Source organism: Rhinichthys klamathensis, unplaced genomic scaffold, assembly GCF_029890125.1.
Source record: "Rhinichthys klamathensis goyatoka isolate OS25496 unplaced genomic scaffold, OSU_Roscu_1.1 h1tg000191l_1, whole genome shotgun sequence".
Lineage (NCBI taxonomy): Eukaryota > Metazoa > Chordata > Actinopteri > Cypriniformes > Leuciscidae > Rhinichthys > Rhinichthys klamathensis.
The window spans coordinates 6,026,556-6,148,451 of record NW_026606717.1 but is presented as its reverse complement, the minus strand read 5'-3'; the positions used below and the strand labels follow the sequence as shown (position 1 = coordinate 6,148,451).

General features: G+C 38.1%; 7 protein-coding genes across 11 annotated transcripts; 2 read left to right on the top strand and 5 right to left on the bottom strand.

Moving 5' to 3' along the window:
* The first annotated feature begins 489 nt into the window (after window positions 1-489).
* Window positions 490-10,658, top strand: septin4a (septin 4a). Its single transcript, XM_056262223.1, has 11 exons — window positions 490-915; window positions 1,028-1,124; window positions 1,211-1,297; window positions 2,572-2,695; window positions 2,889-3,023; window positions 5,436-5,553; window positions 7,322-7,423; window positions 7,510-7,606; window positions 9,750-9,945; window positions 10,016-10,097; window positions 10,493-10,658. Exons 1-11 carry the CDS (start codon window positions 661-663, stop codon window positions 10,550-10,552), a joined length of 1,353 nt encoding a protein of 450 aa, XP_056118198.1. The 5' UTR covers window positions 490-660; the 3' UTR covers window positions 10,553-10,658.
* Window positions 10,659-12,342: 1,684 nt separating this feature from the next.
* On the bottom strand, window positions 12,343-34,522 carry mntb (MAX network transcriptional repressor b). Of its 2 annotated transcripts, XM_056262195.1 has the most exons (6): window positions 34,215-34,519; window positions 29,595-30,279; window positions 24,186-24,227; window positions 23,761-23,872; window positions 14,866-15,058; window positions 12,343-13,669 (listed from the first exon to the last, which is right to left on the bottom strand). In XM_056262195.1, exons 1-6 carry the CDS (start codon window positions 34,285-34,287, stop codon window positions 13,008-13,010), a joined length of 1,767 nt encoding a protein of 588 aa, XP_056118170.1. In that variant the 5' UTR covers window positions 34,288-34,519; the 3' UTR covers window positions 12,343-13,007. The 2 variants fall into 2 exon arrangements, with proteins under 2 accessions (XP_056118170.1, XP_056118171.1); XM_056262196.1 differs by lacking the exon at window positions 24,186-24,227 and having other exon boundaries at window positions 34,215-34,522.
* A 6,288-nt stretch (window positions 34,523-40,810) lies between these two features.
* Window positions 40,811-67,347, bottom strand: pafah1b1b (platelet-activating factor acetylhydrolase 1b, regulatory subunit 1b). Its single transcript, XM_056262206.1, has 11 exons — window positions 67,182-67,347; window positions 54,755-55,001; window positions 48,430-48,514; window positions 48,259-48,333; window positions 47,941-48,147; window positions 46,268-46,436; window positions 45,735-45,837; window positions 45,281-45,509; window positions 45,088-45,189; window positions 41,469-41,625; window positions 40,811-41,376 (listed from the first exon to the last, which is right to left on the bottom strand). Exons 2-11 carry the CDS (start codon window positions 54,784-54,786, stop codon window positions 41,303-41,305), a joined length of 1,233 nt encoding a protein of 410 aa, XP_056118181.1. The 5' UTR covers window positions 54,787-55,001; window positions 67,182-67,347; the 3' UTR covers window positions 40,811-41,302.
* Window positions 67,348-71,353: 4,006 nt separating this feature from the next.
* LOC130095448 (clustered mitochondria protein homolog) lies at window positions 71,354-87,206 on the bottom strand. Its single transcript, XM_056262183.1, has 26 exons — window positions 85,759-87,206; window positions 85,150-85,334; window positions 84,152-84,323; window positions 83,839-83,982; window positions 83,585-83,712; window positions 83,338-83,492; window positions 83,128-83,253; window positions 82,091-82,238; window positions 81,923-82,015; window positions 81,070-81,464; window positions 80,362-80,661; window positions 79,191-79,459; window positions 78,950-79,050; window positions 77,923-78,075; window positions 77,584-77,646; window positions 77,224-77,468; window positions 77,060-77,144; window positions 76,816-76,969; window positions 76,036-76,175; window positions 75,847-75,927; window positions 75,610-75,735; window positions 74,380-74,501; window positions 74,167-74,260; window positions 73,946-74,080; window positions 73,798-73,871; window positions 71,354-71,809 (listed from the first exon to the last, which is right to left on the bottom strand). Exons 1-26 carry the CDS (start codon window positions 87,008-87,010, stop codon window positions 71,683-71,685), a joined length of 5,067 nt encoding a protein of 1,688 aa, XP_056118158.1. The 5' UTR covers window positions 87,011-87,206; the 3' UTR covers window positions 71,354-71,682.
* Window positions 87,207-90,032: 2,826 nt separating this feature from the next.
* Window positions 90,033-93,456, bottom strand: ccdc92bb (coiled-coil domain containing 92Bb). Of its 3 annotated transcripts, none has more exons than XM_056262211.1 (4): window positions 93,346-93,456; window positions 91,273-91,435; window positions 90,724-91,184; window positions 90,037-90,645 (listed from the first exon to the last, which is right to left on the bottom strand). In XM_056262211.1, the coding sequence occupies exons 2-4, from the start codon at window positions 91,400-91,402 to the stop codon at window positions 90,316-90,318; spliced, it is 921 nt and encodes a 306-aa protein (XP_056118186.1). In that variant the 5' UTR covers window positions 91,403-91,435; window positions 93,346-93,456; the 3' UTR covers window positions 90,037-90,315. The 3 variants fall into 3 exon arrangements, with proteins under 3 accessions (XP_056118184.1, XP_056118186.1, XP_056118185.1); XM_056262210.1 differs by lacking the exon at window positions 93,346-93,456 and having other exon boundaries at window positions 90,038-90,645; window positions 90,724-91,070; window positions 91,137-91,184; window positions 91,273-91,546; XM_056262209.1 differs by lacking the exon at window positions 93,346-93,456 and having other exon boundaries at window positions 90,033-90,645; window positions 91,273-91,546.
* A 3,520-nt stretch (window positions 93,457-96,976) lies between these two features.
* Window positions 96,977-108,292, top strand: aifm5 (apoptosis inducing factor mitochondria associated 5). The gene is made up of 19 exons (XM_056262222.1): window positions 96,977-97,479; window positions 97,783-97,858; window positions 98,096-98,205; window positions 98,331-98,440; window positions 98,745-98,789; window positions 98,898-98,979; window positions 99,068-99,180; window positions 100,951-101,037; window positions 101,114-101,205; window positions 101,343-101,473; window positions 102,638-102,753; window positions 102,851-102,922; window positions 103,339-103,402; window positions 103,499-103,575; window positions 103,655-103,772; window positions 105,883-105,981; window positions 106,076-106,151; window positions 106,228-106,332; window positions 108,005-108,292. The coding sequence occupies exons 1-19, from the start codon at window positions 97,386-97,388 to the stop codon at window positions 108,042-108,044; spliced, it is 1,707 nt and encodes a 568-aa protein (XP_056118197.1). The 5' UTR covers window positions 96,977-97,385; the 3' UTR covers window positions 108,045-108,292.
* A 4,522-nt stretch (window positions 108,293-112,814) lies between these two features.
* On the bottom strand, window positions 112,815-120,188 carry liat1 (ligand of ATE1). Of its 2 annotated transcripts, none has more exons than XM_056262216.1 (2): window positions 120,020-120,188; window positions 112,815-113,204 (listed from the first exon to the last, which is right to left on the bottom strand). In XM_056262216.1, exons 1-2 carry the CDS (start codon window positions 120,057-120,059, stop codon window positions 112,858-112,860), a joined length of 387 nt encoding a protein of 128 aa, XP_056118191.1. In that variant the 5' UTR covers window positions 120,060-120,188; the 3' UTR covers window positions 112,815-112,857. The 2 variants fall into 2 exon arrangements, with proteins under 2 accessions (XP_056118191.1, XP_056118190.1); XM_056262215.1 differs by lacking the exon at window positions 120,020-120,188 and adding an exon at window positions 114,630-114,938.
* Window positions 120,189-121,896: the final 1,708 nt, after the last annotated feature.

The following is a 121,896-nucleotide window of genomic DNA, read 5'->3' as shown; positions in this document are numbered from 1 at the left end:
TTCATAATTAATGAAAATCAAAATAGATTGCGCTCCTAAAACTGAAGATTCAATACTATTTTTAAATGCATGTTATCAGGGGCATGTTATCAACTTTGGCCCTCAAGGTCCCCTTTCCACAACCCATGCTGTGACCATTTACCTCGGAAGAGGGATGTTGCAGCTGGGAATGACGTCACACCCGAGTTTAACACGTTCCAGTACACATGGTCAGAAAACTAACATGGATGCAAACCTTTGTTGTGCTGCTTTTTCAGAATACAAACTGTATTTTGAACAGTATGCCGAAGTATGTCTACAAATAGAGGTTGGGATAGTATGTGCACCACTGAGTTTAAGACACAGACAAGCAGAAGTATATTACTGCTGTTCCACTATGGATGATGCGCTGAGCATCCATAGTGGATTCTGATGTCGGGGTTGTTGCGCTTCCCCTGAGTTTCCCAGTCGCAACACTGACTTCAGTGTTCAATCCAGTTAAAAGTTCCTACTGGGAACTAGGAATCTCCCACTTCCAAGGACAAATGGAATGCAGCATTAGGTCCAAGCTGATTATTTAGAGTTGATCTAAACTGAAACTATGAAGTCATTTGTGTCCTACATCTGCAGTTGTCTAGTTTAGCCATAGGAGACTGTGAGGACTCTGAACTGGCCTATACCATGAGAGACCTGCCCCCCAGAGCCGGTCACACTTTCCCTGGAAGTGAGATGCCCATGATGGACAGGGAGCCCGACGGCAGCACCCACCCTCACACCCCAGGGACGCCCACTTTCACACGACCACTGAGCAGAAGTCTTGAGCCGGAGTTAGTTCGCCGTGGCCAGCTCAGCTCCATGAGCTCTCTGGATTCTCCCATGAGCCCCTCTCGCCCGAAAAGTCCTTGGGGCAGATTTGACCCCTATGACTCTGCTGAGGTAATGTTGACTCAGGCTTTTATATTGCTTTCTTCAAACTTGATTTTTTTAAATCCATGTTTACTTATTTTGAAATCACATCACTATCTGAGATTTTTTTCTCTTTTTATAGGATCAAGATAAGGAATATGTTGGCTTTGCGACGCTGCCTAACCAAGTGCACAGGAAATCTGTGAAAAAGGGGTTCGCCTTTACTCTTATGGTGGCAGGTGAGGTCATCAGATGTCAAAGACAGATAGCCAAAGCAAAAGTTATATTTGATGTCCTATAATTATTATCCTTTTGATCCTTCCAGGGGAGTCGGGTTTAGGGAAATCTACACTAGTCAACAGCCTCTTCCTCACAGACCTTTACAAAGACAGGAAGATGCTCAATGCTGAAGGTAAGAGTCTGGGTTATCGTTAACTAAAGCTAAAATTAGAAAAACATTTCCATTACTTGAAATAACAAAATGTTTATTTATTTAACTGAAATAAAATAAAATATAAACACTTAAAGGCAACATTTCTCATTTTTATTTAGTTTACGTTGAAGTGCTAAAATAATAGTAAAAATAAACTAAAACTTAATACAAACTGTATAGATTTTTTTAGATAAATGACAAAAACACAACAATATGGCAAACTTTACTTAAATTAAAAATGTAAACAGAAAAATACATTTCAAAAAGTTTTGAAAAAGATGTGTACACTCGCATGTATTCAAGGTGTAAGGAAAATGCATTATTATTTTTACTTGATGGTCGTTCTCTAAAATTTTTTTTGAAAATAGTATACATTTTTTTAAAGCCATATGAAACTAAAGATGGGTGCACACTGCGATTTTGGCCACGATTTGGCTGTCTGAGACAAATTTTGCAAATCCTAAAAGATTCCTCTGATCATAGGCTGAGATACCACTGAGATACCACAGTGTGACATGGCTTACAGCGATGATCATGTTCGTACAGTCTGACAAGGAGCAATCGTAAAGGTCTATAATAAATTGCAGTGTGCACCCGGCTTAACACGAATACAAATATTACACGTCTAAGACCATGTCACATGTTTTAAACTTTTTTTTTTTAAATTCCTTTTTTTTTTCTTAAAGGGATAGTTCACTCTTATGTCGTTCCAAACCCATATGACTTTAATTCATCTTCGGAACACAAATGAAGATCTTTTTTATGAAATTTGTGAGCTTTCTATCCCTTTATTGATAGCTACACAACTGACACTTTGAAGCTTCAAAAAGTTCATAAAGAGATCGTAAAACTAATCCATATGAATTGAGCGGTTTAGTCAGAGAGACTCGATTGCTTTATATGATGAACAGATTTTATGTAGGCTTTTATTCACACATAAGCAATGATCAGCGAACATAAACAGAAGCTCGACCGAACCTAATGACACACGAGAACAAACCTCATTGGTTCCTGCTGAAGCTCAAACCTGCTGCGTAACACGAGAACAAACCTCATTGGTTCCTGCTGAAGCTCAAACCTGCTGCGTAACACGAGAACAAACCTCATTGGTTCCTGCTGAAGCTCAAACCTGCTGCGTAACACGAGAATGAACCTCATTGGTTCTTGCGTGAAAGTATTACAGGTTTGGAACTACATGAGGGTGAGTAATTAATGACTATCGTTTTTAATATTTGTCAATGACCCATTTGCAGAGCGGATCTCGCAGACAGTGGAGATCACAAAACACACTGTGCCTATAGAGGAGAAGGGTGTCAAGCTGAGACTCACCATCGTGGATACGCCAGGATTTGGTGATGCTGTCAACAACACAGAGTGGTGGGACTGCATTATTATTAGTTAATGACATAGGAGTCATTTCTCTCAGAATAAATGTTTACTGTGTCATATTGCCTCTCAGTTACTCATGATGAAAATGAGTTTTTGTGACTTTGGTGATGGAAAGTAACTATATCAAATACATTTGCTCATTTTCAGCTTTTTAATCTCCATTTAATGTTCATTGTAATAGCTGGAGGGCAGTTGAGGACTACATTGACCAGCAGTTTGAGCAGTACTTTCGTGACGAAAGCGGCCTCAACCGTAAGAACATTCAGGACAACCGTGTGCACTGCTGCCTCTACTTCATCTCACCTTTTGGCCACGGGTAACACTCCCTGACAAAAACAAGTGGAAGTGCTTGTTATTCACAAGTAGTGATCGATAGTTTGACCACGAGTGTGAAAGATGTGTTGGCCAAGAGATTGAACGTTTTTTAAAGAGTGTGCATGTGCAAATGAGCTTCACACTAGCATTGTATACGTATATATTCTCTATTTCTTAGGAGCCGTTTACAAGACGCCGTTTTCAACTAAAACCGGAAACTTTTTCTGCGTTTTGGCGTTTCATTTACACGACAATGGCGATTTGAGAGCCTGAAAATGCAAACTTTTGAAAACAGAAAAGTGCAAGTTTTTGAAACCGATACCGTTATCTTCTCTGTGTAAACTACAAAAAGGCGAATTTGTGAAAACCGTGATATCACGCGCATGCGTATTAAGTGTTCAGTCTATAGGTGCGTAGTGTTTCTTTTCAAAGTGACATCGCCAACTACTGGCCTAACAGCAGAATACAGCAATTTTAATCGGTTTCACGGATCCTTGTGAACGGGATCGTTCTTACAACGTTGTCATCTGTACACAGAAAAGGCAAAGGAAAAACGTTTCAGTTTTTAGTACATCATTGTCGTGTAAACCTAGCCTTACTGTACGTTCACACCGCCGCCGACTTGAGCTTCCAAAGCGGCCGGAAGTCATTCATTTTCAATGGAAGCTGGCTTCACTCAGCTGCAAGGTGCGTCAAATCCATCGGCGTCGCGTTTTGGGCGTTTTGAGCGTCAATCAGAAAGTTGAAAAAAGTAATAATCGCCGTTGCTGGGTTTCCTATCATTTATGACATGACGTTGTTTGCTTATAGGGACTGCATGAGCGCAACTTTTATTTGAAATATTTAAAGCTCGTTTTAAGCGGGAATGCAATTCATTTGCTCACGGCGACACCGATTTGACCAATTGTACTAATGCAAATAATAGCCTAATGCAAATAATAATAACAATAGCTAATTATTCTTTTTTTTTTTTGACCAAATCTGACCAAAACGCTTATAAAAATGCTGTCATTATAAAAGGTTTCTTCAATGTATTGCTTGTTTTTTTGTGTTTATTACATTTCATGTTGTGACACTTCTCTTCTCCCTGCTACGTGCGTCCAAAGCGTCAACAAGCTTCCCCGTACTTTTTGACAAGCGACCTTGACAGGGCGGCCAGAGCTTCTTTGCCGCTCAAGTCGGCGGCGGTGTGAACGTACAGTTAAAACTTTATGCACACCGGGGCGATTATCGCGCATGCTTATTGCCAGCGTTTTTCGACCTGTCTTTGAGTTTGTGTTCATACCCAAGCGATTTTCACTGGTGATGCGCCGAGTGAACGTGCAATTTCATTCCCTGACAGTAGATGGCGCTTATTGAAAAACAGAAATACACAAGGTGTAATGAGTTCTGTAATTGCAGAATCCTATTTGATCTGCAATTCTTCTCCATAACAACTCCCTCTTATCGAGATTTTTGTAGTCGCTGTTGCGTTTGTCTTAAAGTTCTTTGTGTTCAGACACCAAAAAGACCAGCAGCTCTACATATCTTGCCTCGTTGCATCTTCTTCGTCTACTTACTTCCTCTTCTTCGTCGTCTTCTATCAATGTGTGCTCGGCAAGGCCGCTTTGTGCTTGAGCGCCACCAAGTACTGTAAATTCAGCAGCTCCAGGCACGTGAACAAAAGCGCCAATCTCATTGATATCTCACAATTCTGATAAAAAGTTGCGATATACCATTTTTATCTTTTAGCCTCTCTAAGATGGATCGCTTGTTGTAATCCTCGTTTGTAAGTCACTTTAGATAAAAGCATCTCCTAAATAAATAAATGTAGTACCCCTTGTGAAGTAAGAGGGTAGCTGCGATTGAAGCAAACAACTGTATGGAGAAAAAATAGCAAAGTAGTCTTTAGATGCCATGTTTGTTATTTAGAGCAAAAATCGGACATTAATTTAATCTCAAACTGATTCATTAACAGAAGTTATTACTCCACCACCTGCGTGATGTCGTTAGCGACGGTTCTATACTGTTGAACCAAAGTAGTTCAAACGATTGGTGTGCGATTAAAGTTACAAAGCTTTCAGGAAAGAGTTGTGACTAGTTAGTTATTTTTTTTTTCAACGATGCACCGTACTTCGGTAACTAAGCAGCGAGTTGCATCATTGTAGGGGAAATAACCCAGGGGTGATTAAATGGCCAGCATTTAGTATTTGGTGATTATCTGAGAAATTAATGTAATTTTGTATTTTTTTTGTGAATTTTCATTGCTGTTTTCCAGATAACAGCATCACATGTTGTAGAACCTTTAACGATCAACTACTATTCACAATATAAATATAAATCTGGAGGTTTAGCTTAATGAGAGTGGCATTTTGTCCTGGAAATGTATCTCAGGAATCATGGGAGTAACTGTTTTTTTTCTTTCATGTCTCAGTCTCAGACCGATGGATGTGGAGTTTATGAAGACGCTACATGAGAAGGTCAACATAGTGCCTGTGCTTGCCAAAGCAGACAGTCTCACTCCAGAAGAAGTCAGAAAAATGAAAATGAAGGTACGCACAATGTATAAAAATACTGGCTAGTGCATAATGTTACGACCCAGTCTAAGGTGAGGCCACAAAATGAACTGGAAAAGTCATCCAAAGATCCTTTGTACACTTTTATTTACAGGGCCACAAGTGAAAGCACAACTTTAGGGGGGCGCTAAGGCCAAAACGATAAACAAACTCCTAACAGGAACAACTAAATTCCCTACCAAAAGAAAAAGAATAAAATAAAAACACAATTTACTACCCTACCTCCCTAACAAAAAACAAGAGTAAACCGTATTTACAAAAGAAATGGCACCCACCCCCCACAGTAATATCTACGGTATTATACAAAAAGCAAAGAGGTTGCACACAACAGTCAAGCCAGCATGTAATTCAACAGGAAAGTAGTGATGGGCGATTTCCAAACACTTTTCATGAAGCTTCGAAACCTTTATAAATCTTTTGTTTCGAGTCAGTGGTTTGGAGCGTGTATCAAACCGCCAAAGTCATGTGATTTCAGTAAACGAGGCTTCATGACGTCATAATCGTTTTGAAACGTTTCGAAATTTCAATGGTTCACCGCTGAGGGGTGAACCATTGAAATGTCTAAATTGAACAAATGTCTGTGGGCTTTACCTGATCTCTGATCAGTTTTATACATTTGTACACGTTTTTATTAGACACTAGTATAATTAAAATTAATAATACTAGTTAATAGTCTCTTGTTGGCCTGTTTAGCTGTGCAATCCATGGAACAAACAAAACAAGGCCTGAAAATTGATTAAAAAAAACACATTACACAGACACTTAAATATTTAATCTTATTAGATGATTAGTTAAATGCATTTGATAGATTTTACTTTCAATAAAACATTTGCAATGGGTTTGTAAAAGGGGTTTTTATGCATGTTTGGCCTGGGTTTTTGTTGCATTTCCATTGTTATGACCAGCAGGGGTCACCAGCGTGTGGAGTTTTGAACTCAGTGAATCATTTTGCGAAGCAATTGGTTCAATTGATTCGAAGCTTTGAAAAGCTTTGTTTCTCCCATCACTACAGGAAAGCCAGCAGTGTAACACACAGTAGCAAACACTCTAGCAAAAACACAACAGCAATTGACCAACAGGATATCACAGGTTGACATCCTCTTCAGGCACTGCAGATCCTTTAATTTCACAAATCACATTTGGAGATCACTTTGGTCTGATCCAATCCTGTAGAAAGAAAAGGAGGGACGAGAGAGAGAGAAAGAGAGAGACTATATATATATATATATATATATATATATATATATATATTATAGGGATGCACCGATATGAACATTTTGGCCGATACTGAGAACTCTATATTTTAAAAGCTGATAACCAATATATTGGCCGATAAATCTAAATCCAAATCTTTTTTTGATTGCAAAAACAAAAGTCTCACTATTAAAAGCCGTGTTCCAAGCACACAGTTATAATAATTTTATGTAGCCTATATGACAGACTTGTGGTGCACATGTTGCACTTTACTGTATTTTCATTTTTTGAAGGCATTCCAATCATATTTCAAGCAATTCAAAAACATCATGGAGAACAGGGTGCATCTCAAGTGTCTCAGCTGAAGGAAATAATCCATTATTTATCGGCTTTAATATTATCGGACAAATTTTCTTATCGGGCCAATAACGATAACATTGAAAATGATCATATATCGGCCGATACCTATATGGTGGCCAATATATTGTGCATCCCTAATAAATATATATATATATATATCACTGTCATTGTGTGTTTGTTTTCTCTCTAGATTTGTGAGGAGATCGAGAGATTCGACATCAACATCTACCAGTTCCCTGAGTGCGATTCAGACGAGGATGAGGAGATCAAACTTCAGCACCAGGAACTGAAGGTGACCCGACCCAGCTCCATATGTACATCAAATTCTCCGTAACACGACTGACTTAATTGAAATGTGGCTTTCCTTCTTTGTTACAGGACAGCATTCCTTTTGCTGTAATTGGCAGTAACGTCCAAGCTGAAAGCCAAGGCAGGCGCTTCAGAGGCCGCCAGTACCCCTGGGGTGTGGTGGAAGGTACTCGGACTCTGTTGCATACAGAATATTGTATTCATATACATTCAAACAATGAATTAAGTGTCCCTGCAATTAATTTATGCAGTAGTAATCTTTACTAAATGCTCTTACCCGGATAAAAACAGTACACTCATGTAAAGCGGTATGTACTATATAGAAAATCTTGATTGTTAAAATCTTAACTGCTTGATTGTTATATCCTCGAAAAATTTAAATAGCGATATATTAAAAGTGGGATCCTACTTTACCTGCATACATACAGTATACTCACGTAAAGCGAAATTGAAATTATTCAACCCCCATTGCAAATCAGGTTTATTGGCAAAATGTACTTTTAGTTGTTTGCAATGAACAAATCAAACAAAAGTAATTGGAATTCACAACAATTGATTCAAGTGGTTTCAACTGAAAATGCTACTTTTAATGGCAGCAGCTTCAAGCAGCGTTCCTGAAGGAATCTTAGCACATTCCTCATAAGCAATGGCCTCCAGTTCAGTAATATCCTTCAAATCCCTTTAGAGATTTTCTATGGGGTTCAAGTCAGGTGACTGTGATGGCCACTGTAGAATCTTTCAGGACTTCTTCTGCAACCAGGCCTTGGTGGAATGTGAGGTATGCTTGGGATCATTGTCCTGTTGGAAGCTTCAATGACTCCCAAGCTTCAGCTTCCTCACTGACAGCATGATGTTTTCTCCTAGGATTTCCTGATACTTCAATGAATCCATCTTGCCTTCCACACGCTGCAGGTTTCCAGTGCCAGAGGATGCAAAGCAGCCCCAGAGCATCACAGAGCCAACCATGCTTAACTGTAGACAGAGTGTTCTTTTCAGCATGTGCTTCATTCTTCTTCCTACACACACCGCTGATCCATAGGGCCGAAAAGTTCCAGTTTCGTCTCATCGCTTCAAAAAACAGAATCCCCAAATTTCTGTGGTTTATTTATATGATTTTGAGCACTTTTCTTGTGCTTTTGGGTCAATAGTGGTGTACGTCTAGTTCTGGCATGCGTTTAGTACGCGCCTTACTACTGTGCAAGCTGAAACCTCAGTGCCTGTTGCCACCAAGTCTTGAGTCTCAAGGGTTTTTCTGAACCTGCCTTCTCAGAAATCTGGTTGCAGCCGTTGATGGCTTCCTTTTTCTGCCCCGTCCAGGTAGTGTAACCAGGTAGCGAACTATGCTTCCAACAGTGTCTCTAGGAACATTGAGTGCCTCCACTATCTTTTAGTATCCTGTTCCTTGTTTGTGAAGGGCGATGATATCTTCTTAACTTTTTGGACCATTCTGTTGACTTAGCCATATTTCTAACATGCAGTCAAACATGACACTCAACAAACCTAGCCAGTTCAGATATTTCATGTGTTCTAGCTCTCAAGCACACCTGGGCTGAATCCGAAATCGCCTCCTAATCCCTCATTCACTATTCCCTACATTAGTCCACTAATACTGTTCACTTGAAGGAGTGGATGAAAATGAGTGAGTGAATTCGGACAGCCGTTGAGCGTATATCGGTCGCACACTCGTTACTCGCAGTGCAATGTGGGATTGAATAAGTGCACTCAATAACGCCCACTATGGTTTCGGACACCACTACAAATGGCTGTCCCCTCAAATAGCGCCCTATTTGAGGGTATAGGGGCAATTTCAGATACAGCCCTGGTGAACTAATGAAGTCCTTGATTAGTTGCATCAGGTGTGCTTGAGGCAACACCTGTTTTGCAGCTTTGTGCTGTTGTGAGGGATTCTATTCAGGGGGTTGAATAATTTTGAGACTGCAAAATTCAAAGTTGCGTTTTCAGTTGAATTTGGGGACGCTCAACACAACAAATGTTTCAAGTGGTTATTTCAATTACTTTTGTTTGATTTGTTCATTGCAAACAGCTTAAAGTCCGTACATTTTGCCAATGAACCTGATTTGCAATGTGGGTTGAATATTTTCGATATACTATATAGCAGATTGTTAATATCGTCATAAAATATTAACTGTATTATTGCACAGCTCTGTATATAAAGTTGGATTATATATTATCGCAACCCCCTCTGTCACCTCATGTACCCCCGTTTGGGAACCACTGCTAGAAGGCATGAAGATAATAAGATATTATAACCATTAACGTCGTAATTTGTTGTGTTTTGACTCTTGCAGTGGAAAACCCAGAGCACTCCGACTTCCTGAAGCTGAGGAACATGTTGGTGCGCACACACATGCAAGACCTGAAGGACGTGACGCGGGAAACACATTACGAGAATTATCGTGCTCAGTGCATCCACAATATGACCCACATGGTGGTCAGGGAGAGGAAACGCAGGTCAGAGGATAAACTGACATCAGTTATCACTGAGTGCTTCCTGTGTGCTGTATCTTACTGTGTTTCATTGGTTGTGTTCATCCAGTCTGTGTAACCGGGTGAGAGACAGCGCCTCAGACCTTCCTGTGCCTTTGGTGCCTGTGGACAGCAACACTGAGCGCCTTATTTGGGAGAAAGATGAGGAGGTAATACTGTTCTCTTTGGGTTTTTTAACTAGACCATGCAGTGTCTTCGTTCTCTTTGGAATGCATTCACTGGATGAATCTACTATGGGTGACACTAATGAGTGTCACATGACCTGGGCTTTAGAATAGCATATTAGCATACTACTTTGTATTATTCTATATAAAATATGGCAGATATAGAAAGGGTGTACAGAACCATGTCACAATTATGGTCTCTGAAATAAAAATGGTTTTCAATTTGAGTTTAGTTTAATAATGTGTTTTGACAGTCTGATTTGCATACTGTGTGCATACTATATTCTGCAACCATGTTTAAGTCTTAACTTTTGTTTAAACTTCCCTGATAATTGTTGGCAATTTTCCTTAGAATTTTTTCCCCCCTTTTTCTTCTGCAGTTGCGGCGAATGCAGGAAGTTCTGGAAAGGATTCAGGAACAGATGCGTCATGGACATTAAGACAGACTTATCCATTAATTTAAATGTTTATGATTGAAATACAGTTAGAGATGTCAGAGGTTTTGCAGTGAATATAATATTAACTGTAAAATTATGTTCTGTAAATGTAGGTCCTAAATTAGCCTTCAGAATCATCAGATGAAGAATGGGATGCATTTAAATAACTCATTATTTAGCTGACAAAAATACTTTATTTTATAATGTAAATATGAACAACTATTGTGGTACACAAGAAATAAGACCAGTACAACTTGACTTGTAAATGTCATAAGATTTATTATGAATCGTCATTGTTTTTTGTAGTAATCTAGCATATTTTTAATAAGTTTTATTACTATTTCAGTTAAACACGGTGGACAATTCAATCTTAATGCAGCCCAGAATGTACAGGCGATATATAACTTAAACTTTCTCCATAGGGAAAAATGCACAGTTTTTCATATATTTATATATAATATCAATGTAGAATGAGGTCTAACGGTCCCGTCCACATCATACAGTATGAAACATGGTCCCAAAAATGAAACAAGGGGAGGGATTAACATTTAAACAAACAAACAAACAAAAACTGCAATCTACATGCAAAACCAGGCATCAGTATAATCCTAAAATACATACACATATATGTGAATGCGTGCATATACCTCACATGTATACATACATCCATACACATATAAAAAAAAATTTAAAAATGAAAAACACCCTAATAAATTCCACAAAGGTTAGGCTATTTTTTTGTTTGTTTGTTTTTAACTGAGTGTGAAGCACAGACTGTATCATTTCATCTTCACATCCCCCAAAAAGAAAAAGAAACCTCGGATGTGGGGCGTTTGCAGCAGGAAGAAGATGTTAAGAGCAGGAATCACAGTGTTCCGTTTGAAAGTGACAGTATAAAGCAACAACGTGGTGTAACTAACCATCGAGTTTACATTGGGAAAAGGTATGATGGCTAATTTGTGCAGTTTAAACCAAGCGAGTGCACTGAGAATGACAGGTCGACTTTAAAAAGAGCACTGCTATTGGTAAAGGGGCTGTTTTTGTCATCGTTGAAACAGAAAACAGGATGTTTTAACATCCTAAAATGTTTGCAAACAAGCGCCTACTTAACGACAATTTACACAATCACGCATAAAAATCGCTGTGCATCGATGAGCGAAGAATGGGACAACGGCACCGATCAACACTGGACACTTGCGCGCGCATTACAATCCATCTACGAACGTGCGCGCGGTGACGACAAATTTATTTACGTACGTATTCAAAGACTTTGACGTTTTTCAACGTGTTGCTACAAGCACGAGGACAGTAATGGTGCTGATTTAAAGAGACGTAAATGCCCGACATCTCGACGCGCTGTCACATTTTTAATAGTTTGAAACGTTAATCAAGTATTACTCGTTATTATGTTAAATATCTGAGCACTTGTTGGGAATTATAAATGCTTGAATGTACTTTCAAATACATGTCGGAATACAGGTCTTTCTCAGATGTTGAATTGTCTATTAGCTAAGTTTCCTTTGGGTTCACCCAAAAATGAAAATGTTGTCATCATTTACTCACCCTCAAGTTGTTCCAAACCTGTATGAGTTTCTCTCTTCTGCTGAACACAAAAGAAGATATTTTAAAGAATGATGATAACCAGACAGAAAACAGAGGAAAGAAACTCATACCGGTTTGGAACAACTTGAGGGCGAGTAAATGATGACAACATTAAAAATAATTGGGTAAAGTATCCCTTTCAGACTGTGTTTCGTGAGCGCCAACAGATGTATGTGACTGTAGGTCAGGTCATGACAGTCTTGTGCGCGTGCGCTTCATAATCAGCAGTGTTGTTGCATTGCGTAGGCAGCAGGTGGCGCCAATGGGCTTGACTTGGGGCATAGGCACTTACATTTGCTCGCAAGTCAAAGACACTTCGAGGAATCCCATTTTTCAGAAGTCTGAATGTACCTGTTTTTTTAATTCAAAAACCCCGTTTGAAGAGTTTTAAAAGCCCCTAAAAATATGGTTATACAGTAAACGTTTGTTTTTTTTCTCCTCGTGCTTCCAGTATTGACCTTTAAGCACTCGTCTGTGGAATTTTTTGGTGAATGAATGTAAAGCGTGAAAATTTGCATACAGAAAAAAGGATAGGAGGAAAAGAGAAGAAAAAATTGATTTGTTTTAGCACTCCACTCTCACATTACTAAAGACTGACACCCAATGTCTTCGAATTTAGCTAAGCAAGTGCATTACATGTATTTCATTCCAACGCTGCATGGCAAAAGACACGCAAGCCCCTTCGACACGTGAAAGAGGACACGCTCCGATCCTGAAAAGGTCCCGGCGTGTTTGAGCAACAGTAGTGAATTTCTGACTGGGATCTAGTCGTCGTCGACTAGATCGCCGTCTATCTTGCTCTAGCTTTGTGAGACCTCCTTTCATTGAAGTCTTTCTGCGCACCCTCTCTTTTCTCTCAGGCCAGCTTTAGCGTGCTGACTGGAAAAGGAGGAACAGTTACCATAGTCACTGGATTGAGCACCGTCTGGCCCACCAGCCCAGTGTGATGGTGAGCGACCACGGCCGTGGGTTTCCCCACCATGGTGGCCTGCTGGCCCGTGACCGGTGTGCCGTTAACTTGGGCGTGAGTGTGCGGGTGGTGCGCCAACGTGTGCGTGATGTGTCCCACCATCGCCGGTTGTGAGACGGCCACCGACTGCGGGTAAATGGCTGCGGGGAGGTGGGTCACGGGATGCACGGTGATGTGTCCGATTGGCTGGCCGGCACTAGAGGGCGCAATATGCGCCAGATGTTTGGACCCAGCTGGGATGACGTGATTGACGGCCTGGATGACGGACGCATGGGAGACAGAGGCGTGGGTGATGACTGTTTGCTGAGGAGGGGAGATGATGTGGGAAGGAGGCGCAGGAGCGATGGCTTGAGGGGTGATCACCGCTGCCTGGGGATGGCTGGGTGGGGTGGTGGGTTTGTGTTGTATGGAGATGTGCGTAGGGAGGATGGAGGGTGGAGGCATGGCAGGACGGGGCTCCGACGGCGCAGGCAGTTTAGGTGCAGAAGACGAGAGTGGAGAGGAGAGGATGTCGTCCTCTACGTCTTGGTCGAAGTTGTCTTCGCCCTCTGGAAAAAGTGGAAAATGATTCATGGTAATTCGATTTTACATCGTCTCTTACCCCCTCAGACACATTAAACTGAATCATATCAGGAAATGATATTTGATATATATGAGCATGAAATCATACTTTCACTTTCAGAAGAACAAATGTCCCGATTCATTGTACACATTATGAAAAGCTAAGAGAAACTGTTTCTGGTGAAAGAAACCTCAACATAGGGGGACCTCAAAGGAAAGAATAAATATTTGAAATGTTTTAATACATGAATAACTTTTTAATATTTTATATATGCATTTTTATTTAATTCTATGAGTCTGTTTCCTTTAAGACTTTTGCAATGATACAAAATACTGTATTTCAAGTTATTTTAAACTTTCTATTCATCAAAGAATCCTGACAAAAGTATAAAGGTTTCCATAAAAACATTAAGCAGCAGAACAAGAAATTCTTCAAAATTCAGAAATGTTTCTTGAGCTGCAAATCAGCATATTAGAATGACATCTGAAGGATCTTGTGACAGTTGCTGCGTTTACATGGATTGTAATCGGACTACTAGCAGTCGGAAATAAAGAAAATCACATGTAACCATGTTAATCGGAATGAACAGACCAAATCCAATTATTATTTCATTCGGATTATAAGGGGTGGTTTAAACCTTCTTTAATCCGATCGAGAGGACATGTAAAGACTTGATCAGATTGAAAACCGAAACTGGAAAGTTCTACGCATGTGCAACGACGTAGAAATGGCGTAATGAGTGTCATAAATGACTGTTATGTCATTTTCTAATTTTCCTTCCACTCATCGTCTTTGAAGTGGAGCAGGACACCGTCCCATCAGTCCTTGTTACGGATTCTCATCCACAGACGCCTTGTTTTGGGTGCAGGAATTGGCGTTTTTACCGCTTGATAAATATAAGCAGCACGGCACAGTGGTTCGTGTGCTTGTCGTCTCCTAATCAAGACCCGAACTAAGAAAAGAAGCAATTTAGGAGAATAGTAGGCCTAAGCGCAAACAACAGGAAACTCAAAAAACCTATTCCGATTTGAAGCTTGTGTCATATAAACCCGATCACTTTATTTAGCGGTCATGTAGACACTACGTTCGGATTCATCAATCGGAATGAATATATTCCGATTGAAACAAAAGGTGTCCATGTAAACGTAGCTACTGCTGCACAGGAATATAGTCTGATTGTACCTGATGCTGTTGATGTGGAGGCCTGATCATCTTCAGGTTGGACAGTTTGTCGGAGTATCCTGTCGATCTCTATGACGTCTATACACTGGCTCAACTCGTTCTTCAGCTCCGCGAGTCTCTGCTGAGTGGCGATCTTCTCCCGCGCCAAGCGCTCCATCTCGTGCTCGTACTCCTTTTCTTTCCGCTTCAATGTCTGAAAGAAACACGTCATGTTAGTCACTTTAATACTCGCATGAATCATATTTATTCATTGTACAAACACTTATCATCCCTCAATCAAACACATTTTCATTTCAGTATGACACATTTCTTAATCAGCAGACAAACATGTTTTTAACAATTAACTGATGTCTGAACTTTAGAACATGCATTTTCTGTTTTGAAATATTTCTGTGAATATTCATGCGGAATAAATGGAAACACACTGGTCATTGGCCACCCTACTCTCTAGATATTCATCCATCCCACAACCCTACTCTTCTACAAGAAGTGCCATGGGATTTTGACCACAGAGAGTCAGGACCTCGGTTTAACGTCTCATCCGAAGGACGGTGCTTGTTAAGGCCCTGATATACTTCAAGCAAAACTTTTTTGCCATTTTCAGGCATCGTACTTTAACGAACTCCTCCTAGAGTTTTAATCGGATCATCTTCACATTTGGTGGGTGTAATCAAAAAGCCTTTGCGATGCTGAATTGCGAAGATCTTGAGTAACGGATCTTCTATCGCCCTATAATCCATCGCGCTCTTTAAGATCACTAAATTCAAGGCTTCTGGTCATTCCTAGGATATCCAGATCCACCAAAGGAGGGAGAGCATTTTCACATTTAGCTCCGAAGCTCTGGAATAGCCTTCCTGATATTGTTCGTTGCTCAGACTCGTTCTCCCAGTTTAAAACTAGACTAAAGATGCATCTATTTAGCCAGGCATTCATATACATTTTTTATCTTACAGTTACTGTAAATTCGGCCTCTACTTCATAAACGCCAGAGGAGAACTGGCCCCGACTGAGCCTGGGTTCTCCCAAGGTTTTTTTTTCTCCATTGGGTCATCTGATGGAGTTTTAGGACACCATCAGGTCACTTGATGGAGTTTTCGGTTCCTTGCCACTGTTGCCTTTGGCTTGCTCAGTTGGGGATATTCAAATTAAATGACCCATCACACCACTGATCAGCTCTACCAAACTTGGATGTCTTTTCCCAGTAATAAACAAACACTGTTAAGTTGTTTTGATTGATACTGTGAAGCAGCTTTGATACAATCTGTATTGTAAAAAGCGCTATATAAACATATTTGACTTGACTTGACTTTTCGTCAAAATAGCGTGTCCTCGGCGGCCTGCAAATTCCGATGTTTCGCCATAACTCAGGCAAACAATGTCCAATCTGCCCCAAACTTCACACGTTTGATAAGAGTTCTGTCCTGAATGCCCCTATTCAGTTATAGTCATAGCACTATCTGCTGGCAACAGGAAGTGACGTTTAACACTGTGATGCGCTATTAGCGACATACTAAAATATGCCATTACATCTACATGCCAAAATGTAGCTATAGTCATAACGCCACCAGCTGGCAGCAGGAAGTGAGGCAAATACAAATGACTGACATAGTTGTCCTATATTTACCTACTTAAATGCATTTTGCCCACCATGCTCGGTTTCCCTTTCATCGCAAACTTTTTTTTAATAGTTTTAGTGAACTATAATAACCTTGGAAAGAAAGGCCAGTAAAGTCCACTTTGGATGGATGAAATGCACCTTAGATGTCAAAATAATTCCCAAGGTGAACCTTTTTAAAACAGAGCAACAGTTTGAAGCCATAAGAGAAGAATAAAAAGGAAGGGATGTGGCAGTCACACAGGCAAACGGTTTGGCCCACTTTTTGTGTTAGACATCTGACCACGGGTCATCAAACAAGGCTAACGGGAACAAATTGTTTATATATTTAAACCTTTGAAGAGGAACAGGTATGTCCATCCGCATTCAAGAAACTGTGCGTAAGAGCAAGAGCAGAACTGCTCCGTGACCTCATACTCGACATACAGTATGTGCTCGTGCGATTTTAGGAAACAAACTGTCCACAGAGAAAAGCAGTTTACACAGCCCGCCCCATCTGTCAAAGCCCGGAGCACGTGACAGCTCCGACACGCTCGCATCACTCAGTTTCCTCCGTCCCTCCCTCACCTACGCTCTGCCAAAGAAACTGTGTGACAACATGGACATTTTGGCTCCCAATTAGCAGGAGCCCTGTAGAGTCACAGAGGACTGCGGTATACAGAGGAACGGAGTGCTGAAGAATAAAGAGCAGTGAGACAGTGAGCGAGCATGCAGAGAGAGTGATTGTGCAGAGGTGGATGGTGGTTTCGTGCGTGTCTGGGATTATATAACCCACTGATACAGTATAAGGGAATGTGAATGCGACTGGTGCAGTAGGTTGAGAGCAGAGAGAGAGAGAGAGAGAGTGTGTGTCCTAGTGAAGCCTGATCCAGGATTAGTCAGATTGGACTGTCTGGCCCTAAACCCCCTTCACCCAGCAGGCCAACACACACACACACACACACACTCACTCACTCTCTCTCTCTCTCTCTCTCTCTCTCTCTCTCTCTCTCTCTCTCTCTCTCTCTCTCTCTCTCTCTCTCACACACACACAAACACAGTCTTCATTGTCACATGATCCTTCAGAAATCATTCCAAAATGCTGATATGCTGCAATCAATGTTGAAATTATCATCAATGCTGCTTAATATTTTTGTGTACACCATGATACATTTTTGATTAATAGAAAGTTCAAAATAATGGCATTTATTTGAAATAGAAATCTTTCATAGCATTATACATTTCTTTGTCACTTTTGATCAATTGAATGCGTCCTTGCTCAATAAAAGCGTTCAATTAATAAAAAAAATCATACCGATACTGAACGGTAGTGTATATATAATATATAGAATTAATTTAATATCCAATATCTACTGATACCAATAAATGAGAAAAAATATATAATATCGGTAACTGATATTTTGCAGAAATACAGTTTTTGTGGCCGGTAAAATATATTTTGTCTCAAAGTGAATTTTAGAGTTTGCTTGTAATCATTATATGAATGTTAAAACATTGGGGTGTTTTGTGGACTGAACTGAACTAAATACTGCACTCTAAACGAACAAATGGGACGAACAACAAATTAGAATGACGACAAAAATACCAGCTGTTACACAAAACTAACATTACAAGTGCTGTCATGATAGTCCTTGGAAATGTGATGAAGCTGTACTAATGATACTGATACATCAACTCAAATCCTGATGTGTGCTGACTGACCCCAGCCCAGTTTTGAACCCACTCCCTCTTTTGTGTGCCGACTAGACATCCCTATGGACTAGATATTCAGGTCCCACTGGATATCACCACGGCAACAGCTGGAACCCGCTATGGTCTCCTTGGCAACAGAGCAGGGAAGGAGCAGCGTGGTGATGAGGAGAAGGTGTGATAGAGAGGCAAGGGCTAATGCGATTGGCTCACATCGACCTCTAGTGTTTTACAGTCCGATGGCTCTCGCACTCCCTCCCCTCCTTTCACATCTTCATGCTCCTCTTCCTTCCTGATTAGAAACACTCTCACCTGCTCCTCAACACTCACTGTCATCACGTGTAGTTTGAAGAAGAGATCGCCACATTATAAGCAAGCGCTTAACATCCAAACAATTAAATAATACTGCGTGATGGAATCATATAAATTGGCTATTAAACAAGCAATATTAAATTGTTTTTATACAGTACCGGTCAAAAGTTTGGAAACATTATTATTTTTTATGTTTTTGAAAGAAGCCCCATCGAGCCTGCATTTGTTTGATCAAAAATACAGAAAAAAACAGTAATATTGTGAAATGTTATTACAATTTAAAATAATGGTTTTCTATTATAATACACTCTAAAATATAATTTGTTTCTGTGATGGTAAAGCTGAATTTTCAGCATCATTACTCCAGTCTTCAGCATCGCATGATCCTTCAGAAATCATTCTGATATGCAGATTAATATATTAATTTATCAATGTTGGAAACAGTTGTGCTGCTTAATATTTTTTATAACCTGATACTTTTTTCAGGATTCATTGATGAATAAAAAGTTAAAAAAGGAACAGCATTTATTCAAAATAGAAATCTTTTTATAACAATATACGCTACCGTTTAAAAGTTTGGGGTCAGTATTTTTTTTAAAGAAATGAATACTTTTATTCAGCAAGGATGTTCAATTGAAAAAAAGTGATTGTAAAGATAAATATTGTATTTTGAATAAATGCTGTTCTTTTTTTTACTTTTTATCCATCAAGGAATCCTGAAAAAGTGTACTTTTTCACAAAAGTTGTCAATGAATATTACAATCGTATTGGGGGGGGTTCACTTGCATAAACCTCAATAATGAATAAATGTTATTTACTGTATATTACTAGGCGCTGCGATTCTCGTCCGGTGTGCGACCCCCCTTAAGTGTTCTTCTCTCACAGTTTTGAGTGAATTTTCCTTGGCTTCATTTCAGAAAATTTGTTATTGTCATCAATGATCAGGGTGTCCCCCATATTTAAATCTATGCATTACAACCCCCCCCCCCCCCCCCATTATTTATACCATGATCACAATATCAGGAGGCATACCCAAACTTCAACCCCCCCAATGTTCAAACCAAATCTACGCCCTTGTCAATGATTATTCATTATTTAGCTGCATGTGTATATCAGCATTACATCATATCAATTGGACAAATAATGTGTAAAATTATGGGACCAGAACATCATTGCATTGCAGTTGTGATCTGATCATGTAATTTGTAATATCTTGTTTGAAAATTCAACACTCCTGTCCCTGTAATATTACACTATAACCAGTGGGCGTAAAAGAAGAGCGCTAGGCCTGGTTAAACCATACTGTCTATGGGTTAAACCCGCAGAAAGCATTTGACTGCATCCAGATCTCAATCTACAGACAGAGGAACCCCCTGCTGTTCCCTGACCACCAGTCTCCTTGGTTACAACGATTCACAGGACTAAAGAAAACAAACACGCAAGGCCACCGACTCAAACAATGGAGCGTAACCTACTTTAATAGACGCATGCCAAACAAAACGCATCACATCCGTTATGAAACAGTCTATCAAGAAGCGTTGTTTCATTTAAAAAGCCTCGTTCGGCATGTGTGGGTCTGGCTTGCAGGGTTGCCAGGTTTACAACAAAACCAGCCCAAATGCTATTCAAAACCCGCCCAATCACGGCCAAAACTAGCCCAATCGCATTCCGGGTGGTTCACTTGGATAAACCTTGATCCGGGGTGATGTGTGTGGCCGTTTTAACCCGCAGACTAAAAAACAACTCGCACCAACAGTGTAAAAGCATCCAATTCAGCGGGAAATCGGCAGACTTGGCAACACCGCCACGCTGAGGGAGAGGAAGACAGCAGCTGACGTCACTGGGCTCGCGCTTGCCATGTGCTCATGTCTCACGTGGACGCGGGAGAGGGAGGGAGAGAGAGAGAGAGAGCGCGCGCTAGCAGATGAGAGTAGCGTGCAAGTGGGCGGACCACACTCCCTCGCTGGTGCTTATTGTGTCGTTATAACCATCGCCGGCTTCAGTTTTATAGCTTTTCAGATCATGTTAACTCGGGTATATCATTCATTAACAGGTCACCTTTCCGCCCACGCCATTATATTAATTGTCATGGCTGCAGTCTGCAAATAAAATGATGGAGCGTAACCTTGGCGCTTTTATGTCATCTGTATCTACGTCAGTCTTAATGTTCTGATCCGGGCTAAATGACATGCACTTTAGCACCTTAACAAAGGGAAATATAATGTTATGTCGACTCACATTCTGTGACTGACCATCAAACTTAATTTTAATGTGCAAAATGTTTTGTAAAATAAAAATAAATCAAGGATTTTCTCAGGAATCCAAAACTGAGATTTTTAACATTAGACGTTGAACATCAGGCAATGAAAAACCAGATGGATAGAGAAACAGCCCAATGGAAACGAAGTAAGAAAAGACCAGGGGAAGAGGGTAAGGAAAAGATATAATGAGCCCACACTGAGAAGAATTCGACCCAGGATGTTTTGGCAGATGCACATGACACCATTCTGCCAGTAAAGTATGTGTAGAGAAGTGGATGTGGGTGGGGGCGTGAGAACAAGAGGATAAGGAGGAAACGGTCTACAAATCCCCATCTTGTGACCTATTCCCAACACGTTTTACAATTACAAGTTATTAGTTATCATACAATATGCTTTAGGCTTAAACTATTTTATGAATTCAAGTTGAAGCCTAACTTGTTTTAATTTAGGTCAGAGGAAAAACAGTCACGATCAAAACTCCATCATCACATTTAAACATTAACTTTTACAAGCAGACATAACAGTCCACATCATCGGATATCCTGCAAATGGCATAAGGCTCGATGTGTGTGTTTCTAGGTGAACCTCATAAAAAACATGTCTGGTTCATCAAACATTAAATAAAATAATAATACAAAAAAATTATATATATATTAGGGCTGTCAAGTGATTAAAAATTTTAATCTAATTAATTCCATGATGTGCCGATTAATTAGTCTCATTAATTGCACATAAAATTTGGCTGAGAAAATCCCCAAAAGATAGTCATTATTGTGTTAAATGAGAAAAGTATTAAATAGACATTACAAAAAGTAGCTTTAGAAAGACATTTTTTATTTAATTCAACATACATTACACCTTTTAGGCTACAACGGCCATGATATTTTTCTCAGAAACCGCATCTGAATTGGTATTTAGATATATTCACAGAGCAAAACAGTTTTGTTTAGCAACATTCTTCAAAATGTCTTCTTTTATGTTCCGCAAATGAAAGAAAGTCATGCAGGTTTGAAATGACATGAGGGTGAAATGTAAAATGATTTTAATACTCTAAATTGGAAACTAAAACTGTCAGTAAGTGGCGGTAAATGTCTAAACGAGTAAGTCATGGAGTCATTCATTCAATTAAATTTGTTCAAACGGCTGATTCATTCAATAAAGTAAATGGCTCTTTTTATGAATGGGCCATTGAATCATTGGTTCACCCGATTGATTCACTCAAAACGCGGATTCATTCAGTAATGAAACTGAAACACCACTGTGTGTTGCTCTGAGAATTTGCTAAATTTAGCAAAAACAGAAAATATTCGGTCTAAAATATACCACAATATTAACTGACTATAAATAAATGTCACATTTGTACTCGTGCGATTCGCGTGATATTGCAGTCGTTGCACGTGGGATATTGCTTAACTATATCACATATAAATATAAGACAAATGAGAGAACATTTTTGCCCTGATATCTTGAATTTTAGGGCCAAGTTCAGCATTCTATAGGCTCCATCAGGCAGTGAGTTGTTGCCCTGCATCATGTTCGTAACCAATCAACTGAATGAAATGTAAAATGACCTACATATTGCTGGGGCGGGCCGGGTGCATTAAATCATTTTAATCGCATTATTTTTCCCATAATTCATTTAATTAACGTGTTAAATTGACAGCCCTTATATATATATATATATATATATATACACTCACCGGCCACTTTATTAGGTACACCTGTCCAACTGCTCGTTAACACTTAATTTCTAAGCAGCCAATCACATGGCGGCAACTCAGTGCATTTAGGCATGTAGACATGGTCAAGACAATCTCCTGCAGTTCAAACCGAGCATCAGTATGGGGAAGAAAGGTGATTTGAGTGACTTTGAACGTGGCATGATTGTTGGTGCCAGAAGGGCTGGTCTGAGTATTTCAGAAACTGCTAATCTACTGGGATTTTCACGCACAACCATCTCTAGGGTTTACAGAGAATGGTCCGAAAAAGAAAAAACATCCAGTGAGCGGCAGTTCTGTGGGCGGAAATGCCTTGTTGATGCCAGAGGTCAGAGGAGAATGGCCAGACTGGTTCGAGCTGATAGAAGGGCAACAGTGACTGAAATAACCACTCGTTACAACCGAGGTATGCAGCAAAGCATTTGTGAAGCCACAACACGCACAACCTTGAGGCGGATGGGCTACAACAGCAGAAGACTCCACCGGGTACCACTCATCTCCACTACAAATAGGAAAAAGAGGCTACAATTTGCAAGAGCTCACCAAAATTGAACAGTTGAAGACTGGAAAAATGTTGCCTGGTCTGATGAGTCTCGATTTCTGTTGAGACATTCAGATGTTAGAGTCAGAATTTGGCGTAAACAGAATGAGAACATGGAACCATCATGCCTTGTTACCACTGTGCAGGCTGGTGGTGGTGGTGTAATGGTGTGGGGGATGTTTTCCTGGCACACTTTAGGCCCCTTAGTGCCAATTGGGCATCGTTTAAATGCCACGGCCTACCTGAGCATTGTTTCTGACCATGTCCATCCCTTTATGGCCACCATGTACCCATCCTCTGATGGCTACTTCCACCATGTCACAAAGCTCTAATCATTTCAAATTGGTTTCTTGAACATGACAATGAGTTCACTGTACTAAAATGGCCTCCACAGTCACCAGATCTCAACCCAATAGAGCATCTTTGGGATGTGGTGGAACGGGAGATTCGCATCATGGATGTGCAGCCGACAAATCTGCGGCAACTGTGTGATGCCATCATGTCAATATGGACCAAACTCCCTGAGGAATGCTTCCAGCACCTTGTTGAATCTATGCCACGAAGAATTGAGGCAGTTCTGAAGGCAAAAGGGGGTCCAACCCGTTACTAGCATGGGGTACCTAATATAGTGGCCGGTGAGTGTATATAATATATAATATATATATATATATACACACACACACACACACACAGCTTCTGTTGAATGCACATAAAATCCTTGTTTTATAGCACACACATTCAATCCCATCTTTGACTTACCTGTATGTAGCGGAGGGCACTCCTCAGGACACTCAAATTGGAAGTTTTCTTTTCATCCACATTAGGAACGTTCTTCTTGAGGGTGTCAAAACATTCTTTTAGATGTGCTCGTCTGTGACAGAAAGAAAAGCACTAATCATTTTTTTTTGTGCAAAGCAAGTGAGAGTTTTAACAGATGTTGACGCGAAGCAATTTGGTGATGCAAGTAACAGCAATGAGGTTACTAGTAGGGCAAAGGCCTTCAAGCCAATAAAACAAATAGTGCACTAATTGCAAATCGACCAAAGGTTAATGTATCTGTGATCAGTCCTGCAACCAAGCAACTTACATTAAGGCGACTGCACCTCAAACTCAATGGGTTCATATGCTCCGCTTCCGTTTGTCGAAATGAATAAACACAAAAATGTAAACAGAAGTTCACCCACCTGTTCTTTTCCAGCTTGTTGTGAACTTCTCGAGTTCCAGCTCTGCAGGGAAAATATTAAATACGTTTCTACGCTGCATGTAAACTTTCATAAATCAACCCATTACATTTCATATCATGGTCTCTTGCACGTGTGTACAAAGAAGTACTTCACTGCAAAAAAAGAAAAGAAAAAGTCTGTCATCGCTCACCCTCATGTCATTTCAAACACTTTTTTCTTCCAGGGAACACAAAAGATTGTTCATGCAGCTCTAACACAAGTAAAGACAGCATACACTAGCCAGGGGTTGGTCAAACTCCAAAGACTAAATATATAAAAGTGGTCCTTAGGTGTCTGTCTTCTGATGCCAAATGATAGCTTCATGTGAACAACAGGGCAAAACTTCCCTGAAAATCTCCCTCTCATTGGCACGTATGCGAGTCACGGATTAATTGCAAAGTTTAACCATCATAGAGTGACACAGTTTATCATTTGCACATGTTTTGTCTCACCATTCCAGCGCAAGAAGAGGCAAAAGAGAACTCAATTCGGTTTCACGTGCTGTTCTTTGTGCGCACAGCCACCGCACACACACACACTCATGTATTTCCTCACCGATCAGGGCTCATCAAGTAAGGAATAATTGACGACCGAGGTGTAGCATTACCACCTCGGTATGCATTATTTTTCTAATAAATCAACGGCCCGTCGTCAATTATTCCTTACTTGATGAGCCCTGCTCCGTGGCAAAATACATGAATGTGTTTGGCATTGAGAAACCTACCATTTTCGAAAGAGATTTAAGTGCTGCAACAGCTTTTTATCTGTGATCTCAATGAATAATAAAAAACATATTTCATTGTTTCTCACATGACACTATCATTAGCCTTCAGAATATAGTGGGGGAGCCAGAGGGCAGTCAGGGTCCACTGGACACCCCTGACATGTGATTGGCCACCCTGGGTGCCACCCAGGGGCGGCGCTAGGGGTGGGCTAAGGGGGCTGGAGCCCCGAATGTTTTCAGTAAAGCCCCGAATGTTTTTATTACCATGCATTGTACGCACCATCACTGAGTTTTCATGCGCATTCAAATATTTTTTATTAAAATTTAATCAATTAAATGTATATCTCTCGACTCTCACATCTACAGTGTCCGTCAATATACGCGTTGTCATTCATAACCGACAAGAACCGCCCACTCAGGCTAGTGCTTCTGACTGACATGTAAACTGGCCAACCATCGATGAGAAGTTCAGCGTCTGTACGATCCAGCCAATGAAATTAGATATTTTGGAGCCAGGCGGTTTGTTGATGTGTAAGTTAGTAAAATGGATATATTAAAATTCTTCAAAAAAAAAAAGGAAGTAAAACACCCCCAGCCAGCACTAAAACAAGATACAACAGCTTCAGCAGGTATCTGTAACTTTTAATCATAGTATTATTTACATTTACATTTAGTCATTTAGCAGACGCTTTTATCCAAAGCGACTTACAACTGAGGACCTAAAGCAAGCGAGTCATCGTGAAAATGCAAAAAAAAAAACAACGCAAGAAGTGCTCAAAATACCGGACATTGTTCGGAGTAGCATAAGCCAGACAAGCGAGGATTTAAAAGGAAAAGGATTTAAATTATTATTTTTTTTTTTAAATTATATTTCTTATTCGGTTTTAAATTGTGTCTGATTTACATTTTGATCGTCTAACAGTTAATGGTTGCGCAGCACAGTCTATAGGACACACGCGAGCATTTTAGAGCGTTATATGTTTGGTTAGCCTGCAGGTGTCAGGGCAACAATTCAATAAAAAAAGATAATAAAAGTAAAGAAAATATTTCGCTAACGAAAATGGTTTCAAACAAAATGAATTTGCTTGTAAATGATTCACTGACCCCGCCATTCAAAAAACATTTCTTACTTTTTTTCTAAATGAATCATCTGTTTTGAACGAATCAATTGAATAAACCGACTCACTAATTAAGGCAGTGGCTTGCCACCATCTAGTGGCAAAGTACCATTCTAATTTTTTCAATATTTCATATTTCTGTATTCCAAATGATATTTGATACATTAGTTTCATAATATTATTTATGCAAATTGTAAGTGCTGTGTAAAATTTAATTTTAAAAAGCCAGAAAAATTTACCTTGTTAAATATATATATATATATATATATATATATATATATATTTAAAACATTTTATTTAAAGTTTCTTCCTTGTATCCTGACACATGGCTTTCTCTGGGCTAAGCCCCGGATATCCACTCACCCTAGAACCGCCCCTGGACCCCAAAATTGAAAATTTCTTCGGATACTGCAATGGCCATGATATGACGCCCTGCAGCGTCTTTTTTTTATGAACATGAATTAAACATATAACAAATAGCAATACATTCAAAATGTAAAAATACAATCTACTCGACCTTACTGCAAAAAAATCGTGCTTTTAATTCAGCCAAGGGGTGAAGCCATGACATATCAATCTTCTACTGGTCACACGTCTTCACGTGATGCGAATTCGCAGGTCAGAGTTCACCAAACTTGAACTTTGGAACGCAGCGAAATGCGAAACTTTTCGTCTGACGCGTTCGCATGCATATGAATGGAAGTCAATGGAAAGAAAAGTGTAGTGTGAGTGACTGCCCCTTTAATGTATTAATGCTGAATATTAAGAGAATATTAACGTTAGTTAAAAGATACAGAAGAATACGAATGAAACGTGCTTTGGGAACGCGTCCGGCGTGCATCACATCCGATTAGGTGCGAGTTAAAGGTTTACCATGGGGTTTAGGTTTCCTGAAACTCTTTTACGAATTTGAGTCACTGTGCAAGTTAACTTTTGCTCCATTAACAGACAGTTAATCAGATAAGAGAAATAATACTGTTCCAAATTTATGTTCACATCTCTGCTAGTAATGTCACAGTGTCGTACTCGCAAGGTTAAGCTAATGTGGGGTAATGTGAATGTGAAGTTACACTTTTGGACCACACACTTTTATTTCTAATCAACAATCGTGTGATTCATTCATGCTTTTTGATTAGGCAGGTTAGGGTTTTACACTCATTTTCTTTCATAATCTACAGACCCCCTGAAGTAGCCTTGGCCACCCCATTTATAAAAATTTGGTTCCACCACTTAGTGAAGAAGTCATTAAAACAAATTGTATTGTGCTTTTCTCCCAAATATCACTTCACATAATAAATAAAGTCATTTGGGTTTGGAATGACATGAGGGTGAGTAAATGATGAAATCAGAAATCACAAATGCAGTTTGCATCTTGCAAACACAAAGCATGACCTGAGGGGCAGCGTTACTTCTGGGTCACCGTACAGGACAGCATCCTACTTCTCAAAATTGCAATCTCCCAACAAAATAGCCAACCCAGTTTCATTCGGTTAAGATTACATTATGTGTCTCCTACAATTTAATCTCCACTGCTTTTGAAAAATCCCTTCAGCTTTCTTGTAGGGCTGCACGAATAATCGAAATCAAACAGAAATCGCGAAATGGCTTGGTGCAATATTCTGCGGTTTTCTGTAAAAATAAAAGTATTGTAACAGAACAGTACAGTTGTAATGTAAAATAAAATCTATTATTATTATGTTATTTTTGTAATTTTTTTTATTTTTATTTTAGTAATATAACATAGTATATTAGATTAGTAATAGTAAATATTTCTTATTTTGATGTTATTCAGTATTTTTTATTCTGTAATAATGATTCTTATTATTATAGTTATTATTTTATAGCCATATTGATATATAAACATATATACACACACACACACATATATATATATATATATATATATATAATATATACACACACTAGTGCTGTCAAATCGATTAATCTTGATTAATCGCATCTAACATAAAAGTTTTTGTTTGTATATTATTATATACATATTTATAATATGTATGCATGTATGTGTGTGTGTGTCTGTACACAACCATTTACGTATGGTATATACACTCACCTAAAGGATTATTAGGAACTCCTGTTCAATTTCTCATTAATGCAATTATCTAATCAACCAATCACATGGCAGTTGCTTCAATGCATTTAGGGGTGTGGTCCTGGTCAAGACAATCTCCTGAACTCCAAACTGAATGTCAGAATGGGAAAGAAAGGTAATTTAAGCAATTCTGAGCGTGGCATGGTTGTTGGTGCCAGACGAGCCGATCTGAGTATTTCACAATCTGCTCAGTTACTGGGATTTTCACGCACAACCATTTCTAGGGTTTACAAAGAATGGTGTGAAAAGGGAAAAACATCCAGTATGCTGCAGTCCTGTGGGCGAAAATGCCTTGTTGATGTTAGAGGTCAAAGGAGAATGGGCCGACTGATTCAAGCTGATATTAGAGCAACTTTGACTGAAATAACCACTCGTTACAACCGAGGTATGCAGCAAAGCATTTGTGAAGCCACAACACGCACAACCTTGAGGCGGATGGGCTACAACAGCAGAAGACCCCACCGGGTACCACTCATCTCCACTACAAATAGGAAAAAGAGGCTACAATTTGCAAGAGCTCACCAAAATTGGACAGTTGAAGACTGGAAAAATGTTGCCTGGTCTGATGAGTCTCGACTTCTGTTGAGACATTCAGATGGTAGTCAGAATTTGGCGTGAACCGAATGAGAACATGGATCCATCATGCCTTGTTACCACTGTGCAGGCTGGTGGTGGTGGTGTAATGGTGTGGGGGATGTTTTCTTGGCACACTTTAGGCCCCTTAGTGACATTTGGGCATCGTTTAAATGCCACGGCCTACCTGAGCATTGTTTCTGACCATGTCCATCCCTTTATGGCCACCATGTACCCATCCTAATGATAATGCACCATGTCACAAAGCTCAAATCATTTCAAATTGGTTTCTTGAACACGACAATGAGTTCACTGTACTAAAATGGCCCCCACAGTCACCAGATCTCAACCCAATAGAGCATCTTTGGGATGTGGTGGAACGGGAGCTTTGTGCCCTGGATGTGCATCCCACAAATCTCCATCAACTGCAAGATGCTATCCTATCAATATGGGCCAACATTTCTAAAGAATGCTTTCAGCACCTTGTTGAATCAATGCCACGTAGAATTAAGGCAGTTCTGAAGGCGAAAGGGGGTCAAACACAGTATTAGTATGGTGCTCCTAATAATCCTTTAGGTGAGTGTATATATATAAATATATGTGTGTATATATGTATATTTATACACACACACATACATGCATACATATATATACTGTATATATAGATAGTAATATATACGCATATATATATATTAGAAAAACAAAAAAATTGATGTCAGATGTGTGATTAAACGCAAATTAATATATTTCACAGCACTAATATATACACAGTATATATAGTTATATAGTTATATATATATTGTGCTGCCCTACTTTCTTGTATAAAACCACAAAACATGGCTCACCCTCCAGGTCTCCTTTTCCCATCCAGGTTGCGTGGATCTTCCACAGTGGCTCCATTAGTCCTGGGCGGTTGTCCTGCCTGAACCTGGGCCGGCGTGGGCTGAGGTTGGGGTAGCGCTGGCTGGGGCAGGAGGGTGTGTTGCTGTGGTGGGTGCTGGGCTGTGATGATGGGGGCTGGATACGTCTGCAGCAGTGTCTGCGTCTGCTGTGCCTGCAGCTGTTTGGGACCGTTGTTCGACGGAGACAAGCTGTTAGTTTCTGTTTTTACATGTGCAATCAAGTGACGATGCTGCTGCTGTTGCTGTTGCTGCTGCTGCTGCTGCTGAGGAGGGGAGTGGGCATCTTTGCCATTGGGGCTGAAGACAGGGGCTGCTGGCGGGGACAGGGTCGTGGCCAAGGAAGTGACCACTGGCATTGGAGAGACCGTGTGAAGGGACGAAGCAGTCTGAATGGGAAGGCCTGCAGGGTTGGCAGGGACCACCGGGATGGGAATGACAGCTATGGGAACAGGTGGTGGGAGGGGAGGGGGCGGGACCGGAGGGTGGTGCTGGTGCTGGCGGTGCGACCCGAGCCGCATGTCTTCTGCCCAGGTCACATGGTTGAGTTGGACAGTCTGGATAACAGGGGCGGAGAGCTTCTGCTCAGCCTCACGGGACAGCAGGGCTTTCTCTCTCTGCTGCTCCTCCTCTGTAGAACAAAAAAAAAAAAGGACAAAAAATGTTATGCACAAAAAAAGACAAAATGCAGGCTAAAGACCTTTCTGCTATTTGAGAATAATATCCACCTTTTTCCTAACAAGCCTACAGCGTTTTAGATTATGCGAGGGGAGGCACTTCCGGTTTGGGGAAGTTCCACTCAAAAAGACTGAAACAAATCAATTCAAATCATAAGGCTGGGCTACAAATAACCCTTATATCCGTCAGTTTGACTGAATGAGCTGTAAAATGTCCTTTAACGTATATTTTCAGACGTCAGGAGAATAATGTAACGCTTGGTATGTTGATGTGACATGGTATAACAAGAATATATGTAGCAAGACCTCTTTTCAGTCATTTGAGTAAATATTGTGAGAAATACTTCTACACAAAATTGGAGATTTTATTGTTATCATTAAATTGTATCATGTCAATTTCAATTGGCCATTAAAAAATTAAACCATGTTGGCCAACCGCGATTTGCATTACTTTTGTTCTTGAGACTGTAAGAGATTACTCATCTACGTAAGAAAGAACAGACTTATCACAGCATATCTAAATGTTTTGGGGTTTTTTTGCTCCAGGTCTCGTCTTACGGTTATTCATTTTTCTTATGAAATTCACATTCATATTACCCTAATGTATTTGCCTGGTTCATTAATAGCCTGAAGTAAATGGTCACAGCACAGATTTCAAAGGGTGTTTTTTAACATTTATTATACAGCTTTGATGGTAGTTCTGATTGACTTTGGGGGAATTCTTTTTTTTACATTTGAGCAAGAGGAGTAGAAACTAAACTATAGCTACAGCCCACGGCTAATACATACCAGTAGCAATACTAGAGATCAATGCCAATTTAGAGATAAGTAATGGAACTAATTAGTGCTTGTCTAAGCTCTGACTAAAAAGCTCTCAGGACTGTGAAGTGTAAAATAATTATGAGAAGCTGCAGGCCAACAGAGACAATCCTGTGATTTATTACATCAAAACTGTGTACGCTATTCATCTAGCACTGGGCTCAAAGCCTGCAGTGTCCCTATAGTTTCCATTTAAAACAGGAAAAGCCAATGAAGAGCACAGTAATTCATGACTCCGCGTCTAAATTGCGTGGGGTATGTGAGCTAGCTGTCCTGAGCGGTCTGTCTCTTTAAGAGAGAAGCCCCAGTAAGAGTCTTGTCTGGTCTCCAGCTCTACACTGACATCACACAGCAGTCTGCAGGAGAAGCCAAGAGCTGCCGTGGGGAATCTGACGCCGGGCCGCACCATCTGCAGCCTAAAATGCCACCATCACCGGACGATTTCCATGATTGATGGATGGATCTATTGTTTAGCCCCGTCGATCCATATTCAGTTGCATCTGTGATATGACTTCAGATCGATTTTTGAATTTTAATACGACGGGAGGAATTTGGGCTGCGGCCAAGTGTCATTTGCACTGCAAGGACTGGGGCAGTTGTGGCCTAATGGTTAGAGAGTCGGACTTGTAACCCAAAGGTTGCGGGTTCAAGTCTCAATACCGCCAGGAAACGACTGAGCAAGGCACCTAACCCCCAATCGCTCCCCAGGCGCCGCAGTGAATGTGTAATAATAATAATAATGTGTGTGCGCACTAACTTGGATGGGTTAAATGACTCGGACAAATTACGAGTATGGGTCCACTTCCACTTCCCTTCACTGTGCAACTTGTAACCGGCGAATGAAAGCATGCCGCAGACAAACGGGTGACCTGATACCAGATAGTGATCTAGTACACATGGGCTGACACTATATGCTTGTCTAGGAAGCGTTCTTAAGGTTCAAACCATGATATGTGGGAATCCTCCTGCATCAGCAGAACTAATAATCCTGAGCGCAGAATCCCTCAAAAATAAAAGAATACCGAGATCATGTATATTTCTCCATTATATAACAGGAGAGGAAAAATACACACTGAAAAGTAATTTCCCTTGATATTTAAATGCATACAAATAAACAGCATAGTAACCAGCAGGAATGGAATCACAAACGCTTCAAGGGCACTCCTGAAGTGAACTGTGTCATTGTGCAAACATTGTACAGCCGGGCTAATAAGCTCTCAACAGCTCATAAATATTTTGCTCTCCATAAGCAGCATGTAAAGCTCTTGAGACGTCAGGACACAGATGAGATACTATGATGGTCCGCAGGCTTTAAGAGTGCGTGTTATAAACATGGCATACATTTAGGATTGTGTATTTAGGACAAAGGAACCTTCTAATAAAGTTCCCTCACATCTAGTATACTGCAAAAGTTCCATTCTATTTTCACAGGCTAATGCGGAAATCATGACCAAATATTCTCAAACAAACTAGACCAGAATAGCGCAAAAGATTTTAAGAGGCTTTTTATCAATTGCATGAACTTTACTCGCATTAAAAGAAATTACCACTTTCATTTTCACCAATATAATCAAATGCAAACATGACATTTGATTTAATAACAAACTTATCAACCTAACCTCTGTGTTAACTTATAGATAAGCAAGTGTGTGCTGGCTGGTAAAGGGCTCTTTTATAATTATGGGCAGCTTGGAAAACATAACATAAAAATAACAAATAATTAGTGTCTGGACAACTAGTTAAGGACCATTCATGTCTTTAACGCTTTATATTAATTTAATTTATGTCTAGAGCAAGTGAAAGCTTAACCAGGTTTGACTGTATTAAAAATGAAAGGAAATTCTCTTCGTTGGACAGGAAATGTGTGGGATCATTTTGCATTTCCTTCAACATGAAGCCCCACAAAGAGTCTTTAAAAGAGATTTAATAGGCCACATTTGAGATTGCATGCAATTTTCTACATCTAGTACAAGGTCAAATATTGTGTAAGTGTATGCGAAGTTTGTACATTTAAATAGAGCCTTTCAGGAGAAAGACCAGAGATGTTCAAAAATACGCCAACAACTGCACTTATTGTTCTGCATTCTATTCATCTGTATACCAAGAAAATCAAACACAGTCTGCAAAGCTCTTACTTGGATGTGCATGTAAAATGCACATTATATAACTTCTGCATTGAGGGAGGGTGGCGTTGCCCTATTTTCTCCCCAGTTGTGACCTGGGGAGGGGGGGCTGTCTGGCGCGCACGTGGTCGAAGAGGGCGGTCTTTCAGCACGCGGTATTTGCTGTGGGTGTGGCTCTACTGACACGTCACCTCGAGAATGAAACAAAAAGCCCCCCGCTCTGTTTAAAGCGATAAATACATCGCCACTATAATCTTACATCGCCAGCTTTATTGAATATCGGAATATAGTACTCCAACAACAAGTAAAAAGAGTTTAATCACGAGGAAGTGTAAAGGGAAAAGTAGGCTGGTCTTTAAAGTCATGAGTGAGATAACCACTCAGCAATGTCATTATGTAAAAAAAAAACCTTTGGTCTAATGCCACCGCCCAACGCATAAGAAACACGACATTCGCTACATTTAGCTAGCCTGTTTCAATTGTAGCAACATTTGTAGCTGTAATTTTTTTTTTTTTTTACCCATAAGTGCAATTTTTTTTTAACTTACGTTGTCTGACTAAATAAAACATAAATAAATAAATAAAAACGACGCCCCGTGTACTGGGTTGAACGTACCCACCCACCGCAGCGCTATTGAGCGAGTATAGTAGCACACTATATATAGCATGGATTTAACCCGGAAACCGAGTGAGCGAAATATGCCCTAGTCACCAAGACTGCACCCAACAAAGAGTGGAAACCCGTGAACATGACCACTGAAAAAGAGCTCTTATTCGCAATGCTTATAATAAGCTGATTTGCAGCGGGTTTTTCTCAATGTTGTAGTTATTTATCTTGAAGTGAGCCGGCATGAAAATGCAATTTGCTGGGCAAAATCCCAAACAGTTCATGCGTATCTAATTTATCCTGTAGATCTATGCAATCACCCAGTTCCCCCCCGCCTTACCACGTGTAATCTGTTGTTGCTGGGCTTGCCACTCCAAATACCTGGCCGCTTCCAATAGAGTATCGATACTCATTTTGAATACCGATACAATAAGTTCCTGTTAAAATGTATGCAAGTCCCCGATACAGATAAACGTGTTGGCTTAATCACAGTAAAATCCACTGGTTTCCTAAGATAGTCATAAGACATCCAGGGCGCTCCCGAAATTCATCAGACACACATTACTTCACTGGCAACAAGATGGCGATTGGAGTAACAGAAAACACAACAAGTCGAAAGGCATACCGTCCAGGGTCCGCCCTCGTCGTGCTACTCCTCCCTCATACTACCAGTGATTAAAAAGTAGGGCAGAACACGCTGTCACGATAAGCGATAGGATCGGGAATCCACGATGAACATAACATCGCAAATGAGATCGAAATGTGTGTATAAATGATCAAGACTTCGGGATGAGATTTATGACACAATAGATGATGTGTAAATTGGTTTCCGGTCCCTTACTAGAACATAAAAGGAGGAAATAGTGTGAAACGTCTATGGGCTCCAGTTTCCGGGTTTTCGCGGTAGTCCTACCCTGCAGTGCATTAGCACATGTCGATGCGAGGGAACCAATGGGCGTGGAGAACAACAAGGCATGGTGTCTGTCCACATGGGCACCCGCTAAAGACTGAGCGAGGCTCATTTGCATGGCGAGACCGTGTACGGCAAGCCGCTTTACATTTATTCCTCTTTACTAGCATCTACTTTTGTGACTAGAACTTGTATACTACACTGTAAAAATGCTGGGTTAAAAATAATAATTTCTGGGTTATTTGACAACCCAGCGCTGGGTAAATATATTAGACAGAAGTTAACATGCTTGGTTAGTTTTATACATTAACCCATTAGCTGGGTTGTTTTTGACAGTGCTGAGTCAGTCAACCTATTGAAGATTTTTCATTTTAAATAATAAAAATGCACTTTAAAATCTGTTACAGGTTACATAAAAAACAGCTTTACTTTGTGCCATCTCGTCCTTCAGACATTTAAGTTTCAACCAGTCAAACGCATAGCGCGACCACAGCTGCGGCGCTAGCACACTAGATCAACATGCAGCGCTCCTCTTACAGTCAGCGGACCGCACAGCAAGACAGCGATGCTGGATCGTGTTTCAGCCCTGGTCGCGCATTCGTTTTGCGGGAGGTGAAACTTCCATGGGAGTTGTATAGCGTTCCAAGCAGACGTTAGCTGCGTCGTATATGTAAATAAAAAAGGTAAAATGTGAGACTACAGCTGTTTTCCTATTTTGTACCACATTTTTTGTTGTCCACAATACCGTATATCTCCCATTTGTCATTTTAGGTTTCAGAAGGGTGCTCCCCCTTTGAGGCCGATATGCGCCCTCGATGCATACTTTTGCCGAGCCCGAATCAGATTTTTTTAACTTGTCGTATATAATGACAAGTCAAAATGACCACTTCAATTAAAAATCTTACTAGTAGGCCTAATTAAACATTTTCTAACAATTGGAATACACACTTTCTGATAAGATAGATTAGCCTAAATATATATTTTTTATTCAGTTAGTACTGGGAAACTACACGCTATTGCAAAAAGAATGAAAAAGTAGTTAACTGAAAGAGACAGTAATCATTTTTGTTACTAGTACATTATGTTACTAGTTTTTAGTTTTAAGGAATACATGTGAGATCGGCTTGCCATAAAACGTGAGCATGCCTCACTGTCTTGCTACCTGCCAATCATCCTGAACGAGTATCTAAATGGTCACGCCCAGATCGTGGTATGCTTGTTGAAAGCTTACAGTCTATGGTTGAAAGTGAATGTTCGCTCAACTCCGCTGTATACCTACGAACACAAAGTGCAACAATCTCTGCGCCTTGGCTTTACACAGACTTTTATATTGTATGCGGTAGTCGAACACCTACATGTTTGTCTTGTGTGTGTTTTATTTTATCCTGCAGGCTGCAATTAATAAAAGTTCTTGAGCAACAGAGGGCGCGGTGGACAGACGCAGTCACGAGTGACGTGACTCAAATATTCGGCTCAGCTTGTTTAACAGGCCAGTTAATTCTGTCACTGAATAAACAAATTATTATGATTTTCACAAAAATGTCGGAACATGTAATTTAAAGAAGTAACAGCTAAAAGCAAAGACAGCGCGCGCGTGTTTTGCTTTTTACTGGTAGCTGATGAGTCAGATAAAACTTCATTCAGGTCTGGAAAGCTGTTCAGTATTTAAATATAATTATTTAAATTATATTTAATTTAAATTGTATATTCAAACACATCGTATTATTGGTTTAATAATGTTTTTTATGAATATAAACATGAATACATTCAATATACTGACCTCTATTACCTTGAAAGATGATCTGAATTCATACGTTTATAAAAATCGGTCTATTTCGCAATATAAAGACTTTTTAAAGGCACTTGTATTATTTAGGATTCAGAATTGTGAATAAACAAGCGTGTTTGTGTGGTGCTGTAACCGCATTGTGGCTCGTGCCATGCTGACATCTCTATGAATGAGCGCTTGCATGGCAACAGACTGTGATTGGCTGATTTGTAGGGATACCCTAGATGACCAGCACACTGTCAGGGTGTCTCGGCCAATCAGCACTGAGCTCAGAGGTGCGTAAGACGAGCTAATACACGCACACACAAATACACACGTACAGAAAGTCAACATGCCACAGTGTTTCACACATAAACAGCAGATGCCGACACACGCAGCTCATGTATTAGACGTGTCTAACAGTCGTTGCTAACTATGCTCAGTATGCAGCACTGAGACGAGTCTGCAGTCTAACTGCTATTCACAGCCCTTCCCATGACCTGTTGCAGGTTTGATGAAGATGATGATGATGATGATGAAGTGATGTCTTCCTCTGACCTCTGTGAGTCAACAGCATACAGAAAACATTTTAACCTCTCTGTTTGTGTGTTTGTATACTATATATCTGTGATTGTTATTTTATTAATATGTGAATTGAAAAGAAAATGAAAAGATATGTTGGTAAATATTTAATTTTTACAATGGATAAAGATATAGAGCTTGTGGGGGTTATTGTCATGCAAATAATTATAATGCAAAAAGTATATGCTGCATTTTTTGATAGATATTCTTTGTAGCCTTTTAAGTTAAATGGAGAAAATGCAGGTTAAGGTCCATTTTGACCCGTAAGAGATAGGCTACATAAAAATGCATATAGTGTTTAGTATCGGAACCAAACTTTACAAATAAGCCAAGACTCTCAAAATACACATCATTCATTTATATATTTATTTTAAGAAGAGATATAACCATTGTTTGAAAACATGTAGGTTTGATACATTTTGACTGTCATTAGTTATGTTAAAAAAAAAAATAAAAAAAAATATTGGTTAATACCAGTAATTCTCAGACTGTTAAATTACATTTCCCATGAATGTGAAATTTCAAGGAATTTCTCAATTTTGTTGTAAATGAAGGAAAAAGGAGTAACTGTACTAATAACAAGGTAATGACATGCATGGCAAAATGCAAAACTTTAAAAACGTTGTGCATTCACTCATTAATGAGAAGGTATTGATCAGATACAACGTGGGGTTTAATTGAAAATCATGTTATTTGTCTTTATAAGCTATAAGCTATAAGCTTACATTCCACGGGTCCAAACGGATCTGGGAATGCAAAAGTCGCATACAGATGTTTAATTCAGGGTTATAGAAATGAGTCTGGAAGATTCTGTTTTTTTTTTATGTAAGAACTCCCTCTAGTGGTGAACTAGCAGATAGATAGATCATTTTGATGATATAGTACTGAATAAATACTATTCATGTACCATAGTATTTACATTATACTCCAAACATAGTGCAAAAAATACCTATTACTATTGCCATTATCTGGGGACACTTAATATTCAACAGTATTACAGATCTGACTGTACTGACGCTGCTGCACGAGAACTGAGCTGATCTGGACGATGACGTCATTTTTTACAGAACTGCTTTATAGATTAAATGAACTAATTTAATAGTTGATGATCTTTACAACAGAACTGAATTAACACTGAACTGACAATAGCCAGAAATGCATAATTTCCCTGTTATTACTGTAAAGCTGCTTTGAAACAAATCACTCCCGTACAGGTGAAATATTCGAGCAGGAAATGAAGACATTGGCTAAAATGTCACATGGTTGGCCATTGTGTATGTGCGGTCATGTGGTGTCTGTTACAAACACTGACCATCTCATTAGTCTTCTTCTGTCTCACACACACACACACACACACACACACACAGTGACTGTTGCCAGGATACAGGACCTGCCGTCTACATGTCTGATGTAGTGGGCTGAAATATATATTAGAGAATATCCTCAACACTGGGGATTTAATGAGGCCTAAAACAAATGGAAAAAACAACAACATTATAATGGTGTTGTCTTTCTACAGCTCTCTCTCTCTTAGAAACATTGCAAGTTTATATTAAGTTTATTCAATTGAAGAAATTGAAGAATATGAAATATGAGAACGCTTTATTTTTCAACCAACAAATAAAAATAAACAGAAGCTAGACATGATCAACATCTTTAGTGCCGTTCCCATGCGCATCACCCACTGTTTCCATGGAAACCAGTGTTTTGGCACCAGGCTGTTGAAGTTTCTCAGGCAGGGAATCATCAGATGTGCAAGTCATTGGCGCCGATCAAAGGCTGACGCGGCACAATCAGTGCATGCATTGAGCCTACAAAATATTCAATGAGCAGTCTCATTTAAAGAGCTTTGTTCGACAGGGTTTGGGGATTTAACATACGAATGCTGCCTTAAGTTCTGGCTAATGTCTGAAAATTAAATTATATTACTTCTGAGGATAAGTGGATTATTTATTTGGTCTTTTTTTTTCTTGGTCTACTGCAAACCAATTGAATATGTACATAGACAGCAAAACAGAGCATTATATTTTAAACCTGATCTAGAACCATGTGTGTAGTACCATATGATGCATACATTGCAAAAAAGTTTCTTAAATCATAAGATATAAATAAATAATTAAAATTCATTTTTAAATAATTTGTTGTATCTGTAAGCTTATTTTTTATTTTTCTCCTCAAATATTACTGAATAATATTGAATTCCACCTGTTTTCCAGAAGAAGAAAAAACAACAACAGATGGGCTGATTTATATTTACAGATATTTTATTATTTTAATTATGTTTCAAACAATGACATCAAGATATACTGATGAACAATTATTTATTTATGTGAGTGCATGAGTGTGCATCAACAGTGAGACCACGAAAAGCAGAATGAAGTCCTCAATATTGGGGATTCTCAGTACATTAACAAGGCAGAGAAAGCGAATAGCTGGAGTCAGAGTCCGCTGTGTGCTCACAGACAGGAAGTGACGTCCACACACACACCCACAGATTCTACATACACAGCTTTTGGGATGGCAGTGTTTGGGCATACATGACTCTACTGTTCAAAACAGTACGCTGCGGACCAGCAAGCACAGCAAACTACTCACCACTGATGTAGTCTTAGAAGATGCTAATTGTTGCCTTGCACGGCAGCCAGTGGAGAACATTTTAAGCCTGCTCTTGTCGGACTCTTTGTCTGCCTGCCCACGCCATCTTCCAATAAATGTGTTCGTAGAAAACACATACACACCTTAATAGTTAACACAGAGCAGCCAATAGATATTGCACGTCGATCTACCATGGAAGTGTCGTCCTCAAACTCCACGAGGTCCAGGACAGCGAGTGTCGTCTTCTGCGACGCCAAAAACCTCCCCGGGTAAAGAAAGACTGACTAGATCGCTCGTCGGCACAAGGTGACTGAGCAGAACCACGGAGCACGTCAAAAAGCCTGTACGGGCGACGTCTCCTGCACACAGGCGGAGCGGGCAAGCAGCAGAATGACGGAGAAGCAATGAAAGCGCTACATCAAATGACGTCGAGTGGTTCGCCAGGAGGGGTTAATGAAACCTATGAACAAATGAAGCCATTTTTGAGAATAGCGAGGCAGAATGGGCGGTCAGAGTGAAAGCTGGGGAATATAGTAGAGGTGCTAAATCAGAACGTGGATGAGATGTAGCTGCATTTATGTGAAGTGTTTTATCCCATAGTCCTGAAAATGGAGAATGTGCACAATTAAGAATGAGTAGAATGGCACTTCACTTGCCCTCTATCAGTAAATAAAGTATATCAAGGCCCTCCATTGCCAAGTTGTGGCGAAGGAGGGTGTCAGAATTATATTTTCTGTACAAAAAAACAAACAAACAATGTAAACCCTGCGTGAAACGGTATTGCCTCCAGGGACAAGTGCACTTTACTGATCCATGTCCTTGTAAAAGAGATTTCCCTTCTCATATTTTGTTTTCTGCACTCCTTTTCTAACAGGACAGCATGTAGATTTGCCTAAACTGCTTCAAAAAACGTGTTTTTAAAATGGAAAAGGACTTCATGGATGAACTTTGAATGTGAACTGAAGTTGTATCCTACCATTTAGCACTTCTAAAAGTGACCAATGTCAAACACGAGGGGAGAGCTGCGCATCCCGACGTTCATATGGTGAAACTACATCGCAGACCCCCCCCCCCCGGAACAGACACCTTAAGCTGTTCATCTTCAGTCAGTTTCAATGTTAAGTCTTTCTTTTCTGTAAAGCAGAATGCGACAAGCGTTCAAAGGAAAGCAAACGTAAAACGGTTTCGAGTGCCCTGTATCCTGAATTCCCCAAACAGCATCATTCTGCCTTCTGTTGATAAACGCTCGAGGCGAGAGCAGCACCTCTGCTCTGCATCCCTACCGTACTTTAGATGATGAGAAGCAAAAAATTTACAGTATACAAGTTTTGGATTCACCATGCAAGAATACTTGTTTGACTTTTTACTAACTTTTTTCTTCTTGTGAGTGTCTTGTGTAACATTTAATAAGCTCAAACTACATCCAGAGTAATTTACATAAAAGGACAATAGTAATTAGAAGAGAGCTGGATGAGGTGGTAACCATAGTAATGAGTGCATCCTGAAGAGCAGGTGTGGGAGTGGCCAAAGTGGTGGTGCTGGGGGGAAAGGGAAGGGGCAGTTCCTACGGCGTTCAGCGACATTCCCACACTTTGACCGTTTGATCTACACTTCCTGTCACCACGTAAGGAGAAGTCTTGTGGAAATCTGTGGAAGAAAGATGAAGTTGAATTAATGGATGAATATTGCATTGATAACAGTGTAATGCGTTTCCACAAAGCACTTTTTGCTTGGCTTACCCAGAGAGGTAACAAAGTGTTCGTGGGCACACAGGGTCTTCATGCAGCGCTTGTTCTTATAGTCCCAGATACGGAGGGTCTTGTCATCAGCACAGCTCACTACGAATCTCCCACCCGGATGGAACAGAACTCCACGCACCCAGTTGTCATGGCCAACCTGAGAGAAGGTGAGAGAAGTAAAAGATGCATGAAGAGCCATGTGATCTAATAAACAGTAAAAGTCACTTCAATGTGTGTTTGAAAAAGATGTTGCTAATTTACTATACAAATCGCGATACTGAAATCACAATATGATACTTATCACAATATTTTAAGCCAAAATAAAGAAGAGAGGTTTTATTTATTATTATTAAAATAATATTATTGTTATTATATTATTATCAGGACCCACAAATATCCTCCCATTGCATTATTACACTACATTATATATAGTAGCAGTGTTTCCGCTACATTCATTCTGCCGTGGCGGGCCGCCACACCTAAAATCATCCCGCCACGGCTCCAGCTTCTCAGTGAGCTCTGATATTGTGCATAGGCTACTATTGTGTTATTGTAAAGCTAAAGGCATAAAAAACATTGTAAAGCACCATAAAGTTTTCACACTATATTCCAACACTTCTAAAGTCATTCAATAGCATAATGTGAGGTAAAAATGAATATTTAAGTCTAAGGGTGTATTCACACCTGCCTTGTTTGGTTCGATTGAATCGAACTCTAGTTCGTTCCCCCCCTTGGTGCGGACCTTTTGGGCAGGTGTGAATACAGCAATCGAACTCAGGTGCGGACCAAACAACCGAACCGAGACCCACCTGAAGAGGTGGTCTCGGTACGGTTCCAAACGAACTCTGGTACGGTTCGTTTACGGTGTGAACATGAACCGACCCAATTGCAAGAAAGCACTGCGCCTTTGAGTTAACAGGCTTCCGTAGTCGGAGATTTTGGCATAATGGTTTGTGTTATTGTTGTTCAAGAGAATTCCATTCCGGCGCGCTGTCTGGCCACACGATACTGTTGCGCGTCTTTCTGCGCGCCGTGTGTGCGTCATTGGAATGGAATGAATGAGTGTGTGCATCAGGACATTCACATACAGAGCGTTCTCTTTAGTCTAATCGCGCATAGATGCAAAACAAGCTTTTACAGTTCATATAATGTAACGATAGTTACAATACAAGGATAATGCTGCTGCGTTAAACTGGACAAACTTAATCACAAGCGTTAACATTGACAGCACTTGTTAGCAGTATATACAATAAGTATCTCATTATTTGAATGTGTGAACATAGCCCCTCTCTATGAATGAAAACTTTATACCTTATCCGTCTTCTGCGCAGTTTCTTCATATTGCGTTTGTACAGAATAACACAAAATTAGTAAAATAACAAATATTGCGGTACAAAATATCTCCATGCTGAGCCTTTTTTGCACTTCCTGATTTCCCTACTTGAGAATCCTTGTCCAATGAATGGACGACCCTTAGCACATGTGTGGTTTTGTTTAGAAATTTTGGTTCACTTGCAAAAAGAGCAGTGTGAAAGCGAACCGTACCAAAAAAAAAATAAAAAAAAAAATTATTTGGTCCGGACCAAAGCAAGTACCTATCGGACTTTCCTGGTATGAATACACCCTAAGTTAAAGTTAATGGAAGCTCATCTCTCCTCAGTCATTCTCCATTCAGCATTCAAACAGCGCGTCGCGTTCGGTTACGACAGTAACACGACGACACTCTCTTCAAGATCAATGTTCCCATTATTATTCTTTATTTGTAGATAAAGGTCTATGGTTTGCACTTTGCATAAAATGACTTTATCTTGCTGGAGTTTATAGCGCTTTCTAAATCATATTCCTTTCTCCCGGGTATCTATTAGATTACAGCACTGGAGTAGAGAGCGCTATGAATTGCTCTTCATGCGCACTGTAACTGAAATTTAAAACTGTTAAAAGAAAAGGCTCAATAAACTGTTGCATAGATATAATACATTAAGCATAGATAGATATAATCTCTTCGCTTTGTGCTTTGAACTTTTCAATGCGAAGCGCTGCGCGCTGTGACTTCGCGTTGCTTCAAATGTATCATTCTGCGCACGCGATGCGCATAATCGCTTTGCCACTCTTATTGGACACTTCCATATTATAATATTTAGGGGAGGTTTAAACACCTGGGAGGTTCAAACTTTCAATTTTGCAGGCATTCGTTGGATCTCTTACACAGACTGCACACGCTCCCTGTGCTCGCTATGTCCCGCCTCTCCCGCTCATGTACTCATGTACATTTAAGAATAATCCATCTAAAACGCTTTAAATAATAATCATACTACTAAAACTAAATGTGACATGGTGATTTAAATGATGTTTGCGCTTTCACTTTGAGGAGTGCCACTCCAGTGCTTCAGATGATCAATGCAATCAATCACAGTTCTAATCGCAAGAAAGCGTGTCAAAATGACTATTCCCAAACTGTAAATGGTAAGTTCATCCAAAAATGTAGTCGTTCTCGTATTGTTTTCGCATGTCACACAAGCATTTGAACGTCCGTGTTTAGGCTACTACAGTATCTGCGTCGTTGTAAATCTGTTCATCGTATAAAACCATCGTGTCTCTTCAGAAGACTTGGATTTAGATTAGACCACTCGATCGATTATTTTTACGTTTTAGAGGAATGTACTTTAAATTAAGGGACAGAAATCTCTCAGGTTTCATATAAGATATCTTCATTTGTGAAAATCTTATAGGTTTGAAACAACATGAGGGTGAGTACATGACAGAACTTACATTTTTGGGTGCATTATACCCTATAAATACAGTAAGCTGAGCCTTGGATAAAACAAACTCAATATCACGAATCATATCGTTTACATCAACGATACATATCGGCACATTTTCATATAGCAATATCTCGATATAAAGATATATCGTTACACCCCTAGTTGCTAATAATTCATCAAACAATCAATCAAATACAGAGCAGTACTACATTATGATATGCACACTGATGTTCAAAATAGTCCAAGGCAAACTTTCTGTATTAAAAACCAACAACACATTTGCTAAAATGTGCAGTATAAAATGGAGCACACTGTGCTGGGTACTACACCCTACAATGCAACTTCCCATTTCCAGCATGAGAAATACGCTCAAGCAGTTAGCTGCTACTTTTAATGTCATGCAACTATAAAATGTCATGCTTTGGTAAATCATAATTATTACAAGTCAAAATAATTTTATACTAAGATATAGGATCAAATAATTTACATCAAATAATTATAATATTACTCATATTAATTATCATTTTGACTTCTCATAATTACAACAAATACCTAGTTATTACACAGTTATTGTAATTACTCTAGTAAGTACATAATGGACTGTAAAATAAAGTGAAACTAAAGTACTGACTTTTTTGCTAAATGCTAATGTGAGCGCAACTTTAGAATCTCATGATTTCAAATCGACATAACTATACTATAACTTCTCAAATTCAACACTTCATAATTATGATTTAACTAAGCATGATTTTTTTGTGATGGAAATGCTAATAATGCACACCGGTAACAGAGTAGCAAACAAAAGTGTGACTATAGATATGTTACAATGAAGCTGCCTGAACTATAGCTCTACTCACCAGTGTCATAAGGCACATGCCAGTACTTATGTCCCACATTTTAATGGTCTTGTCTCTGGATCCAGATAACAGGAATGGCCCAGGCTTTCCACTCTTCTTGTTCTGCAAGAAGAGAGTTAACATGACAAATTATTACCAGTATTTCATGATGCAGAAAAATACCAGAAATCTGCCATCAACGAACACAAAGTACCTCAGAGCCTGTAGCCTCAGATATGGTGGGGTGTGCGCTCTCAGGGGCCCAGGAGATGCACTCCACCACATGCTCGTGCTCCCGCAGCTCCGCCTTGCACTCCTTGGTGGCCACCACCCACACGCGCACCGTCTGGTCATTAGAGCAGCTGGCCAACAGTGTGCCGTCTTGATTGGGCCGGACCATACGCACCCACTCCCTGTGACCCGTGAACGTCTTCACACAGTAACTGAGGCAAGACAGAGAGAATCATCATACATTCACACTCCCAGAATATTTTGTATTGCTTTGAAATAAAAATGATAAATTATGTAATTACTTGTTTCATTAAAAAGAAATTTCAATAACCATTTCTTGAGGCAATACCATGGCAAAAACTACAAGATATTCAGAGCTCACTGTAATCCTTGAGGAGTACAGCATTTAGCTCACAATGTGCTGATTTATTACTCACCCAGTGGCCACTTCCCACATTTTCATGGTCTTATCCCTTGAAGCAGACACTATGTGATCCCCGTTGGGCATGATGGCAACCGACGACACATTGTGATCGTGTCCTGAGGATGGGAGGAAGATGAATGCAATAAGGTGTGATGAACAGCGTAGTTACAGTTTGTTTCAAGCAACTGGATTTTTGACTTGCATAACCATCTTGCGTTGGGCAAAAAAACTCATTTGAATCTTGATTCTAAGGTTACTGAGCTGACCAGGACGTATGACATATGATTAAAACAGGCACCTTTGTTATTTGAGTGAGAGATTAAAGCTGTCAGCCTGGTTAATCCTGCACCCAAACAAACCTTTGCCCATCCCCCCCGGACCAACAGGTCCTGACTGAGTCTCAGAGACAGGATTCTCCAGCACACTAATAAGCTTAAAGCCTATATTGGAGGTGGATGCAGTCCACGGTGGGTCAAAGGCCAGGAAGTTCCCCCACTAAATTTGAATAATGGTAATTATGTGGCAGCAAATGCGATAAATGTGTACCGTGCATGGTCCTGATGCACTCGAAGCCCTGGAAGTCCCACAGTTTGATGGTCATGTCCGCGGAGCAAGAAGCCAGCAGCTTTCCAGCCTGGTCAAAGGAGATGTCCTGCACTGAATCAGTGTGACCCTTCAGGGTCCGCTCGAAATCCCCAGCCTCGTAGTCCCAAACCTGCACAATGGGACAAACATACACACTTTATTCAAAGTGATTTAAAATAATGTTGCCCAATTTTTAAAACCGTTTTTGTAGCTTGAGTAAAACATCTGAGTGCTCTGGTACAGCACAACCCACAGCCAATAAAACTTATAATAAATAATACAAATAAAACAAAATATATAATAAATATTATAACAGAATTATTAGATTTACTGTGATGTTCGATAACTGATACGATTACTACTATGAATACTATACATTGAATTTTTCCAATTTGCTTTTCTAAATATACACTACCATTTAAACATTTGGGGTCGGAAATGCTTTTTAATGTTTCTGAAAGAAGATTCTTATACTCACCAAGGCTGCAATTATTTGATAAAAAAAAAAACAGTAAAAACAAGTAATATTGTTAATTATAATTTTTAATTCATTTGAATGAATTTTTATACATTTTAAAATGTAATTTATTCCTGTGACTGCAAAGCTTCAGTGTCACATGATCCTTCTGAAATCATTCTAATATGCTGATTTTCTGCTCAAGAAATATTTATTATTATCAATGTTGAAAACGGTTGAGCTGCTTAATATTTTTGTGAAAACTGATCATCCCCCCCCCCCCCCAGAAATCTTTGATGAACAGAAATTTCAAAAGAACTGCATTTCTCTGAAATAAAATAAAAAAAGGGAAAAATGTTTAGCTTTACTTAATTTGACGTGTTCTTGCTAAATAAATGAAAAAAAGATTTCTGATCCCAAACGTTTAAATGATAGTGTATATGGAATAATGAAAAGAATGAACAATGAGTGTACATAAGTGAACCATATTGGTCAGGACATGACTGTTTTTGCACAGTTCACACACAGTCTTAATGCAGTGCAGGACTTTCCCAAAAACAGAAAACTGCAGAGCGTCATTTACACAAGGCAAGTATTAACCCTGACTCATCAACTACTTTTTTGGACAACTAGTACAACAGAGCAGTTGTGCGAGCTCTATTTCACACTAGGGCGCCAATCTAGAATGTTAAAAGTACAGTAGCAAAGATGAATAGCAAGTTTTAAATCCCGCACAGAAAGACTTCAACTACAACTGTAAATGGCAGCAGGTTAGACAACAAAGTACATTGAGGGGATTAAATCTATGAGGAAAAAAAAGGTGTGATGCAAAATGTCTCTAGCAGTCTAGCTGTTATAATTATTGGTGACCTATAGATCTTTCCATGGGAAAAGGAACAAAGACAAGCATAAAGAAAAGCAGACCGAGAACGCTTATAACTGCACTGCCTGGTGTCCAGAGAACCTCTCACTGCGCCGTTGCCCTGGGGAACCAGAGCATCACGATTTCTCCATGGAGATAGGCAGTGAGTCAGCAGAAAAGAATGAGAGCAGATGGATTTGAAAACTAAAATGTGTCCCAAGAAAACATCCATATAGCATATGCATGCATACATCCTTGTACAGCCTATCAAAGACAAAACATCGGATGCATAAAAATACAGAACCAAAAACACACCTTTATAGTGGCGTCCTCTGAGGCGGAGACCATGAGGCTGAACACAGGGTGGAAGATGACGCGTGTGACAGGGCTTCTGTGACCGCTGAGGGCGTACTTCTCAGGCGGGCGTGGGATCCACTCTTTGGGGTCTCGTTTCTGTGCCACGGGGCCTCCTAAAGTGATCTCCTCCTTAGCTTCATTTAGTTTGGACTCCAACTCCATTACCTAACACAATACAGCATTGTAACCCCAGTTTTTCCTGTATTATTTTGGAAAACAGACATCTGTGCAATCGGTTTAAAAATACTGCCTTGTTTTGTTTTTTACTGTACTGACCTTTTTCTGTAATCTGATGACTGAAGTCCATTTCTTTTCCAAAAGGCCAGCATACTTCTTATCCAACTCCTCATTCTAAAATGATAAGTCAGAATGACAATGTGACATACTAACACATCAAATGGGAATGCCTTTTTTATTTTAAATCTTAGTGTGAAAATGTGTTAATACCATATCTAACTCTGCCTCCTTCTTAAAAACAGAATATGCCTCTTCGTAGCCATTGGAGCGCAGATAATCTGCTATTGCTCGATTTCTGAAAGGCAAAGATGGGACTTTATTAGACAAAGAGATGTGTGATCATGCAGTTAAGCCCTAATAAAAACTCCCAGACAGTATCAGTATGCGATCATCAACACTGAGATTTAATGCATGTACGGTGAATGATCAAGACTGGATTTAAATCACATTGGCAGTGACAGAGATGGGTCATTCAGTGTCAACTTAACCAGAGGTCCCTGGTTCAAACTTTTGATTTTGTTAATATTTTTCTGTAGAAAGACAAACATAAATAGTGATGAAAGTCAAAATATTAAATGTCACAGATGTACATTTACGGAGTAATCCAATATTTTGTTATCGGGGGGTCAAAAGGACAATTTTCACCTGAGATTTGGAGCCAAATTAGAGGGGTGTAAAAATGACTTTAAAAAGATGGCAGCATCATTATTTTATTTTTACACAGACTAGAGATTGGTAGGTCATCTGTTGTGACTTTAACAATCTTTGTTTCATTATATGCCAATGGTGACAGTTAAAATATGGCATATTTTGCCTCAAGTTAGCAAGCCTGTAACTCAAGAAGTATTAAAAATATCTTAATAGTCTTTTAGATTCTGGTTCTCATCTTAACAAACTTTCCTTTTGGTATCTTCATTTTAAAGGCCCTCGATGGTTCAATCCCAGAGATATGGATATCTTAATGCGGCACTATGAGTAAATTGTACACATTTTCAGTGGTCAAAAACCAAATCTGGGTCACTTTGCATACAGCGGATACTTTTTTTCTTTTACAGAGGAATATTTAATTATTATATCCATTATTTTTAACAATGTTAAAACTAGAAATGTATCTAATTTTTTTCTATCAGCTCAACTGCATAGAACATACCTGTCTGAGTGCCATAAATATTATTTTTCTAAAGTTGTCATGCCTGTAACTCAAAGTATCCTTTTAGATTCTCATTCTTAATTAGCTTTTCTTTTGGAATCTTTTTAAGGCCCAATATAACTCAGTCCCATAGATATGGGGATCTCAAAGCAGCTCAATGCTCAAATTGTTGAATGTAGTCACATGTGGTCACACCACTACACAACCATGCAAATGTTGTTAGGGACATCAAGACTCATTGGAAGTGCAGACTGCAAAGTGCAAAGTTTTGTGAGTGACAACAGAATTGAATCTGCTAAATTATTGTTCAATTTACAGAATCCAGATATCAGTCCTGAATTAAAACTGTGTACACAGAATGAAGTTAAAGTGACAACTATATTTAGCTGCAGTGTGTATGTGGCCATTCTTTAGCATTTGCTTGTTAGTTAGCATACAAACAAGTACCGGTAGCCTAAATGTAAAGAATTTTAAATTTAACCAGACCAGCTGGCCATCAATTAACACTATTAAAAGAACGGACCCGGACCCGTTTTTCACACAACGGGAAACACAGTAGTGTTGACACTGACAGGTGGCAACAATTCGAAAGCAGAGGCTAAAAAATGCCTCTCATCATTCACAATATTTCTTGCTTTATTTAACACTCTACAAAGTATAGAAAGTATCTATTAATGTAATGTAATCACTTACAGTTTACTTGCCACTTTACTCACTGATTTGATAGATGTTTTGGTGATGCAATAATTGTCACACTACATGGTTATAAAGAGTGCACTTCCATCTCTTAATGAAAGTGGAGACCGGGGAAAAACCGGAGCAGGAAAGTAACCAAAACAGTACCCTGGTTGTCATGGACACCTGCCACCGAGGATGGAAAAAGTCTCAAATGACACAGCAGGAATGGCCAAAATGGAAGACTGAGCACTTTCACTTGTCTCGACACACACGCAGAGCCTCTACTTTTATCTTCCTGTGCTTCATTATGTAAATGAGTCTTTCACCTCTTCAGATGATGGTGAATATTTCATTAGCTGAACAATGGGTTAAATTAAGGTAGTGACGTCAGCACCTTCGAGACTAGACTTAGTGACTTCTCTGAAGGAAACTGAACAGAACACAAGCAGTCCAGTAACCAAAAGCAAAAACTGGATTCAAAAGAACAGCCACCCGAAGATAGTCAAATGAACCAGGCATTAAGTTTCTTAATGGTGACTTGGGAAAAACTTTTTCCCCAAATCTGTATCCTATCCTGAGCTGATGTCATATGCCCAACCCAAAATATGTCCACAATCTTAAAAGCAAAGTAGATATGCAATACAAATCGATATAAGATACAATCACGATTCATATTATGTGATATTTTTTTCCCCAACCTCTAGTAAAAATGCCCCTGGAAATTAATTTATGGGGGGAAATTATCACTCCTTAAATGGAAATGTTAATGTCTGTCACTGGACAGAATATGAATATGAAAATATTTGTGAATCAGCTGTCCATAACAGGCCTAAACCAGCCATGGTCCCAGCAAAAACTAAAAATATAGTCTAAATCCTGTTATTGACAAAATCCCCAAAAATAGATTATTTTCATCAATATTACAAAACCAGTTTGACAAATGTCATTTGGTGTCAGAGCAGAAATTATACACTTTAAAGAAATGTTTAAAAAAGTAAAGTGAGATTCAACTTCAGTATAGAGATTAGATTGGCCTCAACTGGTTAAGTCTTTGATGTTTGTTATGTGGCTTTGGCTTAAAGGCTTCAGCAGTACAAGCTCCCAGAAATAACTTTCCTTCCAAACAAGGTGGCCAGCCAACAAGGACACATCCAAATGTGCTCAAATATTTGACACAACTGCCTTTTCACCAATATCATATATTCTTAATACAGCTTCTTCAAACCATCACTCTTTAAATCAGCGAGATTACCCAAAAGACCCCTGGTGCTACATGAAGCGTGGAGGATGCACAAGGATAGTCACGTAATTATGAACCCATCCTCCACTCCTCAGTCATGAGGCTTTATAAAATATTAAACCTAACTTGCTGTCGCAGGAAGCTCCCTGAGGCGCAGGCAGCCATGCTCTTCACTACTGCAATGAACTGCACTTGATATCAGGTTTCACGAGGTATAATCATTTTATTTGATCACATGTTGATATTTAAGCATTTCAGAATCAAACAGACACTTAACGTATTTTTCGGAATACAAGTCGTGTTTTTTTATCATCTGAAATGTTCTCGACTTGTATTACAAAGTGACTTCCATGTAATTAACATCTAGCATGCAAAACAAGCACAAAGTGTGCACATTTAGATTTGTGCCAAATGAGAGAAGTACACGAGGCCACATTTATTTGTATAGTGCAGTGAGCGACAAGTTCAAAATGAAATGGATACACCAATGCTACTTATTTGTTTAGTTTTTTCTGCAATTACAATGCAATTCTGACCAAGTGTGACTTTTCACCTTATTTTTAATGTAAGAGCAGACACAGCCATTGAATATTTTAGCTGTACAAAAATATTTCACTATGCTGCTTGATATTGCAAACTGGCGTCATACTTTATTTATTGTCATTATCATAAACATACTGGTCTATCTGTAGCACATACAGTTTTACCATTTACTGCACTTTGTTATTCTTCTAGTAATACTTGTAGCTAGGGCTGTCGCAATAACCGCAATATTGTTTTCTTTTTTCACTTTGTGCATGTGTATTAAATGTTAAATAAGTTAATAATGATAACAACACTGTTTATCATGGTGATTTGTACAGAGGCTATTTTTGCACTTAAGCCTAAACAGACAGTGAATGACAGAGATCGATTGAGCGCGTGCGATTACCTGAGTCTGTCTTTGAGGCCAAGTCATATATATTCGTGAAAAGGTTGCTGTGTCCAAGAAAAGCAAAATATTTGTCGTGAAATATTTACCATGAATGGCGTCAGCACTGGTCAGCATCCACAGCGCGAGGAAGCCGCGGGAAACAAATATCAGCGAGTCACGCATTGAATCAATCCCATTGGTCTCTATTAAAGGTGAACTAAGTAACTTGTTTACCTTAACCGAACAGCTTTGGAGTCATTGTAATGTTTACATTACTGATTTCGTGTTGAATGGTGGTCGTCTCGCACCCCCCTGGTGCCTGTGAGCCGCAAAACCACCCTTGCAACTTTGGGCCGGCGGGCCGTCGGCCTCAGTGTTAGGAAGTATCGTGTGATATCAGGTCTCGCGAGGTAACTAATTGCTTTACGGCAAAAAGCAGATCTGATAAAATTCTGATAAAATGAGCATCAAACTGAAATAACCCGGCGCCGTATACATGTGGTGTTCGAGGCGCACATACAATACAGACTGCCGACAGTTAAACAGGGCGCGCGCAGCTCTTAAAGGGGCCATACCTTATTTCCACTCGTTACAGCGTCCATCCTACTGAACAGGTACCGGTGTACAGTAGGGGTGGAACGGTACATGTATTCGTATTGAACCGAAACGGTACGGGCGTCACGGTTCGGTGCACGAATTTGCACGCAGAATACACGGTACAAATTAAAAAAAAAAAACTCTTAAATAGCGATAAATTTCGCTCTATTCGCTTTTGGTGTGACTGTTAACGCAGCAATGAACAGGCTGCGATCAAGATTGCAATGCAGGAGTGTGTGTGTCTGTGTGCGCGCGCGCGAGAGAGAGAGAGAGAGAGAGAGAGAGAGAGAGAGAGAGAGAGAGAGAGAGAGAGAGAGGCGCGATGAACAGTGTGTGTGTGTGTGCGAGAGAGAGAGAGGCGCGATCGAACAGTGTGTGTGTGTGTGCGCGCGCGTGCGAGAGAGAGAGGCGCGGGCGCGAATCGCGCGATGAACAGTGTGTGTGTGTGTGTGTGTGTGTGTGTGTGCGCGCGCGCGAGAGAGAGAGAGAGAGAGAGAGAGAGAGAGAGAGAGAGAGAGAGAGAGAGAGAGAGAGAGAGAGAGAGAGAGAGAGGCGCGATGAACAGTGTGTGTGTGTGTGCGAGAGAGAGAGAGGCGCGATCGAACAGTGTGTGTGTGTGTGCGCGCGCGTGCGAGAGAGAGAGAGAGGCGCGGGCGCGAATCGCGTGATGAACAGTGTGTGTGTGTGTGTGAGAGAGAGAGGCACGGGCGATCGAACAGTGGAAACGTAAAAACATACTCCGTCATTTTTTTCATACAGGACATCATTAAAACTGCAAATTGTTTACTTATATTTGTGTACACTGGCAATAAAACACAACATTGTGCTTTTGTCACACTCTAAACTCTTGTCAAACTGTAACCTACAACTGTTAACAAAAGTTTTTATGGTAGTATTATTTTATACGGAAATCAATTATTTATAATTCAGATGAGAATAAAGTTAGTTAATTAAAATGAAGGAAAACAAATATCTTGATCTGAAATAGCAAATTAATTTTAAATTCATTCAGGTACAATTACCAAACATATCTCAAGGTCTTTTCGTCTTTTTAATAATTTAATTAATAAACTAATTATATAAAACTACTGTCAGTGCACTACAAATAAACTGGTTCTATGCCTTTATTAATAAAACTTATTTAAAAAAATACAAGGTTTAAGACATTTATAAAAATGCCTTCTGCATTTTTGTTTTGCTTTTCACTCCATTGTACCGAAATCGTACCGAACCGTGATGTCTGAACCGAGGTATGAACCGAACCGTGACTTCTGTGTACCGTTCCACCCCTAGTGTACAGGGGGAGGGGATCCGGCCGTGAGTGCGAGCCATCTCTGCGTGAGTGCTATTCACGACAGTACAAGTACTCCACAGCGACTCTAGGGGTCGCTGTTTGACAAAAATGGAATTCCTACTTAGTGCTGCTTTAAGCTAAGCATCAGCTTCAGCGTTACCCATGCAACGCATTTCTCGTCAGCTGAGCCTTGAAAAGTGGAGCTCAACGTTAATTAAATATTTAACAACTTGTTTCATTACATATATCTTTTAAAAGTTAATGAATCAGCATTTTTTAATGTGTCCGTTGAATGAACGGTTTAATGACTCAAGGACAATCCGTTGCCATAACAATGTAACTGCGCGCTGAGTGACAGCCTTTCAATGCGCAGAAATGCTGTTTAGTTTCGGTTACAGAAAATGTCCTCGTTTTTGTGCATGCTGACCACATCGTAACACTTATTTATATAACAACAAATAAATACATAATTACCGCAAGGGAAATTACTTCACCGCGACAGCCCTACTTGTAGCAGCCAACGAATCGGAAGTCTCGCACATTGACAGAAAATAGCTTACTTATAGTGTGACTTATTTTCCGAAAAATATGGTAAATGTCAGCCTATTAATGTGATTGAGATCCAGAGATGTATGTTTTGATTGCATTAGAATATGGACTCACAGTTCATCTCGTTGCCTCTGTGACAGCACCATTGTGTCAGGAGGGTGGGGGCGCTGTCTCTGCCCCGAGTAAGGAGCTGGCGAACAGTCCCGAGCAGCTCCTCAGCGGACGAACTGAGGGATGAGACACAATCTCACACTCTTGTGCAAACCGAGGTTACTTGGGCTTGGATGCTTCCTCCACAGCGACACACCAGACCACAGCAAAACAGATGCTGGAACTAACACCAATTTGATCCACTTGCCATCTAGGGAGAAACAGATAAATTAGAAAAGAAACATTAAAGCAGTTCATACAAGATAAAGGTGAAGCAGCAATAATTGTGAACTTGACTTGAGCCATGTACCCAGACAAAAACCGTTACAAACACAATAAAAGAGCGAGCCATAATTCATCCATTAGCATTTTTACTCACTCTCCAACTTATATTAAATCAATTGTGTATCTGCCATTCTGACCATGTGCACTCATAATAAAGCATCACAGCCCTCCCAAACATCCACACAGTAACATTCAGCCCTGCGATGACAGCCAGAGTGGAAGTGCTGGCGGTGGCGTGGCGTAAATCCCCTCTGCTAATCCTGAGGGGATGGTGGTCCAATAAAACAGTCGTCCAGACGAATAGTGGGGTGTTGGGGACTGAGACAAGACTTTGTAATCCTTTCAGTAGGTTTTGACAGCCTGCAAATATCCACTATAATCTGTATGGTGCTAACTAAAATAGCTTGATGCAGGTGAAAAATGTCTATGTACATTAATAACTACATAATCATTAACTACCTACATTACTATAGGGATAGGATTACGGCAGGGGTGCAAAACTCAGTTCCAGGAGGGCCACAGACCTGCAAAGTTTAGCTTCAACCCTAATTACATTATTGAATTAAATCCAGCTAATCAAGAAAACTACAGGTATGTGTGTTGGAATTACACTCTCCAGGGCTGTAGATCTTCAGGTACTAAGTTTTGCTACATATAATGAATATATTGCTGCTGCCAAGACATCAATCCTAAAACAACAAAACTGCAACAAATTAAGAAGAAATGGCTTCTGTATCGGAAGTGAATCTTTTTTTATTCACTTTAGTTGTTATTATTGCATTACACTATATTTCTGTATATAGTGTACTATAATAATTAACTATAATTATTGCTATAATAATTAACTATAAGTATAATAATTAACTATTATTGCATTACACAATATTTCTGTAGTAATTACTTCACATTCATCCTCAAGTCTTTATTTTGGTGGGAAACTGAAGGATAAGTGAGTTCACCTAAAATTGGTAGGCTAATGTGTAGAGGTCGACCCATAGTGGATTTTACAGATACCGATATCTAGGTTTGACCGTACATGCCGATAACCGATAATTCAACCGATATTTTTTTTAATGGATACTGGATTAAAAACAAACATCATACTCACAATAAAACAGTGCTGAACTGAAATGTGCTCAATTAAATAAATAAATATGAATATATTAAAACTTTATATAGAAAATAATTTAAACATTAAAATATTACAGGTTTCGTTAGCTATAACCTAAAAACATAAGTACATTTCATAGGTAACACTTTGCAAGTCCCATTTGTAAACAAGGATGTATGAACTAGCTTTCATGAACTATATGCATAATGCAATATACCTTTTTACTGCATGTATTAATATGAGCAATACAATTGTACCTTTATCATTCATGTTAGTTCATTCATAGTACATTAACTAAGGTAATAAAAGATAAAATAAGAATTAAAACTCCATTTCAAATGCATTAGTAAATGTTGAATTAATTATTCAGTCAGAGTCAGTGACAAACATCAGATGGACCCAATAAAATTGTAAGTCCCGCCCCAGCTCGTGAACAGAACCAATCAGAGTTGAGGCGGCAGCCTGAAGTTAACGATGAACTTGGTGGAAGAGCAGGAGACTAACTGACTGAAAAATGTCAAATGTCAATGTCAAAAATGGGGAAAAGAAAACAAATCAGGGAACCAGAAATGCCAGGAAAAGACGGAGAGGGAGGCAAGGAGAGTGGTGGTATCCTAGTCGATCAAGACGTTCTTAAAGACCGGTTATATATTGTTATTTCGCTGGGAATTAGAAAACTTCCGTCTACAGTCTGCCGTGTACAGTCATTGTTTATTCTCGGTGCGCGCCGCAATCGACCGAATGATTACGTGGTCTAAATTCCTGTCTTTTTACAGTATTGTAACTAGAGTTTTTAAAAAATTACACGAGTCACGACGCATTGCATTATGCATCTGACCTGCCGGCTGATGATATTTAAAACATAGAGAAAACACGAAGACAACACACTGCACTTGGATGAATAAATGTATTCGCTTTATTTAATAATATTACCAGTTCCATATTATCTTTATTAAAAAATAAGACAATGAATGCTTTTATTTTTTTAATTAGACTGCATTCTTGTCAAGTTTTTAAATGTTTACTTTTTGATTTATGAATTATAACAGACTGATGGGGAATTTTTTTTATTACTTTTTAAAAATTGGTTTTATTATTATTTAACAATTTCTTGCTTTTTTTATTAGTTGTAATTTTTATATAAACATTTAACTTTTAAAATAAAGGTTTTACAACAACATCACCATCTTCTGTTATGTGGGCCTCCATGTTCATCTATTGTACAGTATATGATATTGGTGGAGGGTGGTGGGGGCCCACATCAATATTTTTTCAGGGGGCCCCGAATCCTCTAGCTACGGCCCTGGTTCCACCAAACAACTATCGGTGCCGATTAATCGGCAAAACCGATGAATCGGTCGACCTCTACTAATGTGCAAAGGTGTTGGTTTCGTGGACTTTCAATGAAATGACTTTGGACAAAAATGATGAGAGAATATTTTTTTATTATTATTATTCGTGTTTTGAAAATGAACTAAAGTCACATGAAATTGGAACAACATGAGTAACTTTCTGAATTTTCCCTTTTGGGTAAACGATAACATTAAAGTCCCCCTGTAGTCAATTTTATCCCTTAAAACTCATCTTTGATCAGTAAAATTACATTTAAAAAAAAAAATCCTGTGAATTTTTTTTACTCGCACCTTAAAATAGCTTGAATGTAACTCTACACACTCGCTTAATTTAATAAACGTGGATAGCGGATACAAGAATATGAAAATTAGCCCAGGCTCCACTCACTCACACCAGCTCAGAGACCGACTCGGTTAACTCATGTACCGTACACAAGTCGATGTATCAGAATGGTAATGCGTTTTATGTATCGCTCTCTACAACATCGGACACATAACGGTAATTAATGATTAGGCTTTTGCTTGACTACGTTATCAAACAGCTAATAATGTGCTGCTTATGTTACAAAAAACATGTTCCCGTTCACCATCTCAGAGCCTGACAGCCGCTTTCTAAAAATCAGTATCCTTAGAACGCCAGTGGAGAAAGGCATATAGTTCATCATAACATCATAATGTACATCATATATACATAATTCACCCGACATATTGCTTAATCTACCTGATTTTTCATATCAACAGAAAAATATACTGGGATAACCTGGCTTCTCTCGAGACCGCAGTTAATATGCTAAAGCCCGCCCGCATGTTGACGTGATTGGTTACAAGGTAGTTTGTGACGTCAGAAACACCAGCAACTTCAAACTGTGTTTTTGAGACTGTCTTTTGGTTCACTGCAGTTTTAAGGAGAAAATACTCAGCAATGTTGTTGACTTAAAGCATATTAAAAACACCACATACATAGACATATAAACATTAAAAACTTAATTTTCACCACGGGGGGTCTTTAAGTCTTTTGTGTAGCTCACTACAGTTTTTATTACACTCCTGCCTAACATTATAATCAGGTTTGGAATAACGTCAATGCAAAATTAAAGTAAACAGAGCACTTTGCATTCTGCCTGCATGTTACTTACCACAAAACTGAACTGTGGATAAAAAGTGAACCAACTTTTCATGTGGAGCAGTAAAATATAGCGAACTTTTGAGGCTGCTGAAAACACTATCACGAGTCCCATACCACGTGTGCTTGGAGTATGTGTGTAGTTAAGGACAGAACAGAGCGTCGCTCATTCACTTTGAAGCATGCAGCACATTCAAACTAACACACTAAGCCACACTCTGACATATTGATTGTAATGTGATAAATTGTGCAGCTCTACTTGTATTATTATTGAATACATTTGTGTGTATTCAATAAGGTATTACTTCCGCCTTAAACAACTAATTGTTAGAGTTACCATTCATGTCCCAAGCAGGGGAAATAATTAATCATAACTTCCCTGCATTACACAGAGTAAAGGTCAGTATACATCTCTGTTAATGAACAGGAAAAGCAAGCTGTCATTAGAATGCTCCTCCTATGAAATTAAATAAACTCAACAACAGCTTTCATTTCTAAATTACCAAACAATGAACTGAAGAATCTACGGAAAGCCAAATGCAAATACAATACAAATACAACTTTATTAGACACAAGCTTATAGACAGGGCTCCAGACTGCAAACAATTTGACAAAAATTGGAAAAAGCAAAAATTCTGAAAATGTTGTTCGTTTCTCCATATTAGTAAAGAAATAATAAGACAAAAGGTTATTACAGGTGCAAGACACAATGTAGTCAAAAAAAAAAAAAAAAAAGGTGAACGTCTGGTCCACATACTGATTTCTTGCTCCAAAAGGAAAATGATTGCTTGCTTGCACTTAAGAAAAGTAAACCAAACAGCTAATAGAACCTGAGACGACACCATGTTTGAGCACCTGGTACAGTTGAGTGGAATAGGTCTGGTGTAGGGTAGCTTCTTGAGGCAAGTCAAACATGAAAAGGTGTTGTACATTTTTTTATTAAATGAGGCTGTCTGTGATAGAGCAACGAAACGCATGAAGTGGGTCAGTGGCACGATATATTGTTTCAGCACCGACCTCACGATGTGCGCATCTGTGATAGTCACATCACAGGGCGTGTGATGTCAAGTAGGGATCGCAATTAGAGATGCACCGATTGCAATTTTCTTGACCGATTCCGATGTCAGATTTTAAGTGTGAACTGCCGATTTTTGCTGATTCCGATTTTCATAAGAAATAATATTGACAGCATATAAAAACAAAAATGTACTTTTCCTCGCTGCTAAATTTTTATTTTGGTTTAAAAAAAAAAAAAGTAAAATGTCAATGTCAGTTATAAAATAAGAACAACAGCACAAATAAATGCAATAGAATGGGGATGGGCAACCTCAGGCTTGGAGGGCCACTGTCCTGCAGAGTTTAGCTCCAACCCTAATCAAACACACCTGAACAAGCCAATTAAGGTCTTCAGGATTACTAGAAATCTGGCAGGTGAGTTATCATCAGGGTTGGAGCTAAACTCTGCAGGACAGTGGCCCTCCAAGCCCGAGGTTGCCCATCCCTGCAATAAAATAAAGAGAGATATGAAATAAATGCAGCTTTAAAGGAGCTGTATGTAAGAAATGTATTTCAATTAATCATAAAATGGCCCTGATATATCACTAGACATTAAGAAATCATGTACATTTCAAATACTTATATCACTGACAACAGTTGTCCGGCCAGGATATTGTCATTTAAAAAGTGCAGTTGCAGCCCTCAACTGATGTTGATGTTGTCATGTTGTGTTTTGGTCTGATGCTCCACCCTCCACCTATCTACCAATCACGAAGTCAGTAGTGTTGCGGCATCCGGGTTGCCAGCTCTGCTCTAGTTACCACAGCTGCAGCTCGTCACGTTCCTGCTGGATCCTGCAGCCTATCTGGCAACCTTGAGTCAGGGGGGAGGGGGAGGGGATACACCACTCTACAGTAATTTGAAAGTGATTGCAGTACCAGTTTTGGCCACAATCTTACATACAGCTCCTTTAAGTTTTTTAAGGTGGGTCTAACAGTAGTATTCAGTCAGGTAAGAAATACTACAGATATTAGGTGCCATTAGGGCATTTTTTTATTACATTTATATCACCTAAATGTTTGTTCACCTAACTGTTTGTGTTTACAGTGGGTTTTTTTTTTTACTTAAGAGTTTATACAACACAAGGAAGCTTGTTTTCAATCTTTGAATTAAATTGTATCTTTATTCTATTGTTTGTATTTGTGCTACTTTTTTCAAATTAAATAAAGAGAAAAGTTTTTGGGTAGGTCTAACACTAGTGTTTAGGAACAGAAATACTACAGAATCTGAATAAAGTAATCAGATGTAAAATAACAATGGATAGTCTTTTAGTTTAAATTAAATACATAGGCTAGTAATCGTGGTTCCTTACCAGACTGCATTTTGCGACCTTTTTTTCTGCCGGTGCGAATATATTTTGTTAGGGGTCACACTGGTGTCGCCACCACATTGCCCAGTTGATAAGAGCTTCAATTTCTGTTGCATATGAGAAACATTAAACAGTATCCATTGAGGAAGCATTTGAATTGGCAGCAGAATTAATATCTTTGCAGCGAGATCTAGTGAGAAGCATTCAAATGCGGCACAGAATTCTCTGTTGCAAACTATATCCTATTTAAATGTTATTTTTAATGTGATGATCCAAAACATTAGGCTATTTGTTTATTAATCAAAGATTGTCCCCATTTGTAAAACTAAAAGTTCAAAGATAGGAAAACTAACATGTGGCAAACAAACGCTTTAATTTAAAAATAAAAAAACATAAGAAATTACCAGTATAACCAGTAGGTGGCGGCAGAGGCGCACTTACAAGCCATTTCCACTAGGGGTGGGAATCTCTAGGCATCTCATGATTCGATTCGATTACGATTCAGAGGGCTGCGATTCGATGCTAAAGCGATTATCGATTATATGATTTTTTTTGTGTGTGTGACTATAAATACTTTTCTTTAAAAGTACAAAGTAATGACCCATAAAGAATTAACGTACAATATATTTTATTAACATTGCAAAAAACCAACAGGAAAATAAATCTGTGCCTGAACTAGCAGCATACTTGTAGTAAATTAATAATATAACAACGACCGGTAGCCTACAGCCGAGTGTTTTTCCTCCTGGGTGGAAACGTGTCATATGGCTTCATGTTTCCGAAATATTTTAGTTTTATTCTATAAAGCTTACAAATAATGTGGCTCTTTTCCAGCTCCTTTCCCCTTTCAACTTCATAGAAGCCAAAATATTTCCACACGTCAGCTTTTAACACGGAGGGTGTTTGGATTTCGCGCTCAGCCATAGCGTCTGTTATGTGCACGCCACAGGCGGTCCGGCCACTGCACTTCCGCGCTTCAGAGTTCCGTCTTTTGCGTTCCGTCAATATTACGGTATTATGAGTATATACTTTTTTTTTTTTTTTGAAAATCGATTTTTGTGAATCGATTCAGAATAGTCCACGTCCTTACGCGATGCATCTAATAGGGGTGTAACGATACACAAAATTGACGGTTCGGTTTTCCCACGGTTTTGACGTCTCGGTTCGGTTCGATTCGGTTCGGTTTAGAAAGCTAAAATTGCTTTTTTTTTTTCTTTTTTTTTTTAAACAGTGGTTTAACGAAAAAATTATCTTTGTCTTTAAATTAATTCAATTACAATTAAACGTTTCACAAGGATTAAAAAACATCTGCTAATTACTATAACATTAAAGGTTGTAGCCTAGAGTTTTAACCTAAATGCAGATGCTATTTATTTTTTAGATATAATAATCAACACACAACACATTGTATGAAAACATGTAAACTGAACATAAGGCAGTTTTTGCATTAACTTGTGTTTTTACTCTAATTTGTTATTGAAATATAATACTTTACACAGTTGTCATTTTCATGAAAGATATTTTAAACATACATTAAATAATCAAGATATCATTAACAGGTTAAGTAAAATATAATATATAGGCTAACATGGTGCATTTATTTAGTGCAAGAGTTAATTTATAGGAACCAAAGTTGTGGACACTGAATCACTTGCCTGTTGAGGTAAATATAATGCTAGTGACAAGCTATGCTGTTTTATTGACGTCTTTCCGCTGCTGAAACACTGATTGAGCGATTACACGAGTTATGATGCCTTTCAGTGAGTATACTGCATCTTTCAACATACCTTCAGGTGTCCATTCTGTAACTGAGGAAGAGATGATCGCGTTTACCCGCGCGCCGCGCTGCCGCTTGAAATGAGGAGCTTAGTAGGCATACAGCGATCTGTCACGCCACATCAAAGAGCGCCAAAACGCCATTTATTGTTTGAATTTCGTGATCAAATAGACAGAATTTGAAAGATTACACCTTGCTTATTATCGAAAGTAACAAAACACGGAGCTTGTTATTTGGTGTTAATGGTGGTTAGGCTACAAAACTGAATTCGTTGTGTACTGTACACAAGACATGAGGTCCATTGAGCCGGGCTGGGCTGGGCGGGGCCGGGATTAGCAGGGGGCGGGGCGGGGCGTGTTCGGTTTGCAATGAGAGTATCGCGATTCGAATCGTGTGTTCTGTATCGCGGTTTTTTGGTTCGGTTCGAATATCGTTACACCCCTAGCATCTAAGAATCGATTTTTTCCCCCACCCCTAATTTCCACTCCCTATTCCCTAATATATTTTTTTTCACACATTTTGCTTAAAGCTACAATATGTAATTTTTTTCGCTGCTAGGGGTCGCTAACCTCTTACAATAACAAAGGCGTAGGTTGATGACGCATGAGCGGAATAATGGAACTTGTCGTTATGCTGATGGATCTAATAATGTTTATGGATGAGTGAATGAATACATTGATGTTTTTATCATGACTGTGGTATGAAGCAGGGCGAGATTGCTAATGAGAGACAGATATCAGCGCCACACCCGAGTCCCGCGGATAAAAAGGAATAAGGACATTTCATTCTACCCGCAAGTGCAGAATTACTACTCACACAGGTCAGTTTATTAGACGAATGAAACTTGTGAGGTAACAGCGCTGTTCCACTTAGTCTGCACGATCACACTAAACTGCCTTTGAGTGTGTTGAAAGTTACAATGTTATTTGATATCTGATATTGATCCTTGTTTTAGTTCTCCTTTTGTCCCAAAGTCTGCTTGCCATGGTCAAGTCAAGTCAAGTCACCTTAATTTATATAGCGCTTTTTACAATACAGATTGTATCAAAGCGCTTCACAGTGATAACATAACATGAAAACAATATAACAAAGTTTGTTTCTAAAAGAAAATTGCGTCAGCGTCCACCTTAAGTAAGGCAGATCAATAACATTATTGAATATTAAATGTCCCCAACTAAGCAAGCCAAAAGCCAAGGCAACAGTGGCAAGGAACCAAAACTCCATCAGGTGACAGAATGGAGAAAAAAACCTTGGGAGAAACCAGACTCAGTCGGGGGGCCAGTTCTCCTCTGGCCAACGAAGGAACAGTGCATGATTCGGGCAGCATTACAAGTCAGATTGGATCGGAACATTTAGAGTATTTATCCATTTCCATCTTTTGGAAGTCCAAGTAATCACGCCGGTATTAAGACGAGTTGTTGAGGATCAGTGCCGTCCACCAATGGTCCATAATGTTTGAACGAAACAACAGCGTGAGCGTGCCGCTAGACGTAACGCAGTTGTCCACATCTGTCACCATGGTTACCATGGCAGTACGAGTGGAAACCACCAGGGATAATGCGGATATTACGTCATTGACAGGCGACAGTGACCAGGGACGAGCCATTATTTAAAATTGGAATTTCTCTGAAATTAAAAATCTTTGGGAACTTTTGGGATATTGTAAGTACACAACTGCAGGAAATATATCACACTGTGCAAGTGATTTTTGGATATTTTATTACAAAAATCTTATTGTACCTTTAACTTGTGTCAAAGTTTGACACTTTTTGTACTGGTCCCAAAAAGGTCCCAAAGTTTCTGGAAAAACAAAAACTTAAAATTGCACAGAAAGCAAGTAAAGAACGCTCCTTTAATAATCACTGAAGTTGTTGGTCAATTCAGTGTGATTCTACAGAAGAACAATAAAATGAGGTTGTTGTTAAAAGTTAATTTTTATCTGAATCTAATCCCAAGCTCAGTGCTTTACAATCAAATATGCATTTCCAAGAAATAAACATGTAATATTATTAGTAACTTCACTTATTAATCAAAAACAATAGTAATTGTATGATTAAATTGCCTTTATGATTCCCCCCTCAGCGCCACCAAATCAGGTGCCATTACCATCTGTAGAACTTAGTGGTTCTTTTGTTGTTTTATCTCTTTTGCGGCCAAGTTACCAGCACACAACTGCATTTGTATATTAACGATTAACCATTTCATGTCAGTGTTGTCGGGCCTTTTTGAAGGGGTGTTTGTTAATCCTAATTAAATTAATGTGAAAAAAGTACAAATAAAACTGAGCATACTCTGTAACCAATGACATCATCCTGATTCTCAAGGGAAATAACAGTGCAAAGCAGAACAGCACATGTGTAGATCGGGATACCACAGCAGTGCATAAATGAATAGGCCTATTCCGATTCCAGTATATAAAACATCATATTTGGAACGTGGCTGTAACCCGAATACAGACCTTAAAAAGAAATTTGATGAGCATGTTAACATAACATAATGTCCTAAAGTTTAGTGGATTAAGGCCACACAGCCTAAAGGCCCACAAACTCACACCAAGACTAATGTTCTGTGACAACCACTTGAATTTGAATGAGTTATAAACATTTGCATGCCGTCAATAACAAAATTTTATTACGGATAGATGTTAATATCTTTTCAATTCCATCGCACTGAAAAAAAAAGAAAAAAAAGGCAGCGAAACAATAAGATTTGTGTTTTTTGGTCATCAGCCTGTGGCTGCTGCGGTTACATAAACTACGAATTGGTAGCAATCATGATTGAAGACATAACACTGTTTGACTTTGTTTCTTCTCAGTGACATGGGTTTCAGAAATGGAAAGTTGCACACCACTGCCCCATTTTATTTTATTGGAACTAGCCTATTTAAACAATGAACACATAATTATGCGTTTATTAAACATAACACAAGAGCCATCAAATCAAACACAGAGACTATCATAATCATGTTAATAAAAAAGAAAATATACAAATAAAGTCCATGAGCATTTCTATAAGCAAATAGCATATTACACCACTGTATCTCTGCTTTTCCAAGCACCACCTCCTGTCAAAGAGTTACCCATTTCCCCCCCACAATTATCTGAACAGGAAAAAATAGGACCAAATTATCATGCCAAATATTTGTTAATTTACAAGAACACCAAACATATTGGAATATATTGGATGCATTCATGGGGAAAGCCTGTGAAGTGTATAATCTATGATTTTGTTTCCATGAAATGAGCTCAAGAATTGTGTCAGTTGAGTCATTTTCACTGCTAAAGGCTAAAAACGAAGAACAAAAAACAAAAAAAAACCACAGAATTAAATTGCAATGAAGACGTCACACTGAATGACGTCAGATGCAAGGCAAGCTCAGGCCAAGTAGCCTAAAATTTTATTAGGCCGGATAAATAATCATTAGCAACAGAAAGGCAACACCCACGTGGTAGAAGAGAGTGATGACAGCTGAATAATCTAACTAAGGTGTGTGTGTGTACATATATCAAGTGTTAGGGCAAGGCAAAGCGCTCACACCTCTACATATCATGATTCTTGAGCTGGTGCTGATTTAACGTTAGCCAAAATGTAAGTTTGTCATGTCTGTCCATTAAGAGTCCGAGGGATCCCAATAACATTAATATTCTTGTATATTCCAAAAACATTCCATCTTGAACACCGAATCAAAACATGATGGCAGCCAGACAGGCAACGTTGACAATTTGTTTGCCAACTATAATCATGAACGGCTCGGCTATTAATTAGCAAACACATAATAACACATCCTACATAGCCTTGTTGACAGACAGAACAGTATATTATTATAACAGCAGCGAACCGTACAGTTATGCACCGGCATCGATGTGATGAATCTCCGGCCTTCAACCATCATAGGCACACCCAATCCCAAATATCACTCACACCAGCCAGTTAAATAAAACTTTAACGCCTTTATGGAACTACATTAGAGGGAAAGAGGATTTGATACGCAGAAATACAAATGCCACTAGCAGTTATGACTTATTCAGTGAATTTATTGCTGAGATGATGCTAACATGAACTAGCTAACATTAGTATGGGTCAAACCACTAAAGGCCGGCTGTCACAAATGCCCCGTCAGGTAAGAGGCTTAATTTAATTAAGTGAGGATTAAATGCAAGTATTGGTTATGTATCCACGTTTGTATGCAAGTTATGACATTGCCGGAGTTAGTTTATATTGCACTCTCTCTGATATTCCCACCCTTATTTTGCTCTAACGGCCTGTCCGCCATTTTGAGTCAGGCAGGCAGGCGGCGCAAATTTCGCAGCCACATACACACTTTAACCGACTCACTTTCACCATAGCGCAGCCAGCAACAAATATGGATTATCCTTACCTTCTTATATGAAAGGTTCCTCGTCTGGCAGATCTCACAACTAAGTAAAAAACTAAAACCGAATGAGATGGGTCTCCGCTGAAAGTCACTTCCGATTTCCCGGCTCAGTCAGCGCTGTTTCTCCACCTTGATTTCTGCACCGCATAACCGTCTACTGGTGACGTGCACGCGCACGGTGCAGCCGGGGCCGCGCCCGCCTTGAGGATCACAGCGGTCACTTACTTACATCATAACCTTCAGCTGACACTGAGGATCAGAGACGCATTTTAGGACCTTTTTGAACTTGTTACGTTTCAATTAATATGTAATTTATAATATCATTTATAAATACTCTTAAAAAACAAAAACAAAACATGCAGCCTATCTAAAATGGCAAATTTACTACTACAGTTGTTACTAATGTAAAGTCACAAATCTGTGATCTCTTTTAGTTACATGCACTAGGCCTATATGAAACCACTTATAGCTAGTTTCCAACCACCTATTTTTTATGCACATTTTTGGATATTGCACAAAAAAACACTGGGCCTAAGTCTTTTATCCAAGGTGTTCTACATATAATTTGTTCAGCTCATGCATTCCCTGGGAATCAAACCCCTGACTGTGGGCTTGCTATGCTCTTTGTGGGCTAGCTATACAGGAATGATATTAAGAGTCTTTTTTTCCATCAGGTAGAAGTCATTGTATCCCTTCTCAGAATGTGGCACACACTCAGGCCACAGAGGGATCCCTCTCCACCTCTCACGAACATCACGACTGGTAAAACCCTTTCTGCACAGGCTTATAGTGTTTGCATGTTATCACAGACAAAGATTCTCGTCTGAGGTGGGGAGTTTTGTAATGCAGCTCTAACGCATGTCAGATTTCCACCACAATCAGCTGGGTTTCAACAGTACGCTTGTCTTTTGTGAGAGAAATGTTTCTTGTTCCTTTGCACAGAACTACTCAACACGTTTGGCAGTGCCAGTCCAGTGTACCGTCAACCTGCCTTCCTACAGAGATGTCTTCGTACTGATGCACCGCATGCGGTAAGTATAGCAATCTGATGAAGATGAAGAAGTACAATGTGGGAAAAACATGACATCAGGGCATGGTGTTCACACACAACATGAAGGCTTTGGTCAACAGGAGGATCTCCCAAAACAAACACAAACTATGACTAGAGCAGAATTAGAGACAAATGAAATGGTACTGTAACTAAATCTGCTTTTGTTTACATTTTGTATACTTTTCAAGTTAATAATTTCCTAAAAATGTTTGTTTCAGATTAGAAAACAATAGATATGTTATAACCAAACCCAAATTCACTAAAAATCACCTTGAGATCAGTATGTTAGCTCTGAGAAAAGCTCTAGCATCATTTGTTTGTAGATTCCAATTGATTTGATATTTTGTAATGTAATAAAGTTCAGACATTGTGTGACAAATGAACAAAAAAACTGACTCTTTCTACCGCCTAGAGCCTCATACCTCTAGTGCTGGTCCTCTCTAATTTTCTCACACTGGAGTAAGTATCTGTCAGAGAAACTGAAACCGTTTTTCTTGTCACAACAGCTGAAGTTCAAAACTCTTGAGCGGGTCACTGTTTTCAGGTGAACCCTTCCAGCATGAGCAGACACATGCGTCACTCTCTGTACGCATGAGCATTCACAGAAAGCCACGTTACAGAAACATTACTGGACAACATATTTAGAATAGGTGAATATAAATTCATGACTGAATATGTGAAGACGTGGTTAGAGAAGTTGCTTTTGTCTTTTCCATCCTAGCCAATTTTGAGAGAGAAAAACATTGATAAACGCTGAGATTTTCATTCATCTGTCAGAAAGAGTTAAGATCAATTGGCATGAAACATAAATGCCGTCATGCTAAATTGACTGAATATTTGACTTTACGCAATCAGGCTCGCTGGTTCTCTCATGCCAGAGCATTCCCTTTACATATCAGTGTGTCCTTTGGTGAGCTACTGTGAGAGTTGTTTCACCACAGTAAAAGAACCTGGAGCCAGCGCCGCCGCTCCCACCACGCGCATCACGCGCTGTGCGTAGGGCACCAAGTGCTGAGGGGGCACCAAAAATAGCCTAATGAAAAACCAATCATCAAACTTTTTGTTATAATCAGATTCAGCGCGTTCTTCCTCTTCATTCCGCAGCGGCGCCGAGCAGAGACAGAGAGCACGTCAGAAACACAGGACAGGGTGTGTGTGTGTGTTCATGTGTGTGTTCTTCTGAGCCTCATTGGTCTGTCACTGCTCGTCAATGTCAGAATATTTGAGATGACCAATCAAATCAAAGTAGGCGGGCTTTATGTTCACAGACGCTGAGCGCGAATTTTAACAGTGCAACTCTACGCTTCAGTGTACGGTCAAGTGCGAGATAAGATGTAAGTAGCTAAACAACTTTATTTGACAGTTTTTTTTAGGTCATAAATGTTAAACGAATGACAAAAAATAATTAGGCAAACTAATATAGTTTTGTCTAATTTCGCCATTTTGAACTGAAAATAGGCCTATGTAACATGTAGCCTAGTGTAATAGTTTAGGCTACTGTCATTGTGAGGGGACAAGAAACATGAACAAAGCCGTTTTCATCATGTTAGGCACAGGATTTATAATGAATGTGTACATATTGAGAATAAAATACAAATTGTAACCTTTAGTAAATTAAAAAAGCCAACTTTAGGAGGGGAAGAGACAGGGCAAGATAAAAACAAAGAGAAAAAGAGTGTGATGCTGATGAGGAGAGAAAAATAATCAGCTGCCCACTGACATGGTTTTAAAGCTGTTGTTATCGAATTTTTTTTTTTTTTTTTTTTTTTGCCTTCACAACATCTTAAAATGCACATCTGTAGTTCAGAAAAATCCAAAATTTCCCCCGAACACCCCTAACTAACCTGCCTCAAATTCGGGATCCCAGTGATTATAAAACCATGCCATTGCATGGTAATGAAACTAGTTAATAGTAAGCATTAGACCCTAATCTAAAGTGTTACTTTTTAGCTTTTTAATTTTTTTATAAATCATACCCTCATTGGGGGCTTAGCCCCCCTAAATGAAAATGCTAAATGAAAATGTTTTTTTTTAGGGGGGGCGGGGGGCATCATAAAGGAATTATGCTTAGGGCACCAAAATGGCTAGCAGCGGCACTGCCTGGAGCCATGGAGAGCTATATCATAATTGCACCGTGAGGCATCTCTGATAAAGCAGTTTAGTGTTTTATATTTTTCTTTTGTATGTATGTTTTCTCAGATAATCCTAGAGATTAGATCTCTCACACATGCACTTCGAGCATTCTTTAACCATTTCAGAAATTGCAATCCAGTTCTCTAGAATCTATAGAAACCTAGATGTACCAAATGATTCATCGATTAAATATTAAGATCAGTTGGATTAAAGGATAGACAAATGTGTTAAACTGAACGAGGAGATGCAAATTAAACGTTTTAATGTCTGCCTTCACCCTCTTCCTTGGATTTAGACGTTACAGAATCCTAGAAAAGATTGTGTGCGCCGTTTTTAGTTTTTTTGTGATTTTGAATTTTTGTGTTTTAATTTCCCCTTCACAATGGATCTGCCTGAAGTAAGACTGTTATACCTGGAGCAGATGGACCGTTTGCAGGGGGATCATACCCAGGACTTTTTAGATCTGGCGTGCCTTACACACATGACGAAATCGTGCTCAGCGTCTTCTTCCACGCCATGCCTGAGCGTCGAGCAGGTGAAGGCGCACGCCTGCCAGCGAAGGAGGACACCAGCCCCGTGCACTCCCATTTTAAGGTATGGTTGCTATAGGTGATTTTCTTTTGGAACCTTCAGAAAACTTTAACTCGATTTTTGTTTTTTTTTTAAAAATGGACTTTGCTGACTCTAACTAACTGAAATAAGTTTAAGTTGAAGCATTAAAATTACTAACTGAAAGAAAGATGAAATAAAAATAAATTATTCCTAAATAGTCATTTTGAATAAACAAAAACCAATAAAAATGACAACGTAAACATGACAAAATTAATAACAAAATTCAACAAATTAAAAATAAAAATAAATAAAAGCTTATTTAAAAACGAATTATTGATTATAATAAAATAACACTGGTTTCGAGTTCTTTATTTGAAACACTGCAATAATCATATTTCTTGGCCTACATTCCTGAAATCAAGCTAAGCTCAGTGTAAACTCAAGTATGTAGTGCATGCATTAGCCCTCTTTACTAGTTTTGTATACATACAGTGCAATCAGCACACATCAACATACAAAGGAAGATATAAATGACCAGACAGGCCTGTTTACAAATGTGCAAATTTGCAGTTACAATCAACAGCCAGATACACTCATGCTTTTTAAAGGGAGTGCTATATTTTCTTGCAAGATCATCCACTGTGTGGTCATGAGTGTGAGAGCTCATTTACACTTTTTCTTTTTTAATTTCCTATTAATATGTTTAAAGCTAAACTAGATCATTCTTCATTTAATAGCTCATCTGTCCGTTTACTTCATTTAAAGGCGTTAGTCGTCTTGAGTAACAGCTTGCAGTGTGTCGGGCTCCTGCAGATCCTCCGTTGACTCAACATGATTTTGTGCGGGCTGACATGTTTTCTGAGCGTCAGTCCTGAGTTTCTCAAGGTCACTGTCACTTCAGGGGTAAAAGAAAGTGGATGGATTTTAAATAGTTATTCAAGACAGTGAGAGAAATTCAAAGAGAGAATAATATAGAGAACAGATATTTTCATATTTAATATTAACAGTATGGGTCTGACACAAGGGTGAAACAATACATTTGTTTGTTTTGCAAAATATAGTAGCAAAAATCAGTGAAGACATGAAAACATTTTTGAAGACTTTTTTTAATGTGACCATATAACAAAAGGAAAAGTGTTCCGAAGTTTGAGGTTGATATGATTTTTTATGGGTTTTTGAAACATTTTATTTGATTAAAAACAGTAAAACAGTAATATATTTTAAAACGTAATTTGTTCCTGTGACGCAAAGCTGAATTTTCAGCATAATTTTTTTTGAAGACTTCAGTGTCACGTGATCCTTCAGAAATCATTCTAATATACTAATATAAATCGGACACTGCGTTACCATGGAAACTGTTCTTTAATTTTTTTTTAGCGGCCTCCTCCGCCTAGTGGATGGTGTCATGTTTCATATTACAAAATTTTATTTTGAATATTTTTTCTAATCTTGACAAAATCGCATATCGTCAGAAAGGAATGAGACTCAATGTTCGATATTTGGTGACTATTTTGTGATATAAGTGATACTGTGATAGAAATGTATTAATGTGTTACAGGAGAACGCATAATAAATAATTCAATGGAATGTGGGAGACACCCGGTGGCTATTTTTGGTACAGCGCCCAAACAAAATCGCATAGGAACTTTCATTTTTGTGATATCAACTTCAAATTTGGAACACAACTTGGCTAGACATATGGCTTTGATTTTAAAGCAATTTTATAGTAAAAAGTCTTTTGTAAAATATATATTTTGTATAAAATACTACTTGTTTTACAGTAAACTTCAAGTTCTATCACTTATTTACACTTTCATTTTAGGTCCGTCTTCCAAAGCATTCATGAATTACAACCATTTAAGTTTGGAGAGTGCATTTTCACATCTATGCTCAAAAAGGAGGGTGACAGTAAAGGGGTTAAAAATAAATGAAGGCATGTAAAAGTTTGAAGACATGACTTTTACATAACAAAAAGTAAGACGTTTAAATCTGTTAAATTAGTGAAATACATATTTTTCAACCCTCCCTCACACCCTGTAACAAATCCTTCCCTCGTGGGTCAAAATGACACGAAGTCATAAAGTTATACTTTTGTTTTTGTCCAGAAAGCTTATATCATTTCATTTTTATAAAAAAATAAATACAAATTTTTCTTTCTAATTTTTTATTTGACATACCTTTCAATTACTAGATTTTATCAATACATAATATTATTCAAGCAAATGTTTTCTACTTAAATTCAAAATAACTCACCAATACAATAACCAGCTCAAAATATCTCACTCTGGGGCAATTTGGGTGTCTCTGCCGAGCTCTTGTGGGGGAAAAAATAACAACATGATTTTCATGACTCTAGCCACTAGATGGCCTTATAGCCTTGTGACCTTATGACCTATATGGAGCAAATGCACTCTTCTGCTGGGTCCTAAAGTCAGTTTTCGAGATTATCTCTTCAGTACGCATTCAGATACACATGTAAACATTATAAAATAATTTTTTGGTAAAGTTTTAGCATTTTTAGTTTCTATGTATACTGAAGCATTCCTCGCATTCCATTCATTCCTAAGGGGGTCAAATTGACCCGCGAGCGAGGGAATGATTTGTTACTTTTTTTTTATTACAACCACATATTTTTTTGAGTATTTGTGGTTCAAATGCGACAAAAGTCCTAAGGTCTTGGACCACTCTGATGAACACTCAATTTAATAAAACTTTTTTTTTTTTTTTTAAATGAGTTTCGAGTCAAATTATCCCGAGGGAAGGATAATTAAAACTGCCCGTTAACGCATATTTATGTTATAATTACATTGCAATCAAAAAGCGATTGAAAAGTTCCCAGTACACTTTCAGATCTTACTGACTTGTAAAGGTTATTTTTCTTACCTAAGAGGAATAAGGACAATCCCAGTGACAAGATTTAGCTGCTCCACTATCCAGACACGACTTGGAGAGTTCAGCTAAATGAGGGAACAGTGCAATTAATTCATCATTATAACACAACAATATCAACTGAGACATGTACAGTACTAACATTGAGGCGGGAAATATTGGTGTCTGATCCAGTCTTGTAGATCCAGTTCATAGTTTTCTGTAGAATCACTGCCTGATGTGTCAGATGCTTTAGGTACTCTGAACTCTCTTGGGTCTTCTCATGTGCTTCTCCCACCTATTAAAAACAGCATTTATTAAAATCTGAGCTAGCTTCAAGGCAAAACAAATCTGCTCATTTTGTATGGGCTCGTAACCATTCACCTGCTTCCTGTATATGCCGTAACGCTCCTTTTCATGCCTCAGTGCAGCACGGAAATCTCCTTTGCTTTCATGCACCTTTGCCAATAAGTGATGACTGTAGAGAAGGACAGGATCAAAAAACACTTTTTCCATTTATGTTTTCTTTAGGTTCAGAACATATGAGTACTGTATCCACAACAAAGTGGCTTGTTTGCGTTTCTGTTCACCCTTCACCTTTGTGCCAGTTTGAGAGATGAGGGTCCCTGATATTTGGAGGTCAGGGCAAGGGCGTTCTCCAGGAACTTCAGGGCAAGATCACAGGCCATCATACTATGAAGCACAAGGCCTATTTTACTCTGTACAGGACATGAACGCAAAGCATGCTTAGGTTAAAGGTGCTTTAAAACTATTTTGTGCATTTAGTACTTACACATTTGCAAAGATATTCATGAGCATTACTTATTATCATCAGTATTGGGGGAGATGCAAATAACATGGTAAGATTTTTTTTATGTTTTTGAAAGAAGTCTCATATGCTCACCATTTACTTGATCAAAATACAGTAAAAAAAAGAGTAATATTGTGAAATACTTTTACAATTTAAAATAACTGTTTTCTGTTACAATATCTAAAAATTTAATTTATTCCTGTGATTCCTGAATTGTCAGAATCATTACTCCAGTCTTCAGTGTCACATGATTCTTCAGAAATCATTATAATATGCTAATTTGGTGAAACATTTCTTCTTAATATTAATGTGGAAAACTGTTGTGCTGCTTAAAGCTTTTGTGGAAACTGTGATACATTTTTTCAGCATTCCTTGATGAATAGAACGTACAAAATAACAGAACTGATTTAAAATAGAAACCTTTTGTAAAACCATGTCTTTACTGTTGCGTTTGGTCAATTAAACACACCCTTGCTGAATCAAAGTATTAATTTCTTTAAAAAATATTTTGAACAATAGTGTGTGTGTACACTGTGTATGTGTATATATATATATATATATCACAGGAATAAATTACATTTACTGAAATAAAAATAATGGTAACATTTTACAATAAAGTTTAATTAGTTAATGTATTAACTAACATGAACTAAGATTGAACAAAACATTTGTTACAGTATTTATTCATCTTTGTAACCTTGGTGAGCATGAGACTTCTTTTTAAAGACCTTGAAGAAATCTTATATATACATACATAGTATATATAAATCTGTGTATGATTAAAAAATATATCTTTCAGCAGATGTACACAACATAAAATAACACAATCAAATGTATAAATTAATATACATCTCTTGATTAATATGGGGAAATATACAAGAATTATAAAAATGTTGTTTAAAATAGTTGAAGCTTGAGTACAGCATGTCAAACTGCAGGCCACTAGTTGACATATTTGGTTTGTTTTCAATGTCCCTGTTATTCATTATTATCACATTGCTATGATTATAACTCACATCCAGTAAAGTCATCTCAGGATGGTCTTCTCCACACACCAGGAGCATCAGGTATCGGGCACGGTATAATAATCGCAGAGCTGTCACTGGCTGCCCTCCAGCAAAGCAATAAAGACCAAGGTGCTTCTACATAAAGAGGAAACAACTTTGTTTGTCACTTTCGTATATTGACACCAGCATAACTGTATAATACTACAGTAAACCATACTTTTAATTTACATAAAGATGATTACTTACATATTCCTGTATAGTGTTGGGATGCTCAATTCCCAGGACTCTTTCACTGATCAGCACAGCCCTCTGCTGGTGACTAAGGGCCTGACAGCATAAAATACAAATTTCAGTTCAAAATGTCATTTTTAAAAACTATTTATTTGGGTTATGAGTTCTTTATTTTATCATATGTCATTTTAGAGCATGTGATACCTCAGCATAGTCTCCGAGGATGTAGTGTATGCGTCCCAATAGCCTCAGACATACGCAGACGTCCTGATGCAGAGCCCCGTAGACATTAGTGAAGAGACCCAGAGCCTGGCTTATTAACTCACAGCCCTCTTTCAGACAGCCTAGTGACGCACAAATGCATATCAAAGACTAAAGATTGTTTGAAATACACTACCGTTCAAAAGTTTGGGGTCAGTAAGACTTCTTTTTGTTTGTTTTTTTAAAGAAATTATTACATTTATTCCACAAGAATGCATTAAATTGATCAAAAGTGGGGGTTTTTTTCACAAAAAAATTGTATTTCAAATAAATGCTTCCTTTGCAATTTTGATTCACCAAATAATCCTAAAAAAACAGTTTTCATGCTTATGTATATCAATTGTTCTTGTGTTTTTTTATTATTATAATTATTTTTAAAGTGCCTTAGAGTTACCTTTAAAGGCTCTCGATAAAAATAGTTTATTATTATTATTAATAATAATAATAATAATAATAAATACTTTTATTTAGATTTTTGCTAATACATTCCAATGTTAAAAATAAAATAAAAATACTAAATAAAATAATATTCTATCTATCTATCTATCTATCTATCTATCTATCTATCTATCTATCTATCTATCTATCTATCTATCTATCTATTTTTATATATATATATATATATATATATATATATATATATATATATATATATATATATATATAATTTATTTATTTCAGCCAGATAAAGTCCCCAGATTGAGAGCTACTTTGAATGCTCACCTTTCTGGACCTGAGACTGACCACAACGCAAGAGATAAAGAGCATCGTTGGCCCTGGGACTGATGTGCTTTACTACGGGGAAAATGTTAAGGATGTCCTCTTCAGTGAACACAGTTCTGTGCTCAGAATCAAAGTGATACTCTCTTAAAAGAATCTGAAGGAGAGATAGACATGGGGTAGTTATCGGAGTAAGAAAAAAGCACTAATCTTGTTAAATCTTTTTGTTAAGTCCAGTCTGAAATACCTGAATGCCAGTTTTGATGGCGATCTCTCTGAGCAGGGTGTTTCTCTGCAGCCTGCATTTGTCCACGGCCTCCTCCACACTTCCACTGCCAGAAGGAGATGAGATCCCACTCATATCAAATCACAGCACAACATCTATTTGTGTTCAGAGAACTGGTCACTCACCAGGGCAGGCTGTAATGGTAGTAATCCTGGGCCTCAGTTTTGATGGCCACCCAAAGGTCACTGGGAGTGAGGTTGGCCCAGACAGTCACGGTGCCGCCCACAGATGCACGACTCCGCCTTTTCCGACTCCTGCGTCTAGAAGCTAACTTGTCGTTTTGCTGAATGACTCCGGCATCGGCAAAAGAGCTCAGGAAGCAGTTGAGGAAATGGCTGACGGAGGCAGACAGGGCAGATGGTTCCACTGCCTGAGGATTAAGGATACAAGAACAAGTTTTGGCAAAAGTTTCATAATATACAGCATTATATTTGTGATATCCCACTGAGCATCATAAATACCATAAGCAATTTCTGGACACTCACCAAAAGATATGTCTTAAACAGGTGTTTTGCACATCTGGTGATCAGCTCACAGAGTGCAATTCTCTGAAAGAGAATTGAGATCCTTTTTCCAATATAATCATTGTATAATGGGCGTCATACACACGTTTTTCTTTTTAACATCTTATTAGTTCTCTTCAGATTAAAATGAGTTAGTCTAGTGGTACAATTTTAAGAAGTCTGTCTGAAATCAGCTTTGTGAGGTGCCTTCATGCACAAACGCTGCCTTCGTTTTCGGACGCCGCCACAGAAAGACAAACTAAAAATCCAAGGAACCAACAGAAAACAGACGTGACAGGCATGAGTAAAATACACACGTACATAGACATGATCAAGCCTTTCTTTCTGGGGTATCTTCTGAATATTCTCCAGCACAGCGCCCAGGTAGCGGATGTTGATGCCGTGCCGATGCAGAGCCTCAGTTAGTGTGACGCCGTCTATTGGCATTGATGTGTGATCAAGGCAACTCTTCATCTACAAACACACAGTTAAAGATGTGATTTTTTCCCATTCTGCTCGGGGTTACACAAGGACAGACATCAGGGATAATCTGTTTTATCTCCTTATTCAATTTTATATCCTTATCTATATCTTCCAATCCTAATAAAAAGCAATAGGGCTGCTTGATTATGGCAAAAATCATAATCACAAATATTTTTGGTCAATATTGAAATCACAATTATTTAACACGATTATTGGTGGGCGATATGATCCAATTCTTATTTCACGATATTAGTTATTTTAAATATCAGTTGAATTTCACAATTATCAGTACTAAATAAACAGTGTTTTAAGTTTTTCAGGAAGATGTACTCGCATTCAGATAATCAATAGCCTGCAAAATAAATTGAATAACCAAATGTAAAATAACATTGCATAGTCTTACTGTACACATTCAATATAGATTAATCCTTATTAAAGCTAGTTAAGTTATTCAGTCAAGATTCAAACTGATTTCCGCTTGTCATTAGTTGTTTGATTATCATTAATGACAGACAGCAGCAGGTATATTAGGCTGCTGTCACTTTAAGAGCTAATACACGGATCCAAAATGGGAACAGTGTCTCTTTTGTGGCTTAATGCGCTTTTGATAACACTGTTTAATATCAAACACGTCCTGCAGTTTAGCAACAGTAGACTGTATTTTACAATACTCTCTTATTTGGCTGTTTGGATGTTACGTTTGGGCTTTCAGGGAGGAATGAAAGTACACCGCTGTGAAGGAAAGGAAGGTGCGCTGGACGGAATGCGGTAGCGGCACGATAATCGGTTTACCTCGATTTAGTTGTTTTCATAATTGTTGGAAAATCAATTACGATTAATCGCACATCCCTAAAAAGCAACTTACAAATGCAGGGATTTGATTGGAAATGAGGAAGACTGCAGCATCCTTTAACTGCTGTTTCTGTTTCTGGATATCTTCTGCACTTTCCTTGGGGAAACGAACACCTGATAAAGAACAAAAATATTAGTAATGCAATGTTCATATTTATCCATACACATATTTCTAATATTGTCTGCTGCTCATGTGTACAGCCAAAAGAGCTGCAAGGTAAAAACAGAACCGGTTCAAAAAGCTAATAACACACCTGCACAGAAGATGTTGGGGTTGAAATGTATGTCAAAAGTTTTCCTGAGGGAGGAGAAGATATGCTTTATTGAAGAACCCTGCTGGGTGTTATTCACAGGCACAGTTTTTAGGGAAAGGTGCTCTGAATCCTGGTCTGGGAGTGTGACCGAAGTTGAGGATAGCTGAGGCGTGGTAGTTGGATCACTCTTTAGTGCAGATTTGCCAACATCTTTGATTTCTCTGTCATGCTCAGTACTTTGAGAGACAGTTTCCATTAACATCTGGTATCTGGTGGCATTCATATAAAAAGATCGTTTAGCTCAAAACCTCACAGCAAGGTTAATATTTGCATCATGATGTAGAGCTTTTTTCATGCTGTGCATTTCATTTATTTTTACTGTTGTAATCACTGTACCCCCAAAAAATTATCTTCATAATAGAATGTTTCCTGTTAAACTAAATATTTACACTTAATTATAATAAAAACACACAAAAAAATCAATATGAATTCAATATTTTCAGGAAGACTGGCAAGACCAAGCCTAGAATCATATTTCACCAAATGCCCGTATTCAGGACCATTAAGATTTTGCATCTTGTTTTCATGAAAATTCAGCAAAATTCTCAGTACTGTAATGTGGCAGGATGTTATCATTTTAAGTTTATTTGAAGTTTATATTTATTTTTATTTATTAATATGATATTCTCAATTATGGTTCTAATTAGATTCACATTACTGAGATAATCTTTTACTGTATTAAAGCAAAAATACTTAAATTTTTTGTATTGAATATTATATTTATTATATTATTATTTATTTTTGTATACTTTATTTTAAAGGATTTTTCAAGTTAAAACACAAAACAAACAACACTGGCTCGGACTACACACACACGAGAGATATATAACATTGTTTTTAAATAATTATTTTAAAAAATAATTATTTGAAAGCATCAGCAAAATCCTTCCATATTATTAAAGGAGAATTGAGGTAGAAATCTGTAAAGTAATATGGAAATGAATTATTATTTAAGATAATAAAAAGTATTTATTATCTTAACATAGGCTTCATTCTTAACTGTTGATAAAATATTTCTTTCAACTTTTTTTTTTTTTGATTTTGGGGTGAAATATGACATTTTTGACAGGTTCACCCGTGCATTAATCATAAGACGGGTAAATATGATTACCGGTGCTCCACAAAGGCGTCAGTGAGTTCCTGTCTCAGGCAGACTAGACGATGAGGATGTAGCCTTGGGAAGCCCAGTTGTTTACACACAGGACTTAAATCCTCTCCTTCCACAGGAAGAAAGTTGAGGTCGGGTGGGAAGGTAAAAAGTAAATCCAGTATGTAGTGCCGACCATCATTACCCACAATGCCCTTGTGCTCCACCGAGGAGCACAACTCTACTGCTGTATCATCTTTGTTTAGCACTAGGTGGCGCTGCACTCGCAGCTTCTTACTGGGTTTGTCAAGCAGCTCCAGATACCTTCAAAGAGTTTGAAATGTGTGCGGTTACGAATTCAAATACATTGTTTATGTAATTTCTGACACATTCTTCAGCCTAAAGGCCGATTCACACCAAGAACCATGAAGATACCTGTAACGATAACCATATTAGTGTCCACACCAACACATGATAATAACCGCGTGCTGCAGTTCTGTCGTCTACCGCTTTAAATGCTCAAGCTCTTTAAAGCAAGATGGATTGTGATTGGCTGCCAATGTTTTTATCGTTCATCAACTGGAAAAAAATAGTTATCTGTGTCGTTATCATTATAGTTATGAACTGCCCTATTCTCATAGAATTAGAACGATTATTAAAACTTTATAGTTATCGTTATCATTATAGGTATCGTCATTGGCGTGAACAGGTCTTAAAAAATGATGCTTTTACCTGTCATCGGACACAACGGTCTTGCCAAAGTCAGTGGAGCCATAGACAACACTCTGTGCTTGGTCACGGTCAAGAATTCCCGGCACGATAGTTTGGGCAGTGACGCGGTAGCCGCGGTAATCGATCACTACAGTGCCAATCAGGTAGAGTTCTTCTTGATCCACTGCCCAATAAGCCCTCACACCGTTCAGGTCAAGAACTGGGGCGGCATGGGCCGCAGCCTCCCCTCCCAGATCTCTGTATTGGTCCTGCACATCAAAGCCTAAACTGAAGAAAATATTGTTCCAGATGAACATCTGCTGTCGTGGTTCTTCACTAGGGTTGATGGGCATCACGTTACCATCTACCACTGCCATGGCTCCTCGAGTGGCAATGCTGACAAAATCACTGTTAGCCTGATAAAGTCAGTAAAATGTCAGTATTAGAAACAGCCTATGTAAATGTTCCTGATGTTACATTTTAGATCAGATTTGGTTTCTAGAGAACAAAGGCCCTGTTTACACCTGGTATTAAGATGCGTTGTGGTCGATCGGATCACAAGTAGATGAGGAAGACACATACCTGTTCACACCTGGTGTTTTGGTCTCTTTTGTCCACTTTCAACCACTTCTGTCCTGATTTCTTTGAGGGGAGGGTATAAGTACATGTAGTTTTTCAGATCTTTCGATCTATTGGACAAAATAAGCTTGCACAATTTACATATGAATGTGACCGGAGATGATGTCCCCTTGTGATCTGATCAACCAAAACGCATCTTAATACCAGGTGTAAACAGGGCCAAAAAGTACTTTGTGGAACTGTAAAAGCCCGTTTTGGTTCTACGTTGAACACATATGATGAGTGGTGAAGATACCTTAAAAACCGCTCTGTCCCTCATCAGACGATCAGTCACGTTTTTTCTCGGAAGCTCTCTTGTGGCCTGAAGTTCTTCATTCCAGTCCCGGGCCTTTGTTCAACACAGAGGAATGAGTGAAAACCTACTTGTGTAACTTGCTTTTGCGCTGACTTTCAACATGTTTACCTGAACAGGCACATGTTCTTCATAACCCAGGCGGAAGGAGATGACATCCTCCGCTCGAACACAGTCCATTGTATGGTCAAGAGCTGGAGCTGTCCAGCTAAACACCTGGAACGGTGTGGCAATCCTTTCAAAGGGGTGTGTGGACCCTCTAAAAAAAGAGAGAAGTTGAGTAGTTTCTACATACTCTATTACATTTACAAGAAAAACTATCATATTTTGTATTTTCATTTTTATTTAGACAACTAACGAACATATTTTGCAGGTAAACAAGATTTAAAAGTTTATTAAAAAAGTTAAAGTTAAGTTTATGTTTTATTATTTAAAACAGACTAAATGTGAAATTGCTGTATCTCTGTATCTCCAAAGTTACTTTAATCAGTACAATTACATATGGTAACTTCAACTTCAATATTTTAGCTAGATATTTTGACTATTAATTTCATAATTATACTACGGAAATAATTGAATATAAACAAACTGTGTGGGTAAATGTCACAAACCTGTCAAGAACATGTTTCAGATTCTATTTCACTTTTTGCATATTGACATTGCATATTTTAAAATTATTTATTTATTTATTCCAACTTATGATTATCATTAGATTCTCATATTCTCACTGCTGTGATAAAGTAATGTTTTACCGTTTTACAGTTAAAACTTTTGATTTATTTTGATTTACTTATTATTGAATTATATTTATATTGAAAATGTCTTTAAAATATTTATTTTATATTAATATTTATTTTGTATTTTCAAAATCTATTAAACTGACTAAATTGACAAAGCATATCAAAAATACTTTACATTGTAAACCACTATGATGCACAAATACTTTATAAAAACAGTATATATTTCATTAACCATTTCAGTTGTATCTGGCTCTTGGTGATTCTATGGGCCATTACATGGCTTGGGACACACACACACATTTTTTAAAAACAATTTTACTTAGATATTTTGAGTAAAATATTGGCACAGTACCCATACTTTAGCACAGTTTGTTGTACTCTTTTCACTTGTTCTGAAAACTGTCATACCTCCTTTTCAGCAAGGCACTGAAGTTCTTCTTAAAAACTGGACTGATATGACCCAGGAGATCCAGCAGAGCATGACTGAGGGCACTAGGATTGGCTGGCTTTGGATTAAAGCTGTAAGTCGTGGATCTAAGTGAAAAAAAAAAAATAGATGTATTTGTTTTTCTAGTAGGGCAAGGACAATCTGAAGGGCAACTGTACATTGTAACTCACTGATTTACGTAGAACCCACGAGTTGATGCTGTTATACTGAAGTGTCTGTCTTCCATGGTCACCACATTGAGATACATGAGGTCTCCATGCATCTTTCTGTTTCCAGGAGGAGGATTCCAGCTACTCATGGACAGAACCTTCAAGCACTCTAAGGACTGTGTAAAAGACAGACAATTAAATATTATCATGTGCTATCTTCATCTAGCACATTTTTAATGCCATACTGTCAAAGTTCCTCAATTCCTACCTTCCCAAAATCTGCATGAGGTTGCAGAGGTACCAGCAGACACTCCTTAGAGCCTGGAAGAATGTGATTTGGAGGACTGAAGCTGATGCGTTTCAACCCGTCACCTATTCGCTTAGGTTTGCTGCTCTCTAGGATTTAAATTCATTGTGTATTATTTACAGGTCTCATGAGGTCTACTGTATAAGGTTATCTTATCTTAACTTCTAAGCCTGCTATCCTACCTAAGTGTATTTTATCTAAGACTGGTTTCTTACCTTCCATACGATCTTCTGTGACACAGCTGAGAAATGACGGTGAGCTGCCCTCCACTCCATTGTAGCCATCAGTAAGGTCTAGGCTCTTTAAAAGGTCTCTGATGTGGCGTAAATGGATACGCACTTCTCGAACATTGTATGGCTCTTTGACATAATTAAAAGGGGAGCGGGAAGACAGATTTAAGACTATTTGTTACTTGTATGTCTAAAATGTAAGATTTCAACCAGTTTACTATTAGGTGAAGTTTCCAGTGAAAGTTTAATTGATCAACTATAACGATGTGATTTAGTGCGGTAAATTTTCGGGGCTTACCCTCGACAACCCTCAGAACGGAGCCCTCCTGAAGGCCTGGAATGGATGTAAGGTGGGTAAAGTTGTCAAGAGTGACTCCATTCAGCTGCAGGGAGAAGCAGGTACGCCGACAGGTCTCCTCCCGGTCCATCAACACTTGCTTAATTTCTTGCACCATCGCTAAAGGTGACACCTTGAGTGCAATAAAGACAGATAGAATAGATAGATAGATATTAGACAGATAGACAGACAGACAGACAGATAGATAGATAGATAGATAGATAGATAGATAGATAGATAGATAGATAGATAGATAGATAGATAGATAGATAGATAGATAGATAGATAGATAGATAGATAGATAGACAGGCAGATAGATAGAGATAGACAGTTATTAGACAGACAGATAGATTGATAGATAGATATTAGTCAGACAGTTAGATAGATAGACAGATATTAGACAGACAGACAGATAGATATAGACAGACAGAGAGATAGACAGATATATAGACAGATAGATAGATAGATAGATATTAGACAGACAGATAGGTAGAGATAGATATAGACAGATAGATAGAGATAGACAGATATTAGACATAGATAGATAGATATTAGAAAGACAGACAGATAGATAGAGATAGACAGTTATTAGACAGACAGACAGATATATATATTTGACAGACAGTTAGATAGACAGATATTACACAGACAAACAGATAGTTTAAACAAATAGATAGATAGATAGATAGATAGATAGATAGATAGATAGATAGATAGATAGATAGATAGATAGATAGATAGATAGATAGATAGATAGATATTAGACAGACAGGACAGACAGACAGACAGACAGACAGACAGATAGATAGATAGATAGATAGATAGATAGATAGATAGATAGATAGATAGATAGATAGATAGATAGATAGATAGATAGATAGATAGATAGATAGATAGATAGATAGATCTGATGGATGGACAAATACACAGACAGACATTAAATAGACAGACAGACGGACCTGGAAGTCAGTGGGTTCTGTTCCTGGAGCTTGGATCTTCACTGTGAATCCTGCATCCTCAGATGGGTCCATGTCAGGAACAGCAGGAAGCTCTTGTTTTTTGCAGTCGTCCTTAACCTGTTCTGTCATACTGTCTGCTGGGGTGTCTGGCACATGCTCACCGGTTATGGTGTCAGGGCTGGGTGCTGGGTGGAAAATACAAGAATATAAATATAAAGTGGATTACCTACAAGGTACAAAGTTAGAAACATTCACAAATTTTTATCGGCACTACAACACAAATACCTCACAGTATTAGGGGCTGTACTGCCGTTAATTATTCGGTTACATTTAATTTATTTCAAAATATTATATAGTCTATAATTATTTTCATGTTATGTCTGACCGATATTAAAATTGTATGCTATTTTGTCTAAATAAATAAACTAAAATGTTTTAAATGCTGCAAGTGAATTCAGGCATCATTAAATTCATTATTTAATTACTAGAGTTAATAAAGATTAAACTTAAGTAAGTGAAAGTGGGGCATGCACAATTAAATATATGATACCAATAAAAAAAAATCAGTGTGGTACCAGTATATTGTGCATTCCTAGACAGAATACACACCTTTAAAGTTCGGAGTGGCCAGAAACAGTTTATCAACCACAAAAAGCGTGAAGCGTTCAGCCTGATCCTCTTTTTGTTCTACCTGTGTCACAGCGAGTGTTTTCTGCTCAGAGTCCTGCAGTGATAACCCCGTGCTCTGCTTTAGCACTTCCAGGTCCCACTGCATCTGTTCTACTTCTGTCTTTTTCCAAATCAAATCCTGGGACAGGCTTTGCTCCATCTCCCCTAACTCATCCTCCACCAGCCCAAAGCTAATCTCTGAAATGCCTGGTTGCTCTACATGAGATATTTTCTTCTCCACACAAAGTAGAAGCTCTGCAGTTGTAGTAGCTTTCTCATTAGCATGCCCTCTTGTCGTAATATCCATCTCTAGCGTCTCAGAAGTCTGTGCGTGTTGCTCCGAGTCTGGTTTTTCCAGTGCATTTTGGTCTTCAAGGTCATCCGGTTGTGCTACGAGTTCCAAGGCTTGTGCTTCCCTTCGCGTCTTTAGAAGCAAAGGATCTTCAGTTGTAATGCCATACGCATGTTGCATCTTCATCGCGTCCAGATGTGTTTGTGCTGCACTGTTTGGACAATGTTCATTCAATAGCTTCTCATCTTGTTTCTCCTCTGTGTGCATCACAGATTCCTCGCGTCTGATGTACTGCTCTGTTTGAGTCAAACCATCTTCTCTCTGACTGATGTCAATGTCACTTTTTGAGGCATCTAGAGAAGATGCAGCAAGCAAAGGAATGCTAGCTGGACCAGAAAGTGAAGTTTGACTATTTGCAAATAGCCCCGTCCCATGACCAAGGAGAGAAGTGTCTGCTCCACTTCCGTGAGTGCATATTCGGTTTTGAGCTGCAGGTATTTTGTATAGGGATGACAGAAGGGGCCATTCATCCTCTATAGAGCATAATTGATGTGTGCCTGAAATGTTTGTGCTTGGCGGCCCCAACAGCTCTCTATTCTTCTCTCCTCCATTTCGCAGATTGCTTTCATCAACTCCATCGTCTCTTCTGGCATCTTGTTCTTGCCCCCTGACCCGAAGGTTGCTGCTAAGCACGATATCCGGGAATAGGAGATGATCTTGGTCCAGAACAGGAGATGCCAGCAGATCAGCTGAAGTTCTTGAAGGAGACAGACTTTCTATATCGCTATTTTCCTGGGATTGCAGCAGAGACAGCTCCTCAGTCTGACGCCCGACTCCCTTGGCGTTAATAATCTCAGTCACCTTGCGGCAACAACTAAATATGTTCCCCATGTTGTCCATCTCATTACCAAAGAGCAAGAACTGTAATACTGGACAAACAAAGCCCACTGTGAGTCAGCTAATAAGAGCTAATTTGATTTTAAAAGGACCTTGGCAGCTAGAAAAAAACAGTGCTTTGTTGGTAAATCTGTAAGACAAGCCTGACAGACAGTTGACATACCCAATTACCAAGTCTGGCATCTGGCCTGCGCATCTCTACAATAGCTGAAATCTAGTAAACTAGCTGGATCTAGTAAAGATAGTAAAGACATTGTATATTTTGCATGCTAGAAATGATCAAAAGGATGATTTATACATAGATTAATTGATTGACTGGATAGTTGTATCTGCTATATATTCATGTATATAACCGTAGAAGACCAGAAACATTGCATAGATTACAATAATATGGATTTTTTATTTATTTCATTTTTTCTGTAGGCTATATTTGAAACTAATGCAAGTCATATTACACATGCAGGCGTCTTCTCACAGTTCATTTCCTTCATAAATGTGCCTGTTGTCTCATAAATCTCCATAGAACCACAGGAAAGCAGAACGGCTTGCTCCATGCAGGGATGTCCCTCTCTCCAACAAAACGCAACACAATGTAGTGTCATTTCTCTGCCCTTCATCTCCCCATACACACATCATTCTCGGGGGGAGGAGTCTCGATGGAGTTCCCTGCATCCCATTCCTCTTCCAGATAAATCGTAACTCACTTCTTCAGTTTCTCTAAAGAAGAAAAAAGCACATGACATGACTTCCTGAATCCATCCCAATGCATACATTCGCTCAGAAGTCTTCTATATTCCCTGCGTGCTTCCGAAGTGCGTTTCTCGGTCTCTGCTGTCCCAGCGTTTGCTGCTATGACAGAGTGCTGCAGTAGCCTACCGGCGGAATGTGCAGGACGACCTGCTTTGAAAAGCTACAATAGTCGGAGAAGTGGAAGGACTAGAGCACCTTACGAATACTAAACGAAGAGAAGAAGTAGCCTAAGCGTCATTGTGTTGGAAGCCTGTCGACCGTCTTCTTATCTGTCTTCTCCAATGCAAGCATTTTTGCGGTTAGAATCACACCTTTACTTGATGCGCATGCGCACACGCTACTAAGTTTCACTAAACTATCCTTTTTAATTTCTTATTAATATAGGTGTATTTGTATTCAGGGTCCCCCGCCCATATGGTATTAGTTTTATTTTTTTAACGTCTTACAAAGGTCTTAAAAACTGTTTAAATAGTTACCCTGCAATTTGGAGGAATCATAACATTTCACAGAACTAAGCTAGGTGACATTTCTAATAGATAGACACAAAGTGCCACAGGTTACTTTCCCTTGTTGAAAATAGCTCAATTGAATGATCAAGGTTGTTCTTCACTCAAATGTCCACCATTTAATCTTATTTTCTCTTTATTTGATCAAAATTATGACATTATCACTCACTAGCCCTATAAAATCACTTGTTCTCAGACCATAACTAATACTTCATAAATTAAAATATATATTAGCCCTAATATATTCCTACTTAGAAAAAATATATAACTATGTATATTTAAAAGACACATTATTACTACTCTATATAAAATCAGGCAATCAGACAATATCAAAGCCAGTTTTGATCCTGAAGACCCTCTTTCTTTCTTTCCATAGTTCAACAACATCACACAGACTCTGTTGAGTTTAATACATTTTTATCATTTAAAGTAATTGTGCTTATACAATCTGTCACAACCTTGACATGTCATTTCTGTAACAAACTGTAAAGAAATTAATTTTTAAAATTAATTATCATTGATTTTTATATAATTCCTATATCTGTTTAACAATGGAATATCACTTAGAAAATGGAACTTTTTTTAAATCAAGTCAAGACTTACAAGTTTCTATAATACAGCACCAGAAAAACAACATGACTGCTGCTGTTTTTAATACATGTATGATAATGTGATTATTTTGTTCGCACTGTAAGATTCCTTGTTAAAAACAAAATTCAGTTTTGTAGCCTTTTTTGTTGTTGTCCCAACTTTCAGAAAACGTTATAAACATAATGTATAAGCATATATATTTATAAATAGGACAAACTGAACAAAATAACACCAATACGAACATTTTTTTATTATTTAATAAATAAAGCATGATTCACTTCATATTATGTTCATTACATCATAAAGCTCTTTACCAACTGACCCACGGCACGCCATCTTTGATGTATTACGTGAATGAAAGCGAGGCTGTAAGGGATAGATATAGGTTGTACTTAATTTTAAGTGTTAAAGTGTTTTTGGATTTTGCTGCTGACAAAACACTGCAAAAATATCTTTACCAGAAATTTCAGTAAACAAAAGAACTCTCGACAACATGAACTATGGAAAAATATAAGTGATATAGGAGCTTTTTACAGCGGATGCCATTGAAATCATGGTAAGTCTATCCCTCACATTCATACCTGTCATAGTGCTGCTCTGAATAAGATACCAAAGAGATACCAAAAACACAAAAGCAATATAATACACCAGTTTACCTCATCTGCCCTCCCTGTTCTTTTAAAGTGTGTCTAATGTGACCAGAATAATTCAGTTTATTGACACAAATAATTACTGAATGGAAAGTTTTAGAGTGTTCTGGATTTTACAATGAAGACTAATTTTCCAAAATCTTCATATCCAACCTTTATATGTTCCGGAAGAAAAAATCCCATTCATTTTCTCCATAGGGGAATGTATTTTGAATAATAACTCTTTAAAGACAGATCTACTGTGAGCTGCAAGGTTGTTTAATTATGGTCTATGCTTCTGTTGAAGACACCAGTCCAAAATTTCAACTCATTTTTTTAATTAATTGTGTTCAACAGCAGAATTCCAGGTGGAAAAACTACATTAACCATGATTCTGTAGAGAAATTGACCAATCAGAGAAGAGTGCTTCACTGACCACAAATGATGTAGTCAGCTTCCCTACACTTAAACAATTTTGCAATAATATAGTATAATTAAAGTCTTCAAATCAAGTTTTATATTCCTCCATCTGGTTTTAATTTTAATTATGTTATTTGTAGTGCTTCATGGGATTGTAGTTCTTTCCCTCATTAAAGCTGTGAAGTACACAGGCTTGTACCTTTGTCTTTTTTGTCAGATTTTCAAAACCTTTTTTGCTTCAAATCAAAGTTTGTAATGTTGTGATTCGCATTGTAGCTGGTTGGTTTGGTTCATGGCTTAAAATTATAACTCCTAAACGAAGACTTTTGATAAATCCCTATAGAAAAAAATGAATGGGAAAAACACCTCTGGAACCAAGGTTGCTGAAAAAAGGGACGGGCACTGTTACACTCTATAACTCTGTTGTCTCTGGTCCAATGTCTTCCCTCAGTGGTCGGTTCCTGAATCTACCTTTTCGAGCTACCGACATCCTTGAAAGGCCGCCTTCGCTCCAGGGATCTCCAAGTGACCTGTGCAAGGGGAGGAGCCTATGTCTGAAAGGATAAAGGAAAAGGGCGGGGTCAGGCATGGGACGGGGCTCCTCGGGCCCAAGCACCCTTTCACGGGGCACGCATTCCCTCACTCTCTCCGATCTCCGCATCCTTCCTGAAGCTCGGCTTTGACGTGTGTTTTCCGCCATCACTGGAGATGTCCACGGAGAATTTGCAGTCCATTCCGATTCCTATGAACAGGTAAAAGAATGAAACTGATTCGTGTGTCAGATTATGAGTAGATCCATCGGATCCATAGTGCCTCCTACCTGCATGGCACCCCCATCATCATCTTCTTCTTCATCATCTTCCTCAAAGTCTTCTGCCTGGTGATACAATCGAAAGTGTGCTGAATGGAGTTGGAAAGAGAGTTGAGCGGCCACATCGGTCTGCTTGCGGAGGTCACGACTCAGCGTCGTGATCTTATGACTGCGCCGTTTTAGCTCATCCAGGAAGCGCCGCTCTTCATCTCGAAGTCGAACCTGCAGAGCGCTCGCAAGTGCCCCCTTTTTCCGTAGCTCCACCCGAAGCTGCACCAGCGCACTTTCCTGCTCAGCCAAATGCTGCTCTGTCTCCAGTAATCGTGCCTGTAGCAGCTCTTCCTCCAACTCAATATCTATAATAACACAGAGTTGAGGGAACATGTGGGAATGGCTGGAATTTTGTGATATTTTATACTCACCTTCTTGGCTTCTCGCTGGTGGTCTTTTACTTAGGTCACAACTCAGCTCTGTAGAGACATACAGAGAGGTGGAAGTTAACAGACACAAGATTAACAATGCAATGGAGAATCTATACAGTGAGGTTGAGTGACGGACCATTGCATCGTTTCTTCAGGTTGTGTATCTCTAGCCGTAGACCGGTCAGGAGGATCCGATGTTCCTGCTGCAAAAATGCTACATTTCGCTCAACACTCTCCACCTGTTGGGCAAGTGTGGATCTATCCATGGATTGCTCCCAGATGTTGGCAGGTAACAGCTCCTTTTTGCAATTAAATTGAAAAATGCCAATACAAAGTAAACACACTTTCTTCACTATAGGCCTAACCATTCATTTAAAGCCTGAAACAAACTGGTTTCCATTAAAGGGATAGCTCACACACAAAAAAAAAAAATGTTGTCATTAATTACTCACCTTCATGTCATTGCAAATCGTTCATCTTCGATACACAAATGAAATTAAATCTCAGATCTTTCTGTCCCTCCATTGACAGCTACGCAACTACCACTTTGACGCTTCAAAAAGTTAATAAAGAGCTCATGTTGCGCACAATGCGCAGCACGTTTGAGCTTCCGCAAGAACCAATGAGGTTTGTTCTCGCGCGTCAAGCAGGTTCGGCCAAGCTTCTGTTTATGTTCGCTGATCAATGTTTAAATGTGAATAAAAGCCTAAATTAAAGTGATCGAGTCTCTTCAGAAAATTTGGACTAAACCGCTCAATTCATATGGATTAGTTTTACGATCTCTTTATGAACTTTTTGACGCGTCAGAGTGTCAGTTGCATAGCTGTCTATGGAGAGACAGAAAGCTCTCAGATTTCATCAAAAAGATCTTCATTTGTGTTCCGAAGATGAATGAAAGTCTTACAGGTTTGGAACGACATGAGGGTGTGTAAATGATGACAGAATTCTCATTTTTGGGTGAACTAACCCTTTAACCCTCTGGGCAGAATATCCTATAGCCACTCCCCTCCAACCACCAGTCTAAGGCGAGCTAGAGATGGCAAGGACTTGTGTTAAAATCAAATCCCACCCTCTATTTTTTATCTTTCAATAGAGTGCAACAGTGCCTTGGTTCCAGAGTGTATGTGGAACCAGCTCTACGTCATTCGCAGTGCTTCACTTGACTCTGTCATTTGATTCTCTGGTAAAAAATTATTTGCAGGATCATGGGGAATGTAGTTTTTCACTGTTAAACATGATTATTTAGAAAATAAGTTAATGCGGGCAGATGGCTTCAACAAAAACATACCATCGATTAACAACCTAGTTACTCACATTAGGTCTTTCTTTAAAGGTTTATACGTTATTGTTTGCAATTAATTTCCCTGTGGAGAATATTAAAGGGATTTTTACTTCCAGACCCTGACTGTTGCACTGTTCTGTTTTACTCCGAATGATGTCACAATAAAACAAAAATTCCGTTTCACGTGGCCTTTAACAACCTTCTCTTCAGTGAAATGTTTTGTTTGACAAATGTGTGTGTGCTATAAATCCAACTTGGTTTGATAAGCTGTTTTGTTATAGTGCAAAGATATACATTTTAAGTGTGACTTAAATACTTTTTGTGGTCACTATGCACCAATAATAACATTTCAGATGGCTCCCTATTATTCTGGATCTTAAAATGGCTCTTTTGTTACAAATGCAGCATCAGCAGCTTAGGATTCAGTCTAAAATTCAGCATTATGTCATTGGTACATCCGGGACATTCTGATCCAGGAAATGCGTAACGACGACAGGCGTATGTATGTAAACATCGCAATGTATAGCCTTTAAGGCGAACAAATGTTGGCAAGTCAAGTTTTTTCTTCTTAGAAAGCACACAATCCTCCCGTCGACGTCTATTAATCCTTTTGTATATTTTATTTGTATTTTATGCCGTTTCCACAACGATTTCAACTATATCTACACAGCCATCAAACTTCGCGCATTGGAATATGTCAGCAAATGATGATTATCTAAATAAATATGATATACTGATTATTGACAGCTGAGTCTGTTGAAACATATGATGATGTCGTGAAGGTTACGTTTTCATCACGGCTCTGACGATCTTGAATCTTTATTTAACGTTACACCTCCATCAATACGATGTTTTAAAATCACTGCACCGCGTTATTCTCAATGATATAAACATGCATGTGGAACATCACGCTACAATGATACTTACGGTTTGACTGAGTAGATGAAGGATGCAGGACACCTCCAGTGCAAAGCATCGCCACCAAAACAGTGCGTCAGGGACACGAAAGGGTTAGTTAGCCATCTGCCATATCAATCCCTACATCTCATTAGGGTTTAGGTTTTGCAAAGACATAGCAAGCCTACACATACAAAACTCATAACACATTGTATTTATACCCATATTTATTTAACTGGAAGCAACAACTTTTTACTTAAGACGCAACTATCTTGTATAAAATGTTAAGTTAATAGGAGTTTGTTACTGTGCATTTAAATTCATTAATGGATAATGTGGTTATTAATTTCATAATTTTGAAGTGTTTCAACACAAAAACACCAGGATTTTTTTTTAAATGTTTTTTTCACAAACAAGGTTTTAGTTCTGCTAGTTTGTCATTGAATATGTGCTTTGTAAGTTAACTAACTATTTTACTATTATGTTCTTCATTATTTTGCACGTGTTATTTCACTCATATACTAAGGTTTACAGCAGGTGTTAACACTTAAAGGCACAATATGTAAGATTTTTGGATTAAAATATCCAAAAACCACTAGAACAATGTTACATATTTTGTTGACTTGTGTACTTAAAATATCCCAAATGTTTCCAACAATGTTCAAATTCAGAGAAATCAGCTATTTTAACCAGTGTATAACGGCCCGTGTCATTGTGTTGCCTGTTTATGACGTCATATCTGCCCTCGATTTCCAGTAAATTACTGAAACCATGGAAACACCAAAGACACCTTGATATATTATATGTTTTATCAGAAAGGTGAGCAAATGTTTGGATACCTTTACCGACAGAAAACAAATTGTTGTTATATCAACACGGTTAGTCTTATTGTTTGAATCTCGTTTTCTTGATTTACCGCGAGTAACATGTTTGTACCATGCCTCAGAGACAGCACTATTTGGTCAAGTTGCTAACAAAGCAAAAAGAAAGAGCTTTATTTGTAGTAACAGTAATAATTTTCTCCACCATACAATATATTTTAAAATGAACTGCATGCCATTTAGCAACAGCTTTTATTAATATGATATTTTAATATCGATCTAGCTTACTGCAGTGTGCATCAAGTGTCTCATACCAGCCACTGAGCGAACGCACAGTAGCCTAATGCTATATAACATAACTTTCAACACTCTCAAACGTATTTTTAGTATGATTGTTTTGACCAGGTTAAACAGCGCTGTGTTACCCCACAATTTTAATTCGGCAAATAAACTGACCTGTATGAGTAACAAAGTTTAAGTTCAGGGAAGAAGGAGGCAGGCGATAAACATAACTTTAATCTTAATATAAACATAAACGAAACAAAACGGAAGGAGCGGTATGGCCGACTGCGGCATACAAGCATAATAAAAGCTCCGGAGCTCCTCCATGGGACTCTGCTTTGCGCAGGTGTCTCTCATTAGCATTCACTCCACCGGCCTCGTTCCGCTGTCGGCTCCGCCCTGCTTCATACCACAGTAACGTTACTAGAACTTTAATACATTAGCTCATCCACATTTCTGCCCGAGTCCCGTCAGATTGCTTTCCATCGGCTGTGGATGTGAAGACGGCAACTCCCATGATTCCACGCTCATTCATGCGTCATCAAGCTACGCTTTTGTTACTGTTTTGAATAAGCGACCTCTAGTGGCGAAACTTTGAATAAGCGACCTCTAGTGGCGAAACTTTGAATAAGCGACCTCTAGTGGCGAAACTTGCATACTGTGCCTTTAACAGTGATTAACAACTACAAATATGGGGTCCATGGTCTGGTGGGGTGCTATAAACCATTCAAGCTCATTTGATTAGAGAGAATAACCACCATGTCATCCTGGTGTTGATCACTATGTCACAGGCTCTCGCCTCGGGAGAGAATTTCGCAGTTATATACAGGATTCCTGCATGCTGTCGTCGTTACACCAAATTAATGCAATCACCTCCATTGAGATGCCAGGATGACGTTATTAAGATCAAAGGGTATGTATTAATATACGTTCCAAACACATTCTAAATAACTCTGTATGACGTCAGCAGCAGAAATCTTATATATAGCCACAGAATATACAGTACTGAACCAAAAGAGTCAGGATACACTGACTCTAGAAAGTGTTTTCTCTCCACTTAATCAAATGAGCTTGAATGTTTTATAGCACCTCACCAGACTCCATTTTGATTTGCAGTTGTTAATCACTGTTAACACCTGCTATAAACCTTAGTTACACCATAAGAGTGTAATCATAACACATATACAAGATAATGAAAACATAATAGTAAAACAGTTAATTAGATTACAAAGCACATATTCAGTGACAATAAACTAGCAGAACTAAAACTGTAAAATCCTTGTGTTGTTGCACACACGCACACACATTGAGCATAATGTTTGCATTGCAATATCTAGATTTTTAAACCCCTGACTCTGATATAGACTCTCAATATTATTTTGAGAGAGATTTTTACATTTTATGTGTTATTTTACTTTTATATCAATTTTCATATAGGCCCTAATTTATAAAGGTAGTAGAAAACAGATAAAAATTCTGTAAAACATTACATGAAAAAACATTGTTTGTCACAAAGATTATCAGGCACAAATGTGTCCAGATTCATGGTGCTAAATAAACTCTAATTATCTTACTTACACTGTATAAAAGATTTTAAGTAATCAACTTGGCTATATAAGTCATTTCAACTTAAATGTCATTAAACTGACTATGTTTTTATAACATTGAAAATTTGAGAGTTGAAAAATGGACCAGAGACAAAAATTTGAACATTAAAGAGTTGAAAATTACATAAATTATTTTGATTAGTTAAAGCATTTTAACATATGTTGTCAACTTATTGATCATATAATTTTTTTTACAGTGTGTAGAGTTTATTTAGCACCATGAATCTGGTTTATCGTGGTTTTGTTTCCTTAGTATCGAGACGTTTTTTTTGACAAAAAAACTGCTTGCAAATAAATCCTGCTCTTTTTTTTGTTTGTTTGTTTTTCAACCCCTGTGTGACAACTATATGTTTTGCTATATCTATAAAAGACTATAATTGTCTTTTCTCTCTTATCTGCTAAGCCTCCGAGGGAAGAATAAAGAATTATAGCTGAAATAATGTCAGTTGTTGTTTCCACATTTAATGCTAAATAGTTAATGCTAAAAAGAAAAAAAATACTCATAAATCAATTTGTTGCCAAAACAAATGTGACAAGATCTGTACAATAAGTCAGATACCGAAACAGTGTTACAATATCTCAGAAAAAAAGGTGCAAAGCTGTCACTGGAGCAGCTGCAGTACCCATACAAAAGCTGAAAAGGTACATTTTTGTACCGTATTTACCTCTAAATGGTACATTATAGTACCTTAAAGGTACATATAGGTCATTTAAGTGTACATATTAGTACCTTTTAGATTGTGTACATCAGGGTACTGCCCCAGTGACAGCTTTGCAGCTTTTTTTCTGAGAGTGTAAATGTTGGTTTGATTTTCCAAATTCAACAGTGATTCAACTTTGATCCATGATGTTGATTTACCTGTGAATGACTGGATCACTTGATAGTAAATAGAATAGTGTAGCCTATTTATTACATTCAGTAATCTTCTTTGTCAGTATAAACCTTACTAATATCAATTGTATCTTGAAAGGAGCATATGAGCACGAGCGTCAGTGTTTCAGAGAGAGGTGCAGAGTCACGCACTTTGCCCTATGCACATGTCTATTGTCGCGTGCTGCTTGCTCAGCCGTTCTCTCTTCTGTTGTTACGCCACAACAAATGGCATTGCTCTTCTACTACTAAATACCCTCTATACACTCTCGCAATCCTTTGGAAACACTTTACGCTTTTGAAAACTCAATTTCCTTTTTCCACCCACAAAACTCTAAATTTGACCTCTTTTTTTTGGAGTAACCAACTTCATGAGTGAGTTTGAGCATCCGAATGATGAAATGTCTAAAGGACAGGAATGGTCTCCTGGATTAGGGGCTTGTGAAGCGATCATTACGGTCATGACAGCCGTCCCAAGAGTTTGATTGTATGACAGCTGTCGACAGAAAGGATAGTTTAAAAATAAATTACTGGAGAGAGTCTTCTCTTACTGATCAATCTGTGATGTCTGAGAAAAAATCAGGTAAGCATCCAATCATATTTAATTTTATTTATTTTTCTTATTCTATTTTATTTTATTATTTTATTTTATTTTTTGAGCATGAGTTTGGACCAGGGTTTCAGGTTACTTTATTTGGTTCATCTGAAATAAACTAAATCAACTCTTAATGTCCACACTGATAGTGTGACTATATGCTGTTGACTTAGCTAACGTTTCATAATCTAATTCATAACATGGTGTAGTTGAAATCATTGTGATATTATGCTTTTCTCCGTGGCATTGTTCTTGCTATGTTGATGATTATCCTGGTCATTACGGTTATAGGTTTAGTGGCTGGTTTGGATCCAGAGGAAGAGGTGACAGATGTCGTATGTGACGAGTCAGATCTCAGAGATGGAGAGTAGGTTCCATAGAAATGCCTGCCATGTTCATGTGCATTATATTTATAATATACATATTTATTTATGAGAGAACATTCAAAAGTCAAATGAGAAAATTTTTACTTTAATGTATTTGCATATTTATTTACTTGGACAGGTTGCATCAGGTTTGCTTTTATGGCTGCAAATGTATTTTGTGTCATAAGTTTTGTACATATAAAGCTAAGATTTTTGACTGTGTTGTTCTTGTGATCTAGAATGATGGAGGTTGAGGTTGGTGAGCACAATGTTTTGCTGGTACGCTGTGACGGGATGTACAGTGCCATCAGTAACCAATGCACACACTATGGTGCTCCACTGAGCAAAGGTAGTGCATTACCAATCAGTTTCGTCAATGTAAATCGAGTTTGGTGCAACTGACTTCTGTCTGTATATAAATAACATGTGAGAAGTGAAGCGTCACTACAGTGGGTGTTCCGTGTTCCTCTGCAGGGGTGCTGTCAGGTCACAAGGTCCGCTGTCCTTGGCATGGTTCCTGTTTCAATGTGAAGACCGGTGACTTGGAGGAGTATCCTGGGACTGACTCTCTGCCCTGCCACAAGGCACTGGGACATAGACTCATACACACATAACTAAAATACAGTTTTGTACTGCTAAACATAAAGATTTTTTAAATTAATCATTTAAATATGATTAGTATGTAAATGTATATTTAATTTAATATTTTATATATTGTATGTAAATATTAGATTATTCATTATACATTAAAAATATTGAATTTAGCTTGTTAATTTAGTGTTTTCATTCACTAATTACCAAAAGTTTTGAAACATTATTCTAAACTTTTGAGCGTTACTGTACAAGATAACATTTTTAAATGATTTAATCCGATTTTTTTCTTGACAGGTGAAAGTCGAAAACAACAAAGTTTATGTGTCTGTCAAGAAAAGGGTAATGTACCTTCATATAGACTTTTTATCTTCCATAAAATGAATGAAACCAAAACCAAAATCTGAACACTTCTGGCAGTAAAATGTAAATAAAAATCTCTCTCTGCAGATTCAGGGTCAGCCTAAACGTATAAAATGGATGGGGGCCCGAGATCTAGATGTGTTACATACTGTGATGCTCCTAGGAGGAGGTGAGAGAAAAATGTCTGATACAGATTTCCTTCATTTGCTGTGACAGCTTTAATGTTGTTGGATGCTGGTGTGTGTTGTTGAGCACAGGCGCAGCCTCTTTGATGTGTGCTGAGACACTACGGCAAGAGAACTATGGCGGCAGGATTATTATGGTATCTAGAGACGATCTCCTTCCTTATGACAAAACCAGGCTCAGCAAGGTAAGGCACAAGATCTTTGAAAACTGATGCTAAAATGTTTTTTGCTGAAAGAAAATGTTAACAACACTCAAAAACACACAAACAAACTGAAATCAAAATTGACAATTGTTATGGAATATTGCAGTATTTATTATTAATGATTTATCCTTGCACATCATTTTATCTTAAAAAAAAAGATGAATGTACCCTCGTAATCTTCAATCAAAATAACGTCCCTTCCTCTTGCAACGGCATCTTTTCTCGTCTCTAATGACGTGTTTACTGGCGCATATTAAATAAGAATATGCTGATTGTTTGTTTTGGAAATCTTTTTCCACAGATACAGTATATTAAGCAGCACAACTGTTTTCAACATTGATAATAGTAAAATAATTGTTTCTTGAGCAGCACATCAGCATATTATAATGATTTCTGAAGGATCATGTGACACTGAAGACTGATGCAGAAAATTGAGCTTTGCCATCACAGCACATACACTCACCTAAAGGATTATTAGGAACACCATACTAATACTGTGTTTGACCCCCTTTCGCCTTCAGAACTGCCTTAATTCTACGTGGCATTGATTCAACAAGGTGCTGAAAGCATTCTTTAGAAATGTTGGCCCATATTGATAGGATAGCATCTTGCAGTTGATGGAGATTTGTGGGATGCACATCCAGGGCACGAAGCTCCCGTTCCACCACATCCCAAAGATCCTCTATTGGGTTGAGATCTGGTGACTGTGGGGGCCATTTTAGTACAGTGAACTCCTTGTCATGTTCAAGAAACCAATTTGAAATGATTCGAGCTTTGTGACATGGTGCATTATCCTGCTGGAAGTAGCCATCAGAGGATGGGTACATGGTGGCCATAAAGGGATGGACATGGTCAGAAACAATGCTCAGGTAGGCCGTGGCATTTAAACGATGCCCAATTGGCACTAAGGGGCCTAAAGTGTGCCAAGAAAACATCCCCCACACCATTACACCACCACCACCAGCCTGCACAGTGGTAACAAGGCATGATGGATCCATGTTCTCATTCGGTTCACGCCAAATTCTGACTCTACCATCTGAATGTCTCAACAGAAATCGAGACTCATCAGACCAGGCAACATTTTTCCAGTCTTCAACTGTCCAATTTTGGTGAGCTCTTGCAAATTGTAGCCTCTTTTTCCTATTTGTAGTGGAGATGAGTGGTACCCGGTGGGGTCTTCTGCTGTTGTAGCCCATCCGCCTTAAGGTTGTGCGTGTTGTGGCTTCACAAATGCTTTGCTGCATACCTCGGTTGTAACGAGTGGTTATTTCAGTCAAAGTTGCTCTTCTATCAGCTTGAATCAGTCGGCCCATTCTCCTCTGACCTCTAGCATCAACAAGGCATTTTCGCCCACAGGACTGCCGCATACTGGATGTTTTTCCCTTTTCACACCATTCTTTGTAAACCCTAGAAATGGTTGTGCGTGAAAATCCCAGTAACTGAGCAGATTGTGAAATACTCAGACCGGCCCGTCTGGCACCAACAACCATGCCACGCTGAAAATTGCTTAAATCACCTTTCTTTCCCATTCTGACATTCAGTTTGGAGTTCAGGAGATTGTCTTGACCAGGACCACACCCCTAAATGCATTGAAGCAACTGCCATGTGATTGGTTGATTAGATAATTGTATTAATGAGAAATTGAACAGGTGTTCCTAATAATCCTTTAGGTGAGTGTATATATATATATATAAAATACTTATTTATTTATTTTTTACATTGTTTTATTTTTAAAGTTTAATCTCGATTTAGGTAATGAATGCTGAGAGCGAAAGTCTCTTAATGAGAAGAATGGATTTTTTCCACAAGTATGATATTGAGGTCTGGCTGAAAAAAGAGGTGAGAGTGAATCTTGTGTTCTTTCTCATTTATACCACAAGAGACATATGATCTCTCAGAGTTGTTCTTTGTGCAGGCTTTATCGATAGATACAAACAAGAAAACAGTGACATTTGATGATGGCTTAATCCAGTGCTATGACCAAATCCTTATTGCAACAGGATGCAGGTAAGTATCTGGTGATAATTACTGATATAAAGTATTATTTAACTGTACTTTTTACATGTACATACAGTATTACTTTCATCATTTAGTCAACTTTCATCAATGCAGAACTTACACACTGCTTGATCTTTGTTTTTCAGAGCAAAATGCCTAGACTGCCCAGGTGCAGATCTGGAAAACGTGCTGATGCTGGAAACACCGGAGGATGCCAGGTGCATCCATTACACCTGTATGGGCTGCAGGACAGTCGTCGTAGGCACTTCCTTCATTGGTACACACACTCACCACACTCTCCCCAGCACATCTGTAAGGCTAATGTTATCAGTTGACTTATGGATGTATCACAAAGAAGAATCGTCAAAGATAGATAGATAGCCCTGGTGAGCATGATTAAAAAAAAAAAAAAAGTAAATATCTTGCCAACCTCAATCTTTTGAACAGTAGTGTCATTATTCCAATTCTGTGTCTTGTGTTTTGTAGGACTTTTATGTTGAAGTGTATTCTCAGTTCCCTTTGTTTCTGTGTTCATTCCTGTGTCCTGCGGCCATGTTTGTAGTTTTTCCTGTTGATTAGTCTTCCCCAGGTATGTTTTTTTATTTTGTTAAGCTTGTTTGCCCCTGTGTATATATACCTTTGTGTTTAGTTGTCTTTTGTCAGTCGTTTTCGTTACATGTTGATGTGAAGCTGTTGTGGTCCTGGTCTTTGAAAATTCAGTGTGAATTATTTTTGTTTGTGTTTGTAAATAAACTGTGCTGCATTTGGATTCTTGCCTCTTCTCAACCGTGACAAGTAGTGTATATAACATTTATACATGGGCATTGGGCACTGAAACAAAACATTATAGAAATGTGTGAAATTATTTGTGAAAGTCTATTTTTCACACAAGGCTATAATATGGCTATTAATATGGACCACTTTTTGTCATGTAATGTAATGTATATAAACTCACATGAAAAGGAATACTTCAAGGAGACAGGCTTTAATAACAAGTACTCAGGAAGCTTAATAGTAAACTCAAGGCTTAACTCAGGAGATATACACTGAGCCTGTCAATAACGAGAACCGACAAACACTAATGGAGAACTGAAGGCTTATAAGCATTAACAAACAAAGGGAACTAATAAGTTAATTAACAAGACACAGGTGAATTAAATTACTAATTTAACAGACTGAGGAAACCTAGGTCACAGAACCAAAAACGGGACACAGAACATATAGTTACACTTTTATGGTGCTTTTTTTTTTTATATGGACAACCCCTGGTCACTGTCGTCTTTCTATGTATAGAAAAGAGCAGCATGACCATTTTCCAGAACATCTCCTTTTGTGTTCCACAGATGAATGAAAGTCATGTAGGTTTGGAACAACATAAGGGTGATTACATATGATGGGATATTTTTCTAAAATAACTAATCTGTTGTGTGCGGCATTGAAGGCATGGAGGTGGCGGCCTATATGATAGATATGGCCAGTAGTGTCACAATCATTGGAAGCAGTGAACTCCCTTATCAGAAGACTCTGGGCCCCGAAATAGGGAAGGTCACCATGATGGTATGTGATAAGGGCCAATACAACCATCTCATTATTTCAATATGTGCTTTATCTGCTTTATGATGATCCTCTTATTCTGTTTCGCTTGTTCTTTGAGATGCTGGAAGAGAGAGGGGTGACGTTCCACATGAATGACGCTGTCGCAGAGGTTCAAGGCGAAAATAGGAGGGTAAGGTCAACTTGGTCGAAGTGTCACTTGTCTCATTTTTTTTTTTTTTTTTTTTTAAAACAACATAAGTCCATTCCATTGAAGATTAATTAACTGAAATAGATTATCAAGAACAATTAACTGGATGATGGCATCACTTTTGTTATACTTTATTTTAAGGTGTCCTGTGTTGTCACCAAACTTAGTGTAAATAGCCGCGCCTTATGCAAATAAGTAGTGAGTAATATTACATTAACAACATGTACTTAACTTACTATACAGTTAGGGTTAGCGTTTAGTTTAGGGTTAGTTGCTTACTTGTAATTATGCACATTTAATGTTATTACTATAGTAAGTACATGTAACAGGGACACTATTAAATAAAGTGTTACTGAATTTTTCATCCAGTTTATTATGACTTGCATGTTTTTCCACAGGTTAAGGCGGTGAAACTGAAGAGCGGTATTAAAATTGAAGCTGATGTGTTAATTGTTGGAATTGGTATGTACAGTCGAACTGAGAACAAAGTGCTACTTCAATTGAAATAACTGGAACAACAATTTTTGTGCTCTCGTCTCCCTATTATCTCAATACAAGGTGTCAATCCCAATTCAGAGTTTTTGAAAGGGAGTCCGATAAATATGGACTCGAAGAACTTTGTCATTGTGGATGAGGTGAGGGTTTATGACTATTATGAGTTTAAATAATCACCCTACACTTCCAAACTCTTCAATTGTGTCCCTGTCTGTCTAGTACATGAGGACCAACATAACAGACGTCTACTGCGCTGGAGATCTGACCTGCTTTCCTCTCAAAATGGCAAAAGGCCAGAAAGTGACCATCGGCCACTGGCAGATAGCGCAGGCACATGGTAATCAAACATTTTTAGATGTGTACATCTGGTCATTTTGTCAACTTTTCAAAGTACATTAGCATAAAGCTAACAGACGTGAACTAAAAGACTTTAATAGTGATGGACCGGTCAAAACGTGAATTTTTGGTTTATGCTCCACAAAGCACTGAAAATTTGTGCTTCTGCAGAATATTTTGGTTCCCTGATGGAAAATCATTGAGTGAAACTGTTCAAAGACAGCGTAAATGGATAAGCTATAACCAGAGGCGGACAGAGTACAGAGCTTTGTTACTTGAGTAAAAGTACAGATACCCCTTGCTAAATTTTACTCAAGTACAAGTAAAAGTACTACATTCAGATGTCTACTTAAGTAAAAGTACTAAAGTACTTGTTTTTAAAAGTACTTGAGTATCAAGAGTACAAGAGTAGATTTTCTAAATATTGCATTACTAATCTACTGCCACAGTGCTTACATTTATGCACAGAAACGTCCTACATGGAGTTATGAAAAATGTTAATGTTAATACATTGGAGAATGTAAAAGGAACAAAGTAAAATCAAGTCATTTTCATCTTTTTACCATGTTGCTTTATTTAATTTAATTAAATTTTTGGGGGGTCCCATCTTTAAATGCGGGGACAACACACACACACACACCACATGTAAGGGTGGCGCTGCCAATAAAGCACCTAAAAGCTGTCACAAAGAACCGGCAAAAGGAATGATTATGAATATGTAAAATATAGCAAGAAGATATTTTAATTGTTTATTAATAAACACTTGTTAATAAACAAGTGTTTTCTTTGTCAGTGTCGGCTAGATGAAGTTGACGATGCTGACTTGCGATCTTCAGTAGTGAACGCGTCAGAGAGAAATGCACATTTCATACGGATTACATAAGCAGTCTGTAGTCTGTTTTCTTTCGTTTTGATTTTTTCTGTTTAAAAGTAGACATGTCTGTGAGAGGCAAGTAGGCTACCTTATACACTCAGTTTTGGTTCATTTATGAGACGAGATCCAGTTCACAGGCCGGCGCCTCCGTTTCTTATCTATCGTCTGCTATTTACTTCTTATTTATTAAACCCAGGAAATTGGTTGATGAAACATTGATTAAAATTAAGATACAATTAATGCAAAACGAAATTCAGGTTAAAGAAAGGTTTTGTGTTTTCTGTTTGAGGTCTCTGTGAAAGTTTTAAAGCATTTTTTATGCCGCTTTCAGAGCGCTCACGTCCGTAACGGAGAACACGTCCATAACATTGTTTTTTCCTCATAAATGCAAACCGGAAAAATAAAATAAAACAAAATGAATATTTTATGTACTGTGGAGACTGAGCGCCAACCCTTCTTCATTCGCTGGGTAGTAGCCTACTTTGGTTTGCGCAGTGTAATTCACATAATCAGTAAAAATATATTTTGCCTCCTAAAGTTTTTTTTTTAAGAAATCAGAAATCCCTCGTGGCTACGCCACTGCCACATTTGAACCTGACTGTGTTAAACACACCACATACTCAAGAACATCAAACCAAATGCTTGGCTTACCTTAATGTGTAATATAAAATCTGACCATGGAGTTGACTTTGGCGGAAAGCTGAAAGTGATTGCTGATAGGCTGTCCCAATCAGTGGCGCCTGCACAATCCAATCACGTTTGAGAGGGAAACAACAAATTGAGGGTTTCCGAGATTTTTTTTTTTTTTATTTTACTCGTGTACTCACGGTTATGGATAGAAATGTATTGGAGTAAAGAGTACAATATTTGCCTCTCAAATGTACTTGAGTAAAGTCATGAGTACTCCCCAAAAATGATACTTGAGTAAAGTACAGATCCCTCAAAATTGTACTTAAGTACTGTACTCAAGTAAATGTACTCCGTTACTGTCCGGCTCTGGCTATAACAGGAAAATGACTTTACTACGACCTGTGAACACGACACCATAAACACTATACCGACAATTACTCAAATTTAAGTTCCAAAACTTCATTACCAGTTTTGTTTTTTGGCTGAACGAAAACTTTGATTTTGGTTTCAGTAAAAAATGATTTTGTTGCAACACTACAGGTAGTCTTTAATTACAAGCATGAAAAGAAACGTAGCTTTGACACCATTATAACATTTGCCTTATTAGGAAGGATCGCAGCCTTCAGCATGTTGCGCAGGGAGGTGGAGCTAAACTCAGTGCCATTCTATTGGACCGTCCTGCTAGGGAGAACCATTCGTTACACGGGTACAGCCTTTTACTTACATGCCCGACATGCTTTAAGGATTTTAAAATATGAGTATTTGTATGTAATTATGTTCTTATTCTTCATTATGCACAGGTTATGGGGAGGGATACACTGAGTTGGTGCTGAAAGGGAAATTTGAGAACATGAAGTTTTTGGCACTTTACCTCAAGTAAGAAGCTTGTGAGAAGTCTTTATACCCGTTTTCTCTTTCAAGTGTGAAATATTGGCTTTGTACTTAAATACAGGCATGGTGAGGTGGTGGCTGCAGCAGGATTGAATGTTGAACCGGCTGTCTCTGTTGTGGCAGAAAGGTTGGCAGAAGGAAGAGTGATTACAAAGGCGGAAGCAGAGTGAGTGAGAACTCAAATTCAGTGATGTTAAAAGTGCACACAATTTATTCATCTTTCATTTTATTCATCATTCTAAACAACTGATACAGTCTTGGTTGGTTAGCATTAATCTAGTTCCATTTTTGTTTGGCAATCAACAAATAATGTTAGTATTTCATTATTGTTTAGTTTACTTTTTTTTTTTTTTTACACAAATCACCATAGTATACACAGATGAGCCAAAACATTATGATCACCTGAACAATGGCTGCAACCGAAATCACATTCTTTCTTACTATATAGTTGGCGAAAAACAGTATGTAGAGTAGTATGTCTGAATAGTAGGCTTAAAGCATAGATATATACACTAGATGTCGCCTTGGCTACGGCAGTTTATTGGAACGAATGCGTCGTCAATAGAGCCGCCATCATGGAACAGGGGAGCCCCTCCTCTTTAATGCATAAGCGTCAATGTAGGCGTCAATGTCTAACGGAAATAAAATCACAATTCTAGTCTTTTTGGTTCGTTCCAATGGTCAGACATGTATTTATCATTGAGTCCGGAGAAGAAGAAAAAAAGAAAAAGAAAAAAAAACATTCTTCCAGTTCAGATTTCGTTCGTGTGAACATCCATACACAGCACAAAAGTCAGAAAATCCATGAATTCGAAGTACAGGCGGATATAGCAGCGTTAGCTACTTCCTATGACAAGACCCCTGTTCCAAGATGGCGGCGGTTTTGACGCACACTTAGAAGAACCCCGAGGCGCCATCTAGTGTATATATCTATGGGCGTAAAGTACCCGGATGACCTACTACTTCCGCATCTAATGGACACTTTACTATCCCCTGAGGCCACAGGACAGGATTTGTGAATGGCAGTGAATTGATGCAGCTGACACTGGTTGGTCAGATGGCAATGGCAACATGACGGATGTCATACAATGTCCTCTGAAAGTTCTGAATAAATGTTAGTCATGTTAATAGAACCTTCGTTCAAAGTTATATTGTCTTAAATAATGTTCTCAAAAGGTTAGCACAAAAACATAATTTATACCCAGTTTATTTTCTGAAAAATTTTAGTTGAATGTTCGTCTAGCATTTTTTAAATGTTACTACTTGTTTCAGAAGAACTTTTTTAGAGAACATTCAAAAGAAACATTCCCATAATGTTTGCAAAATTATAAAATGGTATATTTTCTTAAAGTTTTGATAACCAAGAAATTATTATTATTATTATTTTAAACTGGACGTTTTGAACTTAACTTAATTAATTATAACTTAAAGGGAACCTTAATTAAACGTTTTTAGAACATATTTTTGTTAGCTGGTTACACACATTCATATGACAACAGTCGCGAAGTAATTACTTATTCAAAAGAAGTACCTTATCAGAGAATATGCAATTTCGGACACAGACAGTGAGAAGGAAAAAGCTGGTCATGTGATCTCAAAATGGCTGCCACCATGAAGGAGGTACCACCCTTATGGAGATTAAAAGAGTTACTTTTTCTATGCAACTGATATGGATTCTTCTAATGTGAGTGTCCAATTTTTGAAACATTTAGTGAACGATTAATTTCTTCAGATATAAAAAACATTTATGTAGAATAAATGATTGGTTCTAAATGCGACCACATACTGTCAGAGCTCCAATGTTAATGTTTTTACCTAAGGTTTTCTTTCTATTATAGGTCAGATGACCTTAGCTGGCTGAAGCTGCCGCCCATGTGACCACTGACAACTTGAACTCAGAATGATCAGAATTCAGCCATTCTGTCCACAGTCCATCCCATCCAATCACGCCTTTACTCAGAATATGTTTTTGTAACATTTATAAAGGCCAGTACATTACAGTATGTCCCTTAAAGAGCTTTCTACACAGTTCACAGAGAGTTTGCCATTTGAACATGGATATTCAGAGAGGAGACCCACTACCCAAGTGCGGCTAAAAGAAGCTTTTATTCTGTTCTTGCTGCAGTTCCAAAAAGACAAGAGTTTGCCGGTTAGCTCAGGTTCAGATGCACATTTTTTCAATACTGAATATGAACACAATGCTTCAATCGTATATTTATTCTAATCATTATTATTTATTAAGATAACATTTAGGAATGAGCTTATGAAAGATGATTTTTTTTTTAATATCTGGTTTGTATATTATTTACTAATGGAAAAATAGATTAATTAATCAGTCCTTAAGTACAGTCACTCTGGCATACTGTGTGCTTGATGCGTCTAGGTGGCGTAGTTGGTTATCAAGCTGTGAAATGAAGCATGGGTAGTGGAAAAATAGACAGTCACTGAGCGCACATCCAATCATAGCGCTTAGGAGGATTAGATGAACACAGAGCGATGGATGCTGAATGTGATGGTGGTCACAAAAGCGGGAGTATATATAATAGAACTGGGCAAACATGTTACAAAAGGGCATATTACAAAAGAAATGCTGAGCCGCTCTCTTATATCGCCTCTTATTCTCTATCTCTTCTGCCACGCAACCCAGTTTTTTGCTTCCAAATCCTCATAATTCACTTCTGTTCTTATCAGCAAGAATTTGTGCAGAGATATATGGGTCATATACGACAGTCCAAATCTGGAGGTGAAATGTGGGCCATGAAATAGGGCTTAGAACTTAAGAAGCTGTCGCAGAGAATTGAAAAGATCCCTTTATCAAGTACACTAGATGGTAAAAATCTAACATTTTAACATTTTCCATTAACAATTAGTTAGTTAGGTGAACTGCCTATAGTTTTTATACACACACACACATACATTTTATTGCTATTATTGAGACAGAGCAGTTATCCACAAAATGCACAAAAGGAAGGTGAGAAGAAGCTTTGCTATACTTGACATTTTGTCATTCTGTACAGACTGATATTGCTGAAAAGCACAATATCACTTTTATTGTTATGACTTCCATGTTGGTCCGGTTTTTCTATCAGGAAGCATGTTGCAGTTAAATGCATTTTTGAAATCATGCAAATAAAGGAGCCCTTCAACGCTCTAGGCCTCTTCGCTCAGAAAAGGCCGAAAAATGTTAAAGGGATGCTCCACTTTTTTTGGAAATAGGCTCATTTTACAACTCCCCCAGAGTTAAACTGTTGAGTTTTACCGTTTTTGAATCCATTCAGCCGATCTCCGGTTCTGGCGGTACCACTTTTAGCATAGCTTAGCATACATCATTAAAGTGGACAAGACCATTAGCATTTCTAAAAAAAAAAAATGACCAAAGAGTTTCGATATTTTTCCTATTTAAAACTTGACTCTTCTGTAGTTACACCGTGCACTAAGACCGACGGAAAATATAAAGTTGCGATTTTCTAGGCTGATATGTCTAGGAACTATACTCTCATTCCTGCGTAATAATCAAGAAACTTCACTGCCGTACCATGAGAGCAGCAGGCGTAATGATATGACGCAGCGCCTGAAAATAGTTCCGTTGTGTTGACGGAAGGTAGCCTATTTTCAGGCGCTGCGTCATATCATTACGCCTGCTGCACTCATGGTACGGCAGTAAAGTTTCTTGATTATTACGCAGGAATGAGAGTTCCTTTAAAAAACTTTACATTTTCCGTCGGTCTTAGTGCACGATGTAACTACAGAAGAGTCAAGTCTTAAATAGGAAAAATATCGAAACTCTTTGGTCATTTTTTTTTAGAAATGGTAATGGTCTGGTCCACTTCAATGATGTATGCTAAGCTATGCTAAAAGTGGTACCGCCAGAACCGGAGATCAGCTGAATGGATTCAAAAACGGTAAAACTCAACAGTTTAACTCCGGGGGAGTTGTAAAATGAGCCTATTTCCCCAAAAAGTGGAGTATCCCTTTAAGTTTTGAATTTAACAAAAAAAAAAAAATCTTCATCGGAATGGGATGACACTTGGTGACTTTTGCCGCATTAGCTATGTAAATACACAAAATAATCACGGACATGATTCGTTACACTTGGCTCCTTCGTCGGTCAAAAATGACCGACATTGGAAATTAATGGGAAATAGGAAAACTCAGAGAATCTTTTGGTGGAACAAGCTACAAATCAGCCACTATGCAGAAAAAAAGCCCAGCAATGAACAATTATCGCTATCCTTTCCTTATTTTGTTCGTTTTTTAAGTATTAAATACTGAATAACAAAAATGCTTTCCATGTGTTCCTTTTCAAACAAAAATGTTAATGATTGATTGTAATCATAATGCAAAACCTGACACTTATCTAACAAAAAATATCTAAACCTTGACAAAATGTAGTCTTTTAGAATATCTAAATATATATCTAAATGCAAAACCTAATAAAATTAAGAAATTATCTCTAAAAAAACAACCTCTCTATATTTATAGGGAGCTAAACAGGTGGTTTTTAAGTTTTTATTTTTAACGCATCCAGATGGTACTATACTTTAAAAAAAAAAAGGATTTTAAAAGCATTCACTCTATTTTAATGTGAAATATTGCATTTATTGAAAAATATATATGTATTAATTCGGTAACGCTTTAGATTACAGCCCGGAAAGTACTGTGTAATTAAGAGGAATTTACAGAGTAACTTTCGGTAGTTATAGTGTACCTATAAAGTACTTGCATGTAAGTATAAGGGAACAATATTTTAAGTTTGGGGAATAAAGGGGTAACAACCAGGAGAATTAAAAAAATATTTATACTGTAAGTATTATAGAACTAAGGGGAACTTATTCTACTATTGTGATACAACAATCTTACATTTGGGAGCAATTTAGCGAGAACACTGCGTACCTTTTTGTAATAATTGTGAACCAATACATACTGTATAGGCTTTTTTTAAATTACAGTGTACATATCTATGCATTTATACTTTTATTTATTTATTTTTTGATAGCAAAAGTGCAAATGTTTAAGTTGGGCTAACATGTTTCAAGGCAAGAAAAGCTAAGACTATTGCAATTTTTTTAAATACTGGGAAATATATCTTGTTTCATGTGGTTACAGGGTAAGTGGTAGGTTTCCGAGTCAGTGATTGTGATTGTGTGTATGCATTTTTATTGTTACCCTGTAACTACATGGAACAAGAGGGTAACAAGCACCACTTTAATTTACAGCCCACAATGTCACACTTACCCTGTAACTACATCGAACAAGGGGGTAACGAGCTACATGAAACAAGAGTATCTTTCCACAATATTTAAGCAAAAGTTGCAATAGTTTTCGTTTTCAGTGCACTTTTGTTAAAAAGATTAAAATTACAGGGTACATATCTATGCATTTATAAAGCCTATACAGTATGTACTGGTTCACCATTATTTTAAAAAGGTAGGCAGTATATGTTCTTGCTAAATTGATCCCAAATGTAAGATTGTTATATCATAATAGTAGAATAAGTTATATAGTTCCCTTAGTTCTATAATACTTACAGTATAAATAATTTTTAATTCTCCTGGTTGTTACCCCTTTATTCCCCAAACTTAAAATATTGTTCCCTTATACTTATATTGTAAGTACATTATAGGTACACTTTAATTACCGAAGGTTACGCTGTAAAATTGCTTTAATTACGCAGTACTTTCCGGGCTGTAATCTAAAGCGTTACCATTAATTCTAATGGGAAAAATAGCTCATGAAAATTTTATAAATATTGCATAGTATCATAAACTCCCCTCAAAATTCTAAATAATAATCAAAAAATATTATTGAACAAAAATATATTACATTGATTTTCAAGGCTTCAGTCACTTTTGACAGAGAAGGAGCCAAGTGTGACCCCTAAACTAAGAGGTCCAGGGGGGTTAAGAGGTCCTTTCCCACTACAAAATGTGAACACAGGATGGCAACCATATTTTAGAGTTTTAGTTTATAATGTTATCATGACTGTTTTAGATACAGCACAGTAAGGAATGAATTGTTTGAATGTACAAATGAGTCGCCATGATAATAGTCAGAAGACAGTCACACACAAGGTTATTTATATCAGAACAAACATTACAATGTGCTGCAAAACAAGTGTATCATTTGCACTGGTTGGGCAGTTTTAGTCACTGTTACTCATTCATGGTCTTGTTTTTTTTAAATACAGCACATGTTAGTCATGCTCATAAACATCTGTAACCCTTAAAAAGCAATAAATTATTATGTTTTTCTGGTTTAGACTTTGTTACTTTAATTATAGTGATTTGTTTGATTCAAGAGTGAGAGAATATACATATTCAAGGTAAGATGCTTTAATGTTTTTGAAAGAAGTCTCTTATGCTCACCAAAGCTTAAAATAACTCTTTCCTATTTGCAATATATAGTAAAATGATTCAGTAGATAGCTGACTGCATGAACTGAACAGCTTATACGACGCATGAAAAGTGGTAACAAAACCAAAGATCGATGTATAGGCACAATATAATGCACTATATAACAGTAGGCCTCCATGTGAGAGTATCCATAGAAATGATTGCACATTCAGGCCTAAAGAACTTTCTAACTAGTTATGTTATTAATAACACCAAGAAAAAAACCCCCACAAAACCTGTTCATATCGAACAGACTCTGCACATGATAGTAGACTGATAATAAGACAAAGTTCTTCATGTTAAAACTCCAGGGTTGTGTTGTGTATTTCATTTTGAGGTGTTTGAGTCTGTGCACAAACCGGTGTGAATGTTCTTGATGCCATGTAACGTTTACGGCGATTGGCTCTGTAGACCTCCAACCGCTGGGCCTCTGCAATGGGGTCTTCCAGAGCTCCTTCCCACCTCAAGCTGTCCTGTCCAAGGTGGGTCAAATCAGATTTGTCCTCCTCAGTTGGAACCAAAGGCACTTCTGATACAACAGTGGGGTTTTTGGATTTGCTGCTCTTTTGTTCTTTGGCTTTGGCATGACCTTTGCCCTGAGCATCACTTATCTCTCCGTTGGTCCACTGCTCTGTCTGGAGTTTCTCTGGAGGGAGGATGGATAAAATATATATTATTTTGTTGGTAGCACTGAAAAAGTACTATTCCTATGCATTGAGTACCAATAAAATGTAATATCAGCTGATTTTTTTCACCTGTTTTAAGCATAAACCTTATTATTTAAAGGGATAGTTGACCTAAAACATGAAAATGCTGTCATCATTTACTCACCTTGTCATGTCATTCCAAACCTGTATGACTTTCTGTATTCTGCAGATCACTAAAGATATTTTAAAAGAATATTGGTAACCAGTCAGTTTTGGATTACGAGTCTGCACTTTCGTGACGTAACGCCACTTTGAGTGTCGGGAAGAAGTCTGCTGCAGAGCTCACTTCAGTGTGATATAATTGACTTCTATTGTATAGAAAGGAAAACATTTCTCAAAATAAGAAAGAAAGTCAGACAGGTTTGGAAGGACATGAGGGCAGAATTTTAATTTTTTGAAGAACTATGCTTTTAAAGGCCAATTGAAGTACCTTGAAACGTGCAGCATTATTCAATGCGTTGACATAATTTCCACTGAAACAGGAAGACAGGGGCGGGACATATCGAGCAGCTCCTCCCCTATTTTAAAATAGCCAATAACATTTTGTTTATGTTGGCTTGACCCGAGCTGTTGAGCTCAGCAAAGCTGCATTTGACAGCCACAGTCTAATAGATTCCCCTTTTAAATGTAATATAACTATTACTAAAGCAAAACAGTGAAAGTAATCATGCTTAGGATGTGTAGTTTGAAGAGTGTGTAATTTATGTTGGTGCATGGCACCGATTATCTCTTCTACTCACCAGTGCTGTTTCTAATGCCGAGTCAGTCTAACCGTTTAATGAAGATCCTGGGAAATAGTGGTCTGAAAAAACACTCACGGTCTTCTTACGAGTCCGCACTTTCGTGACGTAACGCCACTTTGAGTGTCGGGAAGAAGTCTGCAGCAGAGCTCACTTCAGTGCGTGCTTGGCAAAAGTGCGCATCAAGGGCGCACAAAATGAAAAATATCGGCCGATACCGATAAGGTGGCCGATATATCGTGCATTTCTAATTGCAAGTTCACAAGACCGTAAGTGCATGTGAAGCGTGTCATTTGGGACAGGGCCTTCCTTGTATACCATCTTCATCACACTCCAGCACAGTAGCCACCTACTTGCGGTGTGCACCTTTTCAGTTGGTTTGAAACCCCCCAATAAATCCACAGAAGAAGAGGACTGTAAGTTTTGGACGCTTATATATTATATAATTTTGTCATTATTTTGGAGCACACTAGCTTATAGATAAACTTAAAGGCTAACATATTCATACTAAAAGCAAAAAACTTAAATTTAGTGATCATGTTTTCCATTAGCTAGTACTTGCTTACTTTATTTATTGCATCAATGACCAGGTAAAGCGTTCACAAGTTTTTAAAACCAACTCACCTGAATCCTTAGTTTGGTTGATACAATTCCTCGATTTCTTTTTCTCTTTTGTTGTGTCTTTCCTTTTCTTTTTGCTCTCTTTCATTGTGGCAGTCAAAGGTGGGACGTGAAATCCTTTTTTAACTGAAATCTCCTGCCGCATGTTTGTTTGAGAAGCACCTTTAATCCGTTTTTCTCTAAATGATGCCATTACTCACGGCTTTCCCAGCACTTTAAAACGAGAACATTGCTTATAAAGACTTTGAATATACTTTAAATACAAATTTCATTTTAATGAGCATTTAAAGAGATATTATTACATCAACATCTATAAACAGGTTGGTTGCGCGCGCGATAGAACCATAGAGGATAGAACTCAGCGTTCTATCAAAGTGAAGGTCGTTTGAGCGTGATGACGCATCTCCATGGAAACCGAACTCCTCCCATGTGCCCAAAAGGAATGGGGGAAACGGTTTAATATTTTCCAACTTTATAGACTTGCAATGGAATAACAACACGCATAATATTTAAATCATCACCAATTTTATTCAACTGTATTCGAAAGAAAAAAATACATATCTGCTTTTGGCTCAGACACTGACTGACCCTATACTTAGAACAAGGCCATCAGTTAGTGAGAAGAACACGGTGCTGAGCAGCCAAACTTAGTAACAGCAATAAAGGTTACAGAAGGGAACCATAAAGAGAACTACCATCCAAACTTTTTTTTTTAAATTGACATTTTATTGACAGACGCAGACCTTTTCAGTTACAGAATGTTTGTTTTTTTGTCTCTGTGGCACTATAAATATATTTGTTTGTTATATAAAATTTAATTTATATAAAATTTTTGAGAACAATTAATAAATAAACACTTGTTTTATTTGTGCCGTTTTGGAATCTTTTGAAGCCTCCAGCAACTCCAAATCTCAAAAAAAAAAAAAAAAAATTACTTTTATGAACTTTGACATATTTATACAACGTATAAAGTGCAACTCAATAATAAAATAAAATAAAATAACTTTGGGGGTTGTTAAGTAAACTTTTACATGTACAGATGATTGGCTGAAAACGAATCGCCCATGAGCAGGAGACGTTTTAATTGGTTGGAACGGTTTAGTCCCGCCCCCTGTCTTGTGAGTCGAGGCTTAACGTTGGCTGAAGTTGAAGTCAGTTATAATCTACGGAAGTCAGTCGTCATAGTGAACCCTTGACGTCGCAGATCCAGTGGCCAGCTGTTACTAATCGCGTCACTCCCTTTGCCAGCTGATCATCGCAGACGCCGGTAAACGTGAGAGCGAGAGGAGAAAACGGAGGAATCTCTTTACACGCGAGGTGAGCGTTTGAGTCAATCAACTTTTCAGACATTACCCAGATTCGTAGTGAATCTAATCCGCAGCCTGCTTCGGTCGGGTTTGAGATAGAACAGCTTTATTCGCTTCGGGGAAAGGCGAGGCAGTTCACTTAGGTGGGGCTGAAAAAAATCCGCTTCTGGGGCACGAACGCTTTTTCTTTTCGCCATAAAAAACGAAAGATTATATATATTAGAACAGGCCATCATCGAATATGTTGGACGCCGGGCGGAGGTCATTACATAAGTTTCATTCCATTATACCGGCCAAACTTCCAACCTACTAAAGCCTTTACTCGAGGACGCAAGCCGGTGTCAGTGTAATCTGTGTGTTTAAAGTTATTTCAAGAAAAATGTAATCCGAGGCAGCAGAGACATGTTGAGCAAATATAAGATAGTTATTCAGTACAATCACGTCAGTCCTTTTTTTATTGCTGCATAGATGCCAACGTGTCTGCTAAAGTGTGTTTCCTCATTTGGTTGGGTAAGAACATTCTTATGTAATTCATTCACCTCTGATGAGGAAATCTCAATAGATTATGCTCGATATGTGACGATACAATCGGTTTTGCTGGTTAGGAAGTGACGTAACAAACTATATAGGCCTATATATAATGTTTTAATACGTCACATACACAATACTGTAGTTTTTTGTGTATGTTAAGTATAACACACACACACACACACACACACACACACACATATATATATATATATATATATATATATATATTTTCTTTTATAAAAGGCTTTTTATATATTATATATATATATATATATATATATATATATATATATATATATATATATATATATATATATTAAAAGCCTTTTATAAAATGTGGAAAATTAAGTTTAGTCTAACAGAATTGTATTTATAGTAGTAATCATTGCATAATATGTGCCCTTTTTTATCCCGTGATGGCATATAAGTTAGTTACTCTCAACTTGCTCTTGGTAATGCAATAACCTTTGAATGTCACTGAATGTACTGGCATGGTTCATCATTTTATTTTTTGTTGTTGTTGGTCAATATAAATTACAATGAAATCTACATAAGAACTATGTTGTTTTCAAGCTATATTTAAAACACATAGACACGTAGATTCTCTGTACAGAGCAGGCCTCAAATGCTGAGTATTTTCTAAGACGTCACTCTGACAATGCATATCAGCAAAAGTCCTTGACAAGACGCTCTTCGTGACATTATGTATCTGTGGCTCTATATTATTGGTTTTATTTTCTGCTAGGTTAGTTTGAGTATAGCAAGTCAACACTTTTTAACCAGGTGTCTAAAAATAGACGGCTCTTCTGAATCGGTGTTCAAATCACAGTACTGTAATGCAGTTACAGCCCTTTAAGGTACAGAGAGCAAACTTGGCTGCTTTTTTCTCATGTATGAGGAATCAGGTTATAAAACCGGACTGTACTTCACCCTGTTGTGGATCTGAATCATCATCTGTAATAAAAAAAGTAAATGTGTTTCAATTGACACAACCACATTTCTTTATATAGATGATCTCAATGGTGAAGTACGTGTGCACCATACTTCCCTCAGTAATGGTTATCATGATGCGATGCTATCAAGCAAGATAATTATTTACATTCAAAGACCTTAAGACCTTTTGTTTTTAAATACAAAAGGCATGTTTCTGTATTGATGTCAGTGCATTAAAATGGCCACCATTTGCCCTATCTGCAAAATCCATGGCAAGTCAGTACTCGGTCACATCTGATTCAGCCTCAGGCTTTGCAGTGCGATGAGTTTTTCTTTCCGCCCTTAAACGGCAAAGAGCGATGGATAAATCTTCCCACCCTGTTCCTCAGTACACACACACACTAACTGATTCAGTCCTTTGTGTGCTCATAGATATCACTTTGTCAGGCCTGAGAAAAGATATCAGCGTTAGCACAAAGTCAGAGTTTAACTGTAGGGTTTATGCTTGTGTATGACCACTGATCATGTTGGCTGAAGATAAGCAATTTAATTGTTTGTTCTTGTGCGAATGCTTTAGATACCAAGGATCGAACACGTCTTGGTACCAGAAGACACTTTTTGTATTAACAACAATGTAGGCTAGTGTGTTAGCCATTAGCAATAGCGAGCTGACCTTAATGTTTCCCTTTTCCATTCACGCACTGCAGCTTGTGTACACCCAGACCAGATCAATAGATCGACTGGTGACAGGGGAACGAGACGAGCGTGTTCAGATATTCAAACGCTGTCAATACAGTTCTCTTAGGCTAATTTGCTAGCCCTGCTGCGACACCCCTGGATATTTCATTGTGCTGAAATCAACATCCATTCATTTCATTTAGGTGATTCGTATATTTCATATATATATATATATATATAATTAATTATACACTAATAAGAACTAATTACTATACTAGAAATAGACTGATTTTGTTACAAAGAGTAGAGGCCACAAACTCTGTCCTTATGTAGTTTAGGCCTCCTATCAATCAGAAATCATTCTCAGGCTCGTTGGGGAAAACATATCTCAATCAACATTTTTTTGGAAAACTCAAATTAGTTTGTATAAATAAAATTCACTGCAGTTTCCAGCTAAATTTGAGGCACTAAAACAAATAGTATTCCTTTTCACACAAATTATGATTACAGGGGCAGATTATTGGTTGATAAAGAATTACACAATACCTTATGACCTCAAAATGGTTTTATTAGAGCTGCTCGATTCTGGATGTATTGAATCACAATTTTTCATTTTAAATGGAGATCACGATTTTCCCATGATTTTGAACAGACTACTAAACCAAATAAGGAATTTACTAGAGGTTAGGACAAATCTTAATTGCTATTTAATAAGGTTTTATTTGTAGGAATTATTAAAAATAAATAATTTTGAATGAATGATTCAATGACTCGCTCATAAATACTTCACTTGTTTTATTACCGGATGAAACAGCATTTTTGAATGAATGATTCAATGACAAATACATTTAAGCCATTTGTTGCCACCTATTGGTGAAACGATATAATGACACAATCGTTATTTCAAGCGCAAAGTTACTTTCAAAAGATGATTTGCTCTATTTTGATCGCTTCCGTAGACATCAGTGTTTATATCTGAACTATAAACTTTTATCTCTGTACTTCTGTGATGATTTAAATTTTTTAAAGACAGAAATAATGACACTGTGTGGTTGAAAAGACTGTTTGTGAAGCGGTTTCATACTTAAACATGACAACTGCGCCAGCGCAAACACAGATTTAAATGTTCTGCTGTGATTTTATCAACGGTTTAATAGACAATAATAAGATCACGTAGGTGTTTGAATCGATCACGATCTTTTGATAATGAATCGTGCAGCTCTTACTTTAACCGTAGTGCCTGATTTGTAAACTAGTACACTAAGTTTTCATCACATTACCAGCTCCATATGTCTTTTCTAACATTGTAAACTTGCTCGGTTGCTCACCTGGTACAACACCGTCACCACACTCGGGTTCGAGTCCTGTGAAATAGTCACAATAAAAGATGGCCTGGTTGCTTTAGCAAATGTGTTTTTATCTCACATTTGCTTTTAACACCGTCGGTTTGGTTTAGAGTAGGTGGTACGTTATCTTTAAACACGATAGATAGAACGTGTAAAACACGTTGTGTGTTTTGTTTTAAAATGATCTTTAATAGTTACAAGGAAACACAAAATGTGATATTTTGCTGCTCTGTTTGAAATAATGTAAGTGGATGGGGACCAGCCTCAAACTTTGCGTGACAGACTGAAAGTCTTAAGTTTTCATAAATTGGTTGACAGTCATGGTGGTCACCATTTAATCTCATTATATGGAAAGGTGAAGCTTGGTCGTTCTTATAAAGATCTTGTTTTGTGTTCCACAGATGAACAAACATCATAGAGGTTTCAAAAGACATGGGGTGAGTAAATGATGAGAGAATTAATTTTTTGTGCCTTCAAGCTGCCAATGTGAGAATGAAACATTTGAGTTATGCGTAATATTCAAACTGTTTATCATGTTCGTGATTGTTCTGTGCATCATAGATGACATTATGTCTGAAATGTGCTCTCAAGGCCTTACCTTGTCCTCTGGCCTCCACCCCAAATGCCTGCTGATTCATGTCTGCGTGTCTGCGCCGGCTTGCTGGATGGGGGAGGGTGGAATGAACGAGGGACACAGAGTACTGGGAAAGAATGGTAGATGATTACCAAACGCAGTTCAGGGAGGGAAGCAAGATGGAAAGTGCGAGCAACCTAAATCTTTGTCATAGAGTTAGCATGATTCAGCATGCGATTTATTTATTTCCTTGTGCGATGGAAAATATAGACTCTGTAAAGACAAAAACGCGCTTGTAAGCAGGAATGTTCTGCAAGTTTATATCAGCATTTCTTGTAGGGAATGACAGGCGTTCTTGGGCTTCATTTGTGAAACTCGAGCATCATGATTGGCAAAATTGTTGCGTTCGATTAAATTCACAAATGTGCAGCCACTTATGTGGAAAGAACATGAAATTATTCAGATGCACATTCAAGGCACTGAAACAACTAGAGACCATAAATAATGGGAATCTTAAAGGAAAAATGTCAATTTTATAATTCCTTGCTACCTTTTTTTCTCTAAGTAATAAATTCCATGATGTCTAATAAGATGAAATGAATTTATAGTTAAGCTTAAAGGGGTATTTTACCCAAATATTCTGTCATTTAACTGCATGTTGTTCTAAACCTGTATGACTGACGGACTTTTTGTAGATCACAAAAGAAGAAATCTTGAAGAATGTTGTTAGCCAGCCATATTTGGTGACCATTAACTTTCATTGTAAGAACAAAAAAAAAAATTCTGTTCCACAGAAGACAATCATACAGGTTTGGAATGGAATGACATGAGTGAGTAAATTATGATATAACTTATTTTTGGGTGAACTAACACTATTACATGAGCTTAGACTAAATATTCTTAACTTAAATCAGGCCTTAACAGTAAAAATGGTTACTTACCCTAATACTGTTGCCCAATTTTTTTTTAATTATTTTAAATAGATTTTACTTATCTATATTGATTTTACTTATTAAATAGTAATACATTTTAATTGTTTTAACTCTTTAATCAACTTTTTTTTTTTTTTTTACAAAGTAAAGTTTAAATAATACCTGGAAATTATATAGTTATGATTAAACAGGAACTTAATGCCATAAATTAATGTTCAATAAGTTGACAAGCAGAATTTTCAACCAACTGTATCACTTATTTTAAGTGTTTCACATTAAGTTTGCAAGGCATAACATTTACTCAATTGAAAAATATTCAAAATGATATTGCACTGACCCAGTAAGGCAAATGACCGTGAACTGGTCAGAAACACTCACTCTGACCCAGGACAGCAGGCCTTTCTTGTTATCGAACCTGTGAAGTGTTTTTCATTTTGATGGTTCTTTGTTCTGCCAAAGGAAATGACTGTAGAAATATGCAAAACTGATGTCACACGTTCTCCTCGTGCTTGCTGTAATTACAGGGAGAACATGAAGGAAAACTGCTCATAACAAACGTGTGTTAGTGGAACATATCTTGCATTATTTGTGAAAAGTAATCCATCTTGTTTTTGTCTTCTAGGTTTGTTGTGGATTCTGATGAATGAATATTGGCTGACCTACCGCAGTTCTTCCCTGGCAAACTTTATGACCCTGTCCTGACGCTAAAGCTGCCAGCTGAAGAACTGTTGTGGTCAGCTCTACCCAGCATGCACCATTTCATCTGAGACTGCTGTGGAACGTATTCATTCTGGATCATCTCTGTTGTAGATCTTTGATGGATGATATTTTATGTTGAAGGAGAAAATATTTCTTAGTAAAAAAAATCTTTGGAAAATGTCTTTTAATAAATATTTGGTAAATGTTACCAAGCTTTTAAATATGTTTGAAATATGTTTTTTTCTTGAAAACTTATTTTTATTTTTGGAG

What these genes read in the sequence shown, in the direction of transcription:
- liat1 (XM_056262215.1), bottom strand. Translation starts at nt 114,819, where the DNA reads ATGGCATCATTTAGAGAAAAACGGATTAAAGGTGCTTCTCAAACAAAC. An exon ending in CAACCAAACTAAGGATTCAG is followed by an intron (nt 113,205 to 114,629) that starts GTGAGTTGGTTT and finishes TCCTCCCTCCAG; the next exon opens with AGAAACTCCAGACAGAGCAG.
- LOC130095448 (XM_056262183.1), bottom strand. Translation starts at nt 87,010, where the DNA reads ATGGACAACATGGGGAACATATTTAGTTGTTGCCGCAAGGTGACTGAG. An exon ending in GGCCACTCCGAACTTTAAAG is followed by an intron (nt 85,335 to 85,758) that starts GTGTGTATTCTG and finishes TTTTCCACCCAG; the next exon opens with CACCCAGCCCTGACACCATA. An exon ending in CCAATATTTCCCGCCTCAAT is followed by an intron (nt 73,872 to 73,945) that starts GTTAGTACTGTA and finishes TCCCTCATTTAG; the next exon opens with CTGAACTCTCCAAGTCGTGT.
- mntb (XM_056262195.1), bottom strand. Translation starts at nt 34,287, where the DNA reads ATGAGTATCGATACTCTATTGGAAGCGGCCAGGTATTTGGAGTGGCAA. An exon ending in AACAAGCTGGAAAAGAACAG is followed by an intron (nt 23,873 to 24,185) that starts GTGGGTGAACTT and finishes TTTCTGTCACAG; the next exon opens with ACGAGCACATCTAAAAGAAT. An exon ending in CTCCACATCAACAGCATCAG is followed by an intron (nt 13,670 to 14,865) that starts GTACAATCAGAC and finishes CACTTTTTCCAG; the next exon opens with AGGGCGAAGACAACTTCGAC.
- ccdc92bb (XM_056262209.1), bottom strand. Translation starts at nt 91,504, where the DNA reads ATGGTTAGGCCTATAGTGAAGAAAGTGTGTTTACTTTGTATTGGCATT. An exon ending in CCTGAAGAAACGATGCAATG is followed by an intron (nt 91,185 to 91,272) that starts GTCCGTCACTCA and finishes ATGTCTCTACAG; the next exon opens with AGCTGAGTTGTGACCTAAGT. An exon ending in ATGATGGGGGTGCCATGCAG is followed by an intron (nt 90,646 to 90,723) that starts GTAGGAGGCACT and finishes ACCTGTTCATAG; the next exon opens with GAATCGGAATGGACTGCAAA.
- pafah1b1b (XM_056262206.1), bottom strand. Translation starts at nt 54,786, where the DNA reads ATGGTGCTGTCACAGAGGCAACGAGATGAACT. An exon ending in TCATCAGATTACAGAAAAAG is followed by an intron (nt 48,148 to 48,258) that starts GTCAGTACAGTA and finishes GTATTGTGTTAG; the next exon opens with GTAATGGAGTTGGAGTCCAA. An exon ending in GCATGTGCCTTATGACACTG is followed by an intron (nt 41,626 to 45,087) that starts GTGAGTAGAGCT and finishes ACCTTCTCTCAG; the next exon opens with GTTGGCCATGACAACTGGGT.
- aifm5 (XM_056262222.1), top strand. Translation starts at nt 97,386, where the DNA reads ATGACAGCTGTCGACAGAAAGGATAGTTTAAAAATAAATTACTGGAGA. An exon ending in AGGTCTGGCTGAAAAAAGAG is followed by an intron (nt 101,038 to 101,113) that starts GTGAGAGTGAAT and finishes TTCTTTGTGCAG; the next exon opens with GCTTTATCGATAGATACAAA. An exon ending in CGTAGGCACTTCCTTCATTG is followed by an intron (nt 101,474 to 102,637) that starts GTACACACACTC and finishes GCGGCATTGAAG; the next exon opens with GCATGGAGGTGGCGGCCTAT.
- septin4a (XM_056262223.1), top strand. Translation starts at nt 661, where the DNA reads ATGAGAGACCTGCCCCCCAGAGCCGGTCACACTTTCCCTGGAAGTGAG. An exon ending in ATCTCACCTTTTGGCCACGG is followed by an intron (nt 3,024 to 5,435) that starts GTAACACTCCCT and finishes TTCATGTCTCAG; the next exon opens with TCTCAGACCGATGGATGTGG. An exon ending in TTCAGCACCAGGAACTGAAG is followed by an intron (nt 7,424 to 7,509) that starts GTGACCCGACCC and finishes TCTTTGTTACAG; the next exon opens with GACAGCATTCCTTTTGCTGT.